This window comes from Pecten maximus, chromosome 8, assembly GCF_902652985.1.
Source record: "Pecten maximus chromosome 8, xPecMax1.1, whole genome shotgun sequence".
Lineage (NCBI taxonomy): Eukaryota > Metazoa > Mollusca > Bivalvia > Pectinida > Pectinidae > Pecten > Pecten maximus.
Genome location: NC_047022.1, coordinates 28,064,340 through 28,166,817, shown reverse-complemented (window position 1 = coordinate 28,166,817; position 102,478 = coordinate 28,064,340). Strand labels below are relative to the sequence as shown.

At 37.7% G+C, this 102,478-nt stretch overlaps 4 protein-coding genes and 1 long non-coding RNA gene across 9 annotated transcripts; 3 read left to right on the top strand and 2 right to left on the bottom strand.

Annotated features, from left to right (window-relative positions):
* Positions 1-5,185: 5,185 nt before the first annotated feature.
* On the bottom strand, positions 5,186-10,494 carry LOC117333065 (synaptosomal-associated protein 29-like). Its single transcript, XM_033892191.1, has 3 exons — positions 10,257-10,494; positions 8,352-8,763; positions 5,186-7,856 (listed from the first exon to the last, which is right to left on the bottom strand). The coding sequence occupies exons 1-3, from the start codon at positions 10,479-10,481 to the stop codon at positions 7,690-7,692; spliced, it is 804 nt and encodes a 267-aa protein (XP_033748082.1). The 5' UTR covers positions 10,482-10,494; the 3' UTR covers positions 5,186-7,689.
* An 8,883-nt stretch (positions 10,495-19,377) lies between these two features.
* On the top strand, positions 19,378-62,923 carry LOC117333064 (protein unc-13 homolog D-like). Of its 4 annotated transcripts, none has more exons than XM_033892187.1 (27): positions 19,378-19,960; positions 45,284-45,391; positions 46,498-46,557; positions 47,850-47,919; positions 48,148-48,364; positions 48,644-48,778; positions 49,832-49,925; positions 50,269-50,376; positions 50,929-51,021; positions 52,627-52,730; positions 52,878-53,037; positions 53,412-53,533; positions 53,818-53,908; positions 54,040-54,249; positions 54,573-54,733; positions 56,590-56,716; positions 57,053-57,121; positions 57,322-57,396; positions 57,672-57,776; positions 58,058-58,339; positions 58,617-58,757; positions 59,797-59,829; positions 60,123-60,281; positions 60,834-60,921; positions 61,439-61,601; positions 62,031-62,247; positions 62,464-62,923. In XM_033892187.1, exons 1-27 carry the CDS (start codon positions 19,679-19,681, stop codon positions 62,608-62,610), a joined length of 3,621 nt encoding a protein of 1,206 aa, XP_033748078.1. In that variant the 5' UTR covers positions 19,378-19,678; the 3' UTR covers positions 62,611-62,923. The 4 variants fall into 4 exon arrangements, with proteins under 4 accessions (XP_033748078.1, XP_033748081.1, XP_033748077.1 ...); XM_033892190.1 differs by lacking the exon at positions 19,378-19,960 and adding an exon at positions 27,666-28,000; XM_033892186.1 differs by lacking the exon at positions 19,378-19,960 and adding an exon at positions 38,253-38,834.
* A 3,118-nt stretch (positions 62,924-66,041) lies between these two features.
* Positions 66,042-68,206, top strand: LOC117333063. The gene is made up of 2 exons (XR_004533821.1): positions 66,042-66,313; positions 66,367-68,206. It is a non-coding gene; the product is annotated as an uncharacterized LOC117333063 (long non-coding RNA).
* Positions 68,207-72,128: 3,922 nt separating this feature from the next.
* LOC117333062 (3 beta-hydroxysteroid dehydrogenase/Delta 5-->4-isomerase type 4-like) lies at positions 72,129-85,992 on the bottom strand. The gene is made up of 5 exons (XM_033892185.1): positions 85,896-85,992; positions 83,833-84,026; positions 76,845-77,009; positions 76,143-76,364; positions 72,129-74,773 (listed from the first exon to the last, which is right to left on the bottom strand). The coding sequence occupies exons 2-5, from the start codon at positions 83,972-83,974 to the stop codon at positions 74,214-74,216; spliced, it is 1,089 nt and encodes a 362-aa protein (XP_033748076.1). The 5' UTR covers positions 83,975-84,026; positions 85,896-85,992; the 3' UTR covers positions 72,129-74,213.
* A 5,418-nt stretch (positions 85,993-91,410) lies between these two features.
* LOC117333060 (3 beta-hydroxysteroid dehydrogenase/Delta 5-->4-isomerase-like) lies at positions 91,411-102,117 on the top strand. Of its 2 annotated transcripts, none has more exons than XM_033892184.1 (5): positions 91,411-91,451; positions 92,247-92,395; positions 95,551-95,715; positions 96,201-96,413; positions 96,669-102,117. In XM_033892184.1, the coding sequence occupies exons 2-5, from the start codon at positions 92,260-92,262 to the stop codon at positions 97,241-97,243; spliced, it is 1,089 nt and encodes a 362-aa protein (XP_033748075.1). In that variant the 5' UTR covers positions 91,411-91,451; positions 92,247-92,259; the 3' UTR covers positions 97,244-102,117. The 2 variants fall into 2 exon arrangements, with proteins under 2 accessions (XP_033748075.1, XP_033748074.1); XM_033892183.1 differs by having other exon boundaries at positions 91,423-91,451; positions 92,207-92,395.
* The last annotated feature ends 361 nt before the right edge of the window (positions 102,118-102,478 follow it).

Below are 102,478 nucleotides of genomic sequence, written 5' to 3'. Positions count from 1 at the left end.
TTGAGTGATATACAATGTATAACTGACAGACCACGTGTTTGTATTGAGTGATATACAATGTATAACTCGGACCACGTGTTTGTATTGAGTGATATACAATGTATCACTCGGACCACGTGTTTGTATTGAGTGATATACAATGTATAACTCAGACCACATGTTTGTATTGAGTGATATACAATGTATAACTCAGACCACATGTTTGTATTGAGTGATATACAATGTATAACTGACAGACCACATGTTTGTATTGAGTGATATACAATGTATAACTGACAGACCACGTGTTTGTATTGAGTGATATACAATGTATAACTCGGACCACATGTTTGTATTGAGTGATATACAATGTATAACTGACAGACCACGTGTTTGTATTGAGTGATATACAATGTATAACTCGGACCACGTGTTTGTATTGAGTGATATACAATGTATAACTCGGACCACGTGTTTGTATTGAGTGATATACAATGTATAACTCAGACCACGTGTTTGTATTGAGTGATATACAATGTATAACTCAGACCACGTGTTTGTATTGAGTGATATACAATGTATAACTCAGACCACATGTTTGTATTGAGTGATATACAATGTATAACTCGGACCACATGTTTGTATTGAGTGATATACAATGTATAACTCGGACCACGTGTTTGTATTGAGTGATATACAATGTATAACTCGGACCACATGTTTGTATTGAGTGATATACAATGTATAACTCGGACCACATGTTTGTATTGAGTGATATACAATGTATAACTCAGACCATGTATTTATATTGAGTGATATACAATGTATAACTCAGACCACATGTTTGTATTGAGTGATATACAATGTATAACTCGGACCACATGTTTGTATTGAGTGATATACAATGTATAACTCAGACCACGTGTTTGTATTGAGTGATATACAATGTATAACTCGGACCATGTAATTGTATAGAGTGATATACAATGTATAACTCGGACCACACATTCACTTGTTACTTCACTCACGACTTTAACTTGTATGTAAATTAGCCTATAAATGTTTACCTGCTCATGAAGAATTTTGACAATGGAGATGAGCTTTTAGATCAAGTCACACACTTGAATAGTTATAAATGGTTCCTCACGTCATATAATTATACAATGCATAAAAATAATGACTTGAGCAAGACTGTACTTTACAAGAGTACATTTTGTATATGGTATATATATATAAGATATCTCATTTAAAATGGGCGTGTTTGAACATCAACTATTCACCATAGTCAGGCTGTTCCATCTTAGTTGATTACACATGTGGATAAATAACAACCAATCACTGCCATGTTTTCAAATGATCACCCATGCGCTTGTGAAATCTAGTTGCTGTGGTCGGACCAAAGTAAATCAGTGGACGAGCCCTAGTCCACGAGGCATACACAGTCGTAACTTCTTTCTCTACACGTGTATATTACATGTCACTAAACTATAGTTGGTCCCTATAGTCACTATACATGTAGTTTCTGATCGAACTCGCTCTTTAAAAGGCGAAACCTGTAATCAGGTATATGTGTCTATGTATAGGTACAGGGGTCTACCTACACTACATGTTAGTCCCTGTTTATGGAGGATAGTACCGTGAACATACCGGTACTTACTTAGATTCTTCTAATGAATTATATTCAAACAGCATGAAATGTGTGATTTTATCAAACATATTGGAGAAACTACATCAAACGTAATGCCATGTGTACGTGTCCAGTATAAGCATCTAGAACAGATTGGATGTCACACAGTTCATAGTTTATGTTGAGTATCACAGATCATGTCCCCATATGTATTTCTGTTTCAGATATACTCCTAAAATGAGGGCAGTCACTTCATCCAGAGGCATTTAACATTTTAAAATTTTCTCTTAAGATGATACATTTCCATTTAAACAAGAATGTCAAATATTTGTTGCTTTTACCACCCTCTAAAAGTTTGAGCTACCAATTAAAACAGAATAGATGATTACTTAACGGCATCTCTGAGAAATTTGATCGTACTCCTCCGCTATTTTTCGTATGCAACTTTCCGCCCTGTCATTACTATCACTGTTTTGTTTTGTTTTTTCCGTTTGTTGTTTTTTGTTTTTTCCGTTTGTTGGTGTTAATTGCATGGAAATCAGTTCTATATACCATATTTTATTTAAGGGTGGAAGTTCCATTTTATGCATTTTTATGTGAACTCATGAATACACTGTCAGAGATGTACCATCTTTTATTGATTCGCTCATTTCTATATTACACAGCTGCATTTAGCCTACTGACCTTTTATAAGACCCGTAGTGTAGAGAAAACCTGTTGTTACCAATCATAGCACAGTCCGTGGTATCTCCATTTCATTTGAGTGTCGAGGATATATATATACATGTATATATTTATCTATTGAAAAGAATTATTTGAATTGACCATGGAGATTTAGTCTGTTTTTATTACATGCAACATATATGTAACTGATTTACACTTTTGTTTCATAATTTTTTTCTTAGATTACAGATTTTTTCAGGCTTTTTCTTTGCTTATGAATTTTTTCTTGCTTTTTGTGGATTTTTTCTAGTTGTTTGTAGACAGTGAGGTTTTTGAATGCAGCATCAAAATACTTTATTAATAAATGAAAAAGAATATTGAGTTGTCTGTAAAAAAGGGGTATAACTTGTTATACTTAGGAAATTCACCAAAAGATATTTATTTTATCATTAGCAAGTCTCTTCAATATCAGTGCAGTAAACTGCGGGGTATTATACTGCTCTGTCATCTGTTGGCCTTATTTTGTACCTTTTTTTCCCTGCATTAAGTCTGTAATGGATTGAAGAAGGACAATTCTTAAATGTCAAATGATGTACAACTTTGAAATGATGAGTAATTTACATGTGTTTAGTCATTAGCTGTCTACCTGTTATAGGAACATTCCCTAATTAAGTAGTATATAGGACAATCAGATTGTAACCTGGTATATCAGGAAACCTTCAACAAAGTATGTAATATATCCCTATGATTAAAAACTGATGCATTGTTTGGTTGGACTTTCTATAGAAATAATTACATTGTGTATAGGAAAGTATAAGGAGGTGATGAGATTTCAAAAATGATATCAGTTTCAAAATATTTTTGTAATAAATAAAATGGTATTCAAACGATACATTGTGTAGTTTTATTATTCACTCAGAAGTTAAGTAGTGGTACAATGTCTGTGGTCATCTGACCTGGTTTGATGGTATCAGGGGGCCAGGTGTGTTAGAATCTTTGAACAACTTTTCAGTAACCTTGAAATGCAAGAGGCCAGGTTCATGACCCTGGGCCAGTATATGCTGAAATTTTGGAGTGCTGCCATGTCTGTATAAATGAACTACCTTGACCTTTTGTCAAAGTGGTAGGGGTCAGTAATATTGAAATTCCGTTAAATTCATTTTTGAAAAAAAATAATTTGTATATCTTCAGATATTTCTTTTTTGATACCACACACCACCTTGCCTACATATGTAAGTGAATTTTTATTCTTGCCATAAGTATGAAGTTCCAGTGACAAGAGTGTATTGAGATAGCACCTGGACAAACTAAAGTGTGGAAGGAAGGCTGGATGACACAATCCTTTCTATTACCCTTGAAAGGGGTGATAATTATTTTTCTCTTACCCTGTTTTCCAGTCTAGTGTGAACCAAATCCAAACGTATGTAAACAACATGTGGACGGCGGATGACTGTTGTGATAAGGCTGCAGCAGATGCTTTACACCTTACGATGTTGATTTCATACAGAATATACATGTAGTTCTGATTAGCTTGTCAAAAAGAACACCAAACACTCAGTTGACTTGATAATTAAAACATTTTTTAAAATTTCTTTTGTGAATAATACTGATATTTAACATTCAAACGTTCCGGGTCAGGTCATATTGACGTCACCCTATCGAGAAGAAGAGCACGTTCAAAGAGCATGTGTAGCTTGTCTTTTCCCTAGGGCGAGATTTTCACCCTGGCAAAACTGCAGATACCCCTGTCCAGGGTAAGAGAATTTCTTGTCTCACCCTAGGTTGAGACAAGGTACAACAATTGCATTTAATCACGCCAACAACTCCATGATGTCACAGCGACAATTCAATCGTGTCAAAATTCCCTTGCATTGATGTAACCTCAATATTAGTTACATAAGAGGGTAAACAGGGAAAGAGAAAAATAATCATTCAACCCCATGGAAGTGAGACGGGAATCTCAACCCTCGGGGTAAGATAATTAAGCCGCCAAACACTCGGCAAGCCTCATGTTTGGCACCTTAAGAATCTTCCCCCTCCGGTTGCGAGTCCGGTTACACCCCCATGGGGGTGAAAGATTCTATTAATACTGCTTTCCAATGGGACAAATTAGACATCCACTACCTTTATATTTAGAAAATAGTCCACATTACATTGAACAACTAGAATGATTTTGTAACAAAGTTCAAATGCAGATGTATAATGTGTATTGAAGTTGTGCCTAATTCATTTATCTGGCCTTTCTAATCTGCCTCAAAGAGACCACGGTGTCTACCATTATAGTGCTCTCCTATGTAAATCCATCGGTCAAGGAATGTTCTCTTCCTTCAGACATTGTGGACTTGCTAGTAACTTTATTGGTTTGTTCAGAAGTTGTTTGAGGGTTGTAATAAATTTGATGTAAATATGTGACCTTGACTTTCAGTTATTCTTAAACAAATTGTTCAGATTGCAATCTACAAGCTAAGTCCACGGTCATTGGTCTTTCATTTCTTCAACAAGGTACGTACGTGTATGTTTGAGCATCTTACTTTGACCCCAGTAACCTTGTAAGTAGATAATTTCTTTCTATGATTTTGAAGCACAATGCTAGCAGCGTTAGGTGACCTTGAGAAAAGTTCTGTTTTTTGTCCAGCTTCATTCAGGGATTCTACTAGACTGCCCCCTGTCTCTAGAATATCAAAATTATAAATAAAATTGAGCTTTATGATTTTGATCCCTAGGATATGTCTGATTCTAGAGTTTCAAAATAGGGGCAGATAATCTAGTATTAGAATTTAGCTTGGCAATTCTTAACAAAACAACTTAGGGTCTGGTAGCCAGTATAGGATTCTACATACCAGTCATAACCCCAATGTACCAAATGGTTTTTTGCTGACCAGCTGAATTAAAGATATGCATGAATAATAAACAAGATTTGTTTAGTAGATTATCTGTATTTACTACAAATTGTATTCCAATCACATCACGGTATAAATAAACAATGCATATCTCCCAAACATAGGAAGGGGTATAATACACAGAACATGTTGAATACACAAATTTGATTGCACAAACAAAAATAAACAGAACACGACATGTACAGGTATAGTACAACACCTAAACAGTTTAGTCGCTTTGTTGGTTCTCCTATAATTTCTTGAGATAATGAAGATTAAATGTAGCACTTGGTAATAATATTTCCCCCGAAGAACCTAAGTTCCAGTCTGTACAACAACTGATATATGATCTCAGTCATTTACTGGTCATTTCTCTGATGGAGGGTCCAAAGTTTTAACTGGACTTTTCACTTGAATAACAATTATTAAGGAATTTTCAGGATGTCGATTAACAAATATGTACTCTGGTACAGTGTATATCAGTCTTAAAAATATTACACCAGCTCTTGTTTTAAAGGTACAACACGTACTACAAACCATAGATAATATTACAAAATCATAAGATTAGTTATTGTGCTACACCACACTAGATAAAACTATGATACGTAAATGTACCAACAGCCACCTACAATTAACATACTGTAGATTCAGTCACAATCTTAATTTAAATTTGATGTCCAATTTAACTCAGTATGAACATTTTAATTAGATTAATTCAGTCATGTCTCATACACTACCATTCAAAAAAATTTTTTTTTTTTTTTTGGTGCAAAATAAATTATAATCTAATTTGACAACTGATATTATACATTCATTATTAAAATGTTTATATATGGAGAGTAAACCCTCCTTATCATCAATATCTTTGTGAATGCTCTATATCATGCCTACATCTCTGAGAACCTGGGCCATGAAGACATGTCCATACAGACCTCTAGTATTTCTGAATGTTAGCGACCAGTGTATGCCGTCATTCATGAGTAACAGTAAGTTGAGCACCGTACAGATAAAACATACAATAGAGCACAATACTAGTCCGAGAACTAAAATCAGTAGATAAATGGATGACAACTAACAAATTGTCTACTGATGTTGTGACAGTAAGACTTGGATATAATGCCCTGTGTTTCTCAATTGCCATCAATCTCCTGTACTGTTCCTGTATATGCCTCACTCATGCTGATGCATATTGTGAAAGTTACATTGTATTGTTAAAATGTTAAAACTATACCAAAGTGTTACAGTGTACATTTTAACATCTACATGGTGGTCTGACGCATGTGACAAAAACACTGATACAGAATTACCGTGTAACATTATATAATATTCCACTATAAAAGGGTTAGTATGTAATTGAGAGTTACCTCCCTTTTACCAGTGGGGAAAAAAGTTATCTCCCCTAAGAAAACAGATCTTTGTATAACCCCCCCCCAACCCAAAAATATCATCTGGTGTCCAAGTTAACTTCAAGTACAGACCTTTATACCAAAATATTTTGTACATGTACAAACTGATAAAAATGTAAATGAACGACAAACATAAAACAGTATATATGAGCATGAAAACAGTTAACCGAAACAGTGTCCACAGGGTAGGAATGGGATAGGCTTATACAAATAGCCTTTAGCGAGTTTAAACAATTGAAGTGCTTCCCTATCAATAAGCACCAGTGATTTTATATTTTAAGTCTACCATGTAAGGGAGTTGAGGTGAGGGATTATTACAGATATTCAAAAATAAAACAAGGTTGAACTGGACCTTTTTAGTTAGGTTTCCATTGTTAACGGAGGATGGACAATTAATTGTACAACCCCAGTACATTGTCTTTAAGCATTGTAACCTTTATAATACTGACCTCTAATCAGTGTGGATATTGATTTAATGAATGACACTGGATAATTTTCAAGTCTTGCCTAGAAATTTAATAATCTATTAAAATAACAAAAGGACAAATCATCACAAGTTAAGCTTGACTTTTTAGAGGAGTTCTTGCATAAATGTGTGGAGAATAATGAATTCTGACAACAAAACACAAAACCGACTGTGTTGCAGGTTTTTTCTCTGGAGCTTATCATACCATCATATTAATGTCCTGTGGGAATTTTGTCAGCAGCAAAATTTGTTTTATAGGAACATTGAGACTTCTCGCTTCTTTCATGAATAATGAGATACCGTAAAGAGAGCCTTAAACACAGTCAATGTCAACTTGTTATATATTCTTATATGGCACTCAACTTTTAAATTCCATACTTTATGAAGTGCAAGATTTAGTTCGATCAAACATATCCCATATATTTGTATTTTATTCCTCTGCAAATGTAATGAAAAAGTATTACATGTTTACATGTATATCAACCATTCGAAAGACCATAATTGTTTTTATTTCAACGCTCTGACCATTGATATACCCTGTTGTACTGTATTTTATGGCAAACCAAAGACAAAAATTCAAAATAAAAATATTCAAACAATATCACTACAGATGATGATAGTAACTAAACAATCTCGCAGAAAATCATGACAACTAGCTACAGACACTCCTCATTTATGTAGAATCCTCCTCATCTGTTTGTTCTGATCATCTATTTTCACATTCACATTGTCCACTTTGGGTGCAATATGATCAATCTGATCATTCTGACGAGAAATTTCATCTCCAAGTCCCAATGCAAGGTCTCTTAATCGACTCATTCCATCCGACATCATCCCTAAAATTACAAACAGTATTACCAAATCAGCTATATCTAACAATCTGAATTCTATGAAAAAAATGTATAAAATTTTTATCTGAAAGATAATTAATATTAGGGAAAACTATGTATACTTTAACTTCATACTCAGTGTTAATACATGTCTTGTATATATATCAAACTGTAGTACAAAAGGAGAATGCTTGTGATACATGTATATGTCCCTGTCACAACTTTGATGGAAACGGAGCTAAACTTCATCATGTAGACTTTACCTCAAACCATGTTAAATTTGTCATTTATAGCAGATAGCTTTCAGTCCAATAGCTCAAAAACCAGTATCCACAAACCAATACTGACAGAGAAATTATCCTTGATTTGAATTCTAACCAAAGTATGATGGAAAGACAATTTGACAGACATGGTAACTGGAAAAAGCTATGTATCCCATCGTTTTCTAACAAGTATATAGCAGGAATAAAAACTTTGAATATTTGCCGCCTATTTTCATACCTAGATTGTCGTTTGTTTCATCCTCTCGACTACTGCCAGTAACAGGCTGTAGAATCTGTTGCCTCGATGCCTGTTGATAGCCTTGACTCTGAACTGGTTTCCTTGAGCCTGCCATGAACCTTCCGTCAAGATCATCTTCCTCATCGCCAAAGCCAGATGTGTCTGTTTTCCTTCGTCCTGCTCCGGCTTCCAAGGGAGCGCCCTGATTTTCCATGGCCTCCTTAAGTCGACTGGATGTTTCTGCTGCTTCAGGTCGAGAATTAGTATCCTCCTTCTTTGACCACCAGTTCTTTAGTCCTCCAAAAACACTTTTAATGGAATTTAAATGTTTCTGTGTGGTTGACATATTCTTATCAATATCTGTCACTTTACCTTCTATATTATTGAGCTGGTCACCTTGGCGTGTCAGTTCCTGAAAAATATATATAGAAACAGTAGAAATCTTCTCAGTGGATATATAAGTTGGACTAAGAGGCCATCGATATCTGACAGTCATTTTGTTCCTCCAGTCTCTATATCAGTCTCAAAAGTAAACATGCAAAACTTAAGAGCAAGGGACATCTATATAATAATATCTGAGAAGGATCATTACAGTATACTACAATACAGTAGAACATAATGAGGGTTTTCACTGTAATTTTTTATGCTGGGTCCCAGACTGAGAGAGACTCTCAGATATGAAAATTGGAAGTCCCATTTTGAAATCCAGGAGTCCCATGACATTTGAAAATTGACAAAATCATGGTAAAGCAGTTCTAGCATCTAAGTTGGTTATCAGGTATAACAATTTTAATTTGCCTTAAGTAATAATATACAAGCTCAATTAAATACAAGTGTCAATTGAAATCAAGTGTTATTTCTTCATTGCATGGCAGATTTTGGAATGACATGTATAATTCATCCCAAGGATGAACAGACTTTTAGTTTGGGAGTTCATTAGTTTTTTTTCTGAATCCGAGATGCAGGAAATTAAACCTGTGTCAGGGAAAACCCTGCATAATATGCTTATGCTTATTACATTTTCAATTTGTACTTGACCTTCATTTGATAACTATTCCTTTTGACCTTAAGCAGCCATACAGTTGTAGCCAAATTCTTCAGCAATTTATTTACTGTGTGTAAATTATTCTGGTATACCAATATATGTATATCTGATATACTATATCATAATTAGGTTCACTTTCCCCAGATGGTCAATTGTGATTTTAAATTTGTCACTAGTAGTTATCTTATGACTGAATCTACATACATTTGTATATAGTTGTTTATCAAAACTTTTGGATTGATTACTGTATTCATTTGATCCTTTATCTTAAACATTGTCTTACATCTCACAGCATTTGAATGAATCTTTAAAATTATGTTTTAAGAGTAAAAAGATAGCAAAATCAGAAAACTGTGTGAATTATTTACCAGCTGTTATTAACAGTTTATTGTCTTCTCCAATATCATTGTTGACTACTTTGCAGTTGAGAGACACCTGATGATTCATCACAAACACGATAAACAAAATAGAACATGCCAGTGTCCACATGACTCAGCCTGTGTCCGACATATATGTTACAGGTGGAATAGTGTTAATTATAAATACAATAGACAAATTATTAATATTTGGTCGTTAGAAAAAACAACACTAACATGTGAAGTACAAACACGACATTTAGATAAAGGTCACATTTAAATTTGTTTTGAAAATATGAACAGGAAGACATACATGTGTGCCAGTGTGGATATAAATTTTGAGAGTATATATATGTGACCATTAAATATATATGTGTATGGATCTCCGGGCACTCTCTCCCCACAGGCATCTGATCTACTAGTTTAAACAATATGTATGTCCGGTGTATTGGGGATGGTATATACGGTACTGTATCGTGTATGTGCCATAATGTGGTGACAAACCTCTGCTGTCGCTATTCCCATCCTTTCGGAATCGTATATACTACTCAGAGCTCTTCTTGTGCTTTCAAGTTGTCGATCTTCTGAAGCATTAATCTGCTCAAAAATGTTTCTTCGTTCATCTTCTATTTCGCCGAAACCTCGATTTGAAGGCCCTCTTGGGCTGCTCATTTCATCTTCTTCAAGAAATGGGTTGGCCATTTTGTTCCTGTTTCGATGTTTTGTCATGTGATCGTTCTTAGTTTTGTACCTCCTTTGACAGGAGAGGTATATATGTCTCTGATTGTACACAAACCCACGTGGTAGTGCGATATTTTGTCATACCTGTATCAAAGACATATATAGATCTATATATGTCTCTGCCTGTATGTACTTTAAATAACTATTATTCAGAATCGATACATTATCTACATGAACAAATGTTTTGTCACGTGTATTAATATCACTGATTAGGACACGGATGGCCCGACTTGTATTTCCTTTTGAGTGTTGTTTTTCCCGATTTCCTGTGGGGACTACATTTTGTATATAAATACGATCCATGTACTTTATTTTTCCCAAATCAACCCTATAGTCATTTAAATACAAATAATTCAAATTCAATCTCATAAACTGATTGTTTAAATTCTATAACAGATCATATGTGTTCAAACGTAAAACATTACACGATTTTCTCAATGTTCGTATGGGTGAAATTTGATTTTAACATACAATGTACATGTATTATGTATAATAAACGGATGTAATTAATTTATACTAAATACATGTAGTCAAACATCGAAAACAAAAATCTCGGTATCATAATGTATGGGTACATATTTAGTCATGGAGAGGTAGTGCCATAGTTTTTAGTTTAAAAAGAATAATAAAATCATATAAGCCGATAAGACAACCGTACCTTAATTGCTACAAGTTTACAAGTATCAATTCACTCGAATAACACGTATACGTGTGTTACAAGAGGTCGAACATACAATACAATATGAACAGAGTAAATGATGAAGATTGTAATTAAACCATTCGGTAATTCTGTACTTACTTTAACATCAAAATCATATACATGTATACAGATATACTACATACATTGTACGTGTTCATAAATTTATTAATTTCATTCCTTTTTGTATAACACCCCCCCCCCCCCCCCCCCCCCCCCCCCCCCCCCCCCCCCCCATTTTGAACTCGGATTAGTAAAGTAATATCTAATTTCTTATAGCAATTATTGAAAATTTACCTCATTTATACAAAAAGTGGTTCCAACTCATCACCAGCACAATTACTACCACATACAAACAAAATAATGTACATGTAACGGGCGATCGAAACCTTTCCTCCTTAGGGAGGGACCGCGGTGGCCGAGTGGTTAAGGTGTCCCGACACTTTATCACTAGCCCTCCACCACTGGGTTACGAGTTCGAAACCTACGTGGGGCAGTTGCCAGGTACTGACCGTAGGCCGGTGGTTTTTCTCCGGGTGCTTCGGCTTTCCTCCACCTCCAAAACCTGGCACGTCCTTAAATGACCCTGGCTGTTAATAGGACGTTGAACAAAAACAAACCAAAATCCTCCTTAGGGACTTCAGATTGGTCTGGGTTTGGGGTTATGACGTTTGGGAGAGATAGTTTAGACACAACTTTTGGGAGAGATGGTCTGGATACGACTTTTGGGAGAGATGGTCTGGACACGACTTTTGGGGGAGATGGTCTGGACACGACTTTTGGGGGAGATGGTCTGGACACGACTTTTGGTGAGAGATGGTCTGGATACGACTTTTGGGAGAGATGGTCTGGACACGACTTTTGGTGAGAGATGGTCTGGATACGACTTTTGGGAGAGATGGTCTGGACACGACTTTTGGTGAGAGATGGTCTGGATACGACTTTTGGGAGAGATGGTCTGGACACGACTTTTGGTGAGAGATGGTCTGGATACGACTTTTGGGGAAGATGGTCTTGATACGACTTTTGGTGAGAGATGATCTGGATACGACTTTTGGGAGAGATGGTCTGGACACGACTTTTGGGAGAGATGGTCTGGACACGACATTTGGGAGAGATGGTCTGGACACGATTTTTGGGAGAGGTGGTCTGGATACGACTTTTTGGAGAGATGGTCTGGATACGACTTTTGGGAGAGATGGTCTGGACACGACTTTTGGTGAGAGATGGTCTGGACACGACTTTTGGGGGAAATGGTCTGGACACGACTTTTGGGGGAGATGGTCTGGATACGACTTTTGGGGTAGATGGTCTGGACACGACTTTTGGGAGAGGTGGTCTGGATACGACTTTTGGTGAGAGATGGTCTGGATACGACTTTTGGGGGAGATGGTCTGGACAAGACCTTTGGGAGAGATGGTCTGGACACGACCTTTGGGAGAGGTGGTCTGGATACGACTTTTTGGGGAGAGATGGTCTGGACACGATTTTAGGGGGAGATGGTCTGGATACGACTTTTGAGAGAGATGGTCTGGACACGACCTTTGGGAGAGATGGTCTGGATACGACTTTTTGGGGGAGATGGTCTGGATACGACTTTTGGGGGAGATGGTCTGGACACGACCTTTGGGAGAGATGGTCTGGATACGACTTTTTGGGGGAGATGGTCTGGATACGACTTTTGGGGGAGATGGTCTGGACACGACTTTTGGTGAGAGATGGTCTGGACACGACTTTTGGGGGAGATGGTCTGGACACGACTTTTGGGAGAGATGGTCTGGACACGACTTTTGGGAGAGATGGTCTGGACACGACTTTTGGGGGAGATGGTCTGGACACGGCTTTTGGGGGAGATGGTCTGGACACGATTTTTGGGAGAGATGGTCTGGATACGACTTTTGGGAGAGGTGGTCTGGATACGACTTTGGGGAGAGATGGTCTGGACACGATTTTTGGGAGAGATGGTCTGGATACGACTTTTGGGAGAGGTGGTCTGGGCATAACGTTTTGGAGAGATGGTCTGGATACGACTTTTGGGGGAGATGGTCTGGATACGACTTTTGGGGGAGATGGTCTGGATACGATTTTGGGAGAGATGGTCTGGATACGATTTTGGGAGAGATGGTCTGAACACGGCTTTTGGGGGAGATGGTTTGGATACGATTTTGGGAGAGATGGTCTGAACACGGCTTTTGGGGGAGATGGTCTGGATACGATTTTGGGAGAGATGGTCTGAACACGGCTTTTGGGGGAGATGGTCTGGACACGATTTTTGGGAGAGGTGGTCTGGATACGACTTTTGGGAGAGATGGTCTGGACACGACTTTTGGGGGAGATGGTTTGGATACGACTTTGGGGGAGATGGTTTGGATACGACTTTTGGGAGAGATGGTCTGGATACGACTTTGGGGAGAGATGGTCTGGATACGACGTTTGGGGGAGATAGTCTGGATACGACTTTTGGGGGAGATGGTCTGGATACGACTTTTTGGGGGAGATGGTCTGGATACGATTTTGGGGGAGATGGTCTGGATACGACTTTTGGGAGAGATGGTCTGGATACGACTTTGGGGAGAGATGGTCTGGATACGACGTTTGGGGGAGATGGTCTGGATACGACTTTTGGGGGAGATGGTCTGGATACGACTTTTTGGGGGAGATGGTCTGGATACGATTTTGGGGGAGATGGTCTGGATACGACTTTTGGGAGAGATGGTCTGGACACGACTTTTGGGGGAGATGGTCTGGACACGACTTTTGGGGGAGATGGTCTGGACACGACTTTTGGTGAGAGATGGTCTGGATACGACTTTTGGGAGAGATGGTCTGGATACGACTTTTGGGAGAGATGGTCTGGACACGACTTTTGGGGGAGATGGTCTGGACACGACTTTTGGGGGAGATGGTCGGGACACGACTTTTGGTGAGAGATGGTCTGGATACGACTTTTGGGAGAGATGGTCTGGACACGACTTTTGGGAGAGATGGTCTGGACACGACTTTTGGTGAGAGATGGTCTGGACACGACTTTTTGGGGAGATGGTCTGGATACGAGTTTTGAGAGAGATGGTCTTGACACGAATTTTGGGAGAGATGGTCTTGACACGACTTTTGGTGAGAGATGGTCTGGATACGACTTTTGGGAGAGATGGTCTGGATACGACTTTTGGGAGAGATGGTCTGGATACGACTTTTGGGAGAGATGGTCTGGACACGACTTTTGGGAGAGATGGTCTGGACACGATGTTTGGGAGAAATGGTCTGGATACGACTTTTGGGAGAGATGGTCTGGATACGATTATTGGGAGAGATGGTCTGGACACGATTTTAGGGGGAGATGGTCTGGATACGACTTTTGGGGGAGATGGTCTGGATACGACTTTTGGGAGAGATGGTCTGGATACGACTTTTGGGAGAGGTGGTCTGGACACGACGTTTGGGGGAGATGGTCTGGACACGACTTTTGGTGAGAGATGGTCTGGATACGAGTTTTGGGAGAGATGGTCTGGACACGACTTTTGGGAGAGATGGTCTGGATACGACTTTTGGGAGAGATGGTCTGGATACGATTATTGGGAGAGATGGTCTGGATACAACTTTTGGGGAGAGATGGTCTGGACACGGCTTTTGGGGGAGATGGTCTGGACACGACTTTTGGGAGAGATGGTCTAGATACGACTTTTCGGAGAGATGGTCTGGATACGACTTTTGGGAGAGATGGTCTGGATACGACTTTTGGGAGAGATGGTCTGGACACGACTTTTGGGAGAGATGGTCTGGATACGATTATTGGGAGAGATGGTCTGGATACAACTTTTGGGGAGAGATGGTCTGGACACGATGTTTGGGAGAGATGGTCTGGACACGGCTTTTGGGGGAGATGGTCTGGACACGACTTTTGGGAGAGATGGTCAGGATACGACTTTTGGGAGAGATGGTCTGGACACGACTGGTCTGCACAACTGTTGGGGGAGATGGTCTGGATACGATTATTGGGAGAGATGGTCTGGATACAACTTTTGGGGAAATATAGTCTGGACACGATGTTTGGGAGAAATGGTCTGGACACGACTTTTTGGGGAGATGGTCTGGACACGACTTTTGGTGAGAGATGGTCTGGATACGACTTTTGGTAGAGATGGTCTGGATACAACTTTTGGGAGAGATGGTCTGGACACAACTTTTGGGAGAGATGGTCTGGATACGACTTTTGGGAGAGATGGTCTTGACACGACTTTTGGGGGAGATGGTCTGGACACGACGTTTGGGAGAAATGGTCTGGATACGATTATTGGGAGAGATGGTCTGGATACGATTATTGGGAGAGATGGTCTGGATACAACTTTTGGGGAAATATAGTCTGGACACGATGTTTGGGAGAGATGGTCTGGACACGGCTTTTGGGGGAGATGGTCTGGACACATCTTTTGGGAGAGATGGTCTGGATACGACTTTTGGGAGAGATGGTCTGGACACGACTGGTCTGGACACAACTGTTGGGGGAGATGGTCTGGGCATGACGTTTGGGAGAGATGGTCTGGACACGACTTTTTGGGGAGATGGTCTTGACACGACTTTTGGGAGAGATGGTCTGGACACGACTTTTGGGAGAGATGGTCTGACATCTGTGTTGTGTAAATTAATGTCTTAATGATAATTCCACTAATCAATATTTCATATTTGTATATAACAAAGTTAATATACAAATAAAAGCGAATGCTGGACCTCAAGTCATGATATTATGACTACAGTCGCATTGTTTCTTTGTATGTTTTTAATTGTTGATAACTCGAAATGCCCTATTACCCACTTTAAATTCGTTCCGATACGTTTTCTTCTATAAACAAAATGTATTTGTCCACTATGATACACCAACATTTCACGACAATGAACCATTCTCCACTATGATACACCAACATTTCACGACAATAAACCATTCTCCACTATGATACACCAACATTTCACGACAATGAACCATTTTCCACTATGATACACCAACATTTCACGACAACGAACCATTCTCCACTATGATACACCAACATTTCACGGTAATGAGCCATTCTCCACTATGATACACCAACATTTCACGACAATGAACCATTCTCCACTACGATACACCAACATTTCACGGTAATGAACCATTCTCCACTATGATACACCAACATTTCACGACAATGAACCATTCTCCACTATTATACACCAACATTTCACGACAATGAACCATTCTCCACTATGATACACCAACATTTCACGACAATGAACCATTCTCCACTATGATACACCAACATTTCACGACAATGAACCATTCTCCACTATGATACACCAACATTTCACGACAATGAGCCATTCTCCACTATGATACACCAACATTTCACGACAATGAACCATTCTCCACTACGATACACCAACATTTCACGGTAATGAACCATTCTCCACTATGATACACCAACATTTCACGACAATGAACCATTCTCCACTATTATACACCAACATTTCACGACAATGAACCATTCTCCACTATGATACACCAACATTTCACGACAATGAACCATTCTCCACTATGATACACCAACATTTCACGACAATGAACCATTCTCCACTATGATACACCAACATTTCACGACAATGAACCATTCTCCACTATGATACACCAACATTTCACGACAATGAGCCATTCTCCACTATGATACACCAACATTTCACGGTAATGAACCCTTCTCCACTATGATACACCAACATTTCACGACAATGAACCCTTCTCCACTATGATACACCAACATTTCACGGTAATGAACCATTCTCCACTATGATACACCAACATTTCACGACAATGAACCATTCTCCACTATGATACACCAACATTTCACGACAATGAACCCTTCTCCACTATGATACACCAACATTTCACGGTAATGAACCATTCTCCACTATGATACACCAACATTTCACGACAATGAACCATTCTCCACTATGATACAGCAACATTTCACGACAATGAGCCATTCTCCACTATGATACAGCAACATTTCACGACAATGAACCATTCTCCACTATGATACACCAACATTTCACGACAATGAACCATTCTCCACTATGATACACCAACATTTCACGACAATGAGCCATTCTCCACTATGATACACCAACATTTCACGACAATGAGCCATTCACGACTATGATACACCAACATTTCACGGTAATGAGCCATTCTCCACTATGATACACCAACATTTCACGACAATGAACCATTCTCCACTATTATACACCAACATTTCACGACAATGAACCATTCTCCACTATGATACACCAACATTTCACGACAATGAACCATTCTCCACTATGATACACCAACATTTCACGACAATGAACCATTCTCCACTATGATACACCAACGTTTCACGACAATGAACCATTCTCCACTATGATACACCAACGTTTCACGACAATGAACCATACTCCACTATGATACACCAACATTTCACGACAATGAACCATACTCCACTATGATACACCAACATTTCACGACAATGAACCATTCTCCACTATGATACACCAACATTTCACGACAATGAGCCATTCTCCACTATGATACACCAACATTTCACGACAATGAACCATTCTCCACTATGATACACCAACATTTCACGACAATGAACCATTCTCCACTATGATACACCAACGTTTCACGACAATGAACCATTCTCCACTATGATACACCAACGTTTCACGACAATGAACCATTCTCCACTATGATACACCAACGTTTCACGACAATGAACCATACTCCACTATGATACACCAACATTTCACGACAATGAACCATACTCCACTATGATACACCAACATTTCACGACAATGAACCATTCTCCACTATGATACACCAACATTTCACGACAATGAACCATTCTCCACTATGATACACCAACATTTCACGACAATGAGCCATTCTCCACTATGATACACCAACATTTCACGACAATGAACCATTCTCCACTATGATACACCAACATAGAAGTTCACGTGGATTTAATGTTGAAATGGCTTATCCGTATACGCTCTGCATTACGATCATTTTTATAGATATTGCCTGCTGACAGACAGACTACATAAGCGATGAAGGTTGATCATATTTATAGGTGCTTAGGACGTTTATAAGCCCAAGACCGATTATAGACTAATATATCAGTCTATAATCGGTATTGGATTTATAAACGTGCTAAGCACCTATGGGTTAATGAAGATTTCGGAAATTTTGTCGTATGTGAAGGGGGAAGCAGGAATGTTACTATCTAGAAATGGAAATCTAACAATGTGGTGAATCAAAACCATCACACATATCACACATCTTAGATTAATCTGTCTCGTCGCTGGTTATGTTGTCAGTAAAGACCTATACAATTTATTATCCGGGCCAGTTGGCAACGATTACATGTTTTTTCCCACTGATTTGGCAACTTTAACTTTTTACAGGTAAACCATTATTCTTTATATTTGTGTAACGTGATACACCTCGGGGTGAGAGGCGACAAGGTACATGTATATATACAGGTACATGCATCCCATACATACACGCAAACGATTGGTAGGTTCAATAAAAATAAAAATGTAAGATTTGAACTTGAATTTTATTTTTTCTTATTTAATCGGTCAGTGCAAATACATCTCAACGGATTCTTTTGAAATGTTTAATTTGATTAACCTTAGAACAAACACATATTGCTCTTACACTTATACATTCGATCTACTACTGATTATTTTTTGTGTCATTGTAATAATGACCTTAGATACTCAAGTTCAAGTCCGATTGTTGCTGGTCATTTCTGTCCGAATTGTACTATATTTATGTGTAAGTTGTCCTTTGACCACCACGACAACCTTCAGGTGTGTAATTGGACAAGCACTGTGCGAGACTAAAAGCTCCCCCGGGTCAAAAGTAATGACCCAAACTGTTTTGATAACTGACCTTGGAGTACCTGTTCGTGACGGCTTTATGTAAATGTACTATAGGCACACCTATGTGATGACAGATACCCGCAGATCACATCTAATACATTACTTACACTTTCAGTACTTAAATATACTTGCGTATTAAATATTGAACTTCAAACGCTGTATAAAAAATATCATATACAGAGGTTCATTGTCTGGGTTCTGAACATGGATCCAATGGTCCTCATTGGAGACGGACGGAAGTTTTTGGCTGTTCTAACTGAAGATGACTACTGCCTAACCCTGGATTCACTGTTCTAACTGAAGATGAATACTGCCTGACCCTGGATTCACTATTTCTTGTGATGGACACATCAACATTGTGTCAAGTGTTGGCTGTTACAATTTGAAAAGACTGCAGATTTCAGCTTTAGAATGATCATATACAATTCAACGTCATTGTAAAACAAATTAATATACATATATACATTTTTTACATTGATTCCAAACAACAATCATAGCAGGTAAAGTATCGTGTAAGTTTCAGGAAAAAAAAACAATGGAAAAGTTTAAAAAGATCATCAAACGAGCAGACGATAGAAATACCAAGCCTCGAGGTCGTTCACGAATCATGAGTACTCCGACACTGAGGATCGACTTTGCAGACGACATGGAGGAGTCTGAAAATGATGACGAGGAAGACCCCCGAGAGCGGATTAACCTCCCTAACACCTTCGTCCATCCCAGACTCTGTCGGGTAGCCGGACTACACCGTCAAAGGACCTTCCACCATGTCCGATCAGTGTCTTATCCAGGACACTGGGACGGGAACACGAAAAAGGTTTGTGGGGAAATTCAATATCATAATATACTTGAGTATGTAGACGTTACTGTAGAGTGCTCTACTATCATTACGTCTGTTAAAGCAGTTATGGACAATGTGCTCGCGAGGCGTGACAACAAATGCTTGCTATATATACTTCCTTGATATGTTTTATTTCAGTTAATGCTTCACATGCACGTACAGTGTAAAAACTCAGAGTTAAACCAGTTTAATTGACTTATCGAGTTACACAGCACGTTTGTTACCTTCTAACTAAATATGTACCCAGTACGTCTGCGTGGAGTTAGTTAAAATTGTACGAAATATACACAGACATGGGATCGCCCGGGGATTTGTAAACATGTCATTCACGACGGATTAGAATGAAGCTTTGTATAAACGACAATATTGTTTAATGTCAAAAGTCCGGAACATGTCAAAGATGCTTAATTTGTAGGTTTGGCGTGTTCGGCTATAGTTTATAAATATATATATATATACATGTATACGACACCGATGTTTAACGTGACCTCTGATTGAATGAGATCTATTAGATATGAAGGCAAGTCTATATAACCACCGCTTCTCTCTCCACCCTAGTCTGATATAGACTTCAATTCTCTGCCCACCCTAGTCTCATATACACTTCAATTCTCTGCCCACCCTAGTCTGATATAAATTCAATTCTCTGCCCACCCTAGTCTGATATAAACTTAAATTCTCTGCCCACCCTAGTCTGATATAAATTCAATTCTCTGCCCACCCTAGTCTGATATAAACTTAAATTCTCTGCCCACCCTAGTCTGATATAAATTCAATTCTCTGCCCACCCTAGTCTGATATAGACTTCAATTCTCTGTCCACCCTAGTCTGATATACACTTAAATTCTCTGTTCACCCTAGTCTGATATAAACTTCAATTCTCTGCCCACCCTTGTCTGATATAGACTTCAATTCTCTGTACACCCTAGTCTGATATAAACTTCAATTCTCTGCCCACCCTAGTCTGATATAAACTTAAATTCTCTGCCCACCCTAGTCTGATATAAACTTAAATTCTCTGCCCACCCTAGTCTGATATAGACTTCAATTCTCTGTCCACCCTAGTCTGATATAAACTTCGATTCTCTGCCCACCCTAGTCTGATATACACTTCGATTCTCTGCCCACCCTAGTCTGATATAGACTTCAATTCTCTGTCCACCCTAGTCTGATATAAACTTCGATTCTCTGCCCACCCTAGTCTGATATACACTTCGATTCTCTGCCCACCCTAGTCTGATATACACTTCGATTCTCTGCCCACCCTAGTCTGATATACACTTCGATTCTCTGCTAACCCTAGTCTGATATACACTTCAATTCTGTGCTCCTAGTCTATATACCTATCACCTCTCTGATTATTCTAGTCGAGATATCTACCCATTCTAGTATAGATGTACCCCCCACGTTCTTTGTACTACCCTTGTTCAAATATATCCTTCTCTGTCCAAGTCTAAGAACAGCCCATGGTTTCTCTGCCCATTCTAGTCATATTTTTTACAGAATAACAATGTTTTTGGAATGAATACTTCATAATGTGTAATGTTAGATGTTACTCTACATCTTAAACAGACTTTTTATGTATTTTTGGAAAATCTTTGGTCTTCGTTGAGGCTGATTATTTTCCCGAAAAAAAAATGTCACTGACAAAATAATAATCTTACAATAATCTTTGTGATGAACTGATAGTTTATAGTTTTTTTTATAGATGGCAGTGTAGCTAACACTTCCTCTTTCAATCATATTCTTCATAATAAAACCCTCACTTTGTCTACTCATTATCTGCACATCCTCGTGGTATCGTACACACCCTCGTGGCATCGTACACACCCTCGTGGCATCTTACACACCCTCGTGGTATCGTACACATCCTCGTGGTATCGTACACACCCTCGTGGCATCGTATACACCCTCGTGGTATCGTACACACCCTCGTGGCATCTTACACACCCTCGTGGTATCGTACACACCCTCGTGGCATCTTACACACCCTCGTGGTATCGTACACACCCTCGTGGTATCGTACACACCCTCGTGGTATCGTACACACCCTCGTGGTATCGTACACGTCCTCGTGGTATCGTACACGTCCTCGTGGTATCGTACACACCCTCGTGGTATCGTAAACACCCTCGTGGTATCGTACACACCCTCGTGGTATCGTACACACCCTCGTGGTATCGTACACATCCTCGTGGTATCGTACACACCCTCGTAGTATCGTACACATCCTCGTTGTATCGTACACATCCTCGTGGTATCGTACACATCCTCGTTGTATCGTACACATCCTCGTGGTATCGTACACACCCTCGTGGTATCGTACACACCCTCGTGGTATCGTACACATCCTCGTGGTATCGTACACATCCTCGTGGTATCGTACACACCCTCGTGGTATCGTACACATCCTCGTGGTATCGTACACACCCTCGTGGTATCGTACACATCCTCGTTGTATCGTACACATCCTCGTGGTATCGTACACACCCTCGTGGTATCGTACACATCCTCATGGTATCGTACACATCCTCGTGGTATCGTACACATCCTCGTGGTATCGTACACACCCTCGTGGTATCGTACACATCCTCGTGGTATCGTACACACCCTCGTGGTATCGTACACATCCTCGTGGTATCGTACACATCATCGTTGTATCGTACACACCCTCGTGGTATCGTACACACCCTCGTGGTATCGTACACATCCTCGTGGTATCGTACACACCCTCGTGGTATCGTACACATCCTCATGGTACCGTACACACCCTCGTGGTATCGTACACACCCTCGTGGTATCGTACACATCCTCGTGGTATCGTACACATCCTCGTGGTATCGTACACACCCTCGTGATATCGTACATACCCTCGTGGTATCGTACATACCCTCGTGGTATCGTACACATCGTCGTGGTATCGTACACACCATCGTGGTATCGTACACACCCTCGTGTTATCGTACACATCCTCGTGGTATCGTACACATCATCGTGGTATCGTACACATCATCGTTGTATCGTACACACCCTCGTGGTATCGTACACACCCTCATGGTACCGTACACACCCTCGTGGTATTGTTCACACCCTCGTGGTATCGTACACATCCTCGTGATATCGTACACATCCTCGTGGTATCGTACGCATCCTCGTGGTATCGTACACATCCCTCGTGGTATCGTACACAACCTCGTGGTACCGTACACACCCTCGTGATATCGTAGACATCATCGTGGTATCGTACACACCCTCGTGGTATCGTACACACCCTCGTGGTATCGTACACATCCTCGTGGTATCGTACACACCCTCGTGGTATCGTACACACCCTCGTGGTATCGTACACATTCTCGTGGTATCGTACACACCCTCGTGGTATCGTACACATCCTCGTGGTATCGTACACACCCTCGTGGTATCGTACACATTCTCGTGGTATCGTACACACCCTCGTGGTATCGTACACATCCTCGTGGTATCGTACAATTCTTTATTTACATTCAGTATTAGCTTAATCCATGTCATCTTATTTCTTTTCTTAACGTAGCTAATACTTTTTCTACCTACAAACGTTTTATGTAAATTAAGATCTAATCCATGCCTTTTCTTTCCTCCCTGGCATAAAATAATGTCACGAAATTTCGACTTTCTCTTGTCTCAGTTTTCTCTAGCTGCTGCTTCTTCATGATACTAAAACAGTATTAAACATTAAATATTACCTTACTGATCTTAAAACAGAGTATTCCATCATTAAACATCACCTTAATGATCTTAGAACAGAGTATTACACTATTAAATATTACGTTAATGTTCTAAAACAGAGTATTTCAACATTAAACATTACATTAATGTTCTTAAAACAGAGTATTCCAACATTAAATATTACCTTATTACCCTTGGAGGGGGATAATATAATATGTATTTTGCATTGTTTAACGTCCTATCACCAGAAATTAAGGACGGCCTGAGTGAGATGCTTGCTTGTGGTAAATACTGAAATACTGTATATGCATTTTAGGAGGCTATGGTATGTTTGTTTTTGTCTCCTTATGATAGCACAGAACTGATGCCGACTTTGAAGTGCTATCCCACTGAACCATGCTGCCGAAGACACCAAGCAGGGCATTCCGCCTGGTCACATTATATTGACAACGGACGAACCAGTCGTCCCACTCCCAGTGTGTTTAGCAGGAGTAGCAACGACCATTTTCATAGAATCCGGTATGTCTCAGCCAGGGGACAGAACTTCCTCAAAGGGGCGAACGCTCAAGTAAAGGCCAAAAGTAAGGCAGTATCAAGGGAGACATTAGGAAGAAGTAATTAAGAGAAAAGAGACCATAATAAAAGTTGTCTCTTACGATCACTGATCGACGCCCTACCTGTATTAGAACGTTAACATAGCCGGGCATTTCTTAGCAAAGAGTATGGGTTGATGGCCCGTCCATCTTGCAACATGAGACTTTTTTTATATATTTATATAAACATATAGTGACATATTGCTATATATAGAGGTCTGTGCAGGATCTACCTGAAAGGATCACTTATCGCAGCCTCGTGTCCAGTAGTGGGCAACGTTCACTATCCTTAGTTTTCCTACACTGTAACATTCAAACATCCTAGGGAGTTCTTATCTTCAGTTGATGACGAGATGCTCCGATTTATCATTCAAAGACGTTCAAAAATGATCAAAATTCTTCATAACTACTTAAATTACTCAACACCTTTCATAACATGACTGTTTGGTTTTGGTGTATGACGTCAGACTTTATTTTATGGGACATTATACGACATTCAACCAATACTAACTTAGTCCACATCAACTGAATTTTGGTTCCAATCCCAGTTTCTTCAATGTTCCTTATATAAAAGGATTGCTGAAATTCATAATTTTGGAAAAGGACCTTAAGACCTTTCTATCTATGAAAAGTATTTGATTCTACCATATCTTGGAGTTGATATAAAGATTTCTGAAATTTTAGTTAATTTGACAGTTTTTTAACCCCACCCTCAGTCCCCTGGGGGTGGGGACCATATAATTCACAATTTTGGTTGAACTTTGGTCATTGACGCTTCCTGCCAAACTTCATTGAATTTGGTTCAGTGGTTTTGGAGAAGAGGTCGAAAATGTAAATTGTTTACGACGGACGTTTTAAAACCACGACAAGGCACCAATACGCCAAAGGCCGTAATCAGCCACCATACTGCCAACACGAGATGGTTGTAATCAGCAACCATACTGATAACACGAGATGGTTGTAATCAGCAACCATACTGCCAACACGAGATGGTTGTAATCAGCAACCATACTGCCAACACGAGATGGCCATAATCAGCCATCATACTGCCAACACGAGATGACCGTGATCAACCAACGTATATATAGGCTAGGTGACTTGTCATTTTCGTTTTTATACTCACGGTTATTTTACACGCATATGTTTTAATCAAAATCCAAAACCACGCCCATATCAATCGCGAGTTCGTGTTCTTTTGGTTCATAGTCGGCAGTCTACATGGGAAAAAGATATCCACAAACTAATTGGTGATTTAATTATACTTATTGTGATAATTGAATATCTGAATACTTTTTCGATATCAACTGAACACAATTAACATTTATTATTAAATGGGCGCACTTTATTGACAATATCAATAAACTGGATCACTGAACTATCGTGATGTCACGTTTTACGGCATATACTACAAACCACCGGACTAATTGTCAATGACATGCATTATACTGCACAATCTATATAGATTCAATATGTATAACAGAACTATTATTTTCCTTTGTAAATAACGTTATAATGCTTTAATTTCTCGTCTATGTTCGATCTCATTCGAAATGTCAATAATTAAATTTTATCTTTGGAAACGCTTTACATGTATGACATGCTACACGAAATTGTTGACGAGAAATAGTCTTGGTATGTGTATGTTTGGTTAAATTCGACATTCCTGGAGGAATAGTCAATCATTAGAAGTTGTTACCATAAGAAACCTCTGTGTGGGTAACGTCCAACGCTAGCAGAACTTAGATCCCGAGGTAAACTTGTCACTCTACGTGAACTTGTCACTGTAAAGGAATTTGTCACTCTACGGGAACTTGTCACTCTAGGGGAACTTAATTGTCATTATAAGGGATCATGCCACTCTATGGCAACTTGCCATTGTAAAGTATCTTGTCACTCTACGGGAACTTGTCACTATAGGGGGACTTGTCACTCTATGGGAACTTGTCACTCTAGAGGAACTTGTCACTCTAAGGGATATTGTCACTCTATGGGAACGTATCACTAGAGGAGATCTTGTCACGCTATGGGAACGTGTCACTGTAGGGGATCTTGTCACTCAATGGGAACTTGTCACTCTAGGGGAGCTTGTCACTCTATTCGAACTTGTCACTTTAGGGGAACTTGTCTCTCTATGGAAACTTATCACTGTCAAGGAATTTGTCACTCTACGATAACTTGTCACTATAGGGGAACTTGTCACTCTGGGGGATCTTCTCATCCTATGGGAATTGTCACTCTAGGGTAACTTGTCATTCTATCGGAACTTGTCACTGTAAAGGAATTTGTCACTCTATGGGAACTTGTCACTCTATGGGAACTTGTCATTATAAGGGATCATGCCACTCTATGGCAACTTGTCACTCTTGGGAACTTGTCAATGTTGGGGAGATTATCACTATAAAGGAGTTTGTCACTTTAGAAGACCTTGCTACATTATGTACTTTTGGGGAGGGGGGGGGGGTTCTCGATTGAGAAAATTTCAGAAGTTTTCATTGTTGGAGGAGCAATTCTAATCTTTCTATGTAAACTTCCACTACGAGAACAGAATACTGAAATATTCTCCTTTGTGTCAATTTTATCATTGCAAGGGCTTATACCCAATTATAAATACCACGTGCCGCGTTCTTTATCCTCCTACAAATGCACATGTATACAGTCACACGCGTCCTAATTTGGATATTACAGATAACTACTGCAATAACCTTTTCCAGATCTAGAGACGTCACGAGTGTCGCTGCTGTTCATTCGGAAAGGCGAACAATTTGTTTCCGACTGGTTTAACTTGTACATAGTTACTTGTCTAAAATTTTGTACATCCGGTGGAGTGAGTTACATGTTTCTGTCAACAAGCGTTCTGATATTTCTCCAAAACATTAAACTCTTTAATGTTACATCCAGTCTATAATTTAAATGTTTGTTATGCGTTTGTATAATGCGTACATGGTAGCCTAACATGATATATATGAGAATCCAAAATGTGTGACGTCATTGACGGCTCTCGGTACTATGCGGGATCAATTAGCGTGGAGTGATAAGAGTTGCACGATTTTTGAAATATCGTAAACATGTTTTTGGCATTAAAGATAATTAAATGTATATTTCCTGAAACTGTTATAAAAAAAAACGACATTGCTTGTTCTATATTATCACGATCGCTGTTGTTTTCAATAAATGCTCAATAAATCAGTTTAATATACTGTAGAAACACGAGAAGCGTATGTATGAACATAAATCATTTCCACTTGAGAGAAAATACATGCTGCGTAGACATGATGTATAACAGAAAATGTCAATACTATGATTAGATAGATATTATTAAAACGGTGTAGGAATAAATCCCACAAAATACATTAAACAATAAAATGCGTATTCATTTTTTCCATATGGTAACATGTCGTCATCGAGATGAAGATAAAAACAGAGGCCATATTGATGTCACGCCTGGTATCATCTGACATACATACCAGTCGTTCTGCCTCAATAGTGACGACAAATAATTGACTGAACTTTAAAAAATAATGTGCGAGTTGAGTATATATTTCCCTGGGCAAGGTGCGAGATAATCTAAATATGCAGTCGGTATTGGACGTAACACCAGATGGGATTTTGATCGTGGATACACTACTACATTACTGTACCAGACTAAACATTGTGATCGTCCTGTGTTCTACAGTCTGAAGACACGGAAACCATGTGGCCAGAACTATGGTTTATTGTAGTAAGTTTATACTAGTTATTTTGTTTGTTACTCAATCTGAAACATTAATTTGCTAAATGCATCATAATCATTTATATCTTCGAACCCCAATGGTTCCTGGTCTCTCGATGCACAAATCTCCTGACAGAGATGATATACTCTAGGACGGACTATCTGGTTTTCATCCTTCTGTTCTGTCCTTACTATTTCATGTTACTGACTCTTCTACATATTAATAGTAGTGTATTCCCTTGACTAATTATGCTTAATTTCCGCGATGAAAAAAACTTTTGTGTTTGTTTTACTCCTAGATATTTTCCTGGCACCATATAAGCTATTGGTACATTGGTTTGTACCATAGTGTGACACTTAAATTGTCGGCGCTTTTGGTTTGGTTTGTTTGTGTTTATCGTCCTATTAACAGTCAGGGTCATTTAAGGACGTGCCAGGTTTTGGAGGTGGAGGAAAGCCGGAGTACCCGGAGAAAAACCACCGGCCTACGGTCAGTACCTGGCAACTGCCACACGTAGGTTTCGAACTCGCAACCCAGAGGTGGAGGGCTAGTGATCAAGTGTCGGGACACCTTAGCCACTCGGCCACGGCGGCGCGCCCCGCTCTTACTCCTTCGTGGAACAGAGTGCAATGTAGGCGATTAGCTGCGATCACGTGGTAGCTCTGGACGACGGACGGACAATTTTTGACAGATGGTCCTGCCGGAGAGCAGTGTAAGCAGGGTATGAATATTCGTTCTAGCTCCCGATAAAAAAATTCTTCTGTCCGTGAACATCACGGGGTCGCACGGCAATCCCGCGGCAGCCGTGAGGACAATCATGGTGTGACAGGGTCAGTAAATTTGTAGTCTCCGTTTATTGTACAACGTATATATTAGCATGTCTGTTATAGCTTTTGATGGCGAATGTATTGTTTTACATCATTACTACGTAACAGAGGCAATGATGAACCTGTGTCACAGAGTAGTAGAATTTATAAAAAATATATTATAACGTGCGAATGTTTTATGTTGACCTATTCGATGTGAAAACCCTGGATGTACACGATCCTCTAAACCGGTATTTATATGAATATCAGTCCGACTTATTTCAATGTAGCATATGTTATTCCTAAACGACACAAATGTATATTGATTTCGAATATAAATATTCATTTTAATATAAGTTATATACCTGTACAAAGGAGATATATACACACAGGAATCATACAGTACATCTGGTTTCTGGTGTATAATCCCAGAAACCGTATAAATATAAAATAGACCCTTGGGACAATGGGATCCCGACATCCTCTCAGTCACAGGGCCTTGACACATTCCTATGACCCAGAATGACAAGTGATCGAATCTAGGAACACTAGGGTGCTACTTATAAGTCATCATTGTCAGTGCTAGTCAATCAGCTATGGAAAATTATCAACTGTTACGGAAATTAAAATTCCTATTGAAATAAGATGCACTAAATATTTATTATACCTATTTCAGTGTATACATTTGAACTTCGAGATTGGTGTTCAGTATAAGATTCTTTAAAATTTGAAATATTACAGGTTTACTCTCACTTGAAACGAGCCTCGAGACATTTTCTGAGAGGAGAAAGGGAAGAAAACTAAATCTTTTTTTTTTAAATGGAAGATAAATTAATAAAAATGACTTCCATTCATGTCTATGAACTAACTTCCTCTTACTAACTTCTCTTGAAGGACTTTAATAAACCAACTAGATATTCATCTTCACTAGCAACTTTGAAAGAAGTCTGACAAGCGGTTCTTCGGAATAAATACCTATTTATTTTGTTTTATTTTGTTTTTGGGGGATGGAAAGACTAAATGTATTTTATATACATACCGGTATACATATTTATGTATGTACATTGTTAAAACATCGACGTAGCCAATTAATGTTAATTAAAGATGATTTTGATAAAATAAAATGTATATGGCATTTAGTCAAGGTTGATTTGTCAATAGCAGTGTTTTTACTTACGAAAATGTAGTAATAGAATTTGTGAATATTTTTTACGTATTTAGGCAGTCTTCTCACGAAACATGTTCCTTTAATGATGCTTAAAACTATAGAATAAAAAAAGCCTCCATTTAGAATATTGCTATATTGTGAGTTCAAAACAAATAACATACATGTATATTCTAAATCTATATTGGAAACTGACAGATGTAACAACGTACGTGGAACATCAAAATAGAATATACAATCTTATACTGTGACACCCAGGAAATAGGTGGCGAATTTCATTTATTTGTTACGATGGTCATTTTTGAATATTGAAAAAAAAAGGTCATTTTTAGCAAAATAATATTATGCACAGCCAAATATTAGTTTTCAGAGCTAAAGAATACTGCTGTTAAGTGGGAAAAGAGCCAAATGGAAATTAAGTGCTTTTGACTTATAAGTGCAAAAGTTTTTGCCATTATGTGATTTTTTGATATTATGTTAATTTTTTTAGACTTCAGGTGCAAATCTTTTGCACTTAAGTAGTAGTGTATGTATTTTATCCTAAAACGGCCTCCCATAGACTACTCGTACATTGTATATGGACAAGCAACTTGAATAGGGTAACTGTATCAGGGGAGACAACTGTTACGGTAGTATTGTCTGGTCCGACGACGATACAGACACAGTAATTTAGAGATGCCACACTGTGGTCCATTCGTGGAGTACCGAAAGTTTACAATAACTCTTCACACACCAATCATTCTAGATTCATCGACAGTTCTACAGTACAGATAGCGTACCCCAAGTAAAGTATGTACAATGTTAGAGAGGTTTTACCACAGGTGCCTGACTCGATATAAGTACTCTATATGTTATTATTTTATAAAACGAGTCAGGCACCTGTGGTTTTACACGGCGAGATACTTTTGACAGGCGCCGTGTAACAGTCGGCAAAATAATATTCGATAGAAAAAGAGCCGACCAGCGGCCTCTTAGTCTTATGTTATAGGAGTAGCACCGTGTGGGCGATTCGCGTCCGCCGTAAACTTTTTACATACATTGATCAAGTTCTACTTTAGTTCCATTCGTAGAGATTCAGCTCAATCAAACTGTTCTGAAATGATCCAGAGAGTGTTGTTTTTGGGGTCGGTCTGAATTCCAATATGGCCATATGGCCGCCATCTTGAAAAAACAAACCCATTTTTTTTCTCAAGTTCTACCAGTTTGAAGCTATAGCCAGGAATAATATGAGATATTCCTGACCACGTGTTGTTATTTTTCGGTCAATTCAAAATTCAAGATGGCTACTATGGCTACCATTTTGAAAATCATACATTGTAAAACCTTCTCTAACATGTCAGAATTTATCCTATTTTTCAATATGATCCAAATTTCCTCATGGAATCCCAATTGTTCCAAGTACTGCCATATGAAGCTAGTGAGTGTGTATTGAGGACTTGATGACTATTAAAGTCCATAGGCATCATCTTAGTTAAAAGCATTAACCATTTTGAATTTCTGGATTCTTAAGGTTTTTTTTTTTTTTTTAACAAAAACCAAAAATATCAAATATAAAAAAAAAAATTGAATTGTGCATGAATTTTTGATAAAAAAAGGAAGAAAAAAATATAAATGAAATATTGTTTTAGCATTTTATTTTAAGTTTTTTGATAATTTTGATTTTTAATATGTTGACATCCAAAAGCTATATACATTGTAGCTACAATGTACATGTATATATCCAGTATGTTGAAACATTGTATAGAGCACTGGAGGCAACAGCAACAACTAATTGAGCTATTCAGGCCTATGTATTGAATTTTATCATTTCTGGAATTTGAAAAATGCATGCCATAAGTATGTTGAAATTCAGGAGAATATTTCAGATATTTATTGGGGTCAGTAAAATACCAGGCCTGTAGTATCTAGGGTGTGGTCAATCCGTCAATCCTGATTTATACTGTTCAGTGTTTTCAGTGTTGTTAATCTAAACCTCAGTACAATGTTAGTCTGATGTTAACACAGCCTGACATGTAGGGCTGAATCAGGATTATCAGTGTCCAGACTGTGTCCAAATAACTGTTCCAGATCATCATGCAGTCCAGATCATCATTATCCAGATTATCAGTGTCCAGACTGTGTCCAAATAACTGTTCCAGATCATCAACTGTGTCCAAATAACTGTTCCAGATCATCATGCAGTCCAGATCATCATTATCCAGATTATCAGTGTCCAGATTTTCAGTCAAAATAAACAGTTCAAGATCACCAGTCCAGATTACCAGTCTGAGATTTACAGTGTCCTTATTATCAGTCCAGATAATCATTGTCCAAATTATCATATTGTCCAGATTATCATATTGTCCAAATTATCATATTGTCCAGATTATCATATTGTCCAAATTATCATATTGTCCAGATTATCAGTTTCCAGTGTGTCAGTCCAGAGTGTCAGTCCAGACTTTATTATGTATGTATTAATTGTAATATTCAGTTGATATTAATGGAGTATCAGTTTTAAGTTGAAGGTTATCTGATTATAATTGATAAGACTGTAAGTTACTATACTTATATCTGTGGCCTACATTTTTGGATTATTGTATCCGGTTGATCCGCCCTAGTAAATAAATAAAGGCACACTGGTCAATCTGTGTGATAGTACCTCTCTACATACAAATGTCCGGGCCAGTAGGAAGTGTTCCGAGGAATTCGGAAACACCATTCACATATTTTACCAGCACTTATTCAAACAATTGACAAGTTAATATAGAGGGGTATGTGTCTATTATTGATCCCTGATGACGTAGGAAAACATTCCGTCAATCACAGGTCTCCATTGATGTCCTAACTACATTGTTTACTCAGTAGTAGAATTCTCGTTATCTCACCTGTACAAGGTAGCCCAATCTGTGGTCTGCTTATCATAGTCTTATTTCACCTGAATAAATCCCAGGTAAACTATACAGTTAATGAGATTCAAGCAAAGGAAATGTACTAAAATATAGAGGGATGTAGATTCTGTACTATTTATAGTCTATCAATGTCACATGTCTGCGTAGGTGTTGCCTGGTAGAGCAGGTCTTTTGTTATTATTGTTTGAATATTGCCGCCTATTAACGTGAGCTGGGTGATAATCCTGATATACCTGCATATATTTTTACAGGACACGTCAATGAGATTAGAAACACATGTCTTGAATACGTACATGTTCTCTCTTTAAGATGATTTTTATAGTGACTACCTGTAAAAATCACTGAATACCAATCATGGAGGTTTTCACATCAAACAAGATCATGTTCATGGTTTTGTACAGCGTAAATATACATGTATAAAGAAAAATACTTTTGTCCAATTTTCAACATTGTTCACAAAGTATCAGCACAGATGAATTTAGGGGAGAGTGGGGATCTTTAATGGTCCATATTCCATGTTGGTATCAGTAGAGATGGATTTAGGGGGGGAGTGGGGTATCTTAAATGGTCCTTGTTGGTATCAGTACAGATGGATTTAGGGGGGGGAGTGGGGATCTTTAATGGTCCATATTCCATGTTGGTATCAGTAGAGATGGATTTAGGGGGGGAGTGGGGTATCTTTAATGGTCCTTGTAGGTATCAGTACAGATGGATGGTCCTTGTTGGAATCAGTACAGATGGATGGTCCTTGTTGGTATCAGTACAGATGGATTTAGGGGGGAGTGGGGTATCTTTAATGGTCCTTGTAGGTATCAGTACAGATGGATTTAGGGGGGAGTTGGTATCTTTAATTGTCCTTGTTGGTATCAGTAGAGATGGATTTAGGGGGGGAGTGGGGTATCTTTAATGGTCCTTGTTGGTATCAGTACAGATGGATTTAGGGGGAGTGGGTATCTTTAATGGTCCTTGTTGGTATCAGTACAGAAGGATTTAGGGGAGAGTGGGGGTATCTTTAATGGTCCTTGTTGGTATCAGCACAGATGGATTTATGGGGGAGTGGGTATCTTTAATGGTCCTTGTTGGTATCATATCAGTACAGATGGATTGAGGGGAGAGTGGGTATCTTTAATGGTCCGTGTTGGTATCAGTACAGATGGATTTAGGGGGGGGAGTGGGGTATCTTAAATGGTCCTTGTTGGTATCAGTACAGATGGATTTAGGGGGGAGTGGGGATCTTTAATGGTTCCTGTTGGTATCAGTACAGATGGATTTAGGGGAGAGTGGGGGTATCTTTAATGGTCCTTGTTGGTATCAGTAGAGATGGATTTAGGAGGGAGTGGGTATCTTTAATGGTCCTTGTTGATATCAGTACAGAAGGATTTAGGGGAGATTTAGGATATCTTTAATGGTCCTTGTTGGTATCAGCACAGATGGATTTATGGGGGAGTGGGTATCTTTAATGGTCCTTGTTGGTATCAGTACAGATGGATTTATGGGGGAGTGGGTATCTTTAATGGTCCTTGTTGGTATCATATCAGTACAGATGGATTGAGGGGAGAGTGGGTATCTTTAATGGTCCGTGTTGGTATCAGTACAGATGGATTTAGGGGGGAGTGGGGATCTTTAATGGTTCCTATTGGTATCAGTACAGATGGATTTAGGGGGGAGTGGGTATCTTTAATGGTTCCTGTTGGTATAAGTAGAGATGGATTTAGGGGGGAGTGGGTATCTTTAATGGTCCTTGTTGGTATCAGTACAGATGGATTTAGGGGGGAGTGGGTATCTTTAATGGTTCCTGTTGGTGTCAGTACAGATGGATTTAGGGGGGAGTGGGGATCTTTAATGGTTCCTGTTGGTATCAGTGTAGATGGACTGAAAAAAAATTCAAAAGGAAAAAATCTTTTTCAAAAATAACAACTAGCTGGCACATTTCTAAAGCATAAAACATTATTTAAAAGAGAAATTGTTTATAACCAACATTTCACAGAAAATGTCATTGTTTCTAGGGGATGGTGTGATTACCTGGGTGGTGATGCCATTAAAAAGACATATCTCACCTGAATTGATTGTTTTAGGACAAGTATAATCCATTTTGACAAATATCATAAGTACATTCTGTCATGTACAGAGTTAAATAAAGACTGAAGTGTCGGGGAAAGTTTAAAGTGTTGTTTGATACAAACCTGGATAAACAGAGGTGTGCCTACATAACAACAACCATTAAGGTCTCTCAGTAGTAATGTTTATTGGAAATATGCATGTAACAGATGGGAATCTACTACTGTTTTGAATTTCAAATGATGTAATATGTCGTGTTGATTATTTATGTTAGCAGTCAATGACAGCAAAAATGTACAATTTTACTGAACATATTGTAGTTATATACTGTGCATTTTTCTTTCTTCCGATTGATCACTGTCGCCATCATCTTAACTATTGTTTTCATATGATAGCTTGAATTTCCCTTAGTTAAAACTTAATAAAGTGCTGCCATACTGAAATTGTTTGCTAATTAAGTTGCTTGGAATTGTTTTGCAGATGTGGAGTTCAAAGGTTTTTTTAAAGATCACTGTTACTTTAAGTAGAAAACGTGAGATCCCGCAAGGGCCAACCAAACTCAACTCTTCTAAAATAATTGCTTCATTTTGTCGGTGTTTGCATACAAATTAAGTTAAAGCTGAAGCTGACTATGAATATTTTTCAAGTTGGAATGCGCAAAATTATGTCTCTGTAATCTGTTTTAACAAAAATACTGAATGAAAGGCCGTTCTGTTAGGAAAATATATACCAATCACAGCTCTGTTAGGGAAATATACACCAATCACAGCTCTGTTAGGAAATAATACACCAATCACAGCTCTGCTTAGGAAATTTACACCAATCACAGCTCTGTTTGGGAAATATACACCAATCACAGCTCAGTTTGGGAAATATACACCAATCACAGCTCTGTTTGGGAATTATACACCAATCACAGCTCAGTTTGGGAAATATACACCAATCACAGCTCTGTTTGGGAAATATACACCAATCACAGCTCTGTTTGGGAAATATACACCAATCGCAGCTCTGTTTTTGAAATTTACACCAATCACAGCTCTGTTAGGAAAATATACACCAATCACAGTTCTGTTTGGGAAATATACACCAATCACAGGTCTACTAGGTATTTATTTATTATCCCCTTACAACTGAAAATTGGCACTCTATCTGCTTCATTCCTTAAGTATGATTTTGGTCAAACCTCACACAGTTATAAAGGAATTTGATATCTTAAAAGAGTGGATAAGTTTCAGGATTGTAGAATGAAGGTCAATTTTCAGAAAATCTTTAAGCTTTTCAGTATTGTTAGTGACTTTCAATTTCTGAAGGAGTTTTGATAAAGGTGTTATACACTTGAAATTATTTTAAAAGACATTTATTGAAAATGCAGATCTAGACTTGAATGAAGACAAACCAATTAAGGAACAACTTATATTGCTATTTGCCTGAAAATTTGTCGGCACCTCTCTGGGTTCCTTATACTGGAATATACCATTTATGGTCCCTTGTACATGTGTGTCCACAGGACTGACCGACATCCTGGGAGTATCAAGTGTCGTATTTTGGTGACTTTGGAAGTTAATAGCATCTTAATGTAGGTGTAAATCTAAATGTTGTTTGTTAGATAGAACCCTGGACCTTGACACTGTTGACTGTGAACAAATTATAGCTACTACTTCATTTATTTTGACACGTCATGATGTGTTATCCTAAAATCTTCTTTAAAACACTTAGACGTATGACGATGCTACTAGCACTTTTCCTTTTATCTGTGTAATTAAACATGCAGGTGCACTAATGGATCCCATTTTGAAACTGTATGTTTCTGTAAGTGATCACTGATGTACATGTGTATGATAATGTACAGGACCACTCCTAGCAGTATAAACCTATAACCTGACATTGAACACTCCTTATTTAGATAGAGGCATGATTCATCAATAGTTTCTCAATTTGGTCACAGGATTTTATTACGGTAAATGCTTCATTTGCACTGGAATTAAATGCAGTACCATATTCAAAACTATCTTCAATAGAAGAGCTTTCCTGTAGAGCGTGTTTGTTTTTTAATTATTTTTTGGTTTAATGTTGTTTAATGTTGGTTTTGTTTAATGTCCTATTTAACAGCCAGGATCATTTAAGGACGTGCAAGGTTTTGGAGGTTGAGGAAAGCTGGAGTGCCTGTTGAAAATCCACTGGCCTATGGTTCGTGGGTTTCGAACTCATAGCCCAGTGTAACGTTGGAGGGCTAGTGATAAAGTGTCGGGACTTGGCCACCGCGGCCCCGCATGTTTAATGTTACCCCAAATGCTTTTGGTTTTATTTGATGATATTTTGTCTTCGTTCATATTAAATAATTGATTATCAAGCATAAGCTAAAGTATAGTTCAAACAGTATTGGCAGTAATTTTGGGATTCAGATAGTTGAGTCCTAGACTCAAGCTTCTCCTGTGGGAAAATTTAACTTGACACTCAACTTTTGAGTGCCTACTTCATAATCTCTTAGTACTGGGGGATCACCAAAATTTAGGAAATGGCATTCAGGAAAAATAAAAAAAAAAGTATACTGATTGTTATGGGATAAGTGAAGGGATGGGAGACACATTTCACATGATCAAATTTTGCGGATATTTACTGGAGAACTGTTGCTTGATGACACCAGACTTTGACCTGAGGAGGGACGTGTCTCTTTGTTTCTCTCATGCTGTTTTGTCATAGATTACATCAGTATTTTCAATTGTCAAATGCCTATGCTCAAAGTCTACATGGGGACCTTTGCTGATTGTAACATATCTAGATTTACATAGAAATAAGTTATCTTTGACACATGCTCTTCATTCTTAATGTGATTTCAGTATCGATAAAAATCGTAATATCACACTCAGGTCACGAGGTAACACCCTTATATTCCAAGTATAATATAATTGTGAAACCTTGTCCATTGTTTAAATTAAATCTGTATTGTAATTATGAAATCGATCATCTTAAAACTGTATTTTACTTTGCATATCACTTTAAGATTTTTTTTTTGTGATTTGATTTTGAAAATGTTCTTAATTTAGAAAGTTGTTACATAATGATAACAGATCTTCACACCTGCTGATGACATAATGCTGTGATCACATGCAATCGATTTCCCTCGATACATTCTCCATTATTAAAGGGTAAAACCCCATCCTAAATACCTGTACAGGTAAATATTGGGGCACATGACCTATCATGAACTTCCAATCACAAACTGTACTATCTCTCAAGTATTTTACCCCTCTATGACCCGCTGGTGTAGAAGTCCCTCGACACCTCCTATATATACAGGTGGACCTGTAGCTTATCAACACTCGCGATACTTCAACGTCTTTCCTCGGACTTCAATTCGTGTACATGTGAATCAACAGCTGATTTAGAATTAGCAGTGTATTTTACATTAAATATCAGTTTACATTTCTCAGTCTTGGATGACTTTAAAATCAGAATTTTATCCAAAATTGTAGTTTGGAAGGCAGTCTTGTAATTTTTTTTATCAGAACCCAAAAAAAACATTTGAAACTGTATTTTGTTGTCTACAATGGAAGTAGAAACCAGTCGCAGTCATCCACTGATCAGCCACAGCCATAGTGTACCTGTGTACCCCGTTGACTACAGCGAGCCCCCGACCCCTACCACCGACACCTGTCTGTGTGGAATAGGGGCCCTACAGTCTACACGCTCTCGATCACTTCCAGTTTCTCCTTCAGACAGTCTTCTTTCCGAACAGTTCCGAGACTCCAGGGGACTATTTTCAAAGTTTAGAAGACGTTTATCAGAGAAACGGAGAACATTTTTTAATAAAAGAAGAAAGAGTTCCCAGGACTCGGGATATTACTTGGACGCTTTATTTGATGATATAGGCAGACGACTCAGCAATTCCTCAAGAGACAGTGTTCTGGAGGAGTTTCAGGTGGGCGCTACTTCTAAATCTATCAACATTAATGTAGAGAGGCTTGTCAATTCTAACTGTAAATATTTTGGGGACATGACTGTATTTTTATTTTGTTCTGTTTAAATCAATGGCATATTAGATGCTTTATATTAAAAAGAATTTTGTCTTTATAGAAATTCAATGATGAAGTGAAATAAGAAAAAGTTAAAACTTGACAAAACATATAGGTGATATGGAAAATCCTAGACATTTAATCCATTTTCAAATTCAGATGCTATTTTTATATAAGATCTAGAGGAGGTCTCTGACCAAACTTAAGTCCCTTGCATTAGAGTAAAAGGTTAATTTTCAGGTGAAATTTTGACCTCTAACTTGTGTTAAAACACAGTGGCCTTGACTTTATTATCTGATTACACCAAAGCAAGGTCACAGCAAGGTCATATACTGGTATAAGCTCTATATATGGTAATCTTGCTTAAACAAATGAAGGATTTGTTGTTTTGTGGAACCCAGCTGTTTTTTATGCTGTTAGTATATTTTACCCTATAAGCAATATCTCTGGTTATGCTTAAAATACTGAATAATTGGCCTGAAGTAAATCTGTCACTTCTGCTTACATCTGGTATCATTCAAGGCTAAACATGTTTATTTTGTTTCATTTCTGTTTCCACTTTGAATCACAGCTGAGGGGCCTCGGTGATCGAGTGGTTAAGGTGTCCCGACACTTTATCATTAGCCCTCCACCTCTGGGTTAAGATTTCGAAATCTACGTGGGGCAGTTGCCTGGTACTGATCGTAGGCTGGTGGTTTTTCTCCGGGTACCCCTGCTTTCCTCCACCTCCAAAACACCTTAACCACTCGGCCACCGCGGGCCCATTTCTTTATCCAAATATACTGTATTTATATATATATACACTACACAAATTGTGGGGTTGGAACTTAAGCCTTGTGTTTTTAAAGCTTTTTTTAACCTACTGTTCTAGTACCCTTTTACTAAATGAATATTGAAGACCTACAATATGTAGTGTAGATCTGCTCACAAGAGGGATATATATCTTTGGTGGAATTTAGATGAACTGGGATAGCGACAGACCTGAGGTCAGCTGGGGTAGCAGGATATTGATCAGTTCTTTCTACTCTCTTTCCTATTATTGCCTATGGCATTTACCTGTAGTGGTGGTAGGAGCTAGATCCAGGCTGGAAGTGGTGTTTTAGGTAAACTTGGTGTCAGACAGTTAGATCCAGGCTGGATTAGTGGTGTTTTAGGTAAACTTGGTGTCAGAGAGTTAGATCCAGACTGGAAGTGGTGTTTTAGGTAAACTTGGTGTCAGAGAGTTAGAACCAGGCTGAAGTAGGTGTTTTAGATAAACTTGGTGTCGGAGGGTTAGAACCAGGCTGGAAGTGGTGTTTTAGGTAAACTTGGTGGCAGGGGGTTAGATCCAGGCTGGAAGTGGTGTTTTAGGTAAACTTGGTGGCAGGGAGTTAAAACCAGACTGGAAGTGGTGTTTTAGGTAAACTTGGTGGCAGGGGGTTAGATCCAGGCTGGAAGTGGTGTTTCGAATAAACTTGGTGACAGGGAGTTATAGAACGAGGCTGGAAGTGGTGTTTGAGGTAAACTTGGTGTCAGAGAGTTGGAACCAGGCTGGAAGTGGTGTTTTAGGTAAACTTGGTGTCAGAGAGTTAGATCCAGGCTGGAAGTGGTGTTTTAGGTAAACTTGGTGTCAGAGAGTTAGATCCTGACTGGAAGTGGTGTTTTAGGTAAACTTGGTGTCAGAGAGTTAGATCCAGACTGGAAGTGGTGTTTTAGGTAAACTTGGTGTCGGAGGGTTAGATCCAGGCTGGAAGTGGTGTTTTAGGTAAACTTGGTGTCAGAGAGTTAGATCCAGACTGGAAGTGGTGTTTGAGGTAAACTTGGTGTCAGAGAGTTAGATCCAGACTGGAAGTGGTGTTTTAGGTAAACTTGGTGTCAGAGAGTTAGATCCAGGCTGGAAGTGGTGTTTTAGGTAAACTTGGTGTCAGAGAGTTAGAACCAGGCTGAAAGTGGTGTTTTAGGTAAACTTGGTGGCAGGGAGTTATAGAACGAGGCTGGAAGTGGTGTTTGAGGTAAACTTGTTTAAAAAGATGGTTGTGAGACTTAAACATAAATAGAGTGTTACACATTGTTGCGGCTTCCTCTCACCTTATTGAGTAGGAAATAAGCCCATGCCCAGTAATAAGCCCACTAATTTATATTCCTGTTCTGTATGTCTAATAAGCTCACCCTCCTGACCTTGATACAGGTCTAGAGGTCATTTGTTGGCCCCAGAGGGTCATTTTCTGGTGTAAGTTTGTCCTCTCTGTTGGCACGAGCTGACGGCTTCAAGTTAAAAATCACTATAATAATGTATTTTAAATCATGCTTATCTCCTCGCTAGATATGTGATATTGTTGTACTATCTTGGATATACTGGTATGTTTGATTTGGTTGTAAATATACACAAATCTGTCACTCGTTTGTCTCCACTAGCCTTGACATTACAGCATATTGTATGACGGGCAGAACTTAAAGAATATTTGTTCTCATTCAACAACAAGGTGTGTCAGGTTTAAGAATGTAATACCAAATAAGAAAGATTCTAATGCAGGTCAACTTTCCGACAATTCCTAGGTGGAATCTCCATGGTTAGAATAGATGTACGTTTGATATGATATTTACCTGAATTTAGATGTCATTCTCATGATGTTACTATGGTAATGACAGCTACTGAAGTGGTATGGCCACTTGACTTACCAGATAAGGTGGTATATTGACTTTGGCAGCCATATTGCTGTCTCTATTCTGACTCTGGTGTAATTACCAGAGTGAATGTTTCTGTCATACTGTGTCTCTGGGATTTCGGACGATTATAGCGATCAGCTGTTCTACAGACTGTGTGACACTTGAAAATCAGTCTTTTTATACTGATTGTAATTCTAAATATTCCTGAAGGTCAAATTTCTTAATTAGAAATTAATATCTTTTCTTTTCTTATATTTACTGAAATTAAAAACAGTACATAATTATTATGATAAAGAGAGAGACTAATCAGTGATCTGACTGTAAAGATATAGTGGCTAATTGGTCAATTCTGCAGTCTTTCACACAAACAAATTAAGAAAGTGCAATATTCAAATGAGGTGACCAATAATTGGTTTAATTAGTTTTTTTGGGTTGTACATTATTGTTTAACATCCTATTAACAGCTAAGGTCATTTAAGGACGACCTCAGTGCGTGTGATATGCATGCGTGTGTTGAGTACATATGTGTATTTTGGGAGGGTGCTGCATGTTCTTGTTAAGACTTCTTGTGATAGTCTGGAACTTTTGTTGATCTATGGTGCTACCTCACTGAAGCAAACTGCCGAAGACATATTCAGCAGGACACCCCACCTGGTCATATGTTATCATAAGCATGGTCTCATAGCAAAACATATCAAAAATTTCTTCTCACATTCACACCAACATGCATACATGTGGAAGCATGTATAGCCAGGTGGCTCGTCATGTGGTCACTATCATGTAATAATTTAAGGCAGTTCCTATGATGATCAGATTGTATTATTTTCCCCTTTATGAATTGTACATGTTCATGTTTTATAGGCACCTTCAAAAACTACAGTAATATAGATTACGTAATATTTCAAGATTTTCCAATATGTATGATAAGCATGTAGGTCATGATTTGATATGTGTAGATAAATAACATTTAAGTTTATTCAAACTGGATGTACTTGTCTACAGGTATAGCTTGTAATTAAAGGTACTTGAAATGTAATGTTCTGGAATATTGACAAGTGAGAAAAGCTGTTGATGAGAATATTAGATATGTTTAATTACAATGGTTCAACATGTCATTAAGCCTGAGAGGCTCACTAATGGTGGTCTTTACGTGGCTGTTGTTTGTCGAACACTTGGACACCTGAGTATCACCTACAGAATGGAGACGGGACAAGTGGCCTCCCATATGGTAGAGAGGCTGGTTTGCCCAGGTAACCATAGTGACTTGTCATAGGGATGTTGACTATAGCTACCTTCTGGTACCCATGAGAAAACATGACTATAGTGTCCAGATTTATAGATTATTATCACCAGTGTTGGGTAACCTACATGGTCTTTTTACAATCAGTTGCCTCCTCTGGGTACTTCTGTTTCCATTCAGGATGGGCTAACTGGTGTTTGTACCATATATTGGCTGACTGGTGTTTGTACTTTTACATGGGCTGTTGTGGCAGTAATGACATTTTGACTCCTAAATGAAGAATTTGATGACCTCTGAATATTTAAAATGGATAGATTATCATTGGATGATAGTAATTAGGTGTTAACCGATACTCCTACACGTACCCGAACATACACTACCGGCAACAACAACTTCCGACAACATTCTACTATCACCTGACAATGTGAAGTACTCGTGAGAACAAACTGGCCACGCCATTGTCGTGCGCGGGTAAATAAACTCGCTACTCCATCGTGTGAGTGGGTATTAGGTAGTTTGTATGTTTGGGTGTCACTATCTAGGCTTGTGTTCCATCACTTACCTACGTGTTTTCCATCACTCACCTATGTCTTCAGTACAGACAGGTCGCTTTATATATAAAGCCCCACGTTTCTCTAGATCTCATTCACAGTAGAGATCACACTGGAACATAAAACTTACCATTTCAATTGGATGTTAAAAGGTTTTCAAGAACTTCAAAATCTTTTACCTTTGGTGATTATCTGTGACAGACTTACAAAGATTTTCTGACGGCAGAAAATTCATATTTTAATTTATGTGATACTGATATGAAAGGGAAGCTAAAGAAACAGAAATGTGTGTCACTATTACACAAACGAGTGGACTTACAACCTAAACCTGTACTAATGGTAAGGACAACGAGTCAAATCTTTAATGTTATAAGGATAAATTTATCTAGTATCTAACATAAGATTGTAGAAGCTCAGACGAGACTGTAGATTGTTTATTATGGGTACAGATGGGATGTCTGTGTTGGCAGCTCGGATACCAGGGTATGTATAGGTAAATTGCTGTCAAGGTCATGGTGGAAGATTTATAACCATAATACCTTTAGATTGTGACATTTCTGACTTAGTGTAGCTTTATATATATACACAGAACTATTGGTATTTGAGAAATTTATTGGCTAAACATTACTGTTGAAGAAACAAATGTTTGGTTAATAAAAAGTGATACATTGATTGGTGCAATTATATTTATGAGCATTATAGTAGAGGCCTGGTTTGGTAAAGATAAAAAACTCAATTGGTTTGCAATATTGAGTTCACATCTTGGTTCTGGGGTCTCTAGTTTTAACTCTAGTCTGGTCATTCCAGTTAGAATCCCCTTCTGATGAAATAGACATATGTCAGACTTGTGATACTGATTATGTAATGTATTATGTAATTTATTATGTAATGTATTATGTAATCACGTGATAATTAATATCCCCACTGTTTATTCCATGTCTACCTGTACAGAAGCAGGGAAATACTTTTGCAGTATCTCTTAGTTTGCCTTAAGGGGTAGCTTCTCCAGTGTCCTCTGTTCATTGGATGTTACAGAAGAATAAAACCTGCTGTTTCCATTACAGCAGCTTGATAGTATGAGATGTCTACAGTCTTTGGTGGTAAAACCAATTCTCCCATTATAACATTGGAATATTTTCCCTTATTTTCTGTCTATTCAATATTTCTGTGCGTTGTCTGCATCTGTTTATGTCTCCATGACATCCATCCTCATACTGTATGACCCTGGCTGTTGGTGTCTCCTTGACATCCATCCTCATACTGTTTGACCCTGGCTGTTGGTGTCTCCTTGACATCCATCCTCATACTGTATGACCCTGGCTGTTGGTGTCTCCTTGACATCCATCCTCATACTGTATGACCCTGGCTGTTGGTGTCTCCTTGACATCCATCCTCATACTGTATGACCCTGGCTGTTAGTGTCTCCTTGACATCCATCCTCGTACTGTATGACCCTGGCTGTTGATGTCTCCTTGACATCCATCCTCATACTGTATGACCCTGGCTGTTAGTGTCTCCTTGACATCCATCCTCATACTGTATGACCCTGGCTGTAAGTGTCTCCTTGACATCCATCTTCATACTGTATGACCTGTTTGGTTCCTAATGACAACCATCCTCATATGACCCTAGCTGTTGGTTCCTAATGACAACCATCCTCATATGACCTTTGCTGTTGATTTCTAATGACAACCATCCTCATATGACCCTAGCTGTTGGTTTCTAATGACAACCATCCTCATATGACCCTTGCTGTTGGTTTCTAATGACAACCATCCTCATAGGACCCTGGCTGTTGTTATCCCCCTTAATTGTAAGACATCCATCCTCATAAGTTCAATCATAACTTACCCAGAGTTTGAAGGCTTTTTTGTACATGCAATATTGATTGAAGGTTTGATATTTTCTGCTTTTCCAGAATGAGAACATCTACCGTGGTTTGTTGAGGAGTTTGCTGCACCCATTAGGAGCCCCAGACAAAACAGTTGGACTACGCCCAGGAGATCTTGTCGACCATCTGAGAGAGGTAATTTCAACTGGACCATAGATTATAAGAATGGCTTCTATTGATATTTTTAAGGGTATATGTTACCTGCAGACAAACCCGATGAATTGTTATCTCCCTTATAAGTACTGGTCTATTTACTGATCAAAATAATCTGTGTTATCATTTCATTTCATGATAAAGATATATTTCCCAAATTATGATAAAAAAGGAAATAATTTACATCAGGCTTGAAAAATCCTTTGGAAAATAGATTCAGGTCTTAAGCTCCTTAAGTTTGGACAGAGGGTGATTTTGCGATTCAATTCACAGATTTTATCTAACAAAACAAATATTGACTGATGGTTATATCCTCAGAATATATAAGGTACTTGCAAGTAATCTAGCTTTAGTTTTAAGTTAAGCGTAATCTTGAGACTTTTCATCAAGTTTTTGAAATGCAAGGAGTTTTGGCTATAAATAGATGTTTAAATGTATCAAGTATGTAAATACATGTATACAGGTTTGTAACTATATCTGGTGTAAATCTGACCACCAACCACAGCCGCCTATGTAACCACATATAGGTCTCTGTCTGAGACCAGGAGATTGATCTAGGGGTGGTGTTAGTTGTCTTGGTTTGTGTAAACCTGTGGTCAACTTCCTGTTGACCATTGACTTAATTAAGGACGTCACAGATAAACAGCTGGACTCACCGAATCAACTTACATCCCCAATCTTGGCGACCACTAATCTCCAGGCAGTGTTAACGTTGTGGCCATAGATTCCTCCCCCGCTGTTACCTGATAGTCACGATTTAAATTATTACGTCACATAAATGTCTGTATTGCTACTCTAGGTTTACTTGATTCCAAGGAAAAATCAATACTGTTTTTATTATCAGAACTTTGTCATATATGGTGATGAATATCACATAACACTGGCTTTTAGCTGTATAATATATTGTCTAATAAAAACAATATGGGTCATAAGCATCCAAATGAGCCTTGTCGCCATGGAAATGCTACTGTAACATCAGATCTAAATGATGTCATGCCATTATACATTATTGTACATTTGTATATTGTACCTGTGAGTCAGTCACACTTAATCTATGTGTTATTGTGGGATCAAAATGATTTTTTCAGGTGTTTGAAGTTGACAGAGATGAACATGAATACTTCATCAAAGAAGAGCTCTCCAACAAGGTATAATTACTGACCTCCCAATAATACATTACCATATTTATCCTGAAATAATCCCCCTCCTCTAGTGTAAAGGTTGAGTACCGTATTTATCCTCAGACAAGCCCCCTCCCCTAGTGTAAAGGTTGAGTACCGTATTTATCCTCAGACAAGCCCCCTCCCCTAGTGTAAAGGTTGAGTACCGTATTTATCCTCAGACAAGCCCCCTCCCCTAGTGTAAAGGTTGAGTACCGTATTTATCCTCAGACAAGCCCCCTCCCCTAGTGTAAAGGTTTAGTACCATATTTATCCTCAAATAAGCCCCCTTTGCTGGTGTAAAGGTTTAGTACCGTATTTATCCTCAAATAAGCCCCCTTCCCTAGTGCAAAGGTTTAGTACCGTATTTATCCTCAAATAAGCCCCCTTCGCTAGTGTAAAGGTTTAGTACCGTATTTATCCTCAGATTAGCCCCTCCCCAAGTGTAAAGGTTTAGTACTGTATTTATCCTCAGACAAGCCTGGGGCCCTCCCCTAGTGTAAAGGTTTAGTACCGTATTTATCCTCAGACAAGCCCCCTCCCCTAGTGTAAAGGTTTAGTACGGTATTTATCCTCAAAAAAGCCCCCTCACCTAATGTGAAGGTTTAGTACTGTATTTATCCTCAGAAAAGCCCCCTCCCCTAGTGTAAAGGTTTAGTACTGTATTTATCCTCAGAAAAGCCCCCTCCCCTAGTGTAATGGTTTAGTACCGTATTTATCCTCAAAAAAGCCCCCTCCCCTAGTGTGAAGGTTTAGTTTTAAAGTTTATTAACCACTTTTAGCTTACTTTTTTACTATTGATGACACTCATTATCAATGATATCAACAAACATGCTTTAATAGAATCATTAATGCTGTTTCAGACAGAGTATTTTGTATTTCTGCGTTGTTATTAACAATAGAAGTCTACACAATGTAAAGTTAATGTTGAGATTGTTAAGTATGTAACTTGTGGGTTCATTGTGCTGGAGACGGGGGCCGCGGTGGCCGAGTGGTTAAGGTGTCACGACACTTTATCACTAGCCCTCCACCTCTGGGTTGCGAGTTCGAAACCTACGAGGGGCAGTTGCCAGGTACTGATCGTAGGCCGGTGGTTTTTCTCCGGGTACTCCGGCTTTCCTCCACCTCCAAAACCTGGCACGTCCTTAAATGACCCTGGCTGTTACAGTGTAATAGGATGTTAAACAAAAACAAATAAACAAAAGCTGGAGACAGCTGCTGTATAACAGTTATAATTACCCTTCCTAAAGTTTTAAAAATACTGTCTGTTTTAACTTCAGCCAAGGTGTCTCCAGGCTAACATCACAGTTTTGGAAGGAGATGGGTTGAAACAATTGGACGGCTCTAACGGTTAGTTATTACAAGTTCTGTGAAATCAGATTTCTAGAGCATTATCATGTTTTAACAGATAAGTGTATTGATGAATTAATGCACACAATTTATGATTGAATTGCCGGTAGACAACCAAATTACTATTAGTACAATTATGATTTAAGGCAATACAATACTTAAAACACAAAAAGTAAATAAGTTAATTCTAATTTTTTATTTGACCTTGTCTTTCTGACCTTGTTACAGACCTTGGTGACCCCTACTGCTTGGTCAGTATAGTCCATCACTTGCAGCGTAATCTCAAGGTGTCTCCGAAGTCTTCACCACGGAACTCGCCTAAAATGTCACCTAAGAGCAGGAAAACATCTGGTAGTCAGTTGTCTACTGAGCAACAGGATGATGTGCTCCGGACTGCTGCGGTCAAGCACTCCGCCTCGCCTCACTGGAACGACGAATTCCAGCTGTAAGTCTTCTCCATGCTTATTACGTTAAATGGACTATTTACTATTTGTTGTTTAAGGAAAAATATAGCCTTTCAGTTCTTTTGAATGAAGCTGATAAATCAAATGGAAAACATCGCTCCTTTTGTACTTGTGATAGGAGAGAGCAGAAACAGGAAATACAATTGTTTATACAGACATGAACTGTAAGTGTACTTATTGTTCTGTTAGTTATAAAATCACTGATTTTACATGTAAAACTTACTGACATGACAGTGATTCATGGGTCGACTCGTTAACAGGTTAATTGATGAGCTGCTTGTGGATGAGATACATGTGTACGTCTGTGACCAGGAGGTCGAGTCTAATGGAGAAGGAAAACACCACAGTACAGATTGTAAACACCAAATGGCTGATAAACACCATGGAATCAAACAGTATGTAGTCTACTCTGTTATATAGTAGGACTTAAATCTACAGACAAACTCTAAAGGCCACCTCTATACAACAGAAACCTGTGTTTAAAGGCCACCTCTATACAACAGAAACCTGTGTTTAGAGGCCACCTTTATACAACAGAAACCTGTGTTTAAAGGCCACCTCTATACAACACAAACCTGTGTTTAAAGGCCACCTCTATACAACAGAAACCTGTGTTTAAAGGCCACCTCTATACAACAGAAACCTGTGTTTAAAGGCCACCTTTATACAATAGAAACCTGTGTTTAAAGGCCACCTCTATATAACAGAAACCTGTGTTTAAAGGCCACCTCTATACAACAGAAACCTGTGTTTAAAGGCCACCTCTATACAACAGAAACCTGTGTTTAAAGGCCACCTCTATACAACAGAAACCTGTGTTTAAAGGCCACCTCTATACAACAGAAACCTGTGTTTAAAGGCCACCTCTATACAACAGAAACCTGTGTTTAAAGGCCACCTCTATACAACAGAAACCTGTGTCTAAAGGCCACCTCTATACAACAGAAACCTGTGTCTAAAGGCCACCTCTATACAACAGAAACCTGTGTTTAAGGCCACCTCTATACAACAGAAACCTGTGTTTAAAGGCCACCTCTATACAACAGAAACCTGTGTTTAGAGGCCACCTGTTTCAGTTTCATTATATAAGAACCTCTATATAATGGCTACTTATCTAATATGAAGACCACTTATTTTTCTTTGTCCATTTAGTGACCTTTATAAACAGGTTGTATGATTATGTAAATGACAACTTAATCTGAATAAGTTTAAAAGTGTAGTCTTTTTGGTTCATGAAATAATTTAGATATTGAAAAGGAATGTTCATCTAGAAAGTAACAAGTTACACAAGGATAGTTAAAGGATATACTTACATGTATTATGGTCAGAGATTAACTTATAAAACCTGCTTAAACTACTGGTGATTCTCCTTTTTGTGATTCGTCATCATTGCCATGAAGAAATACTGAAATACATGAAGTTTAATGAAGTTATCACTGTATTTTCAGTAATGTAACAACCCTGTTCCGGTTAATTAGACAGATGGCTGACCACAACAAACATCATGATGGCTGCTGGGGGCGAGTAGTCATACCAGTGAGGGTGGGTGGTGATTTCCATTTCGGATCTGTCATTAGCCTCGTTCCTAATGAGTCTTTTTATGTGATTAGATACTGTTAATTCGTATCTATGCCAATTTTAAGTTAAAACTTCGTGAAAATTCAATTTAAGTTAAAAAAAAAAGAAACTCGAAAAAATTGAAAAGTATTCATGCCAAATGCAAACTTCCCAGAGAACCAAAATCTCTTACAATAATCACCAATATCACTTATTGGTCACTAAAAAATATGGCATGTATGCATCATAACAAAATATATCAATTAACATTTCATTGAACAAACTTTTATTGTATCTCTCTATGTATATATATGTTTATGGTTTACAGGATATTCCAGCTCATGGCTGCGATTGGTGGTGGGATATACACCCTCTGTCAGGAAAATCCAAGTCTGCCGGCCGCATTAGACTGAAGCTTGACATCTCTCACAGAATGGTGAGCACTTAATGAATTAGACTGACACAGAGTGGTATATAGAAGATTAGGGTGGCATAAGGAGGATTAGGATGATGTTGGTGGCATATGGCATATTGGCATTGCATGGGGTGGCATATGGTGGATTGGCATGGCATAGGGTGGCATATGGTTGATTGGCATGGCATAGGGTGGCATATGGTTGATTGGCATGGCATAGGGTGGCATATGGTTGATTGGCATGGCAAAGGGCAGCATATGGTGGATTAGGATGGTGTAGGTGGCATATGGTGGATTAGCGTGGCATATGGTGGATTGGCATGGCATAGGGTGGATTAGGATGGTGTAGGTGGCATATGGTGGATTAGCATGGCATATGGTGGATTAGGATGGTGTATAAGTAGGCGGCATATGATGGATTAGAGCGGCATATGGTGGATTTGAGTGGCATAGGGTGGATTAGAGCGGCATAGGTGGCACATGGTGTATTAGGTTGGCTTGAAGTGGATCGAGTATTAGGTGGTTATGATATTGGAAGATGGCACATTAATTTAACTTTGTGGTATGTTACAGGAAAGTGAATGTGAGGCGGAGGAGTTTTTCTCTGTAGAGGACTATTACCAGGCCACACAACAGATCTATGAACATACGGCAAAGTCAGCCAAGGTAGGTAACTCTAACACTGACATCACACAACAGATCTATGAACATACGGCAAAGTCAGCCAAGGTAGGTAACTCTAACACTGACATCACACAACAGATCTACGAACATACGGCAAAGTCAGCCAAGGTAGGTAACTCTAACACTGACATCACACAACTACCTGTAACTGTATGATGTATAAGTGCTGCAGGCGAAGCATACTGTATTTGACCTAATAAGGGCACCCCTACCTTTTTCCCCCCAAGAAAAAAATCTTTGACTGAGTGTCAAAATGGTGTTCAAAAATAATAACACATGTGAAATGTTTTGCTACTTTATGTGTTCACCCAATTAAGTCACAGAAAGCTATTAAAAGACAGTGTAACTCAATTATTAGGTCAAAGAAAACGATGTCCGAAATGATCTTGGAAATCACCTGTGTCTATAAATAGAACACAAAAGAGTTCCATTTGAACATAAATGGTGGAACACCTGTTCTCTGTTAAAGTTTACAGGAATATTCAAGTGATGTTTAAGCTTAATTCATGATAATGAATAGATATCCTCATCTGGAATATTTTTATGACTGAATATTTTACCGTTTCCACAGCCTTGGGTATTCTCCTATAAGATACATATAGTCTGTTTCATAAAACTTCAGAATAAAAATTTTTAATAATTTTAATAATTTTCAATTACCCGCACCGTGCACCCTTATTTGGTCATATACAGCATTTCATTTTGGAACCAGTCGGAAAACAACATGGCCGACAGGCAGCCATCTTGGATTTTGACAATTGAAGTTTGTTATCACTATTTCTCAGAAAGTACCAAAGGGATCTTTCTCAAATTTCAGAGGTAGGTTCCCCTTGGTCTGCAGTTATGCATATTACATTTTGGGACCAGTCGGATAACAACATGGCCGACAGACAGCCATCTTGGATTTTGACGATTGAAGTTTGTTATCAATATTTCTCAGAAAGTACTGAAGGTATCTTTCTCAAATTTCATATGAAGGTTCCCCTTGGCGCCTAGTTATGCATATTGCATTTTGGAATCAATCTGAAAACAATATGGCTGACAAGCAGCCATCTTGGATTTTGACAATTGAAGTTTGTTATCGCTATTTCACAGAAGGTACTTAATGAATCTTTCTCAAATTTCCTGTGTAGGTTCCCCTTGGTCCGTCGTATTGCATTTTGGGACCAATCTGAAAACGACATGGTCGACAGACAGCCATTATTGCTAAATCTCAAATTTCATATATAAGTTCCCCTTGTAAAGTACTGGAGGGATGTTTCTAAATTTACTCAGATTAGTAAGAGGAAGGGAAAAATAAAGAGAAGATCAATCTGACATGGAACATATAAAGATCATTCAATGGTGGGCGCCAAGATCCCTCTGGGATCTCTTGTTTATCACAGGATTTCATTAGCAATTAGCTCACAAAACTTGTGCATTTATATGTACATGTATTAGCCTGTACAGTACATGCATGCCTTTGCTGTAATTTTTTATTGCATAATTAAGTCATTGATATGTATTTTTATTGTTTTATGTTTGCTGTTTCTCACTGTGCTAATTCTCTGACAATTTTGATTACATGTATCTAATGTATTTTTTCAGGAGACAGGAACATCAATGGAAGCCCATTTACCAGCCAAGGAGAGACGAATTCTGGACAGCTTTGCAATTTCACACAAAATTGGCAAACTGTCCCAGGCTGTTGTGTAAGTCTTCCATTATAGATAAATTGTGTTAAAAAGTCACTTGTCATCAATTCCAGATTCTTTCTTATCCTAAACATAAGATTTATCATACATTGTTAGGATTTTTTAGAATTTTTTTGTATAGATTTTTAAAACTATTTGTTCCAGACATGTGATTGTCCTGCTGGAGTGGACAACAACTAATGAAGATATTGTCCACACTGACCATGCCCTTACCACGGCCATCCATGACCTTCAGATGACCTGGGTCACCCAGCAGTTAGATGTGTCTACAGTCACTCAGAAGATGCCACTCACAGATGCAGAGGTGGCTGTTGGTTGATTTTACCTATTCTTGATAAAAAACAACAATACCTTGTCCACAGAAAAAATATACATCAAATAGCTCAGTAAACTGTGTGCATGGTCTCCTCTTGATTGAACATTTAGAAAAAAAATTGCTGAAAAAAAAACAAAAAGAAAATCAGATACTCCCCTGAAAATTCACTATGTTAAGATCAACATTGATTTTATCTTTCTAAACCTAATGGATGTCTGTATTGTATCTTAACATAATGTTTTGGAAAAAGAATTATAAAATATATAATTTAATAATGACATATCAACAAGCTGTTGTTTTTAATAGTTAATTGTACAGTGCATAGTGTATTTGTATGACAGAGGATGTATTTTTTGTTACAGATCTCTATGTACAGGAAAGCTGCCTCCAAGTATATCACCTGGGTATCGGACCACCTAGAGGAACTGCCAGTCCTGTTTCCTCCCTCGCTAGACAACATCAACATACTCAAGGCCAAGTTAGGGTATGTAGTGGATAGGAGTTTATAGACAAGACCAACTTTGATAAATTGATCAAAAGAATTAATTCAAACTCAAAATTAAGTATCATAAGTGTCTTTGAATGATTGAAAAGAAGATATCTTCATAGTCATTAAGTTACATGATATATTGTATCTGTAGTTATGAGATATGTGAACTCTTTTTTGAAAGTGTCATTGTACATGATGATTATTTCAACACTCACAAAACTGTTATTGTAAAAGTTGTGGCAGGTGTTTTAAAGAAATAACATTTTTTCTGTTACCAGGATAGTAATACAGCTTGTGGAACTTGACCTTTGGGAGACAAAGTCAGCACCATTGAACAACCTCACCGCCAAAGTCCTTAAAAAACTTCAGGTACGCCGTAACCTTGGAGATTTGATAAAATAAATAAAATGTAAATTTGTAAAACAAACTCGTGAGAGAAGACTTGTGTTTCATGAATTTGGTTTAGCTGGATGTATATTGTTGACACTGTACAATTACAGGAGGATGTGGATGATTGGATGGACGTCAAAGTGGCTGCTATAAAGAAGCATGATCTTGTTAAGGATTCAGTTATTCCTGAACTGACCGCCCTCGGAGAGCTGGTCAATAGTGTGTCCTCTCACCTTAACTCCATGGGGGTGGTCAAGACACTCTTCACAGCGCTGGGCATCATTTACTACAGGGTAGTGTCATTCGCTGTGGAGAAAAAGGTAAGTACAATGTTTCTGTCATTTTTTTTGTTGTTGTTGAGTTTTTAAAAAAAATTGATATTCAGATATATTCTCCAGATCTATTCAAAATATTAAATAAGAAATATATATTGGCTGATATTACTTTGCACATTTTAACTGGACATCAGAATTTGACAATAAAGATAGGCTGTGTGATAGATGAGTTTTTTTCAAAAATGATTCCAGTTTAAGGTATAAAAATACCTGTTTGGTGTGCCTTGCTATAGAATTAGTATGACAGATACGCCTATACAGATGAATCTGCTATATAACTGGTGATACTAATTTTAACTGTTTTACAGATAAGTCCAGTGATGAAGGAACTGATGATGGAGATGGACAGGTACCAGAGACGATACCACAACTTTCCAGTTAACGTCACTGCTAGTAGTCGCCTCTCTCTGAGGGTATACTTCGCCGTCAGGAAGTTCTATAATATCATCCGTGACAACATCAGTCGCCGGTACGTACATGGACAGTTTGGTATTCTACATTTGAAGGGAAGGAAGTTATATTATATATTCCCAGAATTGAAATGGTTGGGGATGGATGGAATCTCTTCCATATTCCAAACTTTATGGTGGGGTTCAAGGGATTTGGTTTGGTTTGGTTTATTTTGTTTAACGTCCTATTAACATCTAAGGTCATTTAAGGACGGCCTAGCTCCCATGCGTGCAACATGTATGCGTGTGGGGAGTGCGTATGTGTGTTTTGGGAGGCTGCGGTATGTTCGTGTTAAGTCTCCTTGTGATAGGCCGGAACTTTTGCCGATTTAAAGTGCTATCTCACTGAAGCATACTGCCGAAGACATCCAGCAGCAAGAATATTGGTGAAGTCGGATAGTGTGTTGAGTATTTCCGAAATTGAAATATTAAGGATGAGCATGAATCAGTTTTATGGTAAGGATTGGAGGGAGTATGTTGTTGGGGTGGAGTTAACATTCTCAACAATGTAACTGAGTGTGTTGATCAGTGATGGCTGGTGTTTACAGTGGTTTATGGTAAGGATTGGAGGGGTATATATACCATTAATGATTATGATGGCTAATGTTTACAGTGTTTATGGTAAGGATTGGAGGGGGTATATTTACCATTAATGATTATGATGGCTGGTGTTTACAGTGGTTTATGGTAAGGATTGGAGGGAGTATGTTTACCATTAATGATTATGATGGCTAATGTTTACAGTGTTTTATGGTAAGGATTGGAGGGAGTATGTTTACCATTAATGATTATGATGGCTAATGTTTACAGTGTTTTATGGTAAGGATTGGAGGGGGTATGTTTACCATTAATGATTATGATGGCTGGTGTTTACAGTGTTTTATGGTAAGGATTGGAGGGGGTATATATACCATTAATGATTATGATGGCTAATGTTTACAGTGTTTATGGTAAGGATTGGAGGGGGTATATTTACCATTAATGATTATGATGGCTGGTGTTTACAGTGGTTTATGGTAAGGATTGGAGGGAGTATGTTTACCATTAATGATTATGATGGCTAATGTTTACAGTGTTTTATGGTAAGGATTGGAGGGAGTATGTTTACCATTAATGATTATGATGGCTAATGTTTACAGTGTTTTATGGTAAGGATTGGAGGGGGTATATTTACCATTAATGATTATGATGGCTGGTGTTTACAGTGTTTTATGGTAAGGATTGGAGGGAGTATGTTTACCATTAATGATTATGATGGCTAATGTTTACAGTGTTTTATGGTAAGGATTGGAGGGGGTATATTTACCATTAATGATTATGATGGCTGGTGTTTACAGTGTTTTATGGTAAGGATTGGAGGGGGTATGTTTACCATTAATGATTATGATGGCTGGTGTTTACAGTGTTTTATGGTAAGGATTGGAGGGGTATGTTTACCATTAATGATTACGATGGCTGGTGTTTACAGGGACGTGTTTATGGTAAGGATTGGAGGGGGTATATTTACCATTAATGATTATGATGGCTGGTGTTTACAGGGACGTGTTTATGGTAAGGATTGGAGGGGGTATGTTTACCATTAATGATTATGATGGCTGGTGTTTACAGGGACGTGTTTATGGTAAGGATTGGAGGGAGTATGTTTACCATTAATGATTATGATGGCTGGTGTTTACAGTGTTTTATAGTAAGGATTGGAGGGGGTATATATACCATTAATGATTATGATGGCTGGTGTTTACAGTGTTTTATAGTAAGGATTGGAGGGGGTATGTTTACCATTAATGATTATGATGGCTGGTGTTTACAGTGTTTTATAGTAAGGATTGGAGGGGGTATATATACCATTAATGATTATGATGGCTGGTGTTTACAGGGACGTGTTCCGTCTGTCTATATCACACTACCAGCATTGGTACCAGGAAGCCCTGGTGTTCTGGGTACAGACCTTCAGGACAGAGTGTACCAACCGCATAGAACGTGCCTTGGAGATCGACAAAGATGTATGTTATAGTTATAGATTTATTATTTGTCTTATGGACATACTGACTTTAGTTTTATAAATTTCGTTGTGACTGTCAAAAATGTATAATGTTCAATATTTTCTACATGATCTGTAAATGTGTTCAACAGAAGTAAATAGTTAATATCTTTGGGTGTATACACCATTGTTTTTGTGTCATGATTTATCTTTTTAAGTTAATTCACCAAATTTCATAAAATTAAGTATAAAATTTTCCATTTGATTTTTAACAAAGCATGCATTACAAATCTTTTGAATTAATATTCAATTTGATAATTAAAATGAAAAATTAGAAATTGCTATTTTTTGCTTGCAGGTGGTCGTTGTAACATCTCTTGTGAAATTTTCAAATTCTTCAGTAGATGTTCTTTCATGTTTTGCCAAGGTGAGTAATATTTCTTTATTAGTGAGTAAAAATTATATTTGATCATTTTGATTTTCACAGTAGAGGCCTGGGGACTAGAACTGTTTGACAGAATCTGTTTAAAAGTAAAATAGTTAACTGGCTTTTTTCAGTTTAATATAGAGTATTATATCAACGTGTATACATACTATGTTTCAGTATGAATATTTCAATGATTTCAGATAACAGAAGAATGGCGTCAGATCGATTTCCATGACCCAGACTCGGCGTTGATGGGCGTGACTAAGATCACTGATGTAAGTGTACATGGGATGGTGTCTACTTCTCATATTCATAGTCTTAATGGGTTTTTTTGTCTTCCTAAAACAATTTTTTCTATTTCATGTGAACATTCAATTTCGAATTTAAGAATGAAGAATTTAATTTTCTTTTTTACTTTAAGCTCAATCAGTTGAATGAAGATTAGATAAGGAACGATGTTTTCATTCCTACATTGTAGTTAATGAGTGGAATAACCATTCAATAAATAATACTCAAAAATATTAAGTAAATTTTCTATCCTACATTTTAGTTGATTTGTGATGGTGCTCGCATGTACGGAGAAAAAATACATTCCATTTTGGAGAGAAACTGTTACTATGACGACTCTTTAGAACAGTTTGATGTGACAGAACGGGTAAGTTATTTATAATCACCAGGGTATGTGATATATTTTACAAGTCTATTTATAGATTTAATTGTAGAATTTTTTTATGTACAGAGAGCCCATTATAATTATACCATATGGGCTACCCATTTTACTGAAAATACAGGACTAACACCATTTAAAAAAAAAAAAAAAAAAAATATTATTTCCGTTTTGATCTGATTTTCAAACAGATAATTATCAGTCAATGTTTTTTTTAGAATTTCAGTGGTTATCCTACCGTTTGTAACAAGTCTTTGTTTGTGTTGTAGCTCTGTATCACTCTGAACAACATTGAACATGTCCGTCAGTATCTTACCGAGCTGCCACAGCTCCTGGACTGGGACTCAATTGTCATGCTGATATCCACTCGATATGAAAATGATGATGTTGGCAATCAAGCCCTATCAACACTAAAGAGGCTTATGGACACGGCCAACAAAGAGATCATATTGAAGAGTTCTCTCCTTTTACAGCAAATTATGGAGAAAATGAAAGTGGATATTGCTCGATATATGGAAGTTTTTACCATCCAACATCCAGAGAAGGCATCAGTAAGTTCATGTTGGGTGTCTGAGGGTCTAACAATGGATTTATATTGAATTTATTTGTATATCTCAAAAACAATGAAATACATGTATGATATGAAGTGTATATGTTGAATCAAAATTTTAAAAAGTTCATGGATTTTGAAATATACACTTTTGAAAACAGGAAAGAGTGTTAATTAACAATAATGTTTGTGAATAACTTTATATCCTGTCTTTAAAAGCATTCAATTTTTCAAATTCTTGTCTGACAAATCTGATTGGTGAATTTTTTTTTCTGAAGTCAGTGGACCAGTTGATTGGCTATTTATCGACCAATCTGAGGACACTACATGATCGTCTGATCTCATCGATCTTCCCAAGGATGATCCTCCAACTTTGGGATACCGTAGTTAACCTACTGGACCAACAGCTACAAGTTGGGGTAGGTGTTGTGATAATCAGTTATTATTTGTACCTGTTGTCTTGCATAAATTTGCTTAATTATGTACCAGAGCCTTTGATTAAACTGGATGGACATGTATTTATCTTCAGTGTCTTATTTAAGAAATAATTAACGATGATTCGTGTATTGTTGCAGGATATACAACGAGGACGAGGATATTTTGCAATTAAATTAATAACGAAGGCCGCAGACCTGAGTTATTAATTAAAATTGCAAAATATCCGAGTCCGAGTTGCATATCCTGCAACAATACAGGAGTCAAAGTTGATTATTTCTATTCTACCATGTTCTGTTTAGTTCTGAGATCGACCTCTTTCTAATAGAAAAACAGCAAAGAAACCCTGAGAAAACCTTGTAATTTATTTCTTGAATATTGCATTATTTGTTGATGAAATATACAGGCAATACAGTACTACGATAAGAGCATCTATCATATGGCATTGATTTTGAAAATTTAAAAAAAAAGGATAAAAAAAAGGGGGACCTCCGTAGGATTCGAACTCACGTCGTGATAAAAACTTATTGAAAGACTAACCCATTAGCCCACTCGGCTATAGTAACCTTTTATAAAACGGGTGAATATTAGATATATAAAATTGTAACAGCCGTGACTCACGACCATGTATTATTGGCACGAGCATGGGTTATTGGAAAATAATACATGGTTTTAAACCAATCAAAACTGGCGTTACATAGCAAACATGGTAGAATCAAGCTTAATTCTCTGTATCTTTTAACAACTTTAAACCAATTATTTTCTTATTTACCACCAATGTAAGATATCAATAAGATAAGTAAAAAAAAAAAAACTTTCATGAAATGTAATTATATTTTAAAAGAAATTTCAAAACAATTCCTCATCCTTTTTAAACCATGCTTACCACTATTTGTACACGAAAATGAAGTTTGATTTGAAAGGTGAATTAGACATCTTACTTTATTTATAAATGGTCTTACTCATCTGATGGGGTGTAAGTTGATTTATCATAAATTATTTTTTTATTTCTCTCATTGACAGAAAAGACCAGAGTATTATCAGCAGATGAAACAGGTAAGTGAGAGGACATTGGTTACAGTGTCATCGTCCCCTTCCTCAGGTGAAAATCACAGTAAGGAGGAAAAAATGTTTATTTCAGTTAAATTTATTTTGTCACTAAATACCCAATAATGTTGCAGAAAAATGTACAAAGGTCAAAATGATTTTGATTATAAAGTTCATGTATTTTGTTAACAAAATTATTTTCTATAACATAAAGAAGGATCAGAACATTTGATACAATATTTGTTCTAGATAGATTTGTAGGTTACATACAAAGCTGACATTGCAGTGATTTGTTTTTTCAGCATGTACGAGCTTTGACATCCTATTTTGTTCGTGGCGGCTGTGAAGATGGCAAGATTGATTCTGTTCATTTTGAATTACTTAAACAGAGGATTGATATCAATTGTATGTCTACAGAGGAGCTGATGTTATCCTACCTGAAGTCATTGGCTGACAACATTGTAAGTATAAAAACTGTCAACATAAAAAATTGAAAAAATTACTAGCTACGTAATACAGTGTATTGGAACAATCTATTTTTTTTTTGTCACTTCAAATTTTAACATAAATTGGACTTCAAATATTTTGGTCTCAATCTCTAGATTGAAGGTTTTTATTTGAGATAAAATGTTTGCAAAATGTAATTTATCCATACATAAAAAAAAAAATAGTTATATAAGATTATGATATTTTGCATGAAAGTTCTTCTAAGGCTAGGACCAAACATTATAATGTTATTGAGTCTCAACTGCAACAATCAAATTAATTTCTCCTATATTTGATAAATGTTTTGAGCTCTATTTCAGTTTTGCATTCACCTCAATTTCCATCAAAGTGGAAATGGGAGCATGCATACATGTTTCAGAAATTAAGTAATGAAAAAAATGAGAATTCAGTCTGGTGAAAGTGGAGACAACTGCATTATTGTGGTCTAATCCAAAATGAGCCAGTTTAACCAGGATGATGTTGAAGAAGAAGATGTCATTTACAAAGTCTTTTATTTTATGATACAGGAAACACCAGTGGAATACTTTGGCCATCTTGCTCTCAAGACAGCATATCTAGAGGAGACAAGAGGCAATATCACTCTGTTTGTGAAAGGTAGACAACTCTTATCACATTGTTAAAGGTAGACAACTCTTGTCTCTTTGTTAAAGGTAGACAGCTCTTATCACATTGTTAAAGGTAGACAACTCTTGTCTCTTTGTTAAAGGTAGACAACTCTTATCATTTGTTAAAGGTAGACAACTCTTATCACTTTGTAAAAGGTAGACAATTCTTGTCACACTTTGTAAAAGGTAGACAACTCTTGTCTCTTTGTTAAAGGTAGACAACTCTTGTCTCTTTGTTAAAGGTAGACAACTCTTATCACTTTGTAAAAGTTAGACAATTCTTGTCACACTTTGTAAAAGGTAGACAACTCTTGGCACTTTGTTAAAGGTACATAACTCTTATCACTTTTTAAAAGGTAGACAATTTCGTTTAGTTACTTTTTAAAACTATATACATAGCTCATGTAGCATTCCTAAGAATCACATATGAATTCTTATTACTATGTTGATATAACATATGTCCTCCTATATTTAGGGTTTACAGACTGTGTTACTAATGTTTACAGTGATAAGAGCAACCGACTTGCCTGGTTTGGACCCATCCGGCCTCAGTGATCCCTATGTGTTGACCAGTGTCCTCCCACAGACCATGTTTGGTCACCATAAGCCGCAGAAAACACGAGTGGTGGAGAAAACGCTCAACCCTGTCTTCAACGCCACGTTCCAATTGTAAGTTTGCGATGATATGGTCAGATCCATTAAATGAATCCATTTTCCCTTATTAATTCGAAAAAAATGAATAAAAAAAATAAAACCGTTGAGCATAACACGGAGATTCATTTAATGGTCCGATTCATTGGAAAGCGTTGTTGAGATGTTTTGGCTATAGGGTAGCCGTCATCAAAACCTTGTACATATGTATTCACACTGAGGACCATCATGTCAGTGTTCAGATATCGTTAGTATTTCATCATCCAGATAACTGGTCCAAAGGCACTACCCTACAAGAAATGTATATTTGGTTCATGGAGGTTAAACTTGTTCAACTTTTATTACTTATAATTTGCATTAAACAAATCAAAGGAATATTTGATGTCAATATTGTTTGACCTGTAACTATACAGTTACGTGGATTAATGTAGTAATGTATTGTTTTAGTCCAAACATCCCTCAGGAATACCTCAACACACAAGGAGCAGTCATCCTGTTAAGTGTTATGGACCATGACCACATTGGCCAGGATGACTTTGCCGGGGAAGTTGTGCTGCATCTCTCTGGGGTAGAACGTATCAGCATGTCAGAGACAGTTGACGCCAAACCTGTCGTCATGATGGCTGTTAAACGATCGTTCACGCCCGCACATGGCCCATATAAGGTAAGCAGCCTTTGCCTGTTTTACAAATTAACCTGGAGATTATAACTATATACCAAGTACAGTATACGTGTCTTTGTTTCATTTAAAACTTGTATAATTAAAACCTTTTATGTTAGAGAAATACATATTTTTGAAGTTATAAACATCTAGCTTGACGCAAGTCATGAGAAATATAAACATTTGTTTGATTATAAATGTTTATGATTGATACGGTAGGTGTTGACGGAGAGGATGTCATGGGATCGGTCAGCCAAGCATTACGTGACAGAGAGGCGACGGTACCTTGATGTGAAAAGTGTGAGGACGGACCAGCCCTCTAAAATGTCTAGCTTCTTTTCCTTCCTCAAAGGTCCAAAGACATGAGCTCCGTAACTGACTAGGCAGACGTCCATTCCTGCAGTAGATTGTACTCTTACATAACTGTGGAGGCTGGTGGTTGTCTCCTCAAGCTTTCTAGAAAGAGCGCATGCTATAACTGTAAAGGCCAGTGTCTCCATTCCAAGAAAAGTCCATATATAACTGTGGAGGCCAGTGAGAGCATAACTCTGGAGAGGCAGGGAAGGCATGTTAAGTTGCCTGATCAAAGAGGTCGATAATCGTCTCTTTTTCAGGAAAAGGTGCAGATTCTGTGATACCTGTATCATGCAGTGCTTAATTATTCTTATTCCTTGTATTTTTAGCCCACCATCTTGATGATGGTGGGCTATTCAAATCGCCCTGCGTCCGTGGTCCGTCGTCCGTCCGTCCGTCCGTCCGTCCCTCCGTCCGTAAACAATTCTTGTTATCGCTATTTCTCAGAAAGTACTGAAGGGATCTTTCTCAAATTTCATATGTAGGTTCCCCTTGGTGCTTAGTTATGCATATTGCGTTTTGAGACCAATCTTAAAACAACATGGCCGACAGGCAGCCATCTTGGATTTTGACAATTGAAGTTTGTTATCGCTATTTCTGAGAAAGTACTGAAGGGATCTTTCTCAAATTTCATATGAAGGTTCCCCTTGGTGCCTAGTTATGCATATTGCGTTTTGAGACCAATCGGATAAAAACATGGCCGACAGGCAGCCATCTTGGATTTTGACAATTGAAGTTTGTTATCGCTATTTCTGAGAAAGTACTGAAGGGATCTTTCTCAAATTTCATATATAGGTTCCCCTTGGTGCCTAGTTATGCATATTGCGATTTGAGACCAATCGGTAAACAACATGGCCGACAGGCAGCCATCTTGGATTTTGACAATTGAAGTTTGTTATCACTATTTCTGAGAAAGTACTGAATGGATCTTTCTGAAATTTCATATGTAGGTTTCCCTTGGTGCCTAGTTATGCATGTTGCGTTTTGAGACCAATCCGAAAACAACATGGCCGACAGGCAGCCATCTTGGATTTTGACAATTGAAGTTTGTTATCGCTATTTCTGAGAATGTACTGAATGGATCTTTCTGAAATTTTATATGTAGGTTTCCCTTGGTGCCAAGTTATGCATATTGCGTTTTGAGACCAATCTGAAAATAACATGGCCGACAGGCAGCCATCTTGGATTTTGACAATTGAAGTTTGTTATCACTATTTCTGAGAAAGTACTGAAGGGATCTTTCTGAAATTTCATATGTAGGTTTCCCTTGGTGCCTAGTTATGCATATTGCGTTTTGAGACCAATCAGAAAACAACATGGCCGACAGGCAGCCATCTTGGATTTTGACAATTGAAGTTTGTTATCACTATTTCTGAGAAAGCACTGAATGGATCTTTCTGAAATTTCATATGTAAGTTTCCCTTGGTGCCTAGTTATGCATATTGCGTTTTGAGACCAATCTGAAAACAACATGGCCGACAGGCAGCCATCTTGGATTTTGACAATTGAAGTTTCTTATCACTATTTCTGAGAACATATTTAAGGGATCTTTCTGAAATTTCATATGTAAGTTTCCCCTGGTGCCTAGTTATGCATATTGCATTTTGAGACCAATCTGAAAATAACATGGCCGACAGGCAGCCATCTTGGATTTTGACAATTGAAGTTTGTTATCACTATTTCTGAGAAAGTACTGAATGGATCTTTCTGAAATTTCATATGTAAGTTTCCCTTGGTGCCTAGTTATGCATATTGCGTTTTGAGACCAATCTGAAAACAACATGGCCGACAGGCAGCCATCTTGGATTTTGACAATTGAAGTTTGTTATCACTATTTCTGAGAAAGTATTTAAGGGATCTTTCTGAAATTTCATATGTAAGTTTCCCTTGGTGCCTAGTTATGCATATTGTGTTTTGAGACCAATCTGAAAATAACATGGCCGACAGGCAGCCATCTTGGATTTTGACAATTGAAGTTTGTTATCACTATTTCTGAGAAAGTATTTAAGGGATCTTTCTCAAATTTCATATGTAAGTTTCCCTTGGTGCCTAGTTATGCATATTGCGTTTTGAGACCAATCTGAAAATAACATGGCCGACAGGCAGCCATCTTGGATTTTGACAATTGAAGTTTGTTATCGCTGTTTCTGAGAAAGTACTGAAGGGATCTTTCTCAAATTTCATATGGAGGTTCCCCTTGGTGCCTCGTTATGCATTTTTGGACCAGTCTGTCCTGAAAACAACCTGGCAAACAAACAGCCATTATCGTTAAATCTCAAATTTCTTATATAGCTAAGATTCCCTTGTTTGAAAAGTACTGGAGGGATGTCTCAATTTGCACAGATTAGTAAAATGAAGGGAAAAGTAGAGAAAAGATCAATCTGACATGGAACCTATGAAGATCATTCAATGGTGGGCGCCAAGATCCCTCTGGGATCTCTTGTTTTACTTCAGACAATAACATCTTTCTTAGGTCAATGTGTTATTTCATGAAATTTGCAATTTCTTAGTTTAAGCCTTGAAGTGATCAGGTGAGAATGTGTACAGGTATGTCATATAGAACAGACCACACAAGGTATGTCATATAGAACAGACCACACATATTATACCTTTAGTCAGGTGAGAATGTGTACAGGTGTGTCATATAGAACAGTCCAGACATATTATACCTGTAGTAATTGAAATAACTGTGATATTAATATGAGCGACTTAAGAGAATCTCCAAACTGTCTCTGTTCAGATATATGAAGGAAGTGTTGGAGGTCTTAAGAACAAATCCATATAATATAATGGATTCTTGTGTGAGGTCCTGTATATGTAGTTATTCAGTTAAGTTATGGTCAGAATCTATAACCTAAACTACCAGTTGTATCACTACAATTTTGAGATTTGAAAACTGTTATCTATTTCTTGAAAAGTTCTGGAGGGATATTTCTCAAACTTTATGTGCTAGTTCTCGTTTATCCCTAGTTGTTCCAATTGAATCGAGATATTTTTGATAAAAAAAAGAAAAAAGAAAAGAAAAAAAAGGCCAACAGGTGGCCATCTTCAATTATGAGAATTGAAGTTTGTTATCACTCTTAAGGTTTAACAGCATTAAGAGTATCACTGAGTGCAATACATGTAGATAATGTGACATATAAAAGGTAGTAAATGTATATAATCTGTTTACAGTATATCACAGGCATAAAGGGTTGAGAGGCAGAGGAGTGATAGTGACACTGTTGGCAAGGAAACTCGGTGTGTGTGTGTGTGTGTGTGTATGGGGGGTTGGGGGGTTGGGTTGGAGGGGGCGGATTGGAGGGGGTGGAGGGGGGGTGGATGGGAGTGTGGGGGGTGGGGGTGGATGGGAGTGGGGGGGGGGGGGGGTTAGGTGTGTGTGGGGGGGGGGTGGATGGGTGTGTGTGTGGGGGGGGGGGGGGGGGGGGTTACAGGTGTGTGCGTGTGGATGGGGTATGCTGTGGTGTGTTTGTACTGAATATCAGTTGTGTAATGATAATATGTGTGCTGAATGTCACGTGTGTGAAGTGATAACACTATACTGAACTTTACTTGATTGTGTGATAATGTTGACAGTGTCGTCAACCAGCTGTGTCTTGTCATGTTAAAGGTGTGATAATATTGACAATGTCGTCAACCAGCTGTGTCTTGTCATTTTAAAGGTGTGATAATATTGACAAATGTCGTCAACCAGCTGTGTCTTGTCATTTTAAAGGTGTGATAATATTGACAAATGTCGTCAACCAGCTGTGACTTGTCATGTTAAAGGGTCACCAAGTAAGAAGGCCCCACAACCTGTTGTATGATATGGTTGTCACATACTGTTGTATGATATGGTTGTAACATACTGTTGTATGATATGGTTGTCACATACTGTTGTATGATATGGTTGTCACATACTGTTGTATGATATGGTTGTCACATACTGTTGTATGATATGGTTGTCACATACTGTTGTATGATGTGGTTGTCACATACTGTTGTATGATGTGGTTGTCACATACTGTTGTATGATGTGGTTGTCACATACTGTTGTATGATGTGGTTGTCACATACTGTTGTATGATGTGGTTGTCACATACTGTTGTATGATATGGTTGTCACATACTGTTGTATGATATGGTTGTCACATACTGTTGTATGATATGGTTGTCACATACTGTTGTATGATATGGTTGTCACAACCTGTTGTATGATATGGTTGTCACATACTGTTGTATGATATGGTTGTCACATACTTTTATTTATGTGTTCAGATTTCTTAACAGCATTTTGTCAGTTTCCAAGAATTGAATTTGAATTTTTTTTTCTGTTATTATTCCTGTGTTATGAGATATCAGATGAATACAATATTTTTCATGATATTGTCAAGAAGGATTATGTTTGTCAAGACCTTGACTATCACTTATTTGCATAAATGTGCAATACTGTATTATTACATGTACAAATGTGTATAATGTTAACTTGCATGTACAGTGTACAATATTGTAACTGTATAATAATAGCACAATTTAAATATGTATTTCTTATAATAGAAACAATGTTGATTAATTTAGTTCAGACATTTTGTATTCTTCTTGGTGCTTATACAGTGGACAATGAAAATTCATCTGCAGACAAAATCACATTATAATTTACAATAACTGTAAAACTCATTGTTATCAATTCTTATTTAAAAAATTTTAAGTTTAAAAGATGTTAGGTATATAAGGTTTTGCATGAAGATCAGAAGTCTAAATATTTGTCTACTATTTATTAAAATATGTATTTAATTACATGTAACAAAGACATGAATTTATCCCGGTTTAACCCCATATAACTCATTGTATTTTATCATACATATGGTTTAACCCCCTAATTCAAGGTATTTATCGTCTTACTGTTTTATAACGGTTTAACCCCATAATTCATTGTATTTCATTTAAACAAAGGTACATGTATTATAACGGTATAACCCCGTAATTCATTGTATTTCATCTTACATGTTTTATAATGGTGTAACCCCATAATTCATTGTATTTCATCTTACATGTATTATAATGGTTTAACCCCGTAATTCATTGTATTTCATTTTACATGTACAGTTGTATTATAATGGTTTAACCCCATAATTCATTGTATTTCATTTTACATGTATTATAATGGTTTAACGCCATAATTCATTGTATTTCATTTTACATGTATTATAATGGTTTAACCCCATAATTCATTGTATTTCATCTTACATGTTTTATAATGGTTTAACCCCATAATTCCGTGTATGTTGTCTTACATGTATAATAACAGTTTAACCCTAAAATTCATTGTATTTCAGCTAATTTAAATACTAATAGGTCACCATTATTACATTTTTGTTACTGACAATTTTATCTTTTTGAGTATTATCAAACATTTTATATTTGTTTTCATGTTTGTTTTATTGTATTGTTAAATAAATAGTGAAATATCTTTAAAATTAAGTGTTTCTTTTTATCCTTGCTTTACCATGTAGAGGTAGCATTTGATTTGTTCGTGTTTTAAACTTTCACTTTGAAAGATGTTAAGCCTCAGTGGTGGAGGTTTGAGGGGAGTTTATTGGAATAAATAAAGTATTATTTCCTCTTCCCCACCAGGGTGTTGATCTTTGTTTGAAGATTGCCATGGACAGAAAAACAAAGGCTTTATAATCAAAACAAACCTAACTTTATTGCACATCCATATTTCATCAAAATATTAATACTAAGAATCGTTTATAGCTCACCGGTTACGAGTAACCGAGAGCTAATGCTGTCACCCCGGGATCGGCGTCACACCCCAAAACTTTAAAGTGTTTGGGGTAAGTTTTTGGAAAGCTTGTAAGTCCAAAAGTATATACATCATGCCCTTCTAATTTGGTTAATACATTCATTAGTGGTCTAGGAGTGATGTTATGACAAAATCATGCAGAAAAAAAAATGTGATTTTTTCGCATTTTACCATTTTGTGGACTTAACTTTTTTGGCACCATGCATAACCCACTTTAAAGTTTTTGGGGTAAGTTTTTGGAAAGTTTGTAAGTCCAAAAGTATACACCTCATGCCATTCTAAATTGGTTTATACATTCATTAGTGGTCTAGGAGTGATGTTATGGCAAAATCATGCATTTTACCATTTTGTGGACTGAACTTTTTTGGCACCAAAATTCACTTTAAAGTTTTGGGGGCAAGTCCAAAAGTATACACCTATCACCCTTCTAATTTGGTTTATACATTCATATCATAGAGATCCAGGAGTGATGCTGTGGCAAAATCATGCAGAAAAAAATTGGCATTTTGGTATTTTACCATTTAGTGGACTTACTTTTTTGGCACAAAAACTCACTTTAAAGATTTTGGGGGTTAGTTTTGAAAAGCTTGTAAGTCCACACCCTTCTTATTTGGTTTATACATCCATTAGAGGTCTAGGAGCGATATTATGTGGTATTGTGCAATAGGAAGGAATCATGAAAAACATCCTGTCCACTAGCACTGTAGGTCTCAAAATATACAACTTGTTTCCTTCCTCCACGTCCCCATATTTCCTGAGCTAACGGAAATGTTATTTCCATTAACCTTTGGACAAAGTGACTTTGACCTGTACCTTTTGTCCGCTGACTTTTTGTTTAATCAAACCAACTTTCCCCTTTGCCCTTTGACCTTTGACCTTGTGATCCGGACTTGGTCAGTTGATATGTTAACAAACTTTATGTCATAACAAAATGTTCTCCAGTGAAGAGATTTAATATGAGCTAGTACATTCCTGTGTAGGGATAAACAAGATTTGAACTTTGGACCTTATGGCCTTGACCTTCGACCTTGATTTTTGAGCTGATCTGAACTGAGTATATATTATATGGCTAGGGCATGGTACCTGTATTTAATTCTGATAAGGGGCCCTAACGAGTATCTAAGTATGACAACGATCACCAAGACATACCCTCAGATAAGTCCACTACTCAAGTATAAAAGGTTACATGGTACTAGTGATGTTTAGAGAGGGCTTATTTTTTAACCACTTTTAGATTACTAATCTGAAATTGATGATTTGGCAAAAATGAAGAAGGGGGCTTATTTGCTGATAAATATGACTATACATAGATCACCAGCACTAGAGTATTAGCAATGTTGATCATTAAGTCCAAGAGTATAAACAACACTTAAATTATTACCAGTTCAATATACTGTATAAACGGATCACTAGTACAAGAGTATAGATAATACTGATATCATTAGTACAAGAGTATCGATAACACTGATCACTATTACAAGAGTATAGATAACACTGATCACTATTACAATAGTATAGATTACACTGATCACTATTACAATAGTATAGATAACACTGATCACTATTACAAGAGTATAGATAACACTGATCACTATTACAAGAGTATAGATAACACTGATCACTATTACAAGAGTATAGATAACACTGATCATTAGTACAAGAGTATAGATAACAATGATTACTAATACAAGAGTATAAATAACACTGATCACTATTACAAGAGTATAGATAACACTGATCATTAGTACACTAAGAGTATAGATAACACTGATCACTAGTACAAGAGTATAGATAACACTGATCACTATTACAAGAGTATAGATAACACAGATCAATATTACAAGAGTATAGATAACACTGATCACTAGTACAAGAGTATAGATAACACTGATATCTAAAATAAGTACAAGCTAGAGTATAAACAAAACTGATCACCATTTGGTTTGTTTTTGTTTAACGTCCTACGAACAGTCAGGGTCATTTAAGGACGTGCCAGGTTTTGGAGGTGGAGGAAAGCCGGAGTACCCGGAGAAACACCACCCGCCTACAGTCAGTACCTGGCAACTGCCCCACATAGGTTTCGAATTCGCAACCCAGTGGTGGAGGGCTAGTGATAAAGTGTCGGTACACCTTAACCACTCGGCCACCGCGGCCCCCGATCACCAGTACAAGAGTATAAATAATGTTGATCACAATACAAGAGTATAGATAACAGTGATCACTAAGTACAAGTGTATAAACAACACTATCACTAGTACAAGAGTATAAATAACACTGATAACCAGTTCAAGAGTATAGTTAATACTGATCACTACCTATAGCTCGAAAAGCTGTTCTAGCTGAAGGTCACCATAATACTAGTTTATACATGTCTTCCTTTCAGAACTCTTTTGTTTGCGATTATCATTTTTTTGGAAAGCAGACAAGATATTGTCTCTATCGTGTTTATGAATGGAACAGTTCAGCTTGAGACTATAAAACTCTACAATGTATCATACATGTACAGTTGTATACGCCGGAACAGTTTTGTCAATGAAGATTACGTCCCTGACTGAATTGCAATGACTGAAATTGCAACGGTTAAGGTTTCCTTAATTAAACGTGAATCAAAAAACAAGTCTCGAGTTAACGTTCTATAAATACTGATCATTGCACAAAGCCTATGTATATATATAATACTGATCATTGCACAAAGTCTATAAATCGCAGTATGATCACATTGGTTTGATTGTTTGCTGGGTTTATCGTTCCATGAACAGTCAAGGTCATTTTGAGGCAGGGTCTCCTTGTAGTAGTTGGTGGCTACCTCACTGAACAACATACTGGAGAACCATTGCATGCCATCCAGAGCAAATAGGGTAAAGTGTCTTGCCCAAGGACTCAGGTTCCTGAGAAACACAAACCGACACAGGAAGGGTCTGTTGAACCATGCACCTCAGACCTTCACCTGAAGTAACATTACCGGCTCTCAAACCTACTAAGCTGTCGCTCCTCTCTCACTTTAGGTAACATTACCGGCTCTCAAACCTACTAAGCTGTCGCCCCTCTCTCACCTAAGGTAACATTACCGGCTCTCAAACCTACTAAGCTGTCGCCCCTCTCTCACCTGAGGTAACATTACCGGCTCTCAAACCTACTAAGCTGTCGCCCCTCTCTCACCTGAGGTAACATTACCGGCTCTCAAACCTACTAAGCTGTCGCTCCTCTCTCACCTGAGGTAACATTACCGGCTCTCAAACATACTAAGCTGTCGCCCCTCTCTCACCTGAGGTAACATTACCGGCTCTCAAACCTACTAAGCTGTCGCCCCTCTCTCACCTGAGGTAACATTACTGGCTCTCAAACCTACTAAGCTGTCGCCCCTCTCTCACCTGAGGTAACATTACCGGCTCTCAAACCTACTAAGCTGTCGCCCCTCTCTCACCTGAGGTAACATTACCGGCTCTCAAACCTCCTAAGCTGTCGCTCCTCTCTCACCTGAGGTAACATTACCGGCTCTCAAACCTACTAAGCTGTCGCCCCTCTCTCACCTGAGGTAACATTACCGGCTCTCAAACCTACTAAGCTGTCGCTCCTCTCTCACCTGAGGTTACATGGCCAGCCCTCTTACAGACTGAGGTATTGTGGCCTCCTCGTACAAAGTGTAATATTATGTATTATATAACACTGATCATACAATGAGTACACCTTAATTACAAGATATAACACAGCCTTCTAATTCCAATAAGATGACCTTTCAAATATAAATCATTTTAAAGAAAATTTATTATGTCAAAAATCAGACTCAACTTAAAGAGTATGATTATTTTAAAAATTCTACAATTGTTGTACCATACTGCTGTCTCAGTTTAACTGTGACAGCTATTTACCAGTATACATTGTACTGAAGGTAAACGTAAAAGTTACATAATGTACATTTCGTATGATCAGAACACATCAATTCAAACACAGAATCATTGATCACCAGCTTAAACAGGTTTTAAATAAAATGATTCCTGTACAAGAATTTAATTTCTCAATGTTTTGAGATTAAAATGACACCAATCATTATAAAACACACAAGATAATTTTTCTAACTAGAAATAATACCAAATATGTTAGAATGTACAATGTATATATAAACCTACATATGATATTAGATTAAGCTACGTATCCTTATAGCTTAATCTGTCAGGAATATAATAGTGCCAGAATTGTAATTAAAATACTGAATGTATAAAGAGGATATTAAATGGTTTCCGGATGAATATAATATTTCACAACTATGACAGAACATTCTGATATTCAACGGTAAAACAATCAATTTTCTTTATATTGCATTTTTATGATAAAAAAAAAAATATTAAAAACATAGAAAAATTAGTAGTCTAAAAAAATGCAGCAATTAATAACATAATAATATGATATAATACATGACATCGTCTCTTTGTGACATTACGTTACTCCACGTCAACTTGACAGCACCATTTTGAAAGGTCAATAACTGATCAACACAATTTAAGCGTTTCCTGCTGTTATCTGTTAAGGGAGAACCTGTGCATTAAACCTAGCATCAAGTGGGTACATTGTCAAAAACTATCTTCGCTTAGATTCGAAAGTTGGCAAGTTTCAATGAGGTGAATACAAAGGTTTGCTCTAATTGGTCAAAAACGAAAACCCAATATTTTTACTGCAAATTAATTAAAAAAAATACATTTTCAAAATATAAGTTTTATCAGTTTGTTAAATTTCTATATTTCACTGGCAAATATGCAAATAATATAAGGTACTGTATATGTTGAGACTTGAATTGAGAATACAATTAAAAATATTAAACTATATTGTGTTTATTAGACATCCAATTAAATCTCAATGAACTTGTTCATATATTTAATGACAAAATTTTACTACAACATTAATATCATGCTGTTGTTACATATATACAAATTATAATAATTTTTTTCAATAATTATGTACAATGTTATTGTTTGTAATATATTTGTTCATGCAATTTTATGTATACTGTAAATATTACACTCTATATATGTAAAATGAAATTACATTTAGCCTCCTCTCTCAGTTTTAATGCTACTGGACCTATAAACAACAAAAAAAGAAAAAGAAAATTGTCAAAACCAGCTTCACTACAACAAAAATATTACTGCTCCTTCTGTGTACAGTATTCAATGTTGTATATAGGAGTATTATGTCTACAAACCTCCAAAAAATTATATATATTATACAAAATATATTCATATCTACATATTCTTGTTCAATTCAGTAAAAGCAGAGTATATATAATAACCTATATAATATGGTGTATTTGATAATTACAAGTATATTGTTACCTAAGTATCAATAAAGAAAAGTATAATCTTGACATTTATGAGTATTATTACTAATGTACAACTTCAGAAATCTTTGGTTTATTAAAATTATATGATTAAACAATACAACATTTATATAATATATAGTATTTAAACCAAACAAACCTCAAACTACAAATTCAGAGTATCATTAATAAAAGGCAAAATATCATAAATTTAAAAAAAATTGAAAATAATAAAACAAAAATCATGTATATTTAAGTTCCTCAGATCAAATTGTACATAGCGAACAGTTCAAAAATTATTATGCTCAAATGAATATCAGTTTTCTGTATGATAAATTTAGTTTTTTTAATATATGGGGCATATGTACAGGGCTACAAGGTGTAGCCCAGTATAACAGAGTTATTACCCTTTAAGAAGGTTAAAACAGAATAATGCTGAAGAATAATGGCACTTATATTACAAGCATATATAACCCCTTTAACATGGGAAGTAGAGCAGAGTTGTGTCCCTTTAATACCGCTAGCCGAGGTCCATTGTGGAATAGTACTGTTTGGCAGCCTGTAGGGATTCTTCAGCACTGTACAGAGGTGTGTATGATAGGAAATCCTTCGCCTTCTGGTACTTAATATAAAATGATGTTTGTATGAAATGAAAACCGGAATAAGTAAAGTTAGAATCCAGTGTATAGATGGGGTAGAGTATGTATCCGAGTATAGTGATGATGGCAGCCATAAAGTACATCACTAGATCGGGTATTTTGTAGGTAGTGTACTTCATTCCACGACATTCAAGGAACTGCTGTTGCAGTTTATGCAATGATCCAATGGGCGTGTCATCAGAAAGAAGAAATTGTTGGCCAGCCACAAGGTCTGGCTGTCTGATCAGGGTCTTCAGTCCACAGACGAATCCCCAGGCAATATTCCCAACATAACCAAACTGGCAGAGCGTTGTATCAGAACCAGACTTGGGCATGCAGCCTTTGTTTTTGTAAGCTACCTTCAGAGACAATGTAAAACAACCCTGATCGAGTTCTCCATACATGGTAGTAGGCACGAGTATCATGGTCCTCATATCATCTCCTACAAATACACAAACAACACTGAACATGGTCGCTATGACATAACCATGGTTACTGGGACATCATACTAGAACATAATCAAACTTACTAGGAGTCATTACAACAATAAATTGGATATAGCCATGGTGATTTGGTACATTAGCACAATAACTACAAGATATAACCATGGTTACTGAAACATAACCACAATAAACGGTGCATAACCACGGTTGATTACTGGGACATTACCACAATAAATGGGACATAACCATGGTTACTGGGGCATTTCCTCGGTTACTGCGATATAACCGCCATTACTGGGAGATAACCATGGTTATTTGGATATTACCAAGATTACTAGGACATAACCACGGTTACTAGGACATTACTACAGTTACCTATTTGCATGAATATGTTTTTTGCTATCAGGTCTAGGCCACCTATTACCATAGTTAGTACATACGCTGTAGTAGTGGTGTCCTAGCTAGGCACGGTTATAACCTGACCAAGCTTGTTCAGCCCCATCAATCAATCAATCAATCAATCGCTGTAGTAGTGGTGTCCTAGCTAGGCACGGTTATAACCGGACCAAGCTTGTTCAGCCCCATCAATCAATCAATCAATCAATCGCTGTAGTAGTGGTGTCCTAGCTAGGCACGGTTATAACTGGACCAAGCTTGTTCAGCCCCATCAATCAATCAATCAATCAATCAATCGCTGTAGTAGTGGTGTCCTAGCTAGGCACGGTTATAACCGGACCAAGCTTGTTCAGCCCCATCAATCAATCAATCAATCAATCAATCGCTGTAGTAGTGGTGTCCTAGCTAGACACGGTTATAACCGGACCAAACTTGTTCAGCCCCATCAATCAATCAATCAATCAATCGCTGTAGTAGTGGTGTCCTAGCTAGGCACGGTTATAACCGGACCAAGCTTGTTCAGCCCCATCAATCAATCAATCAATCAATCGCTGTAGTAGCCGAATACTGATACTAATTGCTTTAGTAGCAAGGGTAGTCATGTCATATAGATATTGTCACCCTTCTCCGTCTTTAACATATCTCTTCAACATTTATAATGTTACTACAGCATAGAGGAGTTAGTATTCAACAATGTCTTTCATTTGCATATTTTATACCAAGTTAATAAGTTATTTTCAAGGTAATGCCATTTCCAAATATTGTGGTAGGACTTGTGGGCCACCTATTCAGCAATAAAATGAAACTAGAAACTTGACTTTCTCTGTCATTTGAAATAAATAGAAAAATCCTGATAGCTTACATTATGTAGGTGTGAACAACAGGCCTTGACTGACCTTTTCTCTGTCAGGCTTACAATGCCTGTTTTAAGTACACAGTATTTTCACAGAACAGTAATTTCACAATACAAACCATGTTGTAACTTGTCTCCATTTGAGTCCAGGACGATTTTCATTGCCTTCTGTTTACTACTTCCATAACATCGAAACAGGAGCTTGTCTTCTGGAAGGAGTGTAAGGGTACTCTCTGTCCCTCCGAGGACCTCCGTATACCCCTGTACACAGGATACACTGGAACAGTAGATGAAATAAGACACGCCCTCCTCCTTACTGATGTCTATCAGGGACTGGGTACCTGGAACCAATCGGATGCTGGCATGTTTACTTATTGCTAAATCTCTTTGTCATGTCTCTACAATCTGATATGAGTATGGGTCAAAAACTGCCTTCCACACACCAAATCCTGATAAGTGATTTGGTGGTTAACTTATAAGGTCTACCAATAAACGTTTGGGTTATTCTTGTTAGATTACACCGGAACATTTGTCCCGTTCCTGTCAGACAGTCATGTGAAATTTTGTCCCATTCCTGTCAGACAGTCATGTGAAACATTGTTCCATACCTGTCAGATATAGACATGTGAGACTTTGAGTAAATCCTGTCCAGCACATATGTGAAACTTTGAGTCAATCCTGTCAGATATGTGAAACTTTGAGTCAATCCTGTCAGATATGTGAAACTTTGAGTCAATCCTGTCAGATATGTGAAACTTTGAGTCATTCCTGTCAGACAGATTTGTCAAACTTTCTGCCTTTTTAAAGTTTGTAAGACTTACCTGTAACATTAACCTGATCTAGTTTAGCTGTGTTTGGGAAGAGTTTTGTATCTATATATGATGCTATGTGGAGAACAGCTTCTACACCTTTACAGGCCCTTCGTACCTCTTCCTCGTCTAACAGATTCCCTTCATACACCTTAACTGGACGAGTTGGCTTGTAATCTACAAATACAGATTGTTAGAGAAATCATTTTTTTTTCAATTTATGTTAGGCCAAGGAAAAAAAATGTTGTGTTTCCCCTTTCGTCTCTCAAAAAATTAGGGTAGGTAGGTAGGGATTTTTTTTTTTTTTTTTTTATCTTTTTTTTTTTAAATAAATAATCAAATGTTCATATTTGAATATTTATATATGCTGTATATATCATTTCAATATCATTATATTTGAGTGTTTGATCATTCTTCTACCTAACTTCATTTTGAAATGCAATGTATTGGGAGATGAAAATGATATTAAAAGTATATCAAACTTTATTTGCAGTGCTTGTTATCTCTTTTCAGATAATCTCAAATAGGAGCATCATATTAATAGTCAGAACAGTAAAACCATGTCATTATAAACACAGTTTATTGAGAGTTTCCACTCTTCGATTTTTTTCCGTATGGACGATAACATGGAGGCTGTTCATGTTCGAGACATTCTAGACACACGGGCAGAACAGTTTTATATTGTTTCTTTAATTCCTGATCAACCTCCCCATCACAACCACCACAATAGTAGCACAAATCAAGTCGTCCAAGAGATGCACTGTAAAATGGTACTTCGATGGGATTAGCGCAGGTGAGGGTCATTCTAACCAATGCTTTGCCATGAAGACCGTCGCCAACAGACAGCCCTGGTCCAACCTCAAAGGTAGTCGACTGTCCAACCTCCCTCCCCAATATAACACAATCACCTTTTACAATTTTTTCGTGATATCTATAAAATATATCTCCACATAGCGTTGTATGCGGCAGTGATGTCATAATTCGCTTTTCGTCCATGTGTTTACATTTTTTTATCGTCAGTGCCAAAACAGACGACGGCGTGCAAAAAGCCGCCATGTTTTTTGAACATCGAGGTCATCAATACGCTTTAAAACCAGTGCCCGTCATATACAAGCGTTTATAAGACTTGGGTGTGTATAATAATAAAACGGAAAACGGGCTAAATTTACGAAAATTTCCGGATTTTCAGTATTTCAAACAAAAAAAAATTAGGGTCGGTGGCCTAAAATTAGGGTCGGTCGGGAAAGGGGAAACACAACATTTTTTTTCTAGGCCTTATCATTCATTAACTGATAATTCTGCACACACCATTCTGACAGTACATATCATGAAAAAAAATATTTACCATCATTCTCTCCATCGTTGGATACCAATGGTTGATTGCACTATGCTATGCTACGTACACTATCAGGTTGTTGCCTTCAAGATTTTTAAAATTGAGTTTCATATAAGCATTACTAAGTTTTATTTGTGTTTTTTAAAGGAAATACAATCCTTCAGTATTTGTTAATAACAAAATATCCTTCCATTCTTTCAGATCTGACCTCTATCATACCCCTAACTATCCTCAGATCAGACCTCTATCATACCCCTCACCATCCTCAGATCAGACCTCTATCATACCCCTCACCATCCTCAGATCAGACCTCTATAATACCCTTCACCATCCTCAGACCTGACCTCTATCATACCCCTCACCATCCTCAGACCTGACCTCTATCATACCCCTCACCATTCTCAGATCAGGCCTCTATTATACCCCTCAACATCCTCAAATCTGACCTCTATCACACCCCTCACCATCCTCAGACCTAACCTCTATTATACCCCTCAACATCCTCAAATCTGACCTCTATCATACCCCTCACCATCCTCAGATCTGACCTCTATCATACCTCTCACCATCCTCAGATCTGACCTCTATTATACCCCTCGCCATCCTCAGACCTGACCTCTATCTTACCCCTCACCATCCTCAGTTCAGACCTCTATCATACCCCTCACCATGCTCAGATCAGACCTCTATTATACCCCTCACCATCCTCAGACCTGACCTCTATCATACCCCTCACCATCCTCAGATCAGACCTCAATCATACCCCTCACCATCCTCAGACCTGACCTCTATCATACCTCTCACCATCCTCAGATCTGACCTCTATTATACCCCTCACCATCCTCGGACCTAACCTCTATCATACCCCTCACCATCCTCAGACCTGACCTCTATCATACCCCTCACCATCCTCAGATCAGACCTCAATCATACCCCTCACCATCCTCAGACCTGACCTCTATCATACCTCTCACCATCCTCAGATCTGACCTCTATTATACCCCTCACCATCCTCGGACCTAACCTCTATCATACCCCTCACCATCCTCAGATCTGACCTCTATCTTACCCCTCACCATCCTCAGATCAAACCTCTATCATACCCCTCACCATCCTCAGATCAGACCTCTATCATACCCCTCACTATCCTCAGATCAGGACTCTATGATACCCCTCACCATCCTCAGACCTGACTTCTATCTTACCCCTCACCATCCTCAGATCTGACCTCTATCATACCCCTCACCATCCTCAGATCAGACCTCAATCATACCCCTCACCATCCTTAGACCTGACCTCTATCATACCCCTCACCATCCTCAGGTCAGACCTCTATCTTACCCCTCACCATCCTCAGATCAGACCTCTATCATACCCCTCACCATCCTCAGATCTGACCTCTATCATACCCCTCACCATCCTTAGACCTGACCTCTATCATACCCCTCACCATCCTCAGGTCAGACCTCTATCTTACCCCTCACCATCCTCAGATCAGACCTCTATTATACTCCTCACCATCCTCAAATCTGACTTCTATTATACCCCTCACCATCCTCAAATCTGACTTCTATTATACCCCTCACCATCCTCAAATCTGACTTCTATTATACTCCTCACCATCCTCAGATCTGACTTCTATCATACCCCTCACCATCCTCAGATCTGACCTCTGTCATACCCCTCACCATCCTCAGATCAGACCTCTATCATACCCCTCACCATCCTCAGATCAGACCTCTATAATACCCCTCACCATCCTCAGATCTGACCTCTATCATACCCCTCACCATCCTCAGATCAGACCTCTATCATACCCCTCACCATCCTCAGATCAGACCTCTATCATACCCCTCACCATCCTCAGATCAGACCTCTATCATACCCCTCACCATCCTCAGATCAGACCTCTATCATACCCCTCACCATCCTCAGACCTGACCTCTATCTTACCCATCACTATCCTCAGATCTGACCTCTATCTTACCCCTCACTATCCTCAGACCTGTCCTCTATCATACCCCTCACCATCCTCAAACCTGACCTCTATCATACCCCTCACCATCCTCAGATCAGACCTCTATCATTCCCCTCACCATCCTCAGATCTGACCTCTATCTTACCCCTCACTATCCTCAGATCTGACCTCTATCTTACCCCTCACTATCCTCAGACCTAAACCTCTTCATACCCCTCACCATCCTCAGATAAAATATCTATCATACCCCTCCCCCATCCTCAGACCTGACCTCTATCATACCCCTCACCATCCTCAGATCTGACCTCTATCATACCCCTCACCATCCTCAGATCTAACCTCTATCATACCCCTCACCATCCTCAGATCAGACCTCAATCATACCCCTCACCATCCTCAGACCTGACCTCTATCATACCTCTCACCATCCTCAGATCTGACCTCTATTATACCCCTCACCATCCTCGGACCTAACCTCTATCATACCCCTCACCATCCTCAGACCTGACCTCTATCATACCCCTCACCATCCTCAGATCAGACCTCAATCATACCCCTCACCATCCTCAGACCTGACCTCTATCATACCTCTCACCATCCTCAGATCTGACCTCTATTATACCCCTCACCATCCTCGGACCTAACCTCTATCATACCCCTCACCATCCTCAGATCTGACCTCTATCTTACCCCTCACCATCCTCAGATCAAACCTCTATCATACCCCTCACCATCCTCAGATCAGACCTCTATCATACCCCTCACTATCCTCAGATCAGGACTCTATGATACCCCTCACCATCCTCAGACCTGACTTCTATCTTACCCCTCACCATCCTCAGATCTGACCTCTATCATACCCCTCACCATCCTCAGATCTGACCTCTATCATACCCCTCACCATCCTCAAATCTGACTTCTATCATACCCCTCACCATCCTCAGATCAGACCTCTATCATACCCCTCACCATCCTCAGACCTGACCTCTATCATACCCCTCACCATCCTTAGACCTGACCTCTATCATACCCCTCACCATCCTCAGGTCAGACCTCTATCTTACCCCTCACCATCCTCAGATCAGACCTCTATCATACCCCTCACCATCCTCAGATCTGACCTCTATCATACCCCTCACCATCCTTAGACCTGACCTCTATCATACCCCTCACCATCCTCAGGTCAGACCTCTATCTTACCCCTCACCATCCTCAGATCAGACCTCTATTATACTCCTCACCATCCTCAAATCTGACTTCTATTATACCCCTCACCATCCTCAAATCTGACTTCTATTATACTCCTCACCATCCTCAGATCTGACTTCTATCATACCCCTCACCATCCTCAGATCTGACCTCTATCATACCCCTCACCATCCTCAGATCAGACCTCTATCATACCCCTCACCATCCTCAGATCAGACCTCTATAATACCCCTCACCATCCTCAGATCTGACCTCTATCATACCCCTCACCATCCTCAGATCAGACCTCTATCATACCCCTCACCATCCTCAGATCAGACCTCTATCATACCCCTCACCATCCTCAGATCAGACCTCTATCATATCCCTCACCATCCTCAGATCAGACCTCTATCATACCCCTCACCATCCTCAGACCTGACCTCTATCTTACCCATCACTATCCTCAGATCTGACCTCTATCTTACCCCTCACTATCCTCAGACCTGTCCTCTATCATACCCCTCACCATCCTCAAACCTGACCTCTATCATACCCCTCACCATCCTCAGATCAGACCTCTATCATTCCCCTCACCATCCTCAGATCTGACCTCTATCTTACCCCTCACTATCCTCAGATCTGACCTCTATCTTACCCCTCACTATCCTCAGACCTGACCTCTATCATACCCCTCACCATCCTCAGATCTGACTTCTATCATACCCTTCACCATCCTCAGATCAGACCTCTATCATACCCCTCACCATCCTCCGGTCAGACCTCTATCTTACCCCTCACTATCCTCAGATCAGACCTCTATTATACCCCTCACTATCCTCAGATCAGACCTCTATCTTACCCCTCACCATCCTCAGACCTGACCTCTATAATACCCTTCACCATCCTCAGATCAGACCTCTATCATACCCCTCACTATCCTCAGATCTGACCTCTATCATACCCTGCACCATCCTCAGATCTGACCAGTATCACACCCCTCACCATCCTCAGACCTGACCTCTATCATACCCCTCACCATCCTCAGATCTGACCTCTATCTTGACCCTCACTATCCTCAGATCAGACCTCTATCATACCCCTCACCATCCTCAGATCTGACCTCTATCATACCCCTCACCATCCTCAGATCTGACCTCTATCATACCCCTCAACATCCTCAGATCAGACCTCTATCATACCCCTCACTATCTTCAGACCTGACCTCTATCACACCCCTCACCATCCTCAGATCTGACCTCTATCATACCCCTCACCATCCTCAGATCAGACCTCTATCATACCCCTCACCATCCTCAGATCTGACCTCTATCATACCCCTCACCATCCTCAGATCTGACCTCTATCATACCCCTCACCATCCTCAGATCAGACCTCTATCATACCCCTCACCATCCTCAGATCTAACCTCTATCATACCCCTCACCATCCTCAGATCTGACCTCTATCATACCCCTCACCATCCTCAGATCAAATATCTATCATACCCCTCACCATCCTCAGACCTGACCTCTATCATACCCCTCACCATCCTCAGATCTGACCTCTATCATACCCCTCACCATCCTCAGATCTAACCTCTATCATACCCCTCACCATCCTCAGATCAGACCTCTATCTTACCCCTCACCATCCTCAGATCAAATATATATCATACCCCTCACCATCCTCAGACCTGACCTTTATCATACCCCTCACCATCCTCAGATCTGACCTCTATCATACCCCTCACCATCCTCAAATCTGACCTCTATCATACCCCTCACCATCCTCAGATTAAATATCTATCATACCCCTCACCATCCTCAGATCAAATATCTATCATACCCCTCACCATCCTCAGATCTGACCTCTATCATACCCCTCACCATCCTCAGATCTGACCTCTATCATACCCTTCACAATCCTCAGATCATACCTCTATTATACTCCTCACCATCCTCAGACCTGACCTCTATCATACCCCTCACCATCCTCAGATCTGACCTCTATCACACCCCTCACCATCCTCAGATCAGACCTCTATCATACCCCTCACCATCCTCAGATCAGACCCTATCATACCCCTCACCATCCTCAGATCTGACCTCTATCATACCCCTCACTATCCTCAGATCAGACCTCTATCATACCCCTCACCATCCTCAGACCTGACCTCTATCATACTCCTCACCATCCTCAGATCTGACCTCTATCATACCCCTCACCATCCTCAGACCTGACCTCTATCATACCCCTCACCATCCTCAGATCAGACCTCTATCTTACCCCTCACCATCCTCAGATCTGACCTCTATCATACCCCTCACCATCCTCAGACCTGACCTCTATCATACCCCTCACCATCCTCAGATCTGACCTCTATCATACCCCTCCTTACATTTTATTTCCCTTCTGACAGCCAGGGTCAGAAAAGGACAGGCTAGAAACAAATGTGTATATAATAACTGATTTATATAGAAAAGCATATACTGTACCTAATCTGTTTTTGTATGGTACCAGGTCAAGGACTCTTATCTCACTAAGGTGAAGGTCATCAGCAGCCAGGTGAAGATGTTTTAAAATGTGTTGTCCAAGGAAACCGTTGCCACCAGTTACAAGAACAGAGATGTTATCCATGGCAACACCCTAGTCTCCAACTGCAGGGTATATCGGTTTTTGTACGAGACTCCTGAAAGTGGTATCATGACATTAAAATTTAACATACATGTATAGTCTAAATAGATAATTATCAAACATCTGTTGTAAGCTGAAGTTAGTCTAAATTTGAAGGTTACATACTACAGTCAGTTAATATAACAAAATATACTTAATAAGTCTTCTAAAAGTTAGATATGTCCAAAAATAAATATTGTGATATGAACTTTGGAAGGCCTATATTATATGACTTATACATGAACAAACATGAGTATTATGTACCCTTATGTAGAATGTACATGTGTAGTATTTGATATATGTAAGGATTTTTGTAACACATCCTATGAATGTTCATATGTGATGTTTTGATGACTAGTACTAGTACAGTACGTATGCACACTGTCACCTTAATCCGACAAATGACCAGGGAAACAAGTGTACACAAAAAGGTGTTCAACATGTACAAGTTAAAATTGTCATTGTAACTCGTATATTGATGACGATTTCAGCTTTGCTCCAGTGTACATGTACATTGCTGAAATATTGTAATTGGACTGAAATGACTCAGTTCTGCTACTCTTTACCTATTATACCAGTTCATAAGAAAAAGTAATATTTGATAGGTCTTTAACTTTTCCTGTTTGCCTTTAATAATAATTTCAATGCAATATAAACTCCATTAATCGTATTTATTTTACAATACCACACTGTTGTATTTAAAAACAATAGCACATTACAATTTTACTAGACAATCATGATCATTGGGGGAAATTTAACTATATTGAGATGAAGAAGACATTTCAATTACACTAGAAGTATAAAATATTGCAAATATTGTAATTACTAATATTGATATGGATATAGAGGCCTGCATATGGCGCGGGAAGGATGTCATAATTAAATATTTTTGCCTAGGCAAAATTATTTTTGCCTAAGCAAAAATATTTCTGCCTAAGCAAGAATAATTTTGCCTAGGCAAAATTCGATTTCTGCCTAGGCAAAAATATTTCTGCCTAAGCAAAATAATTTTGCCTAGGCAAAAATGATTTTTTTTTATATTAATTGATGTTACCTTATAATTATTGTATTAAAAATAAAACAAAAGATAATTAGAAAGAAAGAACGAAAAAAAGAAAGAAAGAAAGACAGAAAGAAAGAAAGAAGAAAGAAAGACTTTAAAAGAAAGAAAGACAGAAAGAAAGAAAGAGATGATTAAGAATGAGAGGCCTCTTGTATGAGGACACATTATTGTCAAAGAGCTGACCCCGGAGCTCCCCACCCCCGGCAGCTTTCTAATAGATGGGGGATTAAAATTGATTTGTTGGAAAAAAAAAAAAAAAAAAAATTTTGCCTAGGCTGAAATCGAATATTGCCTAGGCTGAAATATTTTTGACTAAGCAATATTCGATTTTTGCCTAGGCAGAAATAACTTTGCCTGGGCAGAAATAATTTTGCCTAGGCAATATTTTATTTTTGCCTAGGCAAAAATATTTAATTATGACATCCTTCCCGCGCCATACCTGCATCCATTATTTATTGTATTTAATTATTAAACTGATCAGTATTATATATTGTTACCTACATTTGTACCTGTACATTTGTAGTAATATTGTACAGAATGTGTAAAAAGAGGGGCAGTCAACTTGTAGAAAAAAAGTGTGTCAATTTATATAAATGGCCCGGAACAACTAAGGGGCCGGAACGACTACGGACGGACCGGTTAGGGGCCGGAACGAATAGGGGCCGAACTGATAGAGGCCGGAACGACTACCGTTATAATACCGTTATTTGAGCCTCTTAAAAAGTCCTGAACCAGAAATAAACTTAACTTAACTTTACTTAATGTACATTGTAAGGGACCAATCGATATTTTAAATCATTTAACTACATCAACAAATAATACCTTCGACCTGGCGGAGTTATACCCAAAGTGGGAACCAGTTAAAATGATGAAGATGATGACGACGAAATAGTAGAAATCTAGATGTTTACAAAAAAAACAGGAAGTAAGATACGAAAGATAACTCTAATCTTTTTGTGTAAAAGGTGCACTAGACCTGTTCGTTAACGAAAAGTGGTTCGACACTCACTGGAGACGTACATTGTACAATTTTATTTATTTATTTACTTAATTCAAATATATATTATTTATTTTCATATTTCAATGGTTGGATATCAGAAGAACGTTAAGTAAATATTCAAATGTTAAAAAGTGGCAGCCAGGTTATGACAAACCTCGCCCGGACAAATCCACTAGCCGTGAATATTGGATGGGTAGGCCATTTTAAAACCAAATAAAGCGGTCGCCCATAATAAAGCGTATTATATGTATGGAAGTTTGATAATGAGTACATGTAATGCAGATACACTCTATGCACACACATATTAGTTTAAACAACATTTTATTCAATATCTACATGTCATATATATGATACATAATAATAAAAGGATTCAGAAAAAAGTATGAAAATACTTATTTAAATCTGTCTCCTTAAATAACAGATTGGCGGGTGACAACACTGTATAGCCATTTATTAGTCAAATAGTATAACTTAAAAACAAAACTATTTATGAGAGAGAGAGAGAGAGAGAGAGAGAGAGAGAGAGAGAGATATATATATATATATATATATATTGAGCATGTTAGTTAGGCATGGTCAGAAAAAATACGCCGACCGCGCGCCTTCATAAAAGCGTTGTGAGGAAAACCCCTAACAAACAAAAATACTCGAAAATCTTGTAAAGTCAGCGTATCATGCAGCTCAAATACTATCTAGAGATTCCATATAGTGAAATTCTATAGTTTCCAGTCTTTATCAAATGCTAGATATTCCAGTCGAGATCTATAATAAATGTTAAAAGATTTTAGTCTTTATCAAATGCTTATAGAGATTTCAGTATATTTATCAAATGCTAGAGATTCTAGTCTATATTGAATGCTAGAGATTTCAGTCTATATTGAATGCTAGAGATTCTAGTCTTTATCAACTGCTACAGATTTTAGTCTATATTAAGTGCCAGAGGTTTTAGTCTATATTTATTGCTAGAGATTTTAGTCTTTATCAAAAGCTAGATATTCTGGTCTATATTGAATGCTAGATATTCTAGTCTTTATCAAATGCTAGATATTCTAGTCTTTATCAAATGCTAGAGATTCTAGTCTATATTGATTGCTAGCGATTTTACTCTATATCAAATGCTAGAGATTCTGGTCTATAATAATTGCTAGCGATTTTACTCTATATCAAATGCTAGAGATTCTGGTCTATATAAAATGCTAGAGAGTTTAGTCTATATTTATTGCTAGAGATTCTAGTCTATATTTATTGCTAGAGATTCTAGTCTTTATCAAATGCTAAAAGATAGAAGTAAAATGTCGGAATAAAAACGTTATTATCTAAAAAAAATATTGAGTAGTCGGCATGTTGTATTCATTGGAAATATGAATGCCATTTGGGTGATAGATAACTATAATGGAATTTGCATGATTGTTTATCTGTCATTAAGATTGCATTTACCCGAAGAACTTCCTAAAATAAAACATCATCTAAACGATTGATGGAAAGCTACGATGCGTTTTATATTAGAGAACGTGAAAAACATTGAAATAACGTACAAAGGTAAACATGACGTCCAGATGATGTCATATTATTGCCATGCGACCAGAATTTATCTACACTTAGAATTCTGCGACCCAATGATTTGTTCGTAGGACATTTATATACATTCTTCTTTTAATGCCTAACAATGCGACAAAAAATCTGATGCTATAAGAAAAGTTATCTTGTGATATCAAGTTCAATTACCTATCTGTTACATGTTTATGAGAACGGACTATCGTAGGCATGAAGGTATATGTCGGTGAATGCATATCGGTCAAATGTACAGTACATTTGTATATGGTATACACCTGACGTAGTTTTTAGTTATTGTTTGTCTAAATACATGTTTCGATATCAATCCGTAATCTCCAATGTTGTTTGCGAAGAGCGACAGAGAACCATACGAAGAGCGACAATATCAATGCGCCACGCGACAAAAGCACCCCGACGAGGCGTCAAAAGTACCTCGTAAATGCGACACAGCAACAGTTTTTTTAATCACACTTTCGCCTAATTTTGCCGGATTGCGCGTTCATTTTGTCGCATGACGCACCACTGCTCTTTGCTTGGCGGGGGTACTGTTACATGTTTTGTAAACTCTAACAATTCCTCCACTGGTACCAGTATTACGTTTCTATATCTCGCCGTTTGTCTTTACCGCTGCCATCAGTTCAAAATTAATTGAACAAAAAGCTAAGTAAGATTATATTTACACTTTATTTACAACAGCATAACTCATATAAATTCATCAATCAATATCAATTTAAAGCACTCCACACTAGTCTCCAATCGTTCTCTGTTACTACCTGTACATCTACTCAGTTGTTAACTCCAACTACTAAAACTACACATAATTATTCACACTATCTACCACAAACTACTCTAAGACTACTATAACTATCCAATCTCTGGAATATATTCTCAACTCTCAGATTTCCTTGAATCTGCTCACTTCTATTCTCTACTATAAAACCCTAACCTCCAGACCTCTTTACTGTCTGATCTCCAACTCACTAGTCCTACGTACTGCTCAATACTGACCGCTGGCTACTGACTGACCGTTCTCTCCAAAATCCCTACTCTAAATGTGCTCCCCTTTGTCAGAATCCTGGTACCTAAACGAGGCTGCTGAGAAGGATAACTTTAGATTGACCTACAGGTCAGCTCATTCGGCCTCCCTAACAAGTGATGTCACAGACTACACTTCTCCACACAAGATTTCACACGGTCACTCTAATCTACAGCTTCCGAACCAAAACAATTATCTATGGCTACTTAGCTGCCCAAATACCTCTTTAACTCTGTCCACGAGCCAAGGCTAATAACATGTATAACAAATTATATACAGAATTAACAGTTAAATGACCCCTAAATACATGACAGTACCAATATAATGCGACAGTGCGTCATGGCCGAAACTCGATTTAGACATAATTTATTGTTTTTTTCTTAGCAAGTTTCGTGCACAGTTGTACAACTTATTCAAGGCCCTTTCACATTGATATTGCATGTACAAGGATAAAAAAAAGGCAAAAAAGCATAAAATACATTATCTTACACTCTCACACAACTCTTATATCATGATAATGATACCATTTTGTGTCCAGGACTATGCTCATTAACTTCAAATAGTTCCGCTTCTTCTGACCACGGTAGAAGATCATCTGGAGCTTGTGATCAGAACTTAGGAATAAAGATATATATGTAACGTCAAGTATGACGGTCGCCCGCTTGCCAAAACATGCTTCGGAGATCACTGTGTTGTGCGCCAGAACGTTTTCTCTTATAAGATGTTCACGTCCAAGGAACAATGGATAATAGTTATGTGTAATGCTTTTACTATAGAATTAAATGTTTTCGATATACTGGAAACTGACACGATAAAAAGAGTTGAACACTGTTTCTATGATATGTCCGTCTTCATATTTACCCAGAACAGCATTAGTGCATCCTCTAGGTCTGGAGTGTACAAAATGAAAGAATTTCTAGAAACTGTGTTCTAGTCCAACCTGTCAAGGCTTTATAATCTGCATCACCCAGAGAGGAGAAACGCAGAGTAAAGGAAGACTCCTGATTTGATAGCATATGTGATATCTCCAAAACATCATTGATGATATTCTTTTATCTGGAAGGTAGCTGGGAGGTCAACATTTCTCTTTCATCAGTACGAATTTCAACGTTACGGTTAAAATCTTTCCCAATGATATGATGCGAAAAAATACGTTAGGACCAAGGACACCACAGTTTGTGATGGAAGATGAGTTGGTGTTTTGCGCGCTTGGGCAAAATGGTCGAGTTTTGATTGAACTCTTCATATATAGTGTGTATTTGGCAAGGGAAGACTGGCCATCCTCTATGGATGATAATGGGGTGATCCGCCACGTATCATCATCATCAACACCAAAGATTTTATCTTCTGGGTGGGACTTTTGTTTCTGATAACTCTTGAAACACTTTGTACACATGTCAATCTCTTGATCATCAGTAAAGTTACCGCCACTTGCTTTTAAAACACCAAGCAACAAATTGTGCTGGGGAAGTCTTTTGTTTCTAGCAGATTTCTTGGTTTTGGCGTCTCTCCTAAAGGTAACTTTACAATCCACACCTACAACCCTATCTTTCTTTGTAATAACGACACTGTTTTCGGTGTTTAAATAATCCGTCAAACGCGATTTTATAAATAGGATAGAAGGGCTTTGATAATATATTTCAAATCATGGACATTGAAGCTATTTTCATTATAAACAAAATGTAAAAGTAATGGAAAAAGAACAATGAGATTGGAGTATATGGGATATATTGTTGGAAGATTTGTATAGTCATTATAGGCCATGTAATATATCGTAATTAACGTCCTAATTATAATAAACAGCGATGGTCATTTAAAGACGTGGGGTCCATATGACAGCATCACTTGTATGCGTGCTACGTGTTGTTCTGAATTAGAAAAGGCAAGTGTATACATTAAGGTTTGGAGTGTAACAGGGTGGTCGGTTATGCCCTCTATCGTTCGATAATCCATTGTGGTGACACATATCAAAGCCAAAAATCAACACTTTGTACGAATGGTAAAACTTTGGTCTTTGGGCAGGATTAGGGTAAGTAATAAAGCTTTCTACACGCTAAATGATTTTGAATGTACATAATATGAAAGACATTCAAAATGTCATTTGTTCTAAGAAGTAAGACTTTTCACAAAATATTTAAAAAAAAATAAATATCATCGGCGGTATACGAACTGTTTTAGTATTTTGGTCTTTAGTTTAGGTTCAATCTTTCCTATATCACTGAAATAAATAATTCAGTTTTATTTTTTTTTTTTTGTGACAATCTGCGTTCTTAGTTTAGTAATTAAGTTACGCAATTAGTTAATGAGGCATATGCATCATCGATTAATTTGGGTTACGTGTATAATTGCATAGTCAAAGGGACCAATTTTGATGGTACAAAGCAATATACAATTAATGTACTTTGTTTAAATAATATGTATGTACAGTACATATGTATCACTTTCCAGTATAACATTACTCTGTTTAACTAATATGTATGTACATTATATATGTATAACATTACTCTGTTTAACTAATATGTATGTACATTATATATGTATAACATTACTCTGTTTAACTAATATGTATGTACATTAATATGTATCAGTCTGTTGTACAACATTACTCTGTTTAATTAATGTGTATGTATAACTCCTGTACAACGTTACTGTTGAACATGCATTATAACATCATGATTTGTATCTTATAAGCCGTAAGGCTTACATAATGAACTAATTGAATATATCAACGCCTACTCTGGCCGAGACTTGGTAGTCTACCTGGGTGTTTACAGAGGCGAACATCAATGTAAGTATCCACTTAGCAGGACACTGAATGTTTGGTTGGGTTTTTGTTGTTGTTTCACTTGAATTACTTTGCCATTTGACTTACTTATGATTAACGAAATACATTTTTAAATGTTTATCCATAGAAAAATAAAATGATGTAAAACTGAATAGGTAATTGAATAGCGTACTCTCCTTTCTTCGATATCTTAAAAACAATAATATTGATACATGTAATTATTAAATATGATTACAAATTGTATAATTGTTATAAAGTACATAATTCATTTTATTTCCGTTACATTATTGTTCTTCAGTAGATAGAATGAAATTACCATATCGTCAATACCAAGAATTCTTACCTGATAGAATAATTAATGCTGTTTCAGACAGGGTGTTTTGTATTGCTGCATTGTTATTAACAATAGAAGTCTACACAATGTAATAATCAGCAGCAGAAATAAAAAAAAAACATGATCTTCTATTCCATTAACCAGTCCCCAACATACTACATGTATTATGACCTCTATATCCAAGAAAAAAGATAGGATTGGGTAGGATACATATTGTGGGATAATATCAACTGAATTAAGAATATAACACTCACCAGTATATGTAAGATGTGCGTTTTGTAGACAATTTTATTAAAATTCAGATATGATATACATATATACGTTTGAGTAGTATATTATGGAATGTTGTAGGGATATATGTTTGTGTTTGTAATGTTTAGCGATAAGTTGTAAAACTTAAGCTCAAAAGGAAATTGAAATTCAGAGGCAAATCCAAAGGACTATCACAACATCATTATTCCCAGACTGAGCAGTAGTATGGCCAAGTATACGGTTCTGGTAACTGGTGGGAACGGATGTCTTGGACAACATATAGTGCGACTCCTCCAGGAAAAGGCAGACTTTGTCACCCATATCAAAGTCCTGGATCTACGGAGATTTTCCAACCAGCTGAGTAAGTTTTTATTCCTCATGTAGGATATGTGGGCCAAGCTCATGCGAGTGGGATAGAGGTAGGAGAGAGTGAGAAGGGAGGCCCTGAAGGGACAGGAATTAACGGATAGAGATAGGGGGAGTGAGAAGGGAGGCCCTGAAGGGACAGGAATAAACGGATATAGATAGGGGGGAGTGAGAAGGGAGGCCCTGAAGGGACAGGAATTAACGGATAGAGGTAGGGGGGAGTGAGAAGAGAGGCCCTGAAGGGACAGGAATTAACGGATAGAGGAAGGGGGGAGTGAGAAGGGAGGCCCTGAAGGGACAGGAATTAACGGATAGAGGTAGGGTGGGGTGAGAAGGGAGGCCCTGAAGGGACAGGAATTAACGGATAGAGGTAGGGGAGAGTGAGAAGGGAGGCCCTGAAGGGACAGGAATTAACGGATAGAGGTAGGGGAGAGTGAGAAGGGAGGCCCTGAAGGGACAAGAATTAACGGATAGAGGTAGGGGAGAGTGAGAAGGGAGGCCCTGAAGGGACAGGAATTAACGGATAGAGGTAGGGGAGAGTGAGAAGGGAGGCCCTGAAGGGACAGGAATTAACGGATAGAGGTAGGGGAGAGTGAGAAGGGAGGCCCTGAAGGGACAGGAATTAACGGATAGAGGTAGGAGAGAGTGAGAAGGGAGGCCCTGAAGGGACAGGAATTAACGGATAGAGATAGGGGGAGTGAGAAGGGAGGCCTTGAAGGGACAGGAATTAACGGATAGAGATAGGGGGGAGTGAGAAGGGAGGTCCTGAAAGGACAGGAATAAACGGATAGAGATAGGGGGGAGTGAGAAGGGAGGCCCTTAAGTATCCAACTATACGACTTGTTCATATAAAATATTTAACGATTGAAAATGATCAGTGACTAAGACTGACCCATGGTTTAACACATTTTATTATCCCAAGAAAAAACATATCCTTCATACCCACATATGAAAAAGTGTTTTTTTTCTCTCTCATATGTAAATCTTCTATCCCCTTTCCTGAATTTAGACATTCCATCATTTTGAAAATTGTCAACTATCAATGGTTTTCAAGAAAACCGCACCAGGAAATGAATTATCTATACGTGAAAGTGTCAACCTAAGCAACACCCCCCCCCCCCCACCCCCCCAACCCCCCCTTTTTTTTCTGTCCTCTCCATGAGTTTTTTTTAGAGAATGACGTTCACCACCTTTTGGCAGGAAGACGGAATTTTTGTTGACGCCGTCCACCAGCCAATTGGATATGATTTAGATAGGATAAAGTTGATTTTATTTGGATGGAAAGATCATAAAGATACCGTGACCTTTTTGATGCAGTTTTGATGAAATTCTCAATATTGAACTGATAGGAAGCAGCAGCTATGTTACCATGGGTGAATGCCCCTCTCTCCAGGAAAGAACCTGAATTCCATGATAAGCCCCCATTCTATTGTCCTTGATTAAAGAATTTCCCTAAAAAAGGCAATTGAAGTGTTTAAGGGGAAACCTTAGTAAAAGATATTGCATCATCGACCGCGTGTACACATGCATAAGTTGGCAACCATGATGTAGGACTATACATTTAATTAATACCACGATATGACCGAATGCTACATACAGTATATAAAGGCAGGATACATTATCTGTCCTCTTTATTTTCAAAAACAATAGAGAATACCGACGTATGCTAACGCAACCGTAATTCTAACTAACTCAAAATCGATAGAGCGGTGGCAAAGTATGCACAAAGATATCAAGGACCAAATATTCGGATGGGAAAGCGTCTTCTGCCACACCCGTCATACAAATCTAGGTCACGCGACACCCGCCATACAAATCTAGGTCACGCGACACCCGCCATACAAATCTAGGTAACGCGACACCCGCCATACAAATCTAGGTCACGGCAACACCCGCCATGCAAAACTAGGTCAACTCCGGTTTAAGACAAATTCTCAAAATGAGAACTAGGGTGGTGGCAATGGAACCACCAGGCATAAAACCTCGGTCTCAATATTGCACGAAGACGTAGAACATTTCCGATTGAAATTGTGATGTTGACCAAAAACTTTCATCATCTTGCTTCTCTCGAAAATTCCTGTGCATGTTGTTGTTTTTTTTTCTAATTTATATTTTAATTTTTCCACCAGTGGTCGACATTTATCACAGGAATCGTGATAATTGGAACAAGTCCTTGAGTATCGAATCATTCTACAATATTTACCTATGGACAAACACAGTTGAGGAAATTCTTGAAGTCAAGGAATGATACTGAATCTGGGACTAGGCGTGATGTAATGTAACCCGATAGGCTTGATAGTGTTATTTTTGCAGAATCATATTTCTTTATTGTATAATTATAAGTATGTATTTTTGAGAATCACAAACCTGCAATTTTTGACAACATATGGTTAATATTGCTGTATACACTTACCTTATACACATGACCATTGTCCATGTAATTGTGTGGACGGTGGCCTTGGGAGTGACACGATCTATTGTTTAGGTTATGGAAGTGATGTGTGTTTAATAATTGATACTAATTGAAAGCTATTTAATAACGTCGTATTGCATGCCGATAGGCAAGCTAGCTTTGAGTGTTAGTAATGTGTACTAGGTGGACGTGTCATAGACGTGGTTAATATGTCATGATCTCTAAAAAATCAACACCCAACTAACTTTGGCACTAGTAGTGTCTCAATAGCTTTCTAGAGAGGGCGGCCCACCGACATCCCCGTTCGGGCACTACTCATATTCCTACATTTAAACCAAAAACTTACTGACTTTTAAACGACCTTCGAACTTTTCGCATTATCTGTTGTACACTAATATGAAAATAAGACAACTAACATTATTGGTGGGATTTAACCTATGTGTCCATAAAGTCATCACCTGGAATGGAATAAAATAATTTTGGAATTTTAAAACCTGGGTTGAACTTTTATTTATGTAAACACATGTAAACCTTATAGGTGTTACAGTAATAGCGATGCTGGTGAGAGCAAGCTAGGTGTATTAGTAAAATTTCCCTAAACTATACTAGGGTTTGAACGTTGAACCTCTGTCTCATTAGACTAACTGTCAACCGGAAGAGATGACAGGAGCGGGTTTGTTTTGATACCTGACATATATACATGTATGATTGTTTGCATACCCCTTTCTTACTTTAAGATTACAGAGGACGAAAGCCCGTGGAAGCATTTGTCGGGGACGTCCTAGATGAAGAGGTCATAGAGAGCGCCACAAATGGGGTGGACTGTGTGATTCATGTAGCCAGTGTGGTGGATGCACGGATGTTTCCGAACGAGGCCAACTTGTACAAGGTCAATGTTACAGGTGAGCCACAAACGACAAACATCTTGTTGGTTATTATATTTCAAAGGTCAATTTGCTGTAGGCCACAAACGACACACATCTTGTTAGTTATTATATTTCAAAGGCCAATTTGCTGTAGGCCACATACGACAAACGTCTTGGTGATTATCATATGTTAAAAGCCAGTTTGATTGATAATTTCATACCGCTACCACAGATTCTACAACTCTTTGTCAAATCCCCGTGTTACACAATTCTCAATTCTGCAAATTTTCGGAAGTACTAGAACAGGGAATTCAAACATACTGGGAAAACGCTTAAGAGCCATAGTATTGCCAAAAACCAGCTAAGATAAAATAAAAATACTACCACCATACAAAATGTACTGGAATTGTGATGTTTAAACAATATACACTACATTCTACGTGTGCGTGTGCAGTGCTCCATAGATAACTTACAGAATTTACTAGTATGATTGGGTTTGATATGTCGCAGTCTGTTTATAGGCACAGAAAAACTTCTTCAAGTCTGCATCAGGCAAAACGTCCGTGGCTTTGTGTACTGCAGTTCACAAAGCGTTGTCATGGGTTACGAGGATCTCATCGACTCCGACGAGACGCTTGGTATACCGAAGAAATTCCTATTCGGACCGTATGGCGTTACCAAACACTTAGCTGAACAGGTCGTAGAGAGCCAGAACGGTGCCAGCCTACCCGATGGTTAATGTTTTATCATCCCATTTCATTTTGCGATTCAAACTGAACTGGTAAATTAAGTTACACTCTACATAGTAATAAACAGGAAGAAGGGATGTCAAACACGACTTCGTTATAGGGATGAATATTCGTTATAGCAGTATGCGTGCTGATAAAGTTAATTAAGTACAATGTATACACTAAACTTTTTTTTTTTGCTGGCAGTCTCAGAAAGTTAGACATGACGAATAATCCCTAATGGCTGTGTATCTTTTGTAGGTGGTAGAATGCAGACCTTGTCACTCAGACCTGTGACCATGTACGGGGAACTCGACTTCAACGTGGTACCACACATTCTGCAATTCGCTAACCAGCTTGGTGGAACTATTATTCCGTTTGCCCATGGAACCACACAGGCGGCATACGTTGGCAACGTGGCGTGGGGGTTTGTATGTGCGGTCAAGGCCGTGAGGGAGAACTCAGACCTTGGCGGGGAAACGTTCTTCATGTGTGATGACACTCCTATGACGAATATATTTCAATTTTTCGATCCATTTTTAAAAAGTTGTGGTTTCAAGTTGTTGCCCTTTACATTGCCATATTGGTTAACCTATTTGGCTGCGGTGCTTTTTATTTGGATAGCTTGGATTGTCTCCCCTATATTCGAGATCAACTCAAACTTTACACCATCTTCTGTGAGATTTATCAACATGAGAATGAATTCTGTATATTCAAAAGCTACTAAAATGTTGAAGTACACACCATTGTATTCACACGAGGAAAGTCTCAGGCGGTCCATACAGTACTACAGACAACCTACCATATGGTCAAAGCACGCCAAACATCAGGGGTAACACTAACTCCAGTACCAATCAATCAATCATCTCGTTCAAAATTGTGATACATTAAGACAAAATCCACATCACGGTTCTGATTTGTACAGAACTAAGAATTATTCAGTACTGAGCATTATACAGTACTAAGTATTATTCAGTACTGAGCATTGTACCGTACTGAGTATTATACATTACTGAGTATTATACAGTACTGAACATTATACAGTACTGAACATTATTCAGTACTGAGTATTATACAGTACTGAGCAGTACAGTACTGGGTATCATACAATATTGAGTATTATACAGTATTGAGTATTATACAGTATTGAGTATTATACAGTATTGAGTATTATACAGTATTGAGTATTATACAGCACTGGGTATTATACAGTATTGAGTATTATACAGTATTGACTATTATACAGTATTGAGTATTATACAGTACTGGGTATTATACAGTATTGAGTATTATACAGTACAGGGTATTATACAGTATTGGGTATTATACAGTATTGAGTATTATACAGTATTGAGTATTATACAGTACTGGGTATTATACAATACTGGGTATTATACAGTATTGAGTATTATACAGTAATGAGTATTATACAGTACTGAGTACTATTCACTACTGGGTATTATACAGTACTGGGTATTATACAGTATTGAGTATTATACAGTACTGGGTATTATACAGTATTGAGTATTATACAGTACTGGGTATTATACAGTATTGAGTATTATACAGTACAGGGTATTATACAGTATTGGGTATTATACAATACTGGGTATTATACAGTATTGAGTATTATACAGTGTTGAGTATTATACAGTACTGGGTATTATACAGTATTGAGTATACAGTACTGGGTATTATACAATATTGAGTATTATACAGTACTGGGTATTATACAGTATTGAGTATTATACAGTATTGACTATTATACAGTATTGAGTATTATACAGTACTGGGTATTATACAGTATTGAGTATTATACAGTACAGGGTATTATACAATACTGGGTATTATACAGTATTGAGTATTATACAGTATTGAGTATTATACAGTACTGAGTATTATACAGTACTGGGTATTATACAGTATTGAGTATACAGTACTGGATATTATACAGTATTGAGTATACAGTACTGGGTATTATACAGTACTGGGTATTATACAGTACTGGGTATTATACAGTATTGAGTATTATACAGTATTGAGTATACAGTACTGAGTATTATACAGTATTGAGTATTATACAGCACTGGGTATTATACAGTATTGAGTATACAGTACTGGGTATTATACAGTATTGAGTATACAGTACTGGATATTATACAGTATTGAGTATACAGTACTGGGTATTATACAGTATTGAGTATTATACAGTATTGAGTATTATACAGTACTGGGTATTATACAGTACTGGGTATTATACAGTATTGAGTATTATACAGTACTGGGTATTATACAGTACTGAGTATTATACAATATTGAGTATTATACAGTACTGGGTATTATACAGTACTGAGTATTATACAGTACTGAGTATTATACAATACTGGGTATTATACAGTACTGGGTATTATACAGTACTGAGTATTATACAATACTGGGTATTATACAGTACTGGGTATTATACAGTACTGGGTATTATTCAGTACCGAGTACATGTATTATACAATAGTCTAGAACTGTTATAAATGCATATGTATGTAATTTAGTGGCCTAAACATGAAATAACAAAACAATGCCTATATCAGTATATGCACATGTCGTACATAGGTCTATATGCAACTAAGAAAGTGAATATATATTCTATACTATGTAAAGACGCAGACAAGATCAGCCAAGCATTGCCATTATAGTCTGGACTTAAACCAGACAATTTCACGGCGGTGCGAATTCAATAGTGTTTGATGGATGAATTTAAAATGTATGGCGATCAATACATATCTCATGTGATTACATTTGGTTCTGATATGACAAATCGGCATTTAGACGTGAACTGTGACTTTATTACTTATCGCAATGTATCGTCATCAATGTTTTTTCCACTTTACTACCACTTTGCTACTTTAGGTCTGTTGATAATGTGACGTCATCAGAAAGTACCAGTTTCAGCAATGTGCGACAATGTATATCTTATAGATCTGAATACACAAATAAGCAACAGAAGGAGGCACATTGAAACAAGCAAACGTTGTGGTTCATTGCACAAAATTGAATGTTAATACGGTCTTTACTTAATTCAATTTCCAGTAATATCAATGTTCTCTTTGATTTGTTGATATTCTGTCAATGTGTAGATTCCTGGGTTATATTCCGTCATTAAACTGCTTGATTTGTTGATATTCTGTCAATGTGTAGATTCCTAGGTTATATTCCGTCATTAAACTGCTTGATTTGTTGATATTCTGTCAATGTGTAGATTCCTAGGTTATATTCCGTCATTAAACTTTTTGATTTGTTGATATTCTGTCAATGTGTAGATTCCTAGGTTATATTCCGTCATTAAACTGTTTGATTTGTTGATATTCTGTCAGTGTGTAGATTGCTAGGTTACATTCCGTCATTAAACTGCTTGATTTGTTGATATTCTGTCAATGTGTAGATTCCTAGGTTATATTCCGTCATTAAACTGTTTTATTTGTTGATATTCTGTCAGTGTGTAGATTCCTAGGTTATATCCCGTCATTAAACTGTTTGATTTGTTGATATTCTGTCAATGTGTAGATTCCTAGGTTATATTCAGTCATTAAACTGTTTGATTTGTTGATATTCTGTCAGTGTGTAGATTCCTAGGTTATATTCAGTCATTAAACTGTTTGATTTGTTGATATTCTGTCAATGTGTAGATTCCTAGGTTATATTCAGTCATTAAACTGTTTGATTTGTTGATATTCTGTCAGTGTGTAGATTCCTAGGTTATATTCCGTCATTAAACTGTTTGATTTGTTGATATTCTGTCAATGTGTAGATTCCTAGGTTATATTCCGTCATTAAACTGTTTTATTTGTTGATATTCTGTCAGTGTGTAGATTCCTAGGTTATATCCCGTCATTAAACTGTTTGATTTGTTGATATTCTGTCAATGTGTAGATTCCTAGGTTATATTCAGTCATTAAACTGTTTGATTTGTTGATATTCTGACAGTGTGTAGATTCCTAGGTTATATTCAGTCATTAAACTGTTTGATTTGTTGATATTCTGTCAATGTGTAGATTCCTAGGTTATATTCAGTCATTAAACTGTTTGATTTGTTGATATTCTGTCAGTGTGTAGATTCCTAGGTTATATTCCGTCATTAAACTGTTTGATTTGTTGATATTCTGTCAATGTGTAGATTCCTAGGTTATATTCCGTCATTAAACTGTTTGATTTGTTGATATTCTGTCAATGTGTAGAGTCCTAGGTTATATTCCGTCATTAAACTGTTTGATTTGTTGATATTCTGTCAGTGGGTAGATTACTAGGTTATATTCCGTCATTAAACTGCTTGATTTGTTGATATTCTGTCAATGTGTAGATTCCTAGGTTATATCCCGTCATTAAACTGTTTGATTTGTTGATATTCTGTCAATGTGTAGATTCCTAGGTTATATTCAGTCATTAAACTTTTTGATTTGTTGATATTCTGTCAGTGTGTAGATTCCTAGGTTATATTCCGTCATTAAACTGTTTGATTTGTTGATATTCTGTCAATGTGTAGATCCCTAGGTTATATTCCGTCATTAAACTTTTTGATTTGTTGATATTCTGTCAATGTGTAGATTCCTAGGTTATATTCAGTCATTAAACTGTTTGATTTGTTGATATTCTGTCAATGTGTAGATTCCTAGGTTATATTCCGTCATTAAACTGTTTGATTTGTTGATATTCTGTCAGTGTGTAGATTCCTAGGTTATATTCCTTCATTAAACTGTTTGATTTGTTGATATTCTGTCAATGTGTAGATTCCTAGGTAATATTCCGTCATTAAACTGTTTGATTTGTTGATATTCTGTCAATGTGTAGATTCCTAGGTTATATTCCTTCATTAAACTGTTTGATTTGTTGATATTATGTCAATGTGTAGATTCCTAGGTTATATTCCGTCAATAAACTGTTTGATTTGTTGATATTCTGTCAATGTGTAGATTCCTAGATTATATTCCGTCATTAAACTGTTTGATTTGTTGATATTCTGTCAATGTGTAGATTCCTAGGTTATATTCCGTCATTAAACTGTTTGATTTGTTGATATTCTGTCAATGTGTAGATTCCTAGGTTATATTCCGTCATTAAACTGTTTGATTTGTTGATATTCTGTCAATGTGTAGATTCCTAGATTATATTCAGTCATTAAACTGTTTGATTTGTTGATATTCTGTCAGTGTGTAGATTCCTAGGTTATATTCCGTTATTAAACTGTTTGAAATAAAATAATGATGATAATAAAATCTGCAGAGCAAAAACAAACCAAACGCCGAAATTTTACATATTGTAGTCATACGTTCAGTCAAACAACATTGTCGATCTCCTCGAATTTGTTAATCTGATAAAGTTGAACGCGCGTTAGAAGAATTTTGAATTAAACTAGTTTTGAAGTAACAGTAAAACGTGTTTAACGCTTTGAATTTTTATCGTTTTTGACATGAACGGCTTTTCACATTAGAGAGTAATGAGTACATTACTGGATATTGTGTACATTATTAGAATATTATATTTATTTATTACAAGCATTCCCATATACATTACTGGATATTGTGTACATCATTATAATATTATCTTTATTTATGACAAGCATTCCCATATACAGTACTGGGTATTGTGTACATCATTAGAATATTATCTTTATTTATTACAAGCATACCCATATACAGTACTGGGTAGTGTGTACATCATAGGAATGTTATCTTTATTTATTACAAGCATACCCATATACAGTACTGGGTATTGTGTACTTCATCAGAATATTATCTTTATTTATTACAAGCATACCCATATACATTACTGGATATTGTGTACATTATTAGAATATTATCTTTATTTATTACAAGCATACCCATATACATACATGTAACTGGATATTGTGTACATCATTAGAATATTATATTTATTTATTACAAGCATACGCAATATACAGTACTGGGTATTGTGTACATCATTAGAATATTACCTTTATTCATCACAACCATACCCATATACAGTACTGGGTATTGTGTACATCATTAGAATATTATCTTTATTTATTACAAGCATACCCA

What these genes read in the sequence shown, in the direction of transcription:
- LOC117333064 (XM_033892186.1), top strand. Translation starts at nt 38,463, where the DNA reads ATGGAAGTAGAAACCAGTCGCAGTCATCCACTGATCAGCCACAGCCAT. An exon ending in TGGAACGACGAATTCCAGCT is followed by an intron (nt 48,365 to 48,643) that starts GTAAGTCTTCTC and finishes ACTCGTTAACAG; the next exon opens with GTTAATTGATGAGCTGCTTG. An exon ending in TGCCACTCACAGATGCAGAG is followed by an intron (nt 53,038 to 53,411) that starts GTGGCTGTTGGT and finishes TTTTTGTTACAG; the next exon opens with ATCTCTATGTACAGGAAAGC.
- LOC117333065 (XM_033892191.1), bottom strand. Translation starts at nt 10,481, where the DNA reads ATGACAAAACATCGAAACAGGAACAAAATGGCCAACCCATTTCTTGAA. An exon ending in TGGGAATAGCGACAGCAGAG is followed by an intron (nt 8,764 to 10,256) that starts GTTTGTCACCAC and finishes TATATTTTTCAG; the next exon opens with GAACTGACACGCCAAGGTGA. An exon ending in TGAAACAAACGACAATCTAG is followed by an intron (nt 7,857 to 8,351) that starts GTATGAAAATAG and finishes TTGTAATTTTAG; the next exon opens with GGATGATGTCGGATGGAATG.
- LOC117333062 (XM_033892185.1), bottom strand. Translation starts at nt 83,974, where the DNA reads ATGGATAACATCTCTGTTCTTGTAACTGGTGGCAACGGTTTCCTTGGA. An exon ending in AGATCAGGTTAATGTTACAG is followed by an intron (nt 76,365 to 76,844) that starts GTAAGTCTTACA and finishes GATTGGTTCCAG; the next exon opens with GTACCCAGTCCCTGATAGAC. An exon ending in TGGAGACAAGTTACAACATG is followed by an intron (nt 74,774 to 76,142) that starts GTTTGTATTGTG and finishes GTGTATTTGTAG; the next exon opens with GAGATGATATGAGGACCATG.
- LOC117333060 (XM_033892184.1), top strand. Translation starts at nt 92,260, where the DNA reads ATGGCCAAGTATACGGTTCTGGTAACTGGTGGGAACGGATGTCTTGGA. An exon ending in GTACAAGGTCAATGTTACAG is followed by an intron (nt 95,716 to 96,200) that starts GTGAGCCACAAA and finishes GTCTGTTTATAG; the next exon opens with GCACAGAAAAACTTCTTCAA. An exon ending in CGGTGCCAGCCTACCCGATG is followed by an intron (nt 96,414 to 96,668) that starts GTTAATGTTTTA and finishes TATCTTTTGTAG; the next exon opens with GTGGTAGAATGCAGACCTTG.